The sequence below is a fragment of the Natator depressus genome, chromosome 2, assembly GCF_965152275.1.
Source record: "Natator depressus isolate rNatDep1 chromosome 2, rNatDep2.hap1, whole genome shotgun sequence".
NCBI lineage: Eukaryota > Metazoa > Chordata > Testudines > Cheloniidae > Natator > Natator depressus.
The window spans coordinates 52,245,669-52,389,847 of NC_134235.1; the positions used below are offsets into that span (position 1 = coordinate 52,245,669).

The 144,179-nt window shown below is 41.9% G+C and overlaps 1 protein-coding gene across 1 annotated transcript; it reads right to left on the reverse strand.

The window, feature by feature from the left end:
- Window positions 1-34,277: 34,277 nt before the first annotated feature.
- On the reverse strand, window positions 34,278-102,902 carry PKIA (cAMP-dependent protein kinase inhibitor alpha). The gene is made up of 3 exons (XM_074943043.1): window positions 102,608-102,902; window positions 42,625-42,802; window positions 34,278-35,832 (listed from the first exon to the last, which is right to left on the reverse strand). The coding sequence occupies exons 2-3, from the start codon at window positions 42,773-42,775 to the stop codon at window positions 35,753-35,755; spliced, it is 231 nt and encodes a 76-aa protein (XP_074799144.1). The 5' UTR covers window positions 42,776-42,802; window positions 102,608-102,902; the 3' UTR covers window positions 34,278-35,752.
- Window positions 102,903-144,179: the final 41,277 nt, after the last annotated feature.

Sequence of the window (144,179 nt, forward strand, 5' to 3'; positions counted from 1 at the left end):
AAGAGAAAGCAAACAGGTCACCTCGGGCAACCTGTCTGCTGGGAAAGGCAGGGATTAGGAACTGGTCAGCCTGGACATACCCTGGTCAGAAGAGAGTGAAACGCTGGCCGGGGCCCAAGGAGAGAGATGGGGAGCTGGAAGCCTGAGACTGGATGCGTTTGATAGAGTGCTGAGGGAAAATACAGGCACAGTTGCTCTAAACCAGTGGTTCTCAATCTATTTACCATTGTGTACCACATATGTAGCTCTCTATGTGTTATGTGGGCTGCAGCCACACAATATATACACTACCTGTGTGGCACTGAGGATGTCACCTGGACTGCAGCTGGGTGCTGATTCGGCTGCAGGTTGAGAACCACTGCATAACTGTGACAGTAAAAGACTCCATGAACTAGTTTACAGTAACTCTAAATGCATGTTGCATATCTACATTGTTCCTTGCTGTATTGCAAGTTTAGGCACTCACCTTTGCAGTTTAAATGTTGCATGACCGTTCTTCCAAGGCAGAACTCATCCTTGCTCTCCTCATAGGCTTGAGGCAAATCTCTTCCTTCTAGGTTGCATTGCCTACCCTATTCTGTAGCCTTTTCACCTACAGATGCTCCCAGTTTGAAAGAAGAGTTTTGCTGTTTTAATATGGGACATTTTCTTTCACTATGACACTTTAACAGTTAACTTACTATTAAACTAGTGCTAAAACAGAATGGAGGCTGAGATTCTATACTATCATCAAACAGAAAACTAAAGTCCTGATCCTACAACCGGGACTACCAGCATGACCTTTGTGGAACAGTATTGACTTCAATGGCCCCCTGAATGGGTGCAGAAGTCCACACTACTGGATCGGATTGCAGAATTGCACCCAAGATTGGAAATAGGAGACAATGAACCCAATTCTCCTGCAACAGATACACAATTTAAGGTATTAACTTCATTTTCAGAAAGACAAGTCTGCCTTTGTTCATGATTCATCTAAATACAATTTCTTTAAACTATCAGAGGGAAATGAAGTCTGACAAGCCCAGTGACACACAGTGGTACATATTAAAAGCAATTATACCCTTTAATACACACTTGCTAGTCTGGGTAAAATGCAAATCGATAAAGAATTAGTTTAATGTTGTCCTACCACAAAATGCAAAACATATAGCTACACAACTTCATTGAATGTCAAAACAAAAACTTATTTGTTCCTTTTTCAACAGCAGCTATTGTAATTCATGGAGTGATATTTCTCCTGGCTTCAGAAGCAATTTAGAAATATCTGGTTTATATTCACCATTGTTTATCTTTATGGCTACTAAAATAGCAAGCACCAAAGAGATGGATAAACTACAAATAATACCTTGCTTTTATATAGTGCTTTTCATCAGTAGATCTCAATGTGCTTAACAAAGTAGGTCAATATCATCCCCATTTTAGAGATGGGGAAACTGAGGCACAGAGCATGGACATGACTTGCCTAAGCTCACCAGGCAGGGGTTGAATACCTGACAGGTATGTTAGCAACAAGCAAAAGGTCAGGGGACGTGTGGGACCCTTAATGAATGGGGGAGTCAACCTAGTGACAGATGATGTGGAAAAAACTGAAGTACTCAATGATTTTTTTTGCCTCGGTCTTCACAGACAAGGCCAGCTCCCACACTGCTGTCCTGGGCAACACAGTATGGGGAGGAGGTGAGCAGCTCTCAGTGGTGAAAGAACAGGTTAAGGACTACTTAGAAAAGCTGGATATGCACAAGTTCATGGGTCAGGATCTAATATATCTGAGGGTGCTGAGGGAATTGGCTGATGTGATTGCATAGCCATTGACCATTATCTTTGAAAACTCATGGCGATCAGGGGAGATCCTGGATGACTGGAAAAAGGCAAATATAGTGCCCATCTTTAAAAAAGGGAAGAAGGAGAACCTGGGGAACTACAGACCGGTCAGACTCACCTCAGTCCCTGGAAAAATCATGGAGCAGGTCCTCAAGGAAACCATTTTGAAGCACTTGGAGTAGAGGAAGGTGATCAGGAACAGTCACCATGCGTTCATCAAGGGCAAGTCATGCCTGACCAACCTGATTGGCTCTGTGGATATGGGGAAAGCAGTGGATGTGATATATCTTGACTTTAGCAAAGCTTTTGATATGTTCTCCCACAGTATTCTTGCCAGCAAGTTAAAGAAGTTTGGATTGGATGAATGAACTATAAGGTGGATAGAAAGCTAGCTAGATTGTCGGGCTCAACAGGTAGTGATCAACAGCTCGATGTCTAGTTGGCAGCCGGTATCAAGCGGAGTGCCCCAGGGGTTTGTGCAGGGGCCGGTTTTGTTCAACATCTTTATTAATGATCTGGATCGTGGGATGGATTGGACCCTCAGCAAGGTCATGGATGACACTAAGCTGGGGGGGAGGTAGATATGCTGGAGGGTAGGGATAGGGTCCAGAGTGACCTAGACAAATTGGAGTATTGGGCCAAAAGAAATCAGATGAGGTTCAACAAGGAAAAGTGCAGAGTCCTGCACTTAGGACAGAAGACTCCCATGCACTGCTACAGGTTGGGGACTGACTGGCAGTTCTGCAGAAAAGGTGGCAGTTCTGCAGAAAAAGCTGCAGTTCTGCAGAAAAGGACCTGGGGATTACAGTGGATGAGAAGCTGGATATGAGTCAGCAGTGTGCCTTGGTGCCAAGAAGGCTAACGGAATATTGGGCTACATTAGAAGGAGCGTTGCCAGCAGATCAAGGGAAGTGATTATTCCCCTCTATTTGGCAGTGGTGCGGCCACATCTGGAGTATTGTGTCCAGTTTTGGGCCCCCCACTACAGAAAGAATGTGGACAAATTGGAGAGAGTCCAGTGGAGGGCAATGAAAATGATCAGGGGGCTGGGGCACATTACTTACAAGGAGAGGCTGAGGGAACTGTGCTTGTTTAGCCTGCAGGCTAGAGGAGTGAGGGGGGGATTTGATAGCAGCCTTCAACTAGCTGAAGGGGGGGTTCCAAAGAGGATGGAGCTCGGCTGTTCTCAGTGGTGGCAGATGACAGAACAAGGAGCAATGGTCTCAAGTAGCAGTGGGGGAGGCCTAGGTTGGATATTAGGAAACACTATTTCACTAGGAGGGTGGTGAAGCACTGGAATGGGTTACCTAGGGAGGTGGTGGAATCTCCATCCTTAGAGGTTTTTAAGGCCTGGCTTGACAAAGCCCTGACTGGGATGATTTAGTTGGTGTTGGTCCTGCTTTGAGCAGGGTGTTAGACTAGATGACCTCCTGAGGTCTCTTCCAACCCTAATCTTCTATGATTTTATGATTCTATGAATATGTTTATTATCTGTTGTGAATAATATGTAAATGCATTATTGCAATAGACCGTATTATTGCTCTAATTTCCTAATAAAACTGAAGTAAGACAAATCCATAATAAAAATACAGCTGACCATATTAAAATATTGGACTCTGCTGTTTACTTAGAAGTGTGCTTTTTTTCTTACAGAAAATATATATATATACATATATAATATACACAGATAAGTTGGAAGTTACCATACAAACTGTGAGAGGCTAATTAGTTAAGATGAGCTATTATCAACAGGAGAAAAAACTTTTGTAGTGATAATCAAGATGGCCTATTTAGACAGTTGACAAGAAGGTGTGAGGATACTTAATTTAAGGAAAAAGAAAAGGAGTACTTGTGGAACCTTAGAGACTAACACATTTATTTGAGCATAAGCTTTCGTGATGCATCCGATGAAGTGAGCTGTAGCTCACAAAAGCTTATGCTCAAATAAATTTGTTAGTTTCTAAGGTGCCACAAGTACTCCTGTTCTTCGTACTCTGTAGAGTGTCTCTCTCTTTCCCCCCCCCCCCCAGTCCTTATGAGAACCTGTTGTTGATTTCAATAGGAGATTTGCCTCAAAGGACTGCAGGAAAAGGTCCATAATTTGACAAGTGAACCTCCACTGGTTTGGAGGGTCAGTTCAGTTTGGCATTCTAAAGTAGGGGAGTATTAATCCCAGCATCTTGGTCAAATACCAATTGAATAACATTAAATTCTACCTATCTAAATATATCCCTGCAAATTCTAGTCCCACCACCTAATGCAATATTCTCTTTTACTTCATATCTTAAACTGTTGTGTGGCTGTTAAACAGCTAGTGCCTTCCACTCCAGAGGTGGCTGTATTTTAATAATGCGTGAAATGATCTTTATATGTCCTTTACCTACAGCACGGGGGCGATGTGAGGCTTAATTAGTTAAATTTATAATGCTGTCTGAGACCCTCAGCTGAAAGGTGCCATGGAACTGCAAAGAACTGATTATAATTGCTTATTATTGTTACTATTTAAGGAACCTTAGTCAATCTCTCCAAGTCTGTAAATTAGACTGGACAAATAACAAGAACAGCCTCTTCCCACTGAAAAGTTAGTGATAAATGTTATTGGAATCACAAAAAGAAAAATGTTAAATCATTGGCCAGACAATTGAATTGTAATTATAAAGATAGTAAAATACTGGCTTGTTTACTACTCTCACAAGAATGGTGCAACTCAGATTCACCTTCCTTGCTGGAACTGGTCCAGCAGGCATGGTAAACTGCTGACATATATAAGATGTTCCAGATAAACACTGATGAACTCTCAAGTACTTGATCCTTTAGTAAGCTTTTATGCAGCATTTTAATGGAAAATAACTAACTTATTTGCTGTGCTCAGACTTGTATGAAGATTCTGTACATAAATCATCCCTTGTGCTGTTTCAATATCTTTGAGGTGGTGAGTCTTCACTTCTATTCTAATTATTTTAGTGTTTCTGGCAAGCTTTGAATACTTACCCTGAGGTGCAGACTTGCTTGTTTATTGGGTTTGAGTGTTCTATAGATTTTATCACTTCTTTGTGATTTTGATTAGACTAGTTTGTTGCCTTTCTGCAGAGCAGTAGCAGCTTAGTGGCTTGGCACACCCGCTTTTTAATAGACATCACTCATGCAGTCGGGGTGTATCCTTAGTGTAACTTGTTTTTAGGTACTTATACACCAGTCCTGGAACAGACGTTCAAAGAGCAGGCAGGACACTTCCCTTTCAGGGATCTCCGATCAGTAGCAAAGCCCAGTTTCCAAGGAGAACTCCACCTCTGGGAGTGACTCTAATCAGAAACCATGGCCAAGAATAAACGATTGTACTGCCTGCATGGCTCCCTCTAACCATAATCTTAAATAACCAAACCAGTACCATACTGTCTACCTTCCTAAGGATGAACACTTGCTCTCATACTATGAGAAATTGAGAAATATTTGGAAGACTACGTATAACAGCACCGCCTGCCCTGGATGTATTATAATGGCCAGTGATGGGCCGCTAGATGGGGAGGGCTCTGAGTTACTATAGCACATTCCCCCCGCTCCCGGTGTCTGACAGGTGGGTCTTTCCCACATGCTCAAGGTCTAACTGCTTGCCATTGTGACCAGGGAAAATTCCTTCCTGACCCCAAATATAGCAGAGACCCTGTTTGTTTGTTTTTTTTGCCTTCCTCTGCACCACGGGACATGGGCGACTTGCAGGTTTAACTAGTGTAAATAGTGGCTTCTCTGTAACTTGATGTAATTAAATCATGACTTGAGGACTGCAGAAACTCAGGCAGAGGTTACGGGTCTATTATGGGAGTGTGTGGGTGAGGTTTTGTGGCCTGATTCAGAGTAGATGATCATGATGGTCCCTTCTGGCCTTAAAGTCTATGCGTCTATAACAAAATTCTTCTGGTGGATATTTTAATATTTATTTGTTTATCAAGGGCCATTGCCATGGGAAGTAATAGGACATTCTTGTGTAAGTGCTATTCTGTGAATACAAGTTGCAGAATCGGGTCCTGTATTTGTAAATGGCAAATAAAAAGGATGCTGTCCCAGTGTTTTATTGCAGTATCTTTATTCTCCCATAATTCCTTGTAATGTATCCTCACTGAGTGGCAAATAAAAAAGAGAAAAGAAAAGTACAGTTCAAGTTTTGAATGAAGGTTTCTAGTTTTTACACCAGTTAGAACTTCAGTCTTTCAGACTTTACGAGCCATATTCTGTTCTCAGATGCGCATGCATGCAGCTCTCATGCAGAAAGCAGTGAACTGTATTGCATGCATGTACCCGAAAGAAGAAGTTAGACCTAAAATAGCTTGATAAGACTAGAGAAGTTTTTTTTTATTATTATTATTTAAAGTAACCACTTTTTGGTGTAAGAGTAACTCATACCCAATGGTTGAACTCCCTCTGGTGGCTCTGAAACAAGATCTATTTGGTTTGCTATATAATTTATCTATTCTGCAGGAGCTTCTGTTTCTAGAGTCCACAGAATAGTTTCCTAGGCGTGGTAAGTATTCACATTGAAGAAACTATTCTGTGGACTCTAAAAACAGAAGCTGCTCTGTGTCAGTCTATTACCTGACTAAAGGACATAGAAATCATGGAATCATTAAACTGAGGCTCCAGTCCTGCGATCTGGCACCCACATGGAGTCCCAAAATAGGACTCTACATGGGCCTAAGTGTCAGCCTGCATGGATCAGATTGCACGATTGAGGCCTAAAAAACTTTGGGCCAGATCATGCTCCTAGTCACCCATGTATAAATCAGGAGTAACAACATTGACTTTAGTTCATTTGCTCTGGATCTACATTAAGATTTAAGCCTTTCTAAAAGATAAAATTGAATTACAGCATAGATTAAGGGTGATACAGGAATTTCTGGGTGAGGTTGTGCGTTATACCTATGTGATCGTATTGGTCTTGCCTGGCCTTAAAAACTATGAAACACTCACTTCAGTGCTGCTGCTCTGGATTTACACCAGTGTAGCCAACAGCAGGATTTGTCCTTCTATCCTGATACCTACTTAACTACCAAACAGTGCAGAGATAAGGAGTCAAGGGGGGGTCCTCACTTGAAATTCACAATTTAGATAATCAATTAATTTTAATGGGTCCATGATAGCTATCAATACATGTATATTCCTGTTGCAGGGAGTGTGTGTGGGTAAACTCACTATTTCTCCCTCTATCTGTATAAGCACTTGGTGGAAAAAAAGATTAGAAAATTAATCTTATTTTTCCACCAACTACTCAAAAACTTTTACAATATCTTGAATTTATAACTCCCCAGCCCAGAGGACTAACTCCCTTTGTTTTGTAGTTTTTGTTTCTCCATTTTTCTGATAAGTGTGTGACTGGATGTATTTTCCATTAGAGGCTGCTGGCATAGTGAGGAGTGCAGTTGATTTACAAAGCCACAGAATTCCAGGCTGGGGAGGCAAGGGTTAACTGACAAAGCTCAAAAAGAAAAGGAGTACTTGTGGCACCTTAGAGACTAACCAATTTATTTGAGCATAAGCTTTCGTGAGCTACAGCTCACTTCATCGGATGCATACTGTGGAAAGTACAGAAGATCTTTTTATATACACAAACCATGAAAAAATGGGTGTTTACCACTACAAAAGGTTTTCTCTCCCCCCCCCCCCCACCCCACTCTCCTGCTGGTAATAGCTTATCTTAAGTGATCACTCTCCTTACAATGTATATGATAATCAAGGTGGGCCATTTCCAGCACAAATCCAGGGTTTAACAAGAATGTCTTGGGGGGGGAGGAAAAAACAAGGGGAAATAGGTTACCTTGCATAATGACTTAGCCACTCCCACTCTCTATTCAAGCCTAAGTTAATTGTATCCAATTTGCAAATGAATTCCAATTCAACAGTCTCTTGCTGGAGTCTGGATTTGAAGTTTTTCTGTTGTAATATCGCAACTTTCATGTCTGTAATCGCATGACCAGAGAGATTGAAGTGTTCTCTGACTGGTTTATGAATGTTATAATTCTTGACATCTGATTTGTGTCCATTTATTCTTTTACGTAGAGACTGTCCAGTTTGACCAATGTACATGGCAGAGGGGCATTGCTTGCACATGATGGCATAGATCACATTGGTGGATGCGCAGGTGAACGAGCCTCTGATAGCGTGGCTGATGTTATTAGGCCCTGTGATGGTGTCCCCTGAATAGATATGTGGGCACAGTTGGCAACGGGCTTTGTTGCAAGGATAGGTTCCTGGGTTAGTGGTTCTGTTGTGTGGTATGTGGTTGCTGGTGAGTCCTTGCAACAAAGCCCGGTAGAGAAAACCTTTTGTAGTGGTAAACACCCATTTTTTCATGGTTTGTGTGTATAAAAAGATCTTCTGTACTTTCCACAGTATGCATCTGATGAAGTGAGCTGTAGCTCATGAAAGCTTATGCTCAAATAAATTGGTTAGTCTCTAAGGTGCCATAAGTACTCCTTTTCTTTTTGCGAATACAGAGTAACACGGCTGTTACTCTGAAACCTGACAGAGCTCAGAAGCAGCTGAGGTTCCTCAGCCTCGCAGAAACCCTGCCTGGATTATTTGTAAGGAAAGCAGCTAGGGATTGCTGGAGTGGCTAGACAGTCAAGTTACTAGAGGGAATAGAGTGCCCTATGAGAATGGGTAGGTTGGTTGTTTAAACCCTTTGGGATCTCTCTCCCAGGGGAAGAAAAAACCTTAACCATTGTTTCAAATCTGTTTAGGGCATTTTCTCTGAAGGAAGAAAAGCATGAGGCCTTTGTGAATTCCAGCCTATTTTGATGAGCTTTCAATTCACCCTAAAAAGGGAGGGCTCAGAGATGCTGGTCATTTAGCCAGCTTGTTGAAGTCTTTAATGTTCACTTAAAGGGATCCATTGTCTTTTTTTTTTTTTTCAAAGACCACTGCTTGAGGGCATGGGAGCCCAGCCCTCGTGTCAAGGGAGTTCCTAGGAAGACAGTAAGGATATGTCTACACTGCAGCTGGGAGTGTGGCTCCAGGCCCGTATAGACAGAAACACACTAGCCCTGCTTAAGTTAGCATACTAAAAATAGCAGTGTGGGTGTTTGTGGCATCGGCCAACCCTCTGAGTAAGGACCCAGGGGGCCAGGCAGGCTTTTATTGGGATGGCTACTGAGCCACCTCTTGTGCAACAATATCCACACTGTTATTTTTAGCATGCTACCTCAAGCAGGGCTGGCACATGCCCCTCCACCTGGGCTGGGAGGCATACTCCCACCTGCAGTGTAGACATACCCTGATAAGGGTTTTGGAAGCAAGCCCACTCTGCTGCTTTTGCTCAGGGCCTTAAAAAGCAGTGCTAAGTAGGTGGGAAATCTCCTTGACACTGAAAGATTGCTGAGATGACCTTTTAGCATAGTACCAGGTTGTACCCATCTGCTGTACAGATGCAGAGTAGTTAGGCACGACTGTGGTCCCATGAGAGCAGGCAACTCCTTTCAGTCACATCCCTCTAGCACAAGACACCTTAATGGGAGGGGGGAGACTAGGCTATGGCCACATCCCCTTTTGTACAGGCCCAAAGAGCCGCTCCAGTGCACTAGAGCATGTTAGTATTAACTGATTTCAAGACCACAGTACACTAAGACAGTGGTTCTCAAACTTCATTGCACTGTGACACCCTTCTGAAAACAAAAATTACTACATGACCCTGGCGGGGGGGGGGGGGGGGGGAGAAAACTAACAACTGAGCCTGCCTGAGCCCTGCTGCCCTGGGTGGGGAGGCCCCCCAAGTGCTGAAGCCCAAGGGTTTCTGCCCTGGATGGGGGAGTGGCGGCTCGGGCTACAGACTTGCTGGGGCCCAGGGCCAACACTAGCTTTGGCAACTCCATTAAAATGGGGTTGCAACCCACTTTGGGGTTCTGACCCACAGTTTGAGAACCCCTACACTAAAACATATGTTACTGCTTTTAAGATGCTCTTAGAACTCCAGCCCTGATCTCCAGTGCTTGTCTGGCCCTTTCATGTTTCTGTAATTTTTAACTTCAATGGGACTTTAACAACTGCTTAAGGGTCTTACCCTAAGCCAATTGATGTCAATGGGAGTCTGTTAGCTTCAGGAAAGGTTGGATCAAAGCTGAAGTGCTTTGCTCAATAGGGGCTTGGAGCCTTTGATTACAAACACTCATTTCACTCCTGTAAATAATAAAGTAACCAAAAACAATCAGTCCCTGGCCAAAAGTCATCTAGGTTACCACACTCGGAATGTGTGTAGGTGAGGTTATGAGTAAGCAAGTGGCAGCAAAAAAGATTATCCTAATGTTTTGGTGTTTGTGGACCATCAAGGCTGTGCACAACATCTTCTGTCACTCACACACCCACCCACCCAGTTAACTCACAATTAACTCGAGTTTAATCATAATCAGTTATTTGCCCTGTTAATAGAATACTAATTGAAATTTATAAATACTTTTGCATTTTTCTACATTTTCAAATATTGATTAATACAAAGTATGATGCTCACTTTTGATTGAAAAATACTATTTTTACGGTAGAAATATTTGTAATTCACCTCATACAAGTACTGTAGTGCAATCTCTTGTGGAAGTGCAATTTTTTGTTACCTAACTGCACTCAAAACAAAATGTAAAACTTTAGCGTCTACAAGTCCATTCAGTCCTACTTCTTGTTCAGCCAATCACTTAAACAAAAATGAGGAGTCCAGTGGCACCTTAAAGGTTAACAGATTTATTTAGGCATAAGCTTGTGTGGGTTAAAAAACCCCACTTCTTCAGATGCATGGAGTGAAGATTACAGATGCAGGCATTATAATACATGAAGAGAAGGGTCTTGTCAACACTGGTCCTCCACTTTTACAGGAAGGGAGTTACTTTACAATAATGCTTGCAACTCCCTTCCTGTATAAGTGGAGGACCAGTGTTGACAAGACCCTTCTCTTCATGTATTATAATGCCTGCATCTAATCTTCACTCCATGCATCTGAAGAAGTGGGTTTTTTTAACCCACACAAGCTTATGCCCAAATACATCTGTTAGTCTTTTTAAAAAAAAAAAAAAAAGGTGCCACTGGACTCCTTGTTGTTTTTGTGAAATCAGACTAACATGGTTAGGCCCTGATACTAAGACAAACAAGTTTGTTTACATATAGGGGAGATAATGCTGCCCATGTCTTATTTACAATGTCACCTGAAAGTGAGACCAGACATTCACATGGTACTTTTGCAGCTGATGTTGCAAGATATGTATATGCCAGATATGCTAAACATTCATGTGCCCCTTCATGCTTTGGCCACCATTCCAGATGACATGTTTGCATGCTGAAGACAGATTCTGCTTGATAACTATCCAAAGCAGTGCAGACTGATGCACATTCATTATCTGAGTCAGATGCCACCAACAGAAGGTTGATTTTCTTTTTTGGTGGTTCAGGTTCTATAGTTTCTGCATTGTAATGTTGCTCTTTTAAGACTTCTGACAGCATGTTCCACATCTCATCCCTTTCAGATTTTAGAAGGCACTTCAGATTCTTAAACCTTGGGTCAAGTGCTATAGCTATCTTTAGAAATCTCACATTGTTCTTTAAACACAAAGAAGGTACCACTTTACAGATTTGACAAAAAACCCACAACCCACACATCATCATGTGCTGGGTCATCATCCAATACTGCTATAACATGAAATGTATGCAGAATGTGGGTAAAACACTGAGCAGGAGACATAATTCTCCCCCAAGGAGTTCAGTCACAAATTTAAACAAACATTTTTAAAATGAGCATCAGTATGATCACTGTACACTTTTGATTTCAATTACACAGATACATACATTTGAAAATTTAGAAAAACCATCCAAAAATACTTATAATAAATAGAATACCAACTGAAATTTAACAAGACAATTAAAACTGCAATTAGTTTTTAACTTGACAGTCCTATTTCTTAGGGATACAGCCTCACAGAACAGTTCATGGAAATCATATTTCATTCTCATGCTGTGATTTGACAGCTTGGAAAGATTTTAAAACAAAATTGTCTCCTCACCGTTAATGTACATGTATTAGGCTGGTATGATTGCAGTAGGTATTATACAATGTACATGCAAAATCAAGGGCTCAACATCCCATTTCTTCACAGGGTATATTTATTCAAGCATATACACTTAAGTAAAATAAAGACAAAGTTTGAGCCTCTCTAACATTGTTATGCTCCTTAATGCCTAGCACAAAATTATCCCTTTTTCCTGTTGTAGAACTTGAAAAAATAAGGATTGAGTCATTTGTTGCATGCTTTATAGTTACTGACTGGACCAATTTTCCATATTTGAGAGACTGTACCATTCCATTCAAAATAATTCTATTTAAAATATCACCTTACTGAGGGGACTGCGTGGCTCCAGAGTAGCCATGGGAGGGGGAGCTTTTCGCTAACAGTTTACTGGTTCTTAATATCTAGTACAGGCCATTAGTGACTGTAGCAGCCTCCTGTACACCACATTGTGGCCAGAGGGTGCTCTGCAGCATCCTGCCCTCTTTCATCCTAGAAGCACAACCCCTTAATAACTTGAGTGTCTCTCATCCAATCACAGGCCTCCTTGGGATCTGGTTCTGTAACATAGTTACCCCCCGCCCCCAACAAAAAAACAAAAAAACCACCACCCCACAACAAACAAAACAAAAAAACCCAACCTTCCACCAAGCCTTAAGTTGGGCACAACTACTCCTCCCTGAGGTACTGTCCCTTCCTGCTGTCTAAGCAGCTGGAGAAGGTGCATAGCCTATCCCACCTTCTTTGCCTTCTCCCAAAAGAAAAACAAAAAACTTTCAGTTGAGTTTTTACCCAACTCCCCTCCTCAGGGACCACTGCAGGAGAACCTCTCTCCTTGCAGCTTCAGTCTGTGCATCACCTTCCATCTCTTATCTCACGTGGGAGCCCCTGCTCTGGCACAAGGACATTGGACCTACTTTAATCACAGGGTCCAGTGACCCAGTGACCAAAACCTTGTTTGTTTAGTGAAATGGGTTGGTTGTCCCAACAGACAAGTTTCCACATCACAAAATACCACCACCGTTTAAGGTAGTTGAATAAATTGATGGCTGAGAATGGTCATGGAATCTGACCTGCACATTTGAGCTCTCACTTGGGGTGGGGGAGGGGGAGACAAAGTATGTGCTGATCCTTCCTGCACTATACTTATTCATTAGATAAATAGAGGACATTAGAAAGGGGGAAGCATTAAACAAAAGCAAGTAAACAGGCCAGAAAGACTGAAATCAATAGCAATAAAATTAAAACTTCTTGAAGTCAGAAGGTAATTTAAGCTTAACATACCAGAGTGGCACGAGGAAGGTTACACCACCCCAATTAGATGGTTAAAATGATGAGGAAGAAGTTATCTGAGCTCAGCAGATATCCTTCAAAAATGGAAAGCCAAGTGATGAGGCCAATAGAAAGTAGTATAAACTCTGGCAGGTAGCATAAGATAGAAAAATAGGAGGGTGATGAGGAAATCTGAAGAGACATATAAAAACAAATACAAATGTTTGATATTCTTTAAAAATATGGACGTGATGAAAGAACTGTAGATCTACTGTGCTACCTAGGAGGAATTAAAGATACCAAGGACACCAAAGAAACGAAAAGTGATTTTTGTGTCATTTTCATCAAAGAAAATGCTGGGTAAAAAAAGATGAAGACTGCTCAGCTCTGACAGGGCAAAAGAGAAGGGAGCACAGCTTTTTACAGAGGAAACCCTCCCCCCCCCCCCCACGCATTCACAGTCTACTGGGATTCCTTGAGAATGTCCACAACATAGTGAATAAAGGAGAACTGAGAGAGAGAGATTTTACCTGGACTTTCAAAAAGCCCTTGAAAGAGTCTGTGACAAGAGGATATTATGGAAATCTAGGGTTAGATTTAGACTCACGTTCAGTCCATTTGAGGGAGAGGAGGAAGAAAAGGTGGCTCTAAACTACCTTTCCATCCCTTTTGATCCTGAGGGCAGCTAATGGCCAAACCAGCCACAGAGAAAGATTAGGGGAGTGGCAAGAGGGCTGCTCCAATATATGCTATCTGGCCTAGAATTGCCAGGGCACAACATGCTCCAAATCTCCTCCCCTCCCCGAATGTCTTCAGGCACCCTTCTTGGCCTGGAATGCCCACTACACTGAAGGAGTGGGGTGAGCAAATGACAAGCTCACTGGTCTCTAAAGCTGAGAATGAACTTAGCATCTTTTTATGGGATCATTCAATTTAAAAAAAAAAGATTAATTACAAGTCTTCAGTTATAACAACCTGTTTTCAACTGCTATGCTAAAGAAGTCCTCAACAGCTTGATGAAGGCAGCTTTAAGTATCTCCTTGTCCAACTGTAGCAGTGCCAAGAGGACTTAACCAGGACCAGCATCTGGCCCTATGTAGTGAAGGGATGAAAAGGAAAGTTCTACCATGGTGTACAAAATAATGACTATGAACGAATGATTGAACAGAGCAAGGGGCTAACAGTGGGATGGTCACAGTAACAGGACAGGTGCTGTCTAAAATGTTAATAGTGATTTGGAAAACAGAATAAAAATTGCAGACAGCACCAAATTATTCAGGCTGTGCAAGACTAGAAAAGACTTTGAGAAACTTCAAAGGGACCTCAAAAAGCTAGGGGAATGGGCAATACCATGGCAGATGAAACACAGTGGCAAATGTAGATCAGTGCACTGTGGAAGGAATAATTTGAGTTCACCACACTGATTATAACACAACGAAAAAAACCCCAAGAAAAAAGTAGTTGTCATTTTGAAGACCCCAGTTCAAGCCTGCAGCACCAGTCCAGGGATGGCAGAAACAGGGGACTAGCACCGCAGCCACAGAATTATTGCAGGAGGGCTAATCTATGTGTTCTGCTCTGCCCCATGCCACCTACCTCAAGCTACTGCCTTCCCATTGGCTTTCATCTCCCAAACAGCTAATCAGGTCCTGGCCAGTGGTGGGGGCAGGGCACGCCTCCATCCATGGGGAGGCACTAACTGTGCACATGGTGTGGGATGTTGGAGGTGAAAGCAGGAGCTGGAGCAGATGCTGTGATGCCCAGGGTTGGGCAGAGGTGCAGGTAGGACCTGGGGTGATCATTCACCCTCCTTTCCCTCTGCTCCATCCATTCAAGGTGCACCATTGCACCAATCAAAATGAAAAAAAAAAGTTAGTCTGTATAAAGCATGGGATGGAAAATAATAATGAAGATCTTATAGTGTCATTATGTTAACTGATGGACACTCATCTGTAATGCAGCATTTTGTTCGGATTACCCCGGGTAGTCTAATCCACTATGGCAGTGGAGCTGGGCAAAAAAAATTTCAGGGAATAGTTTATCTGCTGAAAAATGCAGTTTCAGTTGATCCAAAACTATTTGCAAATTCATGTTGAGTGCACCAAATAGCTTTGACAAAATCAAAATGTTTCAGTAAAGTTGAAACAACAACAACAACAACAACAAAAAGGGTTCATTTTGATATTACTGAAAATTTTTACTTTTGGGAGGGGGTGGAGGGAGGTGGAGTTGCATAATGGCTAGAAGAGCAGCTGTGGTTACGGCACTCACATGGGCTGTAGGAGGAAGTGTCCAGTTCATAGAATATCAGGGTTGGAAGGGACCTCAGGAGGTCATCTAGTCCAACCCCCTGCTCAAAGCAGGACCAATCCCCAATTAAATCATCCCAGCCAGGGCTTTGTCAAGCCTGACCTTAAAAACTTCTAAGGAAGGAGATTCTACCACCTCCCTAGGTAATGCATTCCAGTGTTTCACCACCCTCCTAGTGAAAAAGTTTTTCCTAATATCCAACCTAAACCTCCCCCACTGCAACTTGAGACCATTACTCCTTGTCCTGTCATCTTCTACCACTGAGAATAGTCTAGAACCATCCTCTTTGGAACCACCTCTCAGGTAGTTGAAAGCAGCTATCAAATCCCCCCTCATTCTTCTCTTCTGCAGACTAAACAATCCCAGTTCCATCAGCCTCTCCTCATAAGTCATGTGTTCCAGACCCCTAATCATTTTTGTTGCCCTTCGCTGGACTCTCTCCAATTTATCCACATCCTTCTTGTAGTGTGGGGCCCAAAACTGGACACAGTACTCCAGATGAGGCCTCACCAATGTCGAATAGAGGGGAACGATCACGTCCCTCGATCTGCTTGCTATGCCCCTACTTATACATCCCAAAATGCCATTGGCCTTCTTGGCAACAAGGGCACACTGCTGACTCATATCCAGCTTCTCGTCCACTGTAACCCCTAGGTCCTTTTCCGCAGAACTGCTGCCTAGCCATTCGGTCCCTAGTCTGTAGCTGTGCATTGGGTTCTTCCGTCCTAAGTGCAGGACCCTGCATTTATCCTTATTGAACCTCATCAGGTTTCTTTTGGCCCAATCCTCCAATTTGTCCAGGTCCCTCTGTATCCTATCTCTGCCCTCCAACGTATCTACCACTCCTCCCAGTTTAGTATCATCCGCAAATTTGCTAAGAGTGCAATCCACACCATCCTCCAGATCATTTATGAAGATATTGAACAAAACCGGCCCCAGGACCGACCCCTGGGGCACTCCACTTGACACCGGCTGCCAACTAGACATGGAGCCATTGATCACTACCCGTTGAGCCCGACAATCTAGCCAACTTTCTACCCACCTTATAGTGCATTCATCCAGCCCATACTTCTTTAACTTGCTGACAAGAATACTGTGGGTACTGAGCTTAGTTGTCACTAAGCTCAGAAGTTTCTCACTGTTAAATTATGCCAGGATGGCTAGGTTTGTCAAACAACACTTCAGCCAAAGTTATAGGATTGGACCCAATGTGCAAGTCCTTACTCACATGAGCACTAAGTATAGTGGTCAAATCTTAAATGTTCACACCAGTTTGAGCAATATTTCTTTTACGTATAATGGGGAAAACAGTAAAATTAGTACATACTTCCAGACCAGCAGAAATAGTTTGGATGTGACACTGTCTTCCTAAGGCATGCTTAGGGGTTAATTGTGTAAGTAAAGGTTGGCAGGTATGAGTCCATAAACACCAAGAGTCTGAATCACCACTGTGTTACACTGGTATACAACTAGGGCAACATCTTTCACTGGAATTCCACTAATGTAGAACTGGAATAGTGCTGCAATGAATCAGGCACTGAGGTTACTGAAACGTTAAGGAAACTCCATTATGCATTAATGCTACTTATTGCATCACTGAAATCCTCAGCACCAAAGCAGTCAGTTTTACATAAAAATGGCAAGGTGCAAATGTTTTCTGACTTCAGTTCCCAAATGACATGGACTGAAGTATTTTTAGAAGAGGAGAACAAAACTCCCAAGGGGGGGGGGGGAAATCTATTTAATATACACTCACAGCCTTCTTGGCCTCTCCTTGTGAGTGTTTAGTTGGATTCTATATGGTCACTTGAATACCTGACATGAAAGTAGGTCTCTGCAGGTATAATACGGATAGAAGCAGCATGTACACAATTATATCTGTACACGATTCCTAGAAAGACAATTATGTTGATGTAAGGCCTTGGTTACTCTTGCAGACAATTGCATTAAAGGCATTTAGTCTTTTGAAATAACGTCTCTAGGGAAGTAGGATGCTGGTTAATTCACCCAAAGGAGCAGAACCTGACATTTTCAGCAGAATATTTGGCAACATTTTGCAGAGTTTCCTGCTGAGACATTAAATGTTTCTGCTGCTGTGTGTGTTATATAGCGAAGTATGTGGGAGGATTTTGCACCAAGGCCAGTACACATGGTGAATAGGTCTACCTTTTCCAGTGAGTCCTTGAATATTAAGTTTACTTGTGAAGCAGAAGGAACAGCTTGAACTATTTAAAATCCATTATATTTTTCCACACTGTCAAGATACCTGGGAGCTTTTACTTAAAGTGTGTTCAGCTTTCTGTATTTAAATACAATATATTTTAGATTGAAATGTGTCAAAGAAAATAACCAGGGTCTCAAATCAGCAAAGTACTTAAATACGTGCATAAATTTTGGTACATTAGCAATTCCATTGCATAATGTTAAGCCCATGCTCAAATATGAAAAATAGGCACCAGTTCAGCAAGGTAACAATTGATTAAGTGATGTTTGTCTTCCAAGAAAATGGGCTAAGCATAACATCTGGGGACACTGTTATAGAAGGAGTGACCAATACTGTCAAACTGTAGTCTTTTAATCTTTGGGAACTCTGAATTTGTTAAAACATAGTGGCTGCCATGTAGAGCTTATTTCTCTGTTCTAATTCTTTTGAATGACCATTTCACAATCCTAAAGACATGCAGGGCTGGTCTTACCATGAGGCGAACTGAGGTGGCCATCTCAGGTGCTAGACTGTGGGGGGAGGAGAGGGTGCCACTAGGACCCTGAGTGTAGAAAAGTGTGTCTGCTGCTGGTGCATATGTATTCTCTCTGCTCCAGCTGCACAGAGATGGTGGAGTGCTGTGCTGGAGGAAGGAGGGTACAAGAGACATAACAGGCAGGCAGGCGAAAAAGTGAGAGGGAATAACAGAAAGCAGCAGGAGCTGCAGGGAGAGAGAGGAGGATGAGCCTCTTATGTACCTCTCTAGCACCCCCAGGAGCCTGGACTGATTAACACCAGCTTCTCAGGGAGCTTCCTGTTTCCTGCTGCTTCCCTGAACCCACTTGAGGAGAACAGGCAGTCAACTGAAGTAGCAGGACCCAGTTAGGCCCTTAAGACGCCGATATCTTCCCTCACTCAGGCCCTTCTACCAGCCTGCTTATTTGTCCCCTTCAATTGAGTGTTGAGAGCCACTATAGACGTCACAGAACAGAACAGCAGTCATGAGTGAAAGAAGAAAACACCTCTCTAGGGCAGCATTCAGAAAAAGAAAGCAAAGGAAATTTTATTTAAGTAGGAAGGAGCTCTTCTGAGATACATAGACACAAACGTTCATGGTGAGCCTTCCAGCCTCAGTGAGGATGTGAGTGCTGAGGAGATGCCTGATCTTCCAGTTAGTCAGAGTGCAGGTGACCTGGTAGCTACTGCAGCATCCATATCTCATCTCAAATGGATGTAACCATGCACTTTTCTGAAGAAAAGTGTAGGTCAGAGAAGAGTGTGGTGGAGGTGAAAGAAACAGTTTTGTTTCCTGAATTCTAGATGATCCAGGACTGTGGACCCACTTCAGCAGTAGCTTGAGGGACTTCCTTGTACTGCATGGACCACAGCAAGTGAAAAAACTTCATGTTCCCCAAAGACAATGAAAATAGAAGTTGCCATCCAACACATTACTGGTGTGAAATCCCCAATGGTGACAAAGTGGAGAGGCCATGGCTTATGTACTCAAAAAACCAGAATGCTGCATACTGTTTTTGTTTTGCAAACTCCTCCTGTCTAATGTTCCAGCCACATTGGGTTCTACATGAACAAAGGATTGGAAAAGTCTGGCTAGACATCTGGCATGCCATGAGAAGGCTGCAGATCACCAGAGAGTATTCCACAGGTGGAAAGTGCTTGAGATGAGACTAAGGTTAAAGGCCACCATAGATGATCAGCATCAAGAGAAGATTGTATCAGAGTCTCTTTACTGGCAAAATGTTCTGAAAAGGCTCATTGCCATTGTGAGAATGCTTGCTACCCAAAACCTAGCACTGCATGGCACTTCAGATCAGCTATGTGCGCCAAACAATGGAAACGTCCTTAAAATTGTGGAGCTGATGGCGGAGTTTGATGCTGTACTCCAGGAGCATCTAAGATGAGAGTCACCACCCAAGAAATGCACACACACCACTACTTTGGAAAAACAATTCAAAATGAGATCATATAGTTACTGGCAACAAAAAAGTCAAAACAGAAGATTGTGGCAGATCTGAAGTCAGCAAGATATTACTCTGTTATTCTGGACTGCACACCTGAAATCAGCCATATGGAACAAATGACTTTAAGGGTGTGTTTTGTAATGGAACCTAGTGAAAGTGTCCCTGCAATGGTGACTGTCAGAGAGCCTTTTCTAGACTTTGACATTGATGATGCTACAGGAGCTGGTATGACAAATGTGCTTCTGAAAAAGCTGGAAGATATGGGAATTGCGATAGCTGACATGAGAGGTTGGGACCACGATAATGGTGCCAACATGAGAGGAAAGAACAGAGGAGTGCAGACACAGATCCGAGAGTTAAACCCTTGAGTTTCTTTTGTCCCATGCAGTTCTTATTCATTGAACTTGGTGGTCAGTGATGCAGCATCAGCTTCTAGTGAGGCTGCTGAATTTTTTTTAAATGTGATTCAAAGCATCTATGTATTTATCTCTGCATCAACTCAATGGCAAATTTTGAAGCAACAGCTGGGAACATCCTCTCTGACACTGAAATCCCTGAGTGCCACATGATGGGAAAGTCAAGTGGAGGTGATAAAGTCTCTCAAACACCAAATTGGGAAGATAGATGATGCCATAGTTGCCATTATGGAGGATAATGCTATGACAGGAACTGTTCATGGGAGAACAGTGGCAGAGGGAAATGGAATCACCAGAAACATACATAACTTCAAATTTCTGTGTGGCTTAGTTGTGGCATGACATACTGTTTGAAATAAATGTTGTGCTAAGCAAGAGACTCCAAGGTGTTAACCTTGATATCTGGAGCAATGGAACTGGACAAAGCAGAGTCATACCTACAGTCTGAGCGGTCAGATGAGGGATATCAAAATGTTCTAAAAAGTGCACAGAAGTTGGCAGAGGAACTTCACACTGAAACTATTTTCCCATCCACTCAAGAATACAAGAGTAACCGAAGATGACATTTTGATTACGAGGCATGGGATAATCCCATAAGAGACCCCAAACAATTCAAAGATGAATTCTTTAACCAGGTGCTAGATAGTGCAATACAATCAGTTGAAGAACATTTCATGCAGCTCAAGAAACACAGCAGTATATTTGGGATGTTGTATGATATTCCAAAATATCTCACTATACCTGAAGACCTACACCAGCAATGCAGGGCACTAGAGACAGTGTTGACACAGGATGACATATGCGATATTGATGCGAGTGATTTAGGTGATAACTGAAAGCCCTCTCAAGATACATTTCAGCAGGATCAACTCCAAAGGCTGTTCTGGAATATATGTGCACATATAAGATGACCACCCTCTTTCCAAAGGCTTTTGTTGCTCAGCACATACTTCTAACACTTCCTGTAACAGTTGCTAGTGGAGAATGCAGCTTCTCCAAGCTGAAGTTTATTAAAAACACATCTACGCTCCACAATGACACAGGAGAGGCTGGTCGGCCTTGCAACCATCTAAACAGATCATGAGCTGGCCCACACTATGTGCCTTCAGGAAGCAGTTCACATCTTTGCAACCAAGAAGGCACTTTGATTATTCAAACAGATAAAAATGCCAGTGTTTACTTTGCAGACAAGAAAAGTTACATTTGCTGTTCAGGCATTTGAAAGTTAAGTGTTACTTAAAACATTTAAAACAAGGCATTTTAAGTTGTTAGTTCTCCTTTATTGAGGTAGGTAGAAGAGCAGTACCATGAGAGGAGTAGAACAGGAAGAAGGCAGAACGGAGACCTTTTAAAGTTTTTGCCCAAGCGAGGGGGCATCATTTGAGCTCCCCACCTCAGGTGCCAAAAATGTTGTGGGCTAGCCCTGAAGACATGTGACCCTATTGTCAAAAGTGAGACACTTTGGAGACATTACACATTGTGTGAGAAGGGATTCCTTAGGGGTGTCAGACACAGAACTTTTGACAAGGCCAGACAATTTTCTAACATAAGTAAAAGCATGGGTGTCAGATGCACATTAAAACAAAACACCAGAGCTGAGATAATACTGGTTGTGGGTTACAATAAAGATAAACACCCCCTTCACCAGCCAGTCATCTAGAGAGGTGATCACCTGGAATCCTGAACTTTTCCAGAGCTGCGGTTACCACTGTCAGAATCTTGATGAAAATGCAAGAGGCCCACACCTGAACAAAGGGAGAAGTACTGGTATAATACTATGGCCTAAGAGTGACCCTCAGAAACTGTTTGTGTGACTGGAGACAAACAGTGGAAAGCTTCTGTCTGAGTCCAGACACTCCCAGAGGTTGATGGTGGCCAACATGTATTTAAGAGAGTCCATTTTGGATTTCTTGTAGTGTACAAATGGTTTCTGCCACTTGAGGTCAACATTCAAGCTCAGGACCCTTGGTCTTTTGTGATGTAAGTAGAATAAATGCCTCTTCCTTTTTTGTGCAGAGGGAAAAGGCAAGACACTTGGCTGATTCTGAAGTGAGTGCATGAGTCAGCAACAGATTTTTGGCAGGACAGGTGGAGAAAGTGGAAGGGATACAAAGTAGATGTTAGTATTAGTTTGAATGACTTGGTTCAGCCCTGGGGAAATAAATAGTCTGGCAGAGACTTTTGCATTTACACTGCACGCTGAAAAGTACCCAATTGCTGTTTTCATGTTGTGACATGTTTGGAACTATTGATAGTTTTCTTTGTAAGTCAAATTGCACATTTTACATCTAAGATCCTCTAGCACTGAGCACCTCTGATACAATGGCAGATTTAAAATGACTAAAATTACCTAGTTTCTCTTTCTGCACTCATATACCTCCCTTTATACTTCATTTTCCCAACAGGAGCTGCTCTCGTGGGCATTGTGCCCCTGAAGTCAATGGATACTGGCCCTTGATGATGGGCAATCACTCGTTACTGAGCATGATCATTTTCCGTGGGTGTTATGGGTCCTCAGGTCGCTAATAAGGCCAATCCTTGAACCACAGGTTCTATTGCAATGTGGGCAGATGTTTTCAGGCTCAGCAGGAGGCTGTTGACCATAACTGGAAACCAGTCTCTCCTTCCTCCTCTTGAGCTTGTCGGCGAACAAGTTCAAAATGCAGGGGACCATCATGTAGGACTTCACTCCATTTTAAGTGATCTTGGACAAGTGTCGATGTCAATATTACACTTTAGGTTGTCCTTCAGCAAGTGCTTATAACGCTTCCGTTGTTCATGTTATGGTGCCGTTCTTTCAGCTGAGAGAAAAGGACCTGTTTTGGGAGGCGATGGTCTGGCATCTGGTCAACATCATGACTAGTCCAGCAGAACTGCTGACAGATGATCATCCTCAATACTGGTAGTCTTTGCCTCTTCCAGAACACTAATATTGGTGCACCTGTCTTCCCATTTGATCTTCAGAATCTTACGAAGGCAGCATTGATGGTGTCTCGAGGACTTTCAAGTGGCATCTATAGGTTGTCCAAGTTTTGGACCCATACAACAGTGTTGGGAGAATAACGGCTTGATAAACAAGAAGCTTGGTGTCTGTTCGAATGTTGTGATCTTCAAAAACCCTGTGCTGTAAACAAGAAAAAAAAAAGTTACACTGGGACAGCTCAGGCAATATTGAAATTTTGCATCAATATTTGCCTTGGATGAAATAACTTCCAAGGTAGAGGAAATGATCAACATTCTCCAGTGCCACGCCATTGATTTTGATAGATGGGGAATGTAATACCTCATTTAGAGAGGGCTGACAATATCAAGACTAAAATGCTCTAAGAATGAAACCAAGACAAGCGTAAGCATCGGCAAACACATTCAAGATAGTTTGAAGATCTTTCTCAGAGTGGACAAAGATTGCATTATCAGCATACTGAAGTGCCACAATAGATGTTGTGGAGATCTTACTCTTGGCTTTCAGCCTGCTAAGCCTGAACAGCTTTCCATCCATTCTGTAGCAATTAGGTAAAAAATGACGGCAATAAAAACTACAAACATGGTTGGAGCAATGATACAGCCCTGTTTGACTCCTGTTTGTATTTTGAAAGGTTCACTCTGGAAGCCAGTGCTGCTCAGAACAGTTGCTTTCATGAAGCAATTTTAGGACATTGATGTATTTATCAGGTCATCCAATCTTAGAAAGTACAGTCCAGAAGGAACAGCGATTCACTGAATCAAAGGCTTTAGTTAGATCAATAAAAGCCATGTACCGTGGTCGGTTTTGCTCTGGACACTTTTCTTGCAGCTGCCATGCTGTGAAGATCACATCCACAATTGCACGACATGGTCGGAAACCACTGTGTGACTCCAATAAATTTTTTTCTGATAGGGGCAGAGTCAGGTTTGAAGGATCTGTGCCAGAACTTTGCCTGCAATGGCTAGGAGGGAGATACCATGGTAATTCCCACAGTCCGCTTTATTCCCTTTCCTGAAGAGGGTGACAATCAGGGCATTCCTCATTTCACTGGGTATCTCCTCCTTTATCCAGATTTTAAGGATAAGCAAGTAAAGCTGCCAAATTAGCTCTGGTCTGCTGTCTTTAAAGATTTCACCTGCTGCCTTTTGTTCTTTATCTGCTTGGTGGCATTGTGTACCTCATCCAAATTGGGAGGGTCTCCAAGCTCATCCCTAAATGATCATTGAGGGATTTGCTCAAAGACTTCATTTGCAACCATAGAATTACTGGCCCTACTTTGTGTCTGGAAGATATATACACCCTTTTGTAACCTGGATCCTGGTCATGTGACCAGGATAAGGAAATGGAGATCAGTCCTTTATCAGCACCCTGGTGTATCCTACTCTTGTAATAATGCTTCTGTCTTCTAGTCTTGTTATTTGGAATTTCTCATGGTACTTTGTATTTATCAGAAGTCAGGGCTTAAACTACCTGCCAATGGCAAGTCTCATTACTCCCAATTATTGTAACAGTAAACTTTTATTTTAAGCCTATTGTAAGTAAATCAAAACCAGCTCCTAACTTGCTATGAGCATTGTACCTAAAGCCTAAGGATTGCTGGTGAATCTTGCCCATATGCTCAGGGTTTAGCTGATCGCCATATTTGGCGTCGGGAAGGAATTTTCCTCCAGGGCAGATTGGAAGAGGCCCTGGAGGTATTTCGCCTTCCTCTGTAGCATGGGGCACGGGTCACTTGCTGGAGGATTCTCTGCTTCTTGAAGTCTTTAAACCACGATTTGAGGACTTCAATAGCTCAGACACAGGTGAGAGGTTTTTTGCAGGAGTGGTGGGTGAAATTCTGTGGCCAGCGTTGTGCAGGAGGTCAGACTAGATGATCATAATGGTCCCTTCTGACCTTAATATCTATGAAAAATCTATGAGAGTGGCAAAGAAAGAAAGTAATTTGAGGAGAATTGCTGTTAGATGAGAGAATTCAGGATTGAATTCTGTGGTCATCCTTTTGGCAGTCAGTAGCCTGTATGAAGACAAGACAGTTAGATTCCTGAACTTAGTACAGCTACCTAAGCTAGATGCAAAGGTTTCTTCCTTTGAAGAAATAAAACTTTTGGGAATGGTCTGAGACAGAATACATCTTTTAATTCTCTGGGTGAAAAACTCTGGGTGAGGCATCAGACCCCAGTAAAGGAATACATACAAGAGACAAATGGCTTACAATATTTTGTTCTTATGATTTCAACTAGTCTTGATATTCCCCCCCCCCCCCCCCGGATCCTCCTTTCTAGTTCAGACATCCCTTTCCACCATCTAAATTCTTCTACTTAAAATGCTACAGATGGCCACCAGGAGGCAGATGTGTTTTGTTAATCAACTATTAGTTTCCAGATTTATTACTGATTTAACAACATTTAAACAAACAACTTTCAAAATCTTCAGATTTGTTTAGGTCAGCACTGCAGGAGAGCTTTTCGCCTATGACCATTTGTTCTTCTTGTCCTTGCCCCCTTATTTTCTTTAAATTTAAGTTTAATTTTAGGGTGGGGGAAATTTTCTAAAAAAAAAATAAAATTATTAGCACAGGGAGGTTTTATTTTAAATGTGCTTCCTGTTATTGTTACAAGTAGCTTGTTCTTCTACTTGCTCCCAGAGTGAAGTTATAATACTCTGGAAGAATCTTAGAAATTACAGATAGAAAGACCTAAATTATTTGGTGCATCCCTTGCCCTGACAACATGCATTGTTCCCTGAAGTACATTTTATAAAGGGATTGAGGACATCAGTTTGTTGCTAGACAAGTGATGAACATAATGTGAAGTTACAAAGACTACATTTTGACTTCATTTCAGGATTAGATATAGGGTTGTGAAATAAAAAAGCTCACTGAAATATAAAAGGCAGTTACATATAAGATACGTTATCAGTAAAATGAGTAAGCAGCACTATAAACAGTTACATAGATTTGTAAGCATCTAGGCAGGTGGGTGTCTCCTTCACTGTCAGTCTCTGAGGGAGGCCACACCTCTTTTCTGACACACTCCCAAAACAGTCTAAGTAAAGGGGGTGGGGGAGTTAGCAGGGCAGAGCCACAAATAGTTCAGGGGCCCAGGCCCTCAACCAGGGCAGGGCACCAAACAAAGAATCAGCAGGGGTTGAGCACACTACAAACTATCCACAGTCCTAGCTCAGACAGTAGACTAGGCCAGGCCTCCTGGCCTGAGGTGGGGTGGTGGGGACACACAGGTCCACCTGACTCCACATCCCAGCCCAGGGCCCTAACAGAGCCAGAGCAGTTTGCCACTGGGTCAGTAGGGATCCAGCCACAACACACTGACTTAGAGTCAGCCAGCACCATAGCCAGACAGTAATCAGCTGTCCCTGGGCCACTTCCTCCCCTCCCTTCAGGGTGTACCTGAACCCCCAAGGTCATCCTCCATCTCCCCAGGGTACACTGCCAGTGGCATTCCCAGCAGGTCCTCAGCATCAGTGACATCTAGCAGTCCTGGTACCTGGGATGTGTCCTTGAGACAACAGAAATCTTCCACCAGTTCCAGCAGCAGACTAGAAGCATCTGCCTCCCTCAGAAGCTTCCACTCAAATGAGCTGCAGGGCCCTCCTTTTATACTTCCTGTTCCTTTCCCGCCCTTTTGCTTCTGGCATAGTGGCCTAGGTCTTCCTGGTTCTAACCATGAGGGGGCGTCTGGCTCTCCCTTGCTGTCAGTCTCTGAGGGAGGCCATACCCCTTTGCTACAAAATTAAATATAACATTATGATGGGATTATCTGTTAGAAGTATAAATATTTATATTGTGGTAGCATCAAAAGGCCACAACTAGGATTGGGGCCCCATTTGGCTGTGCAATGTACAAACACAGAAGACCCAGTCGCTGTTTGGGAGGATTTACAATCTAAAATCTAAATATAACATCTGTACAAGTTCTTTGGTGGCCTATTGGAAAGCACTAACAACTAAGATATATCCCCCCTAAAGACTAGATTTAAAGCAATGTCGGGCATGTTGATATAAGATATCACTTGTGCACTGAGTACCCTCTCTTATAATAGATATTTGTATTTAATACCATTTGGACTTTATAGGGTCACTAAGTTACAGATCAGTGTTAATGACCAGACAAGCCCTTCTCAGATGGGGCCTTCTCAGCCAGCTGAGCAAATGTTGCCTGTGCACTAGAAATGACAGTTCAAAATTGCTTCTGTTTTTGTAGGTTTGTAGTTTCTGCTCAGTTCTACAGGTGGTATATGTTAATGAAGCCGGTGTAAAGTGTATGAGTACACTTGCAGTGTTAACTTACATATCCCAAAGGAAGTGTTACCACAGATAAAAAGCTGGGAATTTGAGGAAATGGTATAGATAAGAGGGTAGACTGCAGAAATGTGATTAAATTTATTTTATGAGGCAAAGGGTGATATCCTGGTGGTACTAATAGGAAACATGAGGGATGGTGAAAGTGACATATAGACTCCAAGGCAGGTAGATATGGCTACAGTTTTGTCTGCATGCTAGTTATTTTAACTTCAAAGTAACAATTAAAAAAACCCTCATGAATCTTCATTGGGGCAAAGGAACATTTTTGCTAACATATACAAACTGATATTTGTGCTAGTTTCTATCTTTAGAGGGACCACTGGTATCCAAGCAGCAGTATCCTGCTAATGACACAGATTAAGAATAAATATAAAATTAAATGATAGCTCATGTTTCCAAAAAGAACTTCCTTAAAATGTGTATTTCTAGAAATTATATCATCATTAGACAAAAATATCATTTTCCTGTTTGCCTAGGCAGGAACCCTAATCCCTCAGCTCACACAAGAACCACTGATCCATGTGTGTGTGAGCTCCAGGCCGGATGACTGCAATGGGAGTCAATTCAGATGCTAAAGAAACTCTAACTGATGCACAGTGGAGCAAGCCCTGGCTAACACACACAGGCTGCCCAGAGTACATCCATCTGATAGCCCCACTGCCTATCACCTGCATAACAAATAGGTTAAAATCCTGATACTCATTTGCAAAGTGGGCAGGGCAGGGCAGGGCGTAATGTCACTGAGACTGCCTCTCCCTCCTTAACCAAACTGATGTAACAATATTGCAGTCTGAATTAATGATGACTAGAGCCCTGCACGGATACAAAATTTGTAGCCACATCCGATTCGCAAACATGGTCCGTGGACATCTGCAGATATAAAGCACGTATCTGTAGTCTTGGAGGGCTCCACCACTCTCCCTCTATTTATTGTTGGATTGGCCTCTCATCTCTTTGTAAATAAAACCTGTGGCATTGCAGGCCCTTCCATGGTCAGAAGCTTTTCTTCTCATGTGGAAGTAGCAGCATTTCTTCGCATATCTCAGTGTGGATCCAGTTTAAGGAACAGAAGTGAGACTGCTTTGACAAGAAAGAATTAGTTATTAACTACAGAGAAATGTTACATCACCAAGGAAGGATACTAAAACATTTTGAATGGTGGTGTTCTGTTGTTGTAAATACCCATTGGGTTCAGAGATGGGGATGGCAGCTCTTCACATATACATTTGACAACTTTGTATCAGAGTATGGTGTCTGAACTATTATATTCCTTTTTTTTAAAACAAACACCAAATAAGTTCTCAGTGCCATTAGGGACTGAATACACATACTGCAACGGAGAGCTATTTAAAAAAAAAATCTGAATTAAAACATCACGAATCATGAACATAGTGATGTAAGTTTTTCCAAACATTTGAGATCCCCTGCTGTGTTGAAGCATAACATGTTATCCAAAAAGTCTTGGGGTGGCAGGGAGAGAGAGAGAGACGTGTGTGTGTGTGTGTAATCAAAGACTAAGTAGCCTTTCCTTTTCCCCACCCCATCTTTCCACCATGTGCATACAACATACTGCAAAAGGACCAAGTGTTGCTGCTTCCAAAAGATGCTGGTGCCACCACAGCAGCTGTACTATTTTCAACCTTTATGTTTAATTATTTGCTTTATATATAATAGTTAATTTAGAGATATTTAGATTCCTGTTCAAACAGCTGTTGAAATTCAAAGTTGTTGTGAGATCCCGTGAAAGATAGTCACGTACAACAGCTATTAATGCACTACCCCATAGCTCTGTTTCTGTTTGAATAGTGTGATTTACGTGACCCTCAATATGTACAGCAAAATAGTTGTAGCAATTAGCATGAATAAACATAAGTGGAATATGTATTACATACTTTCACCACCTGTCTTCATTTTAATTTTTCATTTTTTTATTTAGAATCAACTGACCAAAGGTCTGTTGTTGTTGTTTTTTAAATTGAGGATGAAGGCAAACAGGATTGTGTTTGGTATTTAGTCGGCAAGCATGCAGGAATTGAAGAAAAGTTTCCAGCTACAATTCTAATTTACAGCATATTCTTGTTTGATCTAATTAAAACCTGAGGATTTAAGAGTATCTAGCCTCAGTGTCTCATTCTTCTTTGCGATGCATCATGCTCCCACTGTTGCAGTAAGGCTTTTCTCATGGAGCACATCACAATTATGGTTAAAAAACCTATAGCTAGTCTTAGGTCCATATACCAGCTAAATCATGAAAGGTGTCCCCTCACCCCAACATTGCCACATCCCTGTCACAGTTCAGGGCAACTGCATCTGTATGTCCCCTCAGAGGTTCAGCAAGGGCACCCACTCTCAGCTTGCAGCTCCACACCTGTTGCCTTTCTGGGTGGAGACCTGTTTCTCTCCCTCCTGACCAGCAAAGACAGTCTGTCTGCTTGCTTTCCCCTCTGAGATCGATAGAGTGATTTTCACCAGTTGTAAGTTACTTCCTATGCAAGTTCCTACTTTATTCTTAAGGTAAAAATCACTACAGAGAAAACATTTTAAAACAATCAAATGCTAATAAGCTTAGTGGATATTACATCACTCTAAGGGTTTCTTTATGGTTACAAGTTTGTCAGAGCTTCAGCTCAGAACAAGCATCCAGTCTTAAGGGGGATGCTGTGATAATTGGCCTACAAATTCACTCTCATTGTGAGCTCAGAAGTAAAAAGTATATGAAAGTTCATAAAATGTCACAATAACCTATAACAAGTCTTGAGAAAAGCTAGGTAAGGGAGACAGATTGAACGAGTCTAAACAAAAAGTCCTGCTGATATATTTAAGGACTGTGTTGAAATGATGGTTGGTAAAAACAGAAGATGTGGACCAGAAATTAATGAACCAAATAAATGTATATTAGGCCTAACTGGTGGACAAATAATGACATGAGCTATTCCACCATCACTCCCTTTTTGGGTCCTTAAAGAGACTTTGGTGGAAAAGATGGAAGAGAACCGAGGCTACTGAAGCAAAATGCCACTCTCCCATCTCATGTGACCCTAAGTCTTCGTCATTCTAATTCTGAGATGAGTTCGAACCAGACCATGCCAAAGAGAGGGACTCAGATAACTTTGCCAGTTCCACTGGCTCCAGTTGAATCCCAAACACCATCTCGGATTAAACAGGAGCGGACTTTAACAGCAGCAGCAACAACTCCAGCTCATCTCAACTTCTTCTTTTCCCCTGAGAGTTGTTACCATCTTTGATACCAACTAAGAGATGGTCAAAACTAAAGGACATGAGAACTGTTAAAATTAAAGCCTTTCAAATACAGAAAAGATGGAACACTTAGTATCTTTAATACAAGGTTAAAGGGATTTTTAATGGTGTGTTTGCCATAGTACTAAGCAGGCTGAAGTTTCTGTAAACCAAACCCCAGACTTTGTTTAACACTGTTTATTGTTGGAGAGTGACTGGTTTACGTTAACACCTTTGGCCTGCTTATTCCAACTAAATGAATACAACAGGCCTCACTAGGCCAAGTCCTTCCAATCCTCTTCAAAAAATTGAAGGCCTCTGTGGTCCCAGGGTCCTGTCTATTTGCTGGATCAAGAAGGCAGCCCTGAGTCAGTTTACAACCTAGGCTTGTATCTAAAAGTCTTTTCTTTGGCTGTTGGTCTCCGGAGAATCCAGTTTCAACAAATAAATATGTATCTCCCCAAAGGATGGCTTTAAAGCCTGCTAATGGAGGAAGTTCATTAGCATCCCCCTCCCTACTAGAGAAGGTGAAAACACATACACCACATACACAATTGGATTTTGAATATGATATACCCTGAAGGTGTTAATCCTTATACCAGTGGCTCTCAACCTTTCCAGACTACTGTACCCCTTTCAGGAGTCTGATCTGTCTTGTGTACCCCCAAGTTTCACCTCACATAAAACTACAAAATCAGATATAAAAATACAAGTGTCACACTATTACTGAAAAATTGCTTACTTTCTCATTTTAACCATATAATTCCAAAATAAATAGATTGGAACATAAATATTGGACTTACATTTCAGTGTATAGTATATAGAGCAGTATAAAGTAATTGTATGAAATGTTTGTTTATACTGACTTCACTAGTGCTTTATATGTAGCCTGTGGTAAAACTAGGTAAATATCTAGATAAGTTGATGTACCCCTTGGAAGACCTTTGCACACCCCCAGGGACAAATGTACCCCTGGTTGAGAACCACTGCCTTATTCAATAAGGGCTAACTTATCTCACTAAAGTTTATCTTAATTCCTTAAGTTTTGTTCAGGATATTACACGGTTTTGTCAGTCTGTCACACTGACTATCCACTATGCCTCTGGAGAATATCATTTTCTGCATAAGGCCCTATTAAGGATATCATTAAGAGGAGCTGCCCTCCTACCAGCTACTGGTGTGTGCTATTTGGTGACCACAGCATCTATTACTTGACCTCATGCTCCCCTGAGTCCCAGCTCCTTCATATCCACACCCTGTGGGGATACTTCAAAGCATGTCTCCTGGTGTACAGGCCCAGGAAGGAGCTGGTACAGCATTCTCCTCCCACTACAAAGAAGGTGGAGAATCAGTTTAAAAAAAGAGACCAGTCAAGTCATCCAGCCCCCATCTCTACCAATGCATCACAGATTCCTATTTCAGAGGGAGATGGGGGAATCATGGAAAAAACAAAACCAAAGACAGGAAGGAGAACATAATAGAACAGAACAAGGGAGCAAAAAAAGGGCCAGAAACCTTAATGCAGCATACCCAGGTAAAGGAGGCAGAACACATGGGACCAATGTTAAGGTGAAACAGTGGCTGCACCATAGTTACTGCGGTGTTACAGAGTTCACTTTTAACAGGAGCTTTAAGTCTTTGTTTTGTCAGTCTCACTGAAATGGCAAACACCAAAATATAGAATAGAAACTTTGAGCAGTATTTTCATGCTGGTTTGATGAAAAAGGAATTGATACCATGAGAATATTGAAGAGTTTTAAAATCACCCCTTTTGGGCATTTTATTCCTGCTGGATTGTCTCACTTTCGTTTGTTCTTCTTTTGCAAGAAATCTAAAACACCGTGGGATGCGTCCTTTGTGGCAGAACATCCTCCATCCACACAGAAACTTAAAAGCATAGAAATAAGTTAGAGGAAAGACTTATTCATTCCTTTCCACCTTCCCATTGCCTGCAACAGTGCCCCTAGCATGCTTATGGCATGACTACTCAGATGCATGGAATGTGTGCAAGTCAGATGTGCTGATCTGTTGATTTAAAAGCATTCAAGGATCATTGCTAAGATTTGACATTAGAGTGCAAGTTTGATGTAGTAAGGGTTCTTACTGTTTTTCTGGTATCTGTTGCAGATGGAAGTGAAAGCCTTATAGAGTGTGTTATCAATAGCATAGGCAAGACGAAGGTGGAAAGGAATGCATAAGTGTTTCCCTTAATTTCTGATTTCCATGCTTTTAATGGTTTTGGTAGCTACATCATGTCCTGCTGCAACTTCAGCCACCACTAAATGTAGTTTTCCATTTATTAATAGGACCAACAAAGACAATATGGGGAAGAGTGTGAAGGACAGAAATGTGAGGGGATAAGGGAAGGGAACACTATGAAAAAAGAGCCCCAGGAATAGCCCACCTTAACAGTTATAGCCTTTCTACAGAATTTTTAAGTCACCCTATTAAGTCCATGTTGGTTACATCCTTTAGGTTTTTAGAGTAATTTCTATAGAATCATATTGGATTAAAATTCCCAAACTCGCTAGGACTTTTCCCACAAGAGATGAGACAATAAGGCATGGGGAAAGGTAAAGGACAGAGGATAGGGCAGTGGGGATTTAGAGACAGCCAAGAAGTGATGGAATTGCATATTTAGGGCCCAATTCTGCCACCCTTCCTCAAGTTAAGTGGTAACTTGAACTGAGGCACTCTGATGCTAGAGAGAGAAGCAACTTATATGTAGAGTTCTTGCGATAAAACAGAGTACAGTGCCATCTCAGTGTAGAAGCAGCAGAACTGGGTTCTTAGAAAAACAAGAAAGGTACCATTTTTCCCTTAAGAAAGATGAGCACAGGAAGCACAGCAAGACGGGAATAAATAAAGGGGAAAGAACAAATACGAATTAGAGATGGAAGGAGAAAATGGAATTCTAGTCCATGAAATAGGAGACTGAAGAAGGAAAACATATTGAGATGGGGGAAAAAATGGAGAAAATAAGCAAGGACAAACACTTGGGCTAACGCATTATATTTATTTATTCCTGCTGGTACTCCTTGATGTCATTTTCCTAGCAAATATCCAACAAAGCTGTAAATCTGGAGGAAGGGAATAGCAAAATGATGTTTTGTTGGGTACTAGAGAGTCTTACTTCTTTGCACTGTTAGTGCTGGGATGACGTTAACTGTTTCATGCCACAGTGGAAAATCATGCTCCCCCCTGTACCCCCCACTGAATTTCAAGCCTTGATGCAGAAGTGAGGGGAAACCTTTGAACGACAATTTAGTTTTCTTCAAAGGAACGCCAAGGGAAACCAATCAAGGCACAATTAGTATGAGTTTATCAGCAGTTAGCTTGAAAGGAAACAGGCTACTCCTGCAGGCACCAGAAATGCTACGAGTTTGACAGCCAGATATCCAACTTCCAGACAACAGGAGGTAAAAGGGGCCAGACTGTGCTAATGAACCACAGGCAAACTGCTGGTTTGTTATTTATTAACACTAATAAATGAGCTCATAATACCGATCAGAGAGTTTACACATCTCACAAAAAATTCCATGTGACAAGTATCATGATACATATTGTAGAAACAGCCGTGGCCATAACAGTAAATAATGTTTCATTAACTGATGAGTAATATACCAGAAAGCAATCACACTAGTAATCAGTAAGAATTTACAAACATTAAAAAGTGCATAACATTTGAAACCGAAGGAAAAAATGTGACATCACCACCTGTTAATTAAAAAAAAAAAAAAAAACGCTTCTCTTTTTACCCTGTGATTGGTGCGAATGCAGATGCCACAGTAGTAGTCAGTCGTTCTTCTCACTCACCTAGGTCAGGGAGACATGGGATTGCCCCAAGACTAAGCACTAGTGTAAATCTCTGGCCTTTTTTGCCCAGGGGAAATTGACCATCATAGCTACTGCAGAATATCTTATTCTAGAATAGTTATTCCAAAGTAATTTACCCAGGTGGACACATTATTCTGGAGTCAGAGTGACTTTCTTCCAAAATAAATAATTAATCTTCTCACAAAAGCAGAGGAGTTATTTTGGAATAAAATGACTTTCATTCCAGAATTGAAAGTCCACAGAGGGGAGTTATTCCAGAATAGCTTCAATTATATCGGAATAGTTATTCCAGAACAGTTGTTCTGGAACAGTCAGGCTGGTCAATTTCTCTCATGTAGACAACAGCTAGGTTTAACAGCAGGAACCACAGCTTCACCAGCACCATGGGCTTCATTATTTTCAAATCAATGTTTTTCAAACCATACAGGTTATACGTTTACTCTAAAACAACAATAATAAAATGATTGGACTTTCTCTTCTTTTTTAAAAAAAGCCCAGAGAAAGATTTATAAATCTAAGAAAAAAATATAGGGGAAAACACAAAATGTAAAGATTCAGTTCGAATCCCGGATCTGCAACGAACTACAGTCAAGTGGCTGAACTGTACCACAGACACAAGACATACCGAACTGAGGGAATATTCACATTAGTGAATCACTCTGAAGGCTCATCTAGTAATAAACTGGAGTGCTGATGAGTCAGTAGTTTTAGGCATAATCAATTTAGCAGTTGACATTTTAATTTGTCATGTGCACACCACCACATTATGCAAAAAAACAGCCCTTTCAAACAAGTGATAGAAAAATTCACAGTAACAGAAATATTCTTCATAAGCATTTGAGACAGGGCAGGGTGGAGCGTCTAAGTAGTACAATACAAAACATTGTAAATAACAGAGCTGTAAATCACAGATGCAGAGTTCTAAAACCAGTGCTTTCTACACAGTTCTTTTACTAGGTGATCACTTTGGCCAGAGAATTTTAAACTCTGAGGATCACTCAAACCTTTGCCACAGAACACAATTAAATCCTCTGATGGTTCAAAGACCATTTGCTACAAGAATTATCTATTTTGTTCTACTTTCTACAAGCATTCCCATCAAGTGGTTGTTATGAAAAGATCCATCCGATGGCAATGTCCCACGATTAATAACGTTTCAACCATTGCTAATGACAGAGGTAGAACAAATTCTGTCTGCTGTCACAGCCTGCGTCCCCATTTTTAGCATTATGCTGAGCAGGTTCCAGCAGTGAAATGCATCCATTTTCTTTTCCACCAGCTTGCTCATGGAAACAAATTTGTTCCAGTAAACTCCTGCAGTCTGCAAACATCCAGCAGCTGCTCCTGTCGGTCAAAGTTGGATGTCAGCTTTCTTGTTTCGCTGCTTCCCCCTGGGCCTCCCCTGCTTGTTCAGTTGGGTTTCTTTGTGCATCTCCTTCGCCTTCTGCAAGGAACAAACAAAGGAGGGGAATGATTGGGGAAAAAAACTAACCAGTTTTCAGACTGATCCATTCTAGATCTGTATTTTGCTCCTGGAATAAAATTTTATCCTTTGCCAAATTTAAGAATTTTGCAGTGTTATTGTAGCTGTGTTGGTCCCAGGATATTGGAGAGATAAGATAGGTGTGGTAATATCTTTTATTGCTCGAACTTCTGTTGGTAAAAGAGACAAGCTTTCAGAAGTTGGTCCAATAAAAGATACTGCCTCACCCCCATGGTCTCTCAAAATTTAAGAAGTGTCAGAAGATATCTGAGAAATAAAGCCAAAAGGAGAACTACAATGCTGACAAAATAATGGTGCATTTAATTCAAATATGCTTTAACGATACCCTATATTGATGAAATATCAAGACTGCATATTTAAAGACACCCTGACAAACCTGTTTCTGGCTGAACAGTTATCGTCTATCATTGCAAGTAACATTAAGATTACTAAAACAAAGATGTTAACAGTTTTCCAGGTTTCTTTACCATGTTAATTTGACTATATAAGAAAATCATTGTTTGTATTGTGCCTAAATACAGCTCTCTGGTGGGCTATACAATTATGGTAGACAAGTACCATATTAAACAATAGAGGTAAAATTATTTTTTAAATTAATTCACTATGTGTAGTACTTTCTCCACGGACCACACTCCACATATGCCACTACTTCTGCTGTCTCATTATAAGCCACACGAATGATTTGCAGACTGGAAAATATGTCTTACAGTGATAGACTTAAGGAGTTCAGTCAATTTAGTTAATCTAAAAGAAGGTTAAGAGGTGACTTCATAATGGCCTATAAGTACCTACAAGAGCAAAACACATCTGATAGGAAAGGCCTCTTTCAGCCGCTAGATAGCAAGATCCAATGGTTGGAAGTTGAAGCTAGACAAATTCAGTTTGGAATAAGAAGGTAGTTAACCACTGAAACAATTTAGCAAGCAAAGTGGTGGATTATTTGTCACTTGTACTCTAAAGATTGAATTACAGCATAAATTATAGGGCTTGATGCATGAATTACTGGGTGAAATTCTATAGCCCAAGTCATGCTTAGGTCAGATTAGAGGATCATAAGGCCTTATGGCCTCAAACATCTAAACATTGTCACAGGGTGTGTCAAGGCTGATTCCTCACTCTGGCACTTCGAGTGCAAAGGTGGGGGCACACAAGGATTTTAAAAATTAATACATGCCACTCCAGGCTTGTATTAAACTCCCAAGGTTACAGCTTTTCTCTGACCTTGGCTTGGTAAACATTGTCACCACTCAAATGCAAAACCCCTTTGAAACCCAGGAAGGCGCACTTGGGAATTCCTTCCTGTGGGGTACCCTCAAGCCCTTTCACCCCCCCCCCCCCCCCGGGAGAAGAGCAGAGAAAGGAAAACAAAGAAATCAGCTGTTGCCACCAGCTAATTAAAAAAAAAAAAACATGCACAAACCTCTTGGAACACCAAAAATCCAATCCTGTTTTTAAAAAGGTAAATTTTATTAGAAACAAAAAGAAAGAATACACATCTGGAACTTAGGCTTTTGCTAGATTTAAAAAACCCACTTACAAAAATTAAACATCAACAATAACTTTCTTGAGGTCCAGCTTAAAGGTTACAGCAAAACAAAAGCATTTGGGTTTAGCACAGAAGAGTCCACTAGCCCTAAGAAATAAATAGAAATAAACGTAATTGCATCTTTCTAAACATTCCTGATCTACTTACACATTTGGGGGTTCCAAATAAGTAGTTCTAGGTATGATCTGATGATCTATGATCATACCTGGCTTAAAGCTGCTTATAGCATAACTGCTCCCTGTTCCCCTCTTTCCTGGAGAACAACAGCACACAAAGGGAAAGCTTTTTTCCCCCAATTTTAAAAAGTTCTAGCCTTTCCATTGGCTCTTTTGGTCAGGTGCCCACTCCTTTTCTTTTACCTAGCCAGGGAGAGTTTTTAACCCTTCAGAGGTAAAGCGAGAAGAGAACAGCCACCAAGAGGGACTTTATAGCTAACTGGCTGGCTGGGTGTCCATAAAAGGGAGTGACCCCCGCCACCCTTCATTTATCACAGGGTGATGGCCCCTTTAAGGGGAAATGGGCCAGTAACATCTGTGCCATAATTAATTAGGTGCTTTCCAGCCTGGGGGCTAAGGAGGGTCAGGTGGTAGTTTATGGACACCTGGCCCTTATTAGAAGACTGACAAAGCTCTGTTTAGGGAGTTAAACATAGTGGGCGTGAAGCCTTCTGTGGGAGGCAGAGAGCCAGGGTCTGCAGGAGGCTGGGTACTGTAGGGCTCTATACCGAAGTAAAGAGGAACAACAGATAGTAGACAGACTTCTATGGAAGGCCCAAAGTGAGGGTCTGCAGGAGACTGAGGGGACTTCCAGAGAAGGAGCCTGGAAGTTGGGGATCTATATGAGAGAGAGAGAGAGAGACACACACACACACACACACACACACACACAAACGCAGAAGGGACTGGGAACAAGGCCCAGAGGCGGGGCATTGGAGAAGCCCTGAAGGCCAGAAGAATCCTTTTGTTTCTTTGGGACTTTTGTTTGGACTTATTACTTCAAAAGGGGATTGAACTCAGAGTGATCCAGCCCGAGGGCTGAGCCACAAACTCTAGCGGGGAGGAAACTGAGGAAGGGAGTGCCTGCAGTGCCACACACAGCCAGCAGGGCATTACATTACAGTACACCCTGTGACTATTTTGTAGGCCGTTCCACTATTTGAACATAGTAAGGTAAAAAAAATATTGTTGTTTAACCATCTATGCATAATCTTTTACTAATTCAAGTGACACTGAATATCTGCAACTGTATCTTCATGCACACACCCACACATGAAACCATTCACTTCTCTACGAATATGCAGTGGCACAGCACAAATAAATAAAATACCAAGTTCATGCAGAGCATCAGCTATTAAGGGTGAACTTTTCATAACTTCCTGTTGATAAGAAAATTTACAATAATGATAATTACCAACCTGACCAAAGGTAAGCATGGGAGGTTGCAATTTGGATGCATTCACTAACACTGATGCTTATTCTATTAATTACGGGCTGACTTATAGATAATACTTTTTTAAAAAATACTTTTTGTTGCCATCCTTTTTCTCCGAACACCTGCCAGTATCTGCATTGCACCAATTCCTCAGATCCTGCAGTCCCCTCTTCCCTAACCCACCATTATCAATGACCAAACAATTAATAGGGATCCATTGGCATATGGACACCTCCTACTTGAAGATAAAGTAAATCTCCTTTTCCCAGCTGAAAGCTCTGAACTTTTTCCTTGTCTCAAAGCCTCCCCTGTTTATCTTTTTGAACACTCTAGTATATATATTGACAAAAGTGGCTGTAAAATCTGATTTTCAGTGCCCGCTCTGGCTCATCCCACTCCACACACAGTGAACAGTTCTGGAGCTTTAATATTTCTCTTGACCTGCAGGGAGAACTGTGGTGAGGAATAACTTCCTGCACATGATTCTGGAGCACAAGTGCAATGTTAAGGCTCCAGGAGTGAATTTTCCTTTAAGGATTCTTCTCAAGTCATCCCATCACTGACCAATCTATAACACCAGTTGTCTTGCATTTGCCGCCACTGACATTTGTTCTTTGAGACTCATTGAGTGAAATACGGTATTACATCCAAAAATCATGATTGGCTTAAAAAATAAATGTTAAAAACCAGAAAGTAAATAGAAACAACCTGAGGTTCCACGGTGCTCTTGGGCCACGTTTTCAAGCTTTTTTCCTGAAACCATAAGGGCTAGAATCTTATTTGAAAAAAAAAAAAAACAAAAAACATTTGCGGAGATTCTCATGCAATGTTTTGATTCCAGCAGGTGGGTTTTAAGAAATGAAATATCACAAGACTTGCCATAAAATTGTGAGAGTTGGCAACACTAGAAATACTTTAAATATTACTGCCAATGACCTCTCTGATCAATCTCTAATTTATTTTCCCTTCCAGATATTCTTGGTCTTTTATGGTCCATTAACTCTCCCAGAGGTTATGTCACTGACTTAATCCTATCAAAATTTATCTTCTCCTCTACTCATTTTTACTGATCCAAACTTAAGCTATCATTCCAATTCTGTATTGCTCTGCCTAAATCAACAGTCTTGCTTTACTCTGAGATGCCTGGACCCTCTCAGTTTTCACAAGGAGGTATCCCTCTCAACTTCTCACCTGCCAATTCTGTTCCCTACTCTCTATGACAAAACTGCATATACTGTACCTGTAACTTTTTTCCCCTTGAGCAATTTGTATCCATCTAATCTCATAAACCAACATCCCTCACTCTACTTTTTAACCTTGGTATCTGGGTCACTTTTGCTAAATCAGGCGCTGGGCTAGTCTGTACTGAATTCTGAATTAAACAAATGCTTCAAATTGGGTTTCATCATCTATTTTGACAAGGTGAAAGCTCAGCTCACTGAGCTAACAATTTCTCTAAGAGCACACAAGTATAAAACCCTGCTCTCTGTTGTCAGCCATTACAGAGGGCACAGATATCTCAAGTTTCCTGTTGTGGTTTCCATACTTATCCAATCTGAAAAGCAATTCTCCCACAGGAATAAAAGTCACATTGCTGCAAAAAATGACAGTATGTATTTATTTTAAATACACTGTTCATTAAATGTGCCCACTAGGAAGTTGCTCATTACAGCTGATTTATTTTGACTAGAGAGTATTGGAGTACTTGTTTTGAAGGAATAGCCTTATACATAATTATGTACGCTTTTGCAAACAAATATGAAGTAGAAGATGAGAGTCAAATTTTGGAACTACCAACTTAGTTGAGTTTGTCACTATATTGGCGTAATTTAACTAATAAGAGCACTGTTCAGCACAAATAGTCTGACACCTTTTGGCAGCACGTACATTGGCAACGTCAGTCTGTTCCTCACAAACAGGTGTCTACATCAGAAAGCTGCCAAAACTGGCAAGCAGCACCAGGTACAGGACAGGCCTGGAGAGTGATCTACCCTCTTACCCTGACACAGGTTTGGTGGGGCATCCTTTTCTGCCATTGGTGTAACAGTGCTAGGGACACTGCAGAAAACCTCAGTTTGAGACTTTTGATTTGGCACCTTTAAAAGAACTACATTCACTTTGTAAAATCAGTTAGAGGGGGCGGGGGGAGGAGAACAACGCTCCAAAAAAATCCAGACCATTCCCAATCCGGAAGATTAAACTACATAGTTGGATATATTGTTAAGAGGAGGTAGGATGGCATTTCCATGTACCTTGTTAACCTTATAAGATTTTATGGGCTGCTCTGAAAACTTGTCTGAAATTATTAGCATTTACATAAGCTGCAAGAGAGGTCTCAAACAAATTAAATATAATCTTGAAACATGTATCAAATTTAAGCTAATCATTATTTAACCATTCCCAGGGTTTATGAAGATTCAGGATCTTAAGTCTCCTTCTCATCACAGCAAAGCCTACTGTATCTATGTGATAAATATGCTAACACGAATTAAATCAAATTCCTTTGAATGATCACAAAAGTCACTCTAGCTAGTAATTGCTCCTTCATCATTAAGAGATACTGAACATAGTCAAAACACTGAAGTTTGACTGTGTAATTGCAGTTTTGTAAAATGTAAATTTATGGTAGGAAGAAAGTTTAAAGGGAGAAGTTGAATCTTAGCTGTAGGAATTTTGAGTATACAGCCCCAGAAGGCTGTATATGGCGATTGCACTGGAGGTGGATCTACTAAGGATACAAGATGGCTTGTTACACAAGTCCAGGAAGACAAACAAACAAACTCCACAATCTCTATGCCGATCTGTTCAGTGGAGAGAGAAACTGTCAAATCTCTCTCTGTCCCCACTGAAACAGCATGTGGGGCCCTTCAAGCTACTGCTTGCCACTGGCCTGTCCTTTACAATCTGCTGCAGATGGAGCACGTATAGGTTTATGTCAGGGCTATTAGAATCAAAGGACAGAAATGTCAGTTTTTACTACAGGGTGGGTGGGTGGGTGGGTGTGTGTGTGAATAGGAAAAGAAGTTTCAAATAAAACAAAACAAGAATAATCACATGAGTATCACTGTCTTTTAACTGATGTACAAATAGTAATTACTGCTCACAGTAATTTAGATAGGAATGTCTTATTCCCATTATACAGTTGGAAAAGCAGAGAGAAAGCGTAAATGAATCGGTGCAAGCCCGCACAGTGTACTAATGGCAGAGCCAAGATTAAAAAACACAAAGACAAACATACACAACTGAACAACTCAGGCATGCCTGGCTCCTAGGCTGTGTCCACTAGCCTACCCCATAGCCTCCAATGAGGCAAGAGTGGGTGTATAACCGAACATTGGAGACGAAGCCTCCCCGCAAAAACAAAAACACAAAACCCCACATTAAAAAACAACCATAAAGGCATTTACAATTACCTTCTGAACTGACTTTTAACCTTCTTATTTTTTCACAATGGAAAGAATATTTGATCTTCTGTAAGCAAAACCTTTATATAGGTCACCAGCTCCAACGCACTGTAGAAAATCACTACTTATTTCTGTTGTGTGTCGAGTTTGGGAAGAGAAGCCATTTTTAAATCTGAGCTTCTGTATGAGTAGCAAAACCCACTGATTCTGCAACATCAGATGAAGGGTTGGAGTTTATCCATTCACCCATGGGGAGCAGTGTGTGTGTGCGCCAACCAGATTTACTAAAGTACTCATTTCTTCTGTTTTCTTTTTTGTAAACAGCTGAAATAAAAGAATACAAGTGCTTACCTCTTTTGTTTATATCAAGTTCTGATAACTTTAGGGATAGTTCACTAGAGTTCCCACTTGTAGAGGACACCAGGATATCATGTAGTGCATTTCTTCTACCTGTTCTTCCTGAAGCAATAAAATCTGCATATGTAGATTCCACATCAGTCATTGCTAACAAATATCCACATAGCAGTACCTAAATATGGAACAGAAAAAAGGTCCATATTTAAAACATGGGAAAGGCAAAAAGGACAGGGAGGCAGAAGAGGACAGCTAGATGCCTCCAATCATGAAAAATGAAACCTTTAAAATGTGCTGGATTTACAGTAGTAACACAGAGACCCCTCAAACTACTGAAGTTGGCAAATTAAGAGAATAAAATGAATAAAAATAAAAAGTGCAAGGATGTTGTCGCACAAATGTTCTTTATTAAACTATTTTTACAACTGTAGTTTCAATATGTGAAAGAATATTTCATAATACAGTCATAAGTGCAGTTTTTAATGATAAATTTAGTAACATAAGAACTCTGCTATATAGTGTTTGCTGGGAAGTGGGAGTTGGAAAGAGTTCTTTTCTGCGTGAAATACGAAGTACACGGATTAACAGAGTTTGAATTAGTGAAGTTCTGCTTTGTTTCTGCATGGTTAATGTTCTTCTCGGCAGTGGAGAGATTGTGGTTTGATAATATTGGTACTGTATATACCACTAGGGCTTCATAAGTAAATTTGCTTTGCTGTGGTATCAGCTCCAAAGTGAATGCATTGCAATAAAGCCACTGATGTCGGTGGAGCTATGTTGATTTACACCTACTGAGGATCTGATCTGCACCATCTCCTGGTGGTTCAATACCTCTCCTCTCCTTTCCCTTTGCAGGAGAATTTTATTACAAATGTTCTTGAAAAACCATTACATTTGTAGGCTTCCTTTTGACAATCATATTTCTTTTATGTGCCCAAACTCCATTAGCATGCTCACCTAAAGTTTTCTGCAGAGATCTAGACAGGTAGGTTTCATTAATGAAATTTCAGAAAAGTCATGTCTACTACACCAGTACTTGATAGAAAAGGGAGCACCAAGATCCACAAAGAAGAGGGTAGCATTACTCCTGAGGGAATTCTGCACCACTGTACATGTGCAGAATTTATGTCCCCCACAGATTTGATTGCTTCCCTGCAGAAAAATGACTTTCTGACAGGGATGCAAAGGGAAGCCACAAGAACCATCATGCGACCCTCCCCAAGCAGTATGTTTCAGGTGCCCAGGGCAGCCAGCAGAGAGGTAAATCACTCTGGGGCAAGGGGCAGGACTGGGGAAGACCAGATTGGTGGCTCCTACCCTGCACCGGGCTGCTAGTCCCGGCTGGGCTGGGGAAGACGGGACCTCCTCTTCCCCTGCATGGCTTTCAGGACCATGTCAGACCCACCCCTAGATTTCTTCCCTGGCTGTAGGAAGGGCTGCAAACTTCCCCACCTCCCCCTATGCTTCCTGCACCCCTTGCTCCTCAGCTGCAGGGGGAAGGATCACTGTACAGGGAGCTGCTCCCCCATCCGCCCAACCCCCGTGCATCCAGACCCCCTCATACCCAAACCTTCCCACTGAGCCTCATCCCCTCCACACACCCAGAATCCCCTCCCTCCCCAAGCCCCACTCTCCCTGCACCTGGACCACCCCACCAAGCTACCCGCACCCAGATCCCCCTCCACTGAGCCCCAACCATCTTCACCCGGACTCCCGTGCAGAGTCCCATTACCATTGCATCCAGAACAATCCAACAAGCCCCTGCGCATCCAGATTTACCCCCTGGCCCTGGATCCCCCACTGAGCCACCAGCATCCAGATTGCCCCCCCACAGAACCTTTTCAACCCATACCTGGATCCCCCCACACTAAGCCCCTCCACACTTGGATCCTGCCCTGCTGAGCCTGCCTGCCCACACCTGGTGAACCTGGCATTGAGGGGTAGGGCCATGGGGTGTTTCTGGGGCAGAGCCGGTCCTTGTGCTGTACCAGGGTTGGGCGCAGCCTCACCGCTGAGTCCATGTCCTGGGGCGGGGGGACGGAAGCTGCACTGTGATCTCCCACCTCTGTGCAGCCAGTGGCCTGTGCTCCCCAATGCCATGCTGGAGCCTCTACATTTATTTGACAAATAAAATTAGCAGAATTTTTAATTTTTTGGCACAGAATGCTCTCAGGAGTAGAGCATGCTTTGACCACAGGTAGCACTCATGGGGCCAAATTCTGCCCTCATTTACATGAGTGCTATTCCAGTGAAGCCACCAAAGGAAGAATTGGGTCCCTGATGCCAATTTAAACCTTGTTAAGTTGGTGAAAGTATGTCAACAATTCCACAGGAATGAGTGAAGGGTTACTTACTGAAAACGTATACAGCAAAAACCATTTTCATCCATTACCAAGACTTTTTTCGGGGGGTAAACAATGACCTAAAGATAGACCCATCCTCTGGATATCATAATGTTGTCTATTTCGATTATATGTTAGGGACTACCTTCTGTGTCTGAACTCGACTGTCACAGCATACATGGTTTTTTCCTTTTCTGCACTGTAAGGTCTGAGGCCTTCTTCTGCAGCCATATTAGGAGAGCAGCAGCCAGGAGCCAAGAAGCAGGAAGTCACATCCTCACATTCCTTCTAAATTACAGTAAAATAATGTAATACTGGGCTGCTAAGAAGGAGATCCTGCCCTAATAGCACCCACCAATCACCAGATAAAGAAACAAATCTTAAAATGTTTAAAGAAAACTTTGTTTGATAGCATTCTGTCTGGCAAGGAATCACTTAACAGTTGTGGGTGTGAAATCTCTACTACTTTATTCTTTTGCCTTTATGGTCCCTACTTTTCTATTGTTTATCTCTATGGCTTCTGCCTGGTTTTTTGATTGTTTCTGTTTGTTATGTAACTAATTTTTCAAGGTATAAATCAACTAAGGTGGTTGAAGATTGGTTGAAGAATTGTTTCGCAATATGCCAGGATTAGTCAAGGAATTATTTTGTAATACTTTAGTAAAATGATTGGTTAAGGTATACCTAAGCAGGACTCAAGTTTCACTATATAAACTGGGGTCCAAAAGAAAGTTCTTTGGAACCAACTCAGCTCAAGATCAGAGCTGCCAGATCTCAACACCCTGACAACTATATTGTGCAGAAGCTGAAGTCCCCAGATGACCTGATCCTGACTGGCCAGTAAGAAAAGTTATTGGGAGTGGTGAGCATTGTATGTTTAGCGTGTGCATTCTGTTTTGGTGTTCGTTAATAGAGATTTAGGATATCACTGTGTAAGGCTCTTTCACTGGTAAAAGACCCTGCAAACCCACAGAGTGTAAGGCTATGTCTTGAGCCTATGGAAGGGTAATGGTTGATGCCCTAGAGCAGCATTTCTCAAACTGAGGTCAATGGACCCTTGGGGGTCCCCAAGGGTACTTTAGGGGGTCCGCGGATCCCACTGAGAAACTCCTTCCCTTTCCTCCCAGTGCCTCCTTCATGCTGGGGAACTGCTGTGAAGGAGGTGCTGGGAGGGAGGGGTAGGAGCAGGGAGACTTGGCTCTGTGCCAGCTGCTTCCAGGCTAGGCAATGTCTCTGCGGCCCCAAGGGGTGGGGCAAAGGGTCTCCCCGTGCTGCCCCCGCCCCAAGTGCTGACTCCGCAGGTCCCATTGGCCAGGAATTGCAGCCAATGGGAGCTGCGGGGGCAGTGCCCGCAGGCTGGGGCAGTGCGAGGAGACCCCCTGCCCTCCCCTGCCTAGAAGCCTCTGCCAGAAGGATGTGCCAGTTGGGAGCCGCCCGAGGTAAGCGCTACCTCCCTCACCCCAGCCCAGAGCCCACACCCAAACTCCCTCCCGGAGCCCACACCCCTCGCCCCCTCCCACATCTAAATTCCCTCCCAGAACCCGCACCTCACCCCTTCCTGCACCCACACTCCCTCCCAGAGCCTGCACCCCAACCCCCCTGCCCCAGCCTGGTGAAAGTGAGCGAGGGTGGGGGAGAGCGAGGGAGGGAGTGGGGGATGGAGTGAGCAGGGGCGGGGCCTCAGAGAAGGGGCAGGGCAAGGGCTGAGCAGGGGGGTTTAGGGTCCCTGAAAAATTTTAAATCAAAATGGGTGTCCTCGGGTTGCTAAAGTTTGAGAACTGCTGCCCTAGAGTGTGCAGGTAACAGCGTAACTGTAGATGTTTCCTTTTACTGCCACCTCCCTGGCTGCAATAGACTTAAAAGAAAACACGCAGATTGAATCAGGTGGTGTAGTTCAGTGGTTGCACAAAAATCATATACCAGGAAGATCTTAAATGCAACTGACTCTTTGGGTCCACAGGCATTTCACTTGACTGCCTTGTGCCGAAGAAGCTATGAAGAACAGATGATAAGTATGAGCTGAGCTTCACTGGGTTAGTATATTACAGAAAAATGACATTGTCAAAAAGGAAACAGCGTATGCTCCTTCTCTGTAAAAACATTCACATACAGTGTTAAGATTTAACTCTATCAGTAGCTGAAGTTACAGCAGCTGATGCCAAAGGCTCCCAAGTACGTATAAAATCTTCATTGACATATTACTCTTAACCTAAAGCATCTGTTACTACTGCATACTATGAAGTATTTCCTAAAAGCCAAAACCAATATTTATGCAATCCTTTAGAATACAAAAAGAGATTCAACTTCTTTTCCTCTAACAAACCCTGTATTTTCATGGTCTTATAAATGCCCATTCATTTTAAAAACAAACACTATCCTCACAAATCTTGTCCATTCCCGCCCTGCTTTTATTTTAATCCCTTAGCTCCCTCCATCTTCGCACAGCCAGAGTCAGTTAATCAGCCTAGTGTGCCATATTTGAATCTACTGACAAGCTCTTTGAGAAGCCAGGGAAAGGGGGTGAGGTACAATATTCTATCCAGCTAAATATAGCCATATTGAATATCATTGTAAGAGTGACTTATCCACAAAGAATTTCAAGACTATGAAGCTTCTGAGAATGAACTACTGACACTGTGTCACACGCCAAATGCTGAATGGCTGACATAATTTCACTCCTGGGAATGAGACCCATGAAACAAGAAACGTGCTGTGAAGAAAGAGGGAATTAAAAGAGGTCAGTGTGTCCACAGGCTTGTCTGATATATGCAAAATGGTGATGTGCCTTTCAGTTAACCAAAGCTTTCTTGGGCTTCATAATAATCCATGCCAGGATATATGTACTGATTCCTGTAATATGTTGTCTCCTCATAACAATGCGAAACACTGAAGCAGTTAATTAACTTAGTGAATTTACTACTTAGTTCAACCCCAAACTGCCAATATGTTTTTTAAAAACAAAATAAATAAATGGATTAAAAGTATATAGAGTGGGGATGAGAGGATGAGGATAATGGTGTCATTAGCAGTCACAGGTCAGGTTAAAAACCAACACGACTTCAAACTTGCCTGTGCTTTCCTCCAAAACATGTCAAACTTGACATGACCAGAAGACAGATTTACTACTAGATTTTAATGCAACTTACTCAAGTAATAATTGTTTGGTCCTTTTATTTAGGGCAGGTTTCTAGAAGACTAAGTGCAAATCCAATGAGTAAGTGTCTAGCCACAGGAGCCACTCCTTAAAAACAAAAAGCTTGAATTTTGATGCTAATATAGCATCAGTTCCAAGTCTACACAGCAATTGTCCCCCCCCCCCCCCATTTGAACAATTAGTATGCCGGTTTTACAAGTTTTAGAAAAAGAATCCCAGGATTTTGTCTCCTGTGTATTTTCACCTTGCTTCCTCATGGTCCATGATGCCAGCGGAAGTGGTCAGCACTATGTACCCTAACTGACGTGAAGGCAAAAGGTTGTTCTCCCACTTTTCCAGGTCCTTCAACTGAACATCAAATCTGGGACTGATCACACCACATTTGTTCAGTCTGCCTGTGAAATTAACAACAATTTTCCCAGCTCTGTGATCGTCAATGATCTCAAATTCACCAATGTAACCATGCTTCATCATCACAGTTAAAAACCGGACGATTACTTTTGCCAGGATGCTGCTTTAATCTGTTAAGTGCAGCAGCATCACACTGCCAGAAGGAGCATTCTTTCGTTCTGCAGAAAGCTGTACACTGCTTTGCTGATTACAGTGAATTTGCTCACAAATTGATGAAGTACGCACTATTGCTCAATTTCATTTAGAACGTTTTCAACTGTGTTTCACCCCAGGTGTTTGCAATACCCTCACCCCCCACACCAGTTATGGCAATTTCTAGAGCCAACATGGCTCATAGTTTTAAAGGGCTACCCTTAACTTTCCCTCAGAGTTTAGAAATCAGGATGATTTGTCTGTCAGGGGAAGAAATTAGTGACAAGTGGCTATCTTTCACAGTGGTACTACTCTAGAGCCTCCTGCTTTGCCAGATTTACTGATCTACAGCTCATACTGGCAGAATCCAAGGATCTCCTATTTCCTTCCTTCTGAGGACCTTTATCCACCAGATCTACTAGATGACAACAAATAGGGAGGTGGTTTCCTCCAATGTGAACACCCATACCACTCCAGGAATTAGGTGTCAGGAGATACATAGACACAGTTTTTATTTCACCTCCGTAACTGGAGTACATCCCTCTCCCCAGAATGACTGAGTTACACCAGGCCTTGGATTGGCTTTGACTACAGGGTCCTTATTTACACATTAACCATAAAATAGTTATTCAGTAGGGGCTGCGGGTACTCAGCACTCCTAAACCCAATGGGAGCGGAAAGCATTCAGTAACCCTGAAACACCAGGCCTGTGGCAGAGTATGGTTAGAACAGGCCACTCCCACATCATGGCAACTGTCACCCTAACCTCAGTTTCTTCTCCTGGTTCTCCATCAATTCACATGAACCCAACAGTTTATTTTATGTTTCCCTTCTTAGATCTGTTTTATTAAGTCAGTCTAGTTCCATAGTCTAAGTTTGGTTGTGTTCCCAGATACTAAGGTTCCTTCCCTGATCAGTGGGGTATCATAAATAATCCTCCTCTACCCTGCCAGGCTTAGATCTTTTTCTCCCCTAGTTACCGGGGTTCCTACAGCCTTTGTTCCAGGGGCTGCAGCACAGCTGCCCTTGGTAGAGGGTTCTTTCCTTCCCTCTTTTGAGGGACTTTGCCTAAAGTCTGGCAAGCTTCTCTAGTCTGCCACCATCCTGGCTGTACTGCCAGAGAGCCCTTCTGCTCTCAGCAGGTCTCTCCCAGGTGTGAGCAAGCAGCCAATCTTCTAGGAGGCACTGCCTCCAGGTGACCCCTGACTCAGGTGCTGGTGAGCGCTTGTGGCTTCAACCTCTTAGATTCATAGATATTTAGGTCAGAATGGACCATTATGATCATCTAGTCTGACCTCCTGCATAACGCAGGCCACAGAATTTCACCCACCACTCCTGCAAAAAACCTCTCACCTATGTCTGAGCTATTGAAGTCCTCAAATCATGGTTTAAAGACTTCAAGGAGCAGAGAATCCTCCGGCAAGTGACCCGTGCCCCATGCTACAGAGGAAGGCGAAAAACCTCCAGGGCCTCTTCCAATCTGCCCTGGAAGAAAATTCCCTCCCGACCCCAAATATGGCGATCAGCTAAACCCTGAGCATATGGGCAAGACTCACCAGCCAGATACTACAGAAAATTCTTTCCTGGGTAACTCAGATCCCACCCCATCTAATATCCCATCACAGGCCATTGGGACTATTTACCATTATATGCTCAGCTCACACAGTGACAAGACTTCTTTTCTGATGGCAGGTATTGGGTCATTTCACAAGTTCAGATATTAATGGGGTTTGGCAGCAAGTGAAATTAAAAAAAATCCCCTGGTACGTAGGGGAATGTTGCGTGCTATTGGGACGCAGAACAGTAGTGGGCTGCTCAAAGCCTTCCTAGCGAACCTTTGAGTAATGACTACATCATATTCTTTTTTATATATCCATATAAATACAATAAATATATACTATATTACAGAGAATTCAGGAGTGTTTTCCATGTTATTCTAGGGTATCTAACAAAGAATATGAACTCCTTTTGGAGTACCTCATCAGGAATATCTCACAAGGCATATAACATGAACACTTCTGAATTCGCATTTTAAAATGTACACATACAGTAATTCCTTGCTTAAGGTTGTAGTTATGTTCCTGAAAAATGCTACTTTAAGCGAAATGATGTTAAGCGAATCCAATTTCCCTGAGCCCTGTCGTGTCCCCTCCCTGCTCCGTGGAGATGGGGTAAAGGAGCGGGGAGCAGGGAGGGGACGTTAGCACCCCTCTTCCCCCACCCCCTGCACAGCAAGCAGGAGGCTCCCGGGAGCAGCTCCAAGGCAGAGGGCAGGAGCTGCAAAGGGCCGCGTGGGGAGGGACAGCTGAACTGCCGGCAACTGACAGCCTGCTGGGTGGGCTGCTGTACAGGGAACTTAGGGGAGCTGATAGGATGGCTGCCGGTCCACCCTGGTGCCAAGCCCCGACCAGCTAGCTCCAACGGGCTGCTCTTTCTGCAAGCAGTGGACAAAGCAGGCAGCTGCCAAACACTGTTAAAAGGGAGCATTGCGCAACTTTAAACGAGCATGTTCCCTAATTGATCAACAACAAAACAACGGGATGACGTTAAGTGAGGAGTTACTGTATTATATTGAAAATATATTTCTTATATATAAATTAGCCATAACAGTAATAAAAGTACTCCTGGGAAGATTCTTTTTTAAAAACCCACAGAAATGGGCTTGGTTTCCTAACACATATGCTGCAATATTTATTGACAACTTCTAATTTTTGTGCCTGTATAATCTCCTTAATGTCACTGAAACACAATTTTGTTTTGTGTTGGCATTTTAGGCAGAATCATGAGACATTATTCCTTAAATATGGAATTTCATTGACGTCACCAAAGAAATCCTCTCTCACTGTGATGGCTTGATGCCCAGAAACCCGATTTATTTAGTGCAACCACCACCAAGCAATTACCATTCCTTCTTAAAACCCCTTTTTTTCATTCTCTTTGGGACGACTGGAATCTGGCTTTTAGTATATAAACTATTTCATGAAACAGGATTTTAATTTCTTAATTAACTGCATTAACCCGGTCTCCTTGGATAAAATCCTCATTCTGCTCCCATTGCCTTCAATAGGGCCAAAATGTCATCCCTTAACTTTAAAAGTTCTTTAAAAAAAGATGAAATGTTTATGAATAACCAGCTACCAAGTGTTATTGAGGAATTTCCTGATGTTTTTCAGTAACGTTTTCTGCTGGACTCAATTCAACAACAACAATTACTAACAGAATATTGAAAACATAATAAAAATATAATAAAAGTATTTTACAACACTAATCTTTAGCATGGAAAGACTGGTAATGACTTTATCATTACAGTTGCAACAAGGGGGTCATTCAAAAACATTTCAAATTCAGATTTTCATGATTTAAAGTCTTCCAGGTTAACTCTTACAGTGAAATATTTTAATTCATTCCCCGCCTCCCCACCCCATACTTCCTAAAACTACTAACAGTTATAAAACGTTTAATTTAAAGATGACCTCTCTGAACCAAGCTCAGATTTTGTGATCTTTCTTCCATTCTTCTCCACAGTATGATCAAGTTAAAGGTCAAGATTTGATGGGGCATAATATATCTAATTGTACGGTCTATAGGTTAGTTGTGTTATTGGGGTGGGGAACTAAAGCTCATTAAATTAAGACTACTGCACAAGTCTACTGAATACGATGGAGATAAAAAAAAACTACAACCACAGAATGCTCACATACTGTCACCTGAACTTCTGGAAACAACAGCTTCTCCCCTCCCGCCCCCCCACAGGGCCTGCTCCTACTGAAACTGACGGGAGCAACTGAATGTCACAGGGAGCAGAATCAGACCCCCAGGAATTCTGGCAGAAGGGGAGACTTGCTAAGATCTGCCGGGGGAACAGAAGAGGAACTCCTCTACAACACACCTTTGCAGGTGCACAGAATAGGTGCTCCACTGCTGTTCCTTCAAATACATTTTTGACAAGTCTCTCTGCTTCTATCCTTTGATCTCACTAGCCCAAATTATGGGTTAATATTCATCACCCTTTTATATACAGTTTATTGTATCCCTAAGCTTTCCTAGCAATGTGTGTTACATTTTCATGAACATTTCTTTCTCCAATACAATCTGGTTCTACTGGGAAAACTGGAACACAGCCTGGCACTTAGTTGGACCGCAGTGTAAAATCCTGACTCCACTGAAGTCAATGACAAAACCTTCCATTGACTTTAAAGGGGCAGTATTTTACCCAGTGACTTTACTACTGTTCTCAAGAATCTGGAAGTGAAAGCATAAAAATTATGCCACATAACACAGACAACTTTTCAATGCACATTAAAAATCAATGCCCAGAAGTTACCCAGACCAGTAGTACACCCCTGGTTCTTGAATTAAACCTATTTCAGGGACTGGCCCCTCTGTTGGAAAGTCTATTGTTTAACCTGCCATTGCATCACATCCATGTTTTGTCAGCGTTTCCATTACTAATCACAAAGAAAAGAAACAAAATGAAGACAAAAATCCAACAAGTCTGTGAAGAGTGTCTTCAGTGTAGGATTTGGCATGTGTTACCAGTAGCAGGAAGAGGTAGTTTTGTTTGCACTAAAAATTACTGGAATATAAAACCTCACAAGACACAATCCTCCCTGCTCTCCCCCTCCACACACATAGCTGAGAATTAAGAGTGGATTTTTCAGCTTTATTAAAAAAAATTCTCAGGGTTTGGTGGGTAAACATTGTGTCATGATCTGAACATCACTGAAAAATAATGATCTATAGTCAGCTTTCATATAGGAACATAAAACCCTATCCTTAATACTATGCAAGAAACAGAGGAGTTGTACAATTATGTTTTAAAAATAAAATTCAGTGAAGATTCAGCCTCCCTGTAAGCTTTTTCCAGTCAACAGGAAGCCTCTGTGACTATATTTCCCACATGAACTAATAGATTCTAAGGCTAGACAGGATCCCTGTGATCATCTAGTCTGTCCTCCCATATATAGCTCAGGCCATAGAACTTCCTCAAAATAATTTCTAGAGCAGAGCTTTTAGAAAATTATCCAATCTTGATTTTAAAATGGTCAGTGATGGAGAATCCACCACAAACCTTTGTAATTTGTTCCAATGGTTAATTACTCTCACCATTAACAATTTATGCCTTATTTCCCATCTGAATTTGTCTAGCTTCAACTTCCAGCCATTGGATTGTGTTATATCTTTCTCAGTTAGATTGAAGGACTCATTATTAAATATTTGTTTTCCCAATTAGTGCTTATAGACTGTAACCAAGTCACCCCATAACCTTCTCTTTGTTAAGCTAAAAAGATTGAGTTCTTTGAGTCTATCACTATAAGACTTTTTTTCAAATCCTTTAATCATTTTCATGGCTCTCTTCTGAGCCCTCTCTTATTTATCAACACCCTTCCTGAACTGTGGGCACCAGAGCTGGACACGGTATTCCAGCAGCAGTCACACCAGTGCCAAATACAGACATAAAATAACCTCTCTATTCCTACTGAAGATTCCCCTGTTTATGTATTCCAGGATCACATTAGCTCTTTTGGCCACAGCATCACACTGGGAGCACATGTTTAGCTGATTTTTCCCATAACTCCCAAATCTTTTTCAGGGTCACCCCTTTCCAGAATGGAATCTCTTCATTCTCTAAGAATGGCCTACATTCTTTGTTCCCGGATGTATACATTTATATTTACTCATGTTACAACACATATTGTTTGCTTGCACCGAGCTTACCAGGCAATCCAAATCACTCTGAATCAGCGACCCGTCCTCTTCATTATTGACCACTGCTGCAATTTGTGTGTTATCTGAAAACTTTATCAGTGATGATTTTACGTTCTCTTCCATCATTGATAAAAATGTTAAATAGCACTGATGAAGGGTTACTTGCTATGGAGCTAGAGCAAAATGGGTTGTCAGAGGTACCTCTGTTGTTTTAAATCCATTTCTCAGAGTGCTATGCACCTTGTGGCAAATAAATCATACTTTGTTTTGAAGCAACTGCTTCTGTGTCACTGCAAACGGTTACTGTCCACAGGTTCCCAAAGGGAAACTCTTGCATTTGCCAAGCCTACTGGGACTGCTTGATGTAACCTGGGAGATCCACTTGAAAAGCAGTTGGATCCTACCTCAAAGAGAAATGGAGGCACAAGCCTTTCATTTGAAAAGAGACTATGGAGACTTGGAAAAGAGTCTCAAAAGGGACAACCAACTCATGGCCCATGACATGTAGGGGACAAGGGGACCTGATCAGAAGTAGATAGGGAGTTGTGATATGTAGGAACTTCGACTGGGTACTGCAAAAATTGGCTGACACAGGTATGCATCTTAAGGAGGAAAAGTATATTTGTCAGGCTGCCTAAATCATTTACCTGGGACACAAAATTAATGCAACTGGCTTACACCCAGTAGAGGAGAAGGTACAGGCCATTACCAAGGTCACCACCAAAGTCAGTGTCCGAACTGAAATCCTTTCTAGGCCTGCTAAATTATTATGGTTAAATTTTATCCCACTTAGCATCCGTATTGGCTCCATTACACAAACTGTTACAGAAAAGGAGAAAATTCCAATGGGCTCAAAAACAAAAAAATAGCTTTTGCAGAAGCAAAGAAATCGCTAATGTCATCAAAACTGTTGAATTTATTAGAAGTAGTACTGTTTTGTGACTTATCATCATGTCGCAGGGGTGGAAGCAAGAAGTGGTATTAGCTCACTGAACATCAGATGGATCTGAGTGTCCTACCAATTATATATCAAGGTCACTAGTTCCAGCAAAAAAAAAAAAAAAAAGTATTCCCATTTAGAATGAGAATAGCTAGCTGTGGTTTTTGGGCTAAAGAAGTTCCCACTCTTACCTATAAGACAGGTCTGGCACTAGTAGGCGGGGTGGGTGGAAAGAGGAGGGACTAAGGAGGCTCTGCACGCTGTTCTCGCCCGCAGGCACCGCTTCCCCAGCTCCCATTGGCCACTTCCCAGACAATGGGAGTGCGGAGCCAGTACTTGGGGCAGGGGCAATGCACGGAGCCCCATGGCCCCCCCGCCTAGGAGCTGGACCTGCTGGCCGCTTCCACGATGCAGCGCAGTGCCAGGACAGGTAGGGACTAGCCTGCCTTAGCGCCGCAGCACCGCTGACCAGAGCTTTAACGGCCCCATCAGTGGTGCTGACCGGAGCCGCCAGGATCCCTTTTCGACTGGGTGTTCTGATCAAAAACTGGACACCTGGTCACCCTAGAGGCCCCATAAGGCCCCCTTGAGCACTTGCAGCCCGGGCCACCCCCGTCCAAGATTATTCAGAGGTATATAGTACAAGTCATGGACAAGTCATGGGTCATGAATTTTTGTTTAGTGTCCATGACTTTTACTAAAAATACCCGTGACTAAAACGTAGCCTTACCTATGGCATCTGCCAGAATTCAGAGATGGTCTCTCACCTTATCAGTTTATGGCTAGGAGTTTAATTATAAACCTGGAAAAGCATTGGGTAATGCACATACTCTGAGTAGACTTCCTTTGTCAGATAGCCCATCGAAAGTACCTCAACCTACAGAAACCATCCTCTTTACTGAACTACTGTCCACTTCTCTAATCAACACAGCACAGATAAAAAGAAAAAGACTCATTATTGTCTTGAGTGCAGAGAATGGTAAGAAATCACTGGACAGAGAGAGTAAGCACAGAAATCCAACCTTATTACACTCAAAAGGAGTCTTTAAATGTCCAGGATGCGTACTTATTAGGGTCCCAGATAATCATATCTCCAGTAAGTAGACTGGTGGTGCTAAACTTGTTATTCACTAGTGCAGAGGGGTCCTATAACGTGAGTCCTGCTGCCTCAGGCTGAAGCTCTCGGGCTTTGGCCCTGGGCCTCGGGTTTTAGCTTTGGCCCCAGGCCCCAGCAAGACTAAGCCAGCCCTGGCGACCCATTAAAATGGGGTCACCACCCACTTTGGGGTCTGGACCCACAGTCTGAGAACCTCTGGCTTAGCAGAGCAGGCTGTGCAAATCATAGAAGAGAGAATGAAGATGATGACGTATGATAGCATAGAAGCCAAGCTGGCCAGGCTTCTTTTCCAGTATTGCATGACACCACAAACCACAACAGAAAAGTCACCTTCAGAAGGAAGGAAACTAAGAATACAATCTGGACTCTCTTCACTCAGATCAAGCTTCTAACACGAGGGAAAAGCAGGCAGCACAAGAGTTATGATGATGATGTATGAGGTGTAGGTAATGCAGTACATACTCTTAACCAGTGAGGGTCACTGCAAAAATTATCAGGTCACATCATAGCACAGGCAGGACCACTTTCTTGGGTGACTGATTTACCAGATGGGAGACATCACAATAAGGGTTGCCTGCTGCACCATGAGGAGTTGGGAATTCTCATTCAGACAGGTTGACGTACCAGGTGTTATGGAGTCAGACTATCCAATTGCTGCATCCAGAAATAGTGAGATTGCTGAGGACTCTGTACCAACCACTACAGTGGACTTGGAAGTTAAGCCTGCAGAGACCGTTTTATTATCAGAAAACTCTTCTGCACTTGCAACTTATCACAGACCACAGGTGTTTGCACTGTACCATTCCAGAAGATCTCCCAAACTTAGAGACAGACTAGACTTGTAGTAATAAGATAATTACGCTAGAAAGGGCAGAAAAATCCCTTGCAACTGCCTGAAGATTAGGTAGTCCATCCCAACCTCTTAGTTAGGATGTTTTGTTGTTATAATGTTAATTAGGGCTGTCGATTAATCACAGTTAACTCACGCAATTAACTCAAAAAAATTGAGATTAAAAAATTAATCATGATTAATCACAGCTTTAATCACATTGTTAAACAGAATACCAATTGAAATGTATTAATGATTTTTGGATGTTTTTCTACATTTTCAAATTTATTGATTTCAAGTACAACACAGAATACAAAGTGTACACTGCTCACTTTATATTTTTTTATTACAAATATGTGCACTGTAAAAGTGATAAAAGAAATAGTATTTTTCAATTCATCTCATACAAGGACTGTAGTGCAATCTCTTTATTGTGAAAGTGCAACTTACAATTGTAGATTTTTTTTTGTTATGTAACTGCACTCAAAAACAAAACAATGTAAAACTTTAGATCCTACAAGTCCACTCAGTCCTACTTCTTGTTCAACCAATCACCAAGACAAGACAAACAAGTTTGTTTACATTTACAAGAGATAATGCTGCCCACTTCTTATTTACAATGTCACCAGAAAGCGAGAACAGGCGTTCGCATGGGACTTTTGTAGACGGCATTGCAAGGTATTTACGTGCCAGATATGGTAAACATTCATATGCCTCTTCATCCTTTGGCCACCATTCCAGAGGACATGCTTCCATGCTGATGACACTCATTAAAAAATAATATGATAATTAAATTTGTGACTGAACTCCTTTCGGGAGAATTGTACATCTCCGACTCTGTTTTACCCACATTCTGCCATATATTATTTCATGTTATAGTAGTCTCGGATGATGACTCAGCAAATGTTGTTCGTTTTAAGAACACTTTCGCTGCAGATCTGACAAAACAAAGAAGGTACCAATGTGAGATTTCTAACGATAGCTACAGCACTAGACCCGAGGTTTAAGAATCTAAAGTGCCTTCCAGAATCTGAAAGGGATGAGGTGTGGAGCATACTTTCAGAAGTCTTAAAAGAGCAACACTACAATGGGGAAACTACAGAACCCGAACCACCAAAAAAGAAAAATCAGCCTTCTGCTGGTGGCATCTGTCTGAGATGATGAAAGTGAACATACATCAGTCCGCACTGCTTTGGATTGTTATCAAGCAGAACCTGTCATCAGCATGGACACATGTCCTCTGGAATGGTGGTTGAAGCATGAAGGGGCACATGAATCTTTAGCGCATCTGGCATGTAAATATCTCGTGACGTTGGCTACAACAGTGCCATGAGAACGCCTGCTATCATTTTCAGGTGACATTGTGAACAAAAAGGCAGCATTATCTCCTGTAAATGTAAACAAATCTGTTTGTTTGAGTTATTGGCTGAACAAGAAATAGGACTGAGTGGACTTGTAGGATCTAAAGTTTTACATTGTTTTATTTTTGAATGAAGTTATTTTGTACATAATTCTACATTTGTAAGTTCAACTTTCATGATAAAGAGATTGCTCTACAGTACTTATATTAGGTGAATTGAAAAATACTATTTTTTTTTTACAGTGAAAATATTTGTAATCATGAATAAATATAAAGTGAGCACTGTAAACTTTGTATTCTGTGCTTTAATTGAAATCAATATATTTGAAAATGTAAAAAAAAAATCCAAAAATATTTAAATAAAACTAGTATTCTATTATTAAACAGTGCAATTAATTTTTTTAATTGCGCAATTAACCATGATTAATTTTTTTTAATAGCTTGACAGCCCTAATGTTAATGTTTTAAGTTTATTATTACTAATAATTTAAAGGAGGAGGAGTGTAATGTTGTAGGTATTTGTTATGCATATTGCCACCTGGTGGCCAATGTGAGAATAGCTATTTACTGTTAGAAGCCCTAAGACCATTATTGAGGATGCTCCAGTGGGTGGGGAGCGGGCGGAAAGGGATGCTACTTAGTTATCTACATGAGCCTGTACCGGAATAAAAAAAAATGTCTCCTTTTTTCAGTTATAATCAGTTTTTGGTCTCCATATACTGTAACAGGGATTCCCCAAGTCAAATATATGAACAATAATTCGCCAGGTCTCTGCAGAGAGTTAATAGCCTAGCCCACTGGTCATCATAATCTTTGCAAAATGTATATATGGATAATATTTAAGGAACTGTGTGTCTATACTGAAAAATTAGGCTCTTTAGATATGTAAGTTAAGATAGATGAAAAAATGTTCCTGTCAGGTAGACAGGAAGAGACACTTATCTCTCTGGCTGGTCAAGTGTGTATTGTCCGCTTCACAATGGCAGCTTATCTACAGACTGAGCTGAATGCTAATCAAGAGACTGTGAAATCTTCAAGAAAGGAAATGTACAGAAATAAATAAAACAGCAGGAGGAGATCCTGTTTTAAAATAAAAACAGTGGATGGTTGGAGTATATCTGGGAGACCAGTATACCACCATTTGCATCTTTCCACTGAGGAGGCAAGAGGACAGCGTGACTTGTCTTACGAATAGAAGATTACAGCCAGGCTTGGCTGTAATATTCCGGAAGGATTTTGGCTGGAGCTTTGGCTCTATAAAACATGATAGGAACTAGTTAAGCAAGTCTAGGTTTTAGAATGTGAGTTATGTTTTTATTTTATATGTAACCATTTTGTTACCAGTATTTCTACTTGCCATCCTTTGAATCTCTGCTCTTTCTTAAATAAAAGATTTGCTTGTTTTCACTATAAACCTATCTAAGCGCTGTGTGTTAAGCAGAGCTGTGATCTACGGTGGACTGGTAAGCTATGGGGGTACTATTCCTTTGGGAGCAATGATTCTGTGAATGTCCAGTGGACAGGGGGACACTCCAGTGGACACTCCAGGGAGATACTCGGAGGGCTCAGGGGTTGGAGTGTGCCTATCACGAACGTGCAGGGGAACAGCAGAACCAGTGCAGGCTAAGAGGGGAGTGCTTGTGTTACCCATGGCTGGTGAAGTCAGGGAGCTGAGACACGGCAGGCACAGACAAGGCTCCCCCATACTAAGAGCAGGTGGTAACTCACAACCCTGGGGAGTGTCATAATGGGTATTGACACTACCTACCCTCTAGGAACTAGACCAAGGCAAGTTCTGTGGTACAAAACCTAACCAAGGTTCTGGGGTCTTTTTAAGGGTTGTAAGAACATTACAGTAAATATTTTTGTAACTTAGAATCATAGAATATTAGGGTTGGAAGAGACCTCAGGAAGACATCTAGTCCAATTCCCTGCTCAAAGCAGGACCAACGCCAACTAAAACATCCCAGCCAGGGCTTTGTCAAGCCGGGCCTTAAAAACCTCTAAGGATGGAGATTCCACCGCCTCCCTAGGTAACCCATTCCAGTGCTTCACCACCCTCCTAGTGAAACAGTATTTCCTAATGTACAATCTAGACCTCCCCCACTGCAACTTGAGACCATTGCTCCTTGTTTTGTCACCAGGTAATTGAAGGCTGCTATCAAATCCTCCCTCACTCTTCTCTTCGGCAGACTAATTAACCCCAGTTCCCTCAGCCTCTCCTTGTCAGTCATGTGCCCCAGCCCCCTGATCATTGTCGTTGCCCTCCACTGGACTCTCTCCAATTTATCCCTTCTGTAGTGGGGGGACCAAAACTGGACACACTACTCCAGGTGTGGCCTCAACAGTGCCGAACAGAGACGAATAATCACATCCCTCAATCTGCTGGCAATGCTCCTATTAATGCAGCCCAATATTCCGTTAGCCTTCTTGGCAACAAGGGCACACTGCTGACTCATATCCAGCTTCTCATCCACTGTAATCCCCAGGTCCTTTTCTGCAGAACTGCTGCTTAGTCAGTCGGTCCCCAGCCTCTAGCGGTGCATAGCATTCTTCCTTCCTAAGTGCAGGACTCTGTACTTGTCCTTGTTGAACCTCACCCGATTTCTTTTGGCCCCTATCCCTACCCCCCTGCATATCTACCTCTCCCCACAGTGTAGTGTGCTGAGGGTGCAATTCATCCCATCATCCAGATCATTAATGAAGATGTTGAACAAAACCGGCCCCTGGACCAACGCCTGGGGCGCTCCACTTGATACCGGCTGCCAAATAGACATCGAGCTGTTGATCACTATCCCTTGAGCCTGACAATCTAGCCAGCTTTCTATCCACCTTATAGTCCATTCATCCAGTCCATACTTTTTTAACTTGCTGGCAAGAATACTGTGGGAGACAGTATCAAAAGCTTTGCTAAAGTCAAGATATATCACATCCACTGCTTTCCCCATATTCACAGAGCCAGTTATCTCATCATAGAAGGCAATCAAGTTGGTCAGGCATGACTTGCCCTTGGTGAATCCATGTTCACTGTTCCTGATCACCTTCCTGTCCTCCAAGTGCTTCAAAATGGATTCCTTGAGGACTTGCTCCATGATTTTGTCAGGGATTGAAGTGAGGCTGACCCGTCTGTAGTTCCCTTTCTTCACTTTTTTAAATAGGGGCACTATATTTGCCTTTTTCCAATCATCCAGGACCTCCCCCAATTGCCAACTTGCAGCAGACAACCAAATCATCTCGAGCCACTACCATGCATAACAGTTTCTAAATGCCTTTTACCAAAGGAAATCTTAGAACAGCAATGAAACAGCTGCCTAGATCAACTGCTGCCACCTGAATTTTCCATTCCTTCCGTGGAGGCATTCTGCACCGGCAGGGACTAGATAACCAAATAGATCTTACTCCTGTCCCTCATCTTGGATTTCCACTATTCTGCAAATCGATACTTACCTACAATAAACCTTTTCTATGTGGTCTACATCTTTGTAATTGTAGATGCATATTTCTCCGATATATAATGCACAGGTGTTAGTACTTTAGGCCAGCGGTTCTCAACTGGGATACATGTACCTCTGGGGGTATGCAAAGGTCTTCCAGCAGGTATTCAACTCATCTAGATCAGTGTTTCTCAACCTGGGGCTTCAAGCCCCCAGGGGTCACAGGATATGTTTAGGTGGATCACAAGTGCAGGGCCAGCATTAGGGAGTGGCAAGCAGGGCAACTGCTCAGAGCCCCACGCCACAGGGGGTGCTGCTTCTGACAAGGCTTGGGCAAAGACAAAGCATGCTTCAGCCCCACTGTCTGGGGCTCGGGCTTCAGACAAGGCTCACAAGTGAAAAAACAGGCTCAAGTATCACATTGAAATGTAAGTACAATATTTATATTCCAATTGATTTATTTTATAATTATATTGTAAAAATGAGAATGTAAGCAATTTCTCAGTAATAGTGTGCTGTGACACTTTTGTATTTTTATGTCTGATTTTGTAAGCAAGTAGTTTTTAAGTGAGGTGACTCTTGAGGTGCACAAGACAAATCAGACTCCTGAAAGGAGTACAGTAGTCTAGAGAGGTTGGAACCATTGCTTTAGACAACAGGAGAAACAGTTTTATTTTTATGAGCTAACAGGTGACAGAATAATTAAAAGAGAGATAGCACATGAAAGATAGATAGTACATTTTGTACTGCATTTTTTTTTGGGGGGGGAGGGGGTAGTTAAAGAAATAGCTCCATGGTGCAGGACAACCTCTGTTCAGCAGAATTAAGGGATATGCTGGCTCAACATCTCTAAGTGCTTTATTATAGCTGCTGTAGTTTCTAACAAAGAAATGCACCTTGTATGAAGAGTTCTAATTCAGGTTCTTTAAGCTGCTGACAACCCAAGGAACGTACACCATCTCTTTCATTCTTTCACTTCTGTAAAATCCAGTTACAGATACCTTATTAGAGATTTAGCATGCATTAATTGTTTGAGCTTATTTTAATCAATATGAGAGAGTCTTGCTAATGTTTTCCATTGGCTTAAAATGTCAATAAAGCTAACAGCTAATGAAAAGAAATTAGACAATACTGCTGAGACTCTTCGTTTCTTAACTATGTATCATGCCAGCAAGAGGAAGTAATCTGTGTAGAGGACTCACTTAGAAGTCTAATACCATAGAAAATCATTTTAAGGTTACACATCACTAAGTTTACAAATTATAATTATATTAAAAGGTTGCATCAACATCCTAGACCTTATTTATTAAAAATCAGATTCTGCCTGGCCCTTAAAAGGGCCTTTGCTTAGAAGACACAATCTAGTCCTTAGAGCCAAATCTTGTTTCCACTGAAGTCATAAAGGAAGTTTTCCACTGAGGGTCATGGGACTGAGATATGGCACTAATAGCATATATTTTGCTTTCACTCAGTTTTCTTTCTTTCCAGCTATGCACAAAGAATATTAAAGTAACCAAATGCATATTTTCTGTAAGACATAATGGGCCTGACTCTTTCACACTTGCACTGGTGTTATTTCTAAGCAACTCTCACAAGTGCATTAAATTCAGTGGAGACAAGTATCAGGGGGTAGCCGTGTTAGTCTGTATCCACAAAAACAACAAGGAGTCTGGTGGCACAGGGTTTTTACCCACGAAAGCTTATGCTTAAATAAATCTGTTAGTCTTTAAGGTGCCACCGGACTCTTTGTTAAATTCAGTGGAGTTACTCACAAATTACACCAGTATAAGGAGGAGAACAAAGCCAGATGCCTTCATGCTGTGAAATTGGCCTACAGTGTATCAGAAAAGTGGCAAAGTCAATAGGGGGGCATGAGCCAAAAAATGGTGCAAAGATTGACAAAGGGGCTGTAGGCGTGCAGTATCTAAAAGGTCAATTCATGAAGAAACTGACAAGGATTTTAAGAGGGGGGAAATGTGCAAGTTAGAACAGTCAACAACAACAATTCAGGCTTGTAATTTGCAGGGTTGAAATTATAGCACCATAACCATGTTTGTGACTTGTGACTAGCAAGGTTCCTGCAGTTTCTTTGTCTAGAGTTTCAGAATAGCAGCTGTGTTAGTCTGTATTTGCAAAAAGAAAAGGAGTACTTGGGGTACCTTAGAGACTAACAAATTTATTTGAGCATAAGCTTTCGTGAGCTACAGCTCACTTCTGATGCATCCAATGAAGTGAGCTGTAGCTCATGAAAGCTTATGCTCAAATAAATTTGTTAGTCTCTAAGGTGCCACAAGTACTCCTTTTCTTTTTGTCTAAAGTGAAAACCATGCTACAGAATTCCACTCTCCCTCCCGGATACCTTAAATGCACCATAGGAAGCTTATCTAGAACTTCTATAATTATAGTTGATTTTCAGACATACAGACCTGTCCCTAGTGGTCAGGGAAGCCATGCTGGCCACAGTCTGCTGTCTAGCACAGTTTCAACCCCATTGTATGCAGGAACTAATTTTGAAACTGACATATATTCTGCAGATATCCTAAACTGTCAGCTGCAATGGTTCTGCATTATTAAAGCATGGCCTCTTGGATACGTTTATTGACCCAATGTGAAATGCGAAGAACACTCCAGTTTCTTGGTGTTTTTACATTTTCCCTCATGCCTAACTATATACTGGGCTATTACAGAAGCACAGGATTTGTTTCATACCAAATGTCTTAACACTCCAGTGCCATAAAGCAACTGATAGCATTTGGTGACCTTTTAAAAACACAGATCAGCCCTTTGATTCATCATTCAAGCATGTGCAGCAATACCCAGAGCAGAAGAGCTGTTTCATCTGGGGCAGTGAAAGGAACAATGGCAAAAACTACTAGGATCGGAGACAGCGGGCTTGTTTGCCAGCAAAATAATCAGCTGCTGTGGGTTCCAAGGAGGAGGCATTTCATTTGCTTCCTCACACCCCTTTGAATAAAATAAATTACAACTTGGGCAAGGAAATTCTCCATCACTTTATGCAGACATAAGATGTTTCTTATGTTCATAGTTGATATTTGGCATGCTAATAAGGAGTTTCCCCAAGAATACACTCAAGAGGACCTGTATATTTACAGCATTTACAAAGAGAAATGCTTCTTGGAAATCCATAAAATTAAGGTATTTCTCTACAAGTATAATTTTGGTGAATGGAGCCATGTAGTTTTTAAAACCAAAATTAAAGAATGAGGAGACTATACTTCAGTCACTAAACCACAACCCTTTCATACACATTCATAAATGTTTCATTTGTGAATTATTTGGTGAATGTTCAGATCATCAATAATAACTCAGGTTTCAGAGTAGCAGCTGTGTTAGTCTGTATTCGCAAAAAGAAAAGGAGTACTTGTGGCACCTTAGAGACTAACCAATTTATTTGGGCATAAGCTTTCGGGAGCTACAGCTCACTTCATCGGATGCATAAAAGTGGAAGATGCAGTGAGGATATTTTTATACACACAGACCATGAAAAAATGGGTGTTTATCACTTCAAAAGGTTTTCTCTCCCCCCACCCCACTCTCCTGCTGGTAATAGCTTATCTAAAGTGATCATTCGTCTTACAATGTGTATGATAATCAAGGTGGGCCATTTCCAGCATAAATCCAGGGTTTAACAAGAACGTCTGGGGGGGGGGGGGGGTTGGAAAAAACAAGGGGAAATAGGCTTGAATAGAGACTATGAGTGGCTAAGTCATTATGCAAGGTAACCTAAGTTAATTGTATCCAATTTGCAAATGAATTCCAATTCAGCAGTTTCTCGCTGGAGTCTGGTTTTGAAGTTTTTCTGTTGTAATACTGCAACTTTCATGTCTGTAATCGCGACTAGAGAGATTGAAGTGTTCTCCGACTGGTTTATGAATGTTATAATTCTTGACATCTGATTTTTGTCCATTTATTCTTTTACGTAGAGACTGTCCAGTTTGACCAATGTACATGGCAGAGGGGCATTGCTTGCACATGATGGCATATATCACATTGGTAGATGTGCAGGTGAACGAGCCTCTGATAGTGTGACTGATGTTATTAGGCCCTGTGATGGTGTCTCCTGAATAGATATGTGGGCACAGTTGGCAACGGGCTTTGTTGCAAAGATAGGTTCCTGGGTTAGTGGTTCTGTTGTGTGGTATGTGGTTGCTGGTGAGTATTTGCTTCAGGTTGGGGGGCTGTCTGTAGGCAAGGACTGGCCTGTCTCCCAAGATTTGTGAGAGTGATGGGTCATCCTTCAGGATAAGTTGTAGATCCTTGATAATGCGTTGGAGAGGTTTTAGTTGGGGGCTGAAGGTGACGGCTAGTGGCGTTCTGTTATTTTCTTTGTTAGGCCTGTCCTGTAGTAGGTGACTTATGGGTACTCTTCTGGCTCTGTCAATCTGTTTCTTCACTTCCGCAGGTGGGTATTGTAGTTGTAAGAATGCTTGATAGAGATCTCGTAGGTGTTTGTCTCTGTCTGAGGGGTTGGAGCAAATGCGGTTGTATCGTAGAGCTTGGCTGTAGACAATGGATCGTGTGGTGTGGTCTGGGTGAAAGCTGGAGGCATGTAGGTAGGAATAGCGGTCAGTAGGTTTCCGGTATAGGGTGGTGTTTATGTGACCATCGCTTATTAGCACCGTAGTGTCCAGGAAGTGGATCTCTTGTGTGGACTGGTCCAGGCTGAGGTTGATGGTGGGATGGACATTGTTGAAATCATGGTGGAATTCCTCAAGGGCTTCTTTTCCATGGGTCCAGATGATGAAGATGTCATCAATATAGCGCAAGTAGAGTAGGAGTATTAGGGGACGAGAGCTGAGGAAGCGTTGTTCTAAGTCAGCCATAAAAATGTTGGCATACTGTGGGGCCATGCGGGTACCCATAGCAGTGCTGCTGATTTGAAGGTATACATTGTCTCCAAATGTGAAATAGTTATGGGTGAGGACAAAGTCACAAAAGTTCAGCCACCAGGTTTGCCGTGACATTATCAGGGATAATGTTCCTGATGGCTTGTAGTCCATCTTTGTGTGGAATGTTGGTGTAGAGGGCTTCTACATCCATAGTGGCCAGGATGGTATTTTCAGGAAGATCACCGATGGATTGTAGTTTCCTTAGGAAATCAGTGGTGTCTCGAAGATAGCTGGGAGTCCTGGTAGCGTAGGGCCTCAGGAGGGAGTCTATATAGCCAGACAATCCTGCTGTCAGGATGCCAATGCTGAGATGATGGGGGGCCCAGGATTTCCAGGTTTATGGATCTTGGGTAGTAGATAGAATATCCCAGGTCGGGGTTCCAGGGTTGTGTCTGTGCGGATTTGATCTTGTGCTTTTTCAGGGAGTTTCTTGAGCAAATGCTGTAGTTTCTTTTGGCAACCCTCAGTGGGATCAGAGGGTAATGGCTTGAAGAAAGTGGTGTTGGAGCGCTGCCGAGAAGCCTCTTGTTCATATTCCGACCTATTCATGATGACAACAGCACCTCCTTTGTCAGCCTTTTTGACTATGATGTCAGAGTTGTTTCTGAGGCTGTGGATGGCATTGTGTTCTGCACGGCTGAGGTTGTGGGGTAAGTGATGCTGCTTTTCCACAATTTCAGCCCGTGCACGTCAGCGGAAGCACTCTTTGTAGAACTCCAGTCTACTGTCTCAGCCTTCAGGAGGAGTCCACCTAGAATCCTTCTTTTTGTAGTGTTGGTAGGAAGTTTCTTATGCAATTTTTCTGTGGCAGGCATTTAACTTCTACTTCACATTTGCATTAGTTTCCCCAGTCACTAACTCACTAAATAATCTGATTTATAATTTCTGAAGAATATTTAGAACAAAAACTATACAATTTTGACAGTATTTTAGCTTTTATGTCACCTAGTAACATCTCTTCAATCCAGGATCCTATGATGATAAATATATATATATATATATATATATATATATATATATATATATATATATATATATATATATATATATATATATATATATATATACACACACACACACACATACACACACACACACACACAGTGCACATTCTAACTCAGACTTCCCTGTTAGTCTGAGGCTTACATCTGCAAGGTTTCAATCATTTTTGTCTTTTGTTCCCATGTGTTCACTGGCTGCTTTAAATTCTCAAGTCTGCCTGGTTGTGTTGCTAAGCAACAGTTTAGCCTAGTTAGGACTTCCTGAGAAATAATAATTGTCTAGAACATGCCTGGTTTTTAGATCCATTTCTAGCAAGAATATTTTACCACTTAATGGAACACTAAGGCTCGCACTATAATAGTAGGCAGTAGTCACTCTGAAAATCTTGCCAGTTATCCTAGATAACAAAATAATGATCCCAGTATTTGCAAAATTCATGGCATTCCTTCTACGGTAAGCTCTGAGAAGTACATAACTCCTTATAACCACGTCTCTTTAGAGGAAAACTGGCAAGTGTAAGTAGGAGCACCACATATTTCTATATGAAAAGAAAAAGAGGGGGTGGAGTCTTTTTATTATAGTCTGTTGTTCTCCTAAGCACTGCCTAGCAGAGAATCATACCACCATCAGAAAAGATCCCTGGTTGAAGATCAAAATAAAATAAAATAATCACAACTAAAGTGCAGACCAATTCTTTCTGCAACTATCCCATGCTGCGACTCAGTATGGAATATGCTGGTTTCAGTGATCTGGGACACAGAGCTTGACATATTTGATCTCCTCCTTTCATTGCAAAGCACCAGTTCAAGTGTCATGAACTACTACTCCCTCCTGTCCCAGCTGTGTTTGCTTTTTGAGGCAACCTCCTTCATATAGCTCTTGAGAAGCACTGCCCTGTCAATTGCTCATTTCTCCCCCCCCCCCATGGTGCTTTGTTCACCACGAACTTTTAGTACCACTGTCTGGGAGGGCAGGGGTGTGCATATGTGTTTTTTCTTGGTCTGTTTAAGTTAATTCAATGCTGTAATGCATGGCAGATACAGAAATACAAGGTGACTGACTGATCTCATTGTTGTTCCAGGTCAGACAACCTGAAAATTGAAGCCGGAGGTTCAAATCCCACAATGTCCGCTAGGGCCAGGAACAATATAGGAAGGTCTGATACCAGAAGTGAAACATATTAAAAGGAATGACAAAACAGAGAGAGAGCGAGAGAGAGACTTATCAGAGAATCAGTGCTAGTTCTGTGCTTTGAAGACTGAGTTTCAAGTATGGCTACTGTCCCACTTTTCAGCAAAATTCAGAGCCTATATACATATTTTGTTAAACAGAATAGTTTTTGTAATGTTTCATTTAGAAGACAAGAGGAGGGTGGACAGGAAGCAGGGACATAGGGTGCAAGGAAGGAAAAAAAACAAAAACACAACACAACCCCAACTGGGCAAAAACTACCTTGATTCTCACATAGCACCCTGGTCTCTGACAAGCATTATATAACTTATTTTAAAAGATGGGCTATCTAAAACAGCATCTGTGCACAATTGGCATTTTGTATTCATGCCAAGAAACAGTTACCCAAAATCTTTATACAGGCCACGTCACGCTCTCCATCCTGGCCTCTGAAGCTTCCTTTCAAAGGTGCATTACAACAACAAGAATTAGCTGAAGAAACTTTGTGCGCTGATTTTTTGCTAGGCAATCTCAGAGAGTCAGATTTTGAAAATTCAGTCATTATCTGTATGTATGAAATAGCATATGCAATAACTTGTGCACACAGATGATGGCTGTCCCCCCGCACAAGCAATTGCACATGTGCAAATGGAGAATGGGTTAAGGAGCCTTTGAAAATGTGGCCCATAGAGACTAGGACTTAGATTTACCGTTCCTAAATAAGAGGATTAATGTGGTTAGGCTTTGTGGTTAATTGCTTGCACCAATTTATCAAAAAGCTTATCTAAACTACCACAGTCCTTCCTTCTCCGACCTACTGCAGGATATGGACAGGAAGGGTTAGCAGCCTATCCCTCCTCTCCATAATCTTTCAGAGTGGTAAGAAAGATGCTACTTTTGGTCCAAAAGTGCGTTTGTGGGAGGAAGATTCCCTAATACACTCTGCACTCTGGGGTTTCAGAGTCAGAGCCCTACCAAGTGGAAGGGTTACAGCAGAGAATTTCTGGGCCCCACTGCTGCATAAGAAGCTGGCTACCTGACTCACCAGAGGATACTGGCAGCTGGATTTGAGGGTGTAGTGCACCCATCAGATGAACAAATTAAAAAAGCAGCTTATAGTATTTTGGTTTTTTAAAGTCAGTGTGGCTCCTTTAGGGCTCTTTTCCAGTCAAACAGGGTTTGAAGAATCCTTCTGAGCTATCTCGCTTTGAGATTCTCTCTTCTGGATTGATTTACTTAGACCAGAGGTGGGCAAACTACGGCCCGCAGGACCATCCTGCCCGGCCCCTGAGCTCTCAGCCAGGGAGGCTAGCCCCCGGCCCCTCCCCCGTTGTCCCCCCTCTCCCACAGCCTCAACGTGCCACGCTGCCAGCGCTCTGGCCCGCCGCTCCTGCCAGACAGCGCGGGCGGCATGACTGCCTCCAGCCGGGACTGCGAGCTCCTGCTGCTCTGAGCAGCATGGTAAGGGGGTGGGGGGTTGAATAAGGGGCAGGGAGTCCCAGGGGGCAGTCAGGGGACAGGGAGCGGTTGGATGGGATGGAGTGCGGTCAGGGGATGGGGAAGTTGGATCGGTGTGGGAGTCCCGTGGGGGCTGTCAGGGAGCGAGGGTGTGGATAGGGGTCAAGGGACAGGCAGCAGGAGGGTTGGATGGGGGTAGGGTCCGGGGGGGGGGGGCAGTTAGAAGCGATCAGGGAGCAAGAAGTGGGAGAGGGTAGATAGGGGGCAGGGGCCAGGATGTTTGGGGAGGCACAGCCTTCCCTACCCGGCCCTCCATACAGTTTCGCAACGCTGATGTGGCCCTTGGGCCAAAAAGTTTGCCCACCCCTGACTTAGACAATAGCACTAGCTCTCTAGGATACTGCTGAACCTGAACTCGTAAATTATGGCTATGGTTCAGAAGGCTCAAATACACCCAAATCACATGGGGTTTCAAGCTTGGCGCAAACTGTTTGACCAACCCTAATTAGATGTTTCCCATTTCAAAGAATAAAGGTTGTTGGGGATAAGCAGAATTTATCCTGCACCATAAACTATAGCTAAGAACAGATCTTTTTTGAAAAAGACAAAATTCAGCCCTGAACTAAGGGAGTGCAATTTATATTGATTTCAGTAGGAGTTGATCAGGATTCAACTTGGTCCAAAGGCTCCAGTTTTTCACATAGATAGGTCTAACATTAGCTTTGCAGAGCTTACTGCTCTCGGCAGCTGCCATCCCAGTTCCATCATAGAAATGGCCCTGCGTGCAAATTTTCAGACACAAAGCCATGCACAATTAATCTTGTAATCTCTCTCCTCCTGGCTGAATCTCTGCCCCCTATCTCAGCACCCCACCATCCCCAACAGAGTTCTGGGCTCATCTCCAATCCTCCACCAACCTCCTTTCTCATCAGTGGCCTTCAGAGTGCTGAGGGGAATACTGATTGTTCACGGATTAGCTTAATGAACTGCAGAACGATCCCTTAAGCAGTAGCAAGAAATTCCTTGTAACAGCTCCCTCTTATTATCAAGGATCATGCCATCAATGGATTATCTTCACCTTAGAAAGTTAAGAAGAGTTTAAAGCTGAAAACACCACAAGACGACACACAATAACCTTCCCCCATTTTATGTTAAAAAAAAATCTACATTAAAAAACTAGTTATTCAGGATGCACAATTAAGCATATGAAATTTAGGAAATGTACAGGTCCCCATACATCTTTAATTTTGCCTCATTGTGTATCCATCCTGAACACTGAATAAAACAGGGAAACTGTGGAAAAAAACTGTGTGAGAGCACATAACTAAAAAGACTTTATTATAACATAAACCACAAGGCAGTAGAATTGAGGTTGCCCAGGCAACCATAAATCAGGCATTTCTTTGGTTTTGAGACCTTGGCTCTGTAATCCCCTGCAAATTCACTCCTCCAGACTCAATATCCACTCCTCACCCCCTGAGGCACCTTATGTGAAAGGAGCGCCTCCAACTCCCCTTATCAAAAGAGAACCAGGCTTCCCTCAACAATCCCCTCAACCCAGATCATAGGACCAGCCTCCCACAGCCTCCCTCCCCCCTCTACGATAACAGCCTTCTCCTATTCATTGCCAGCTAATATAGTAAGTCCTGTAGCCTCAGTAAGAAAAGTCTGTATAGTGCTGAAAGTTCAGGGTTCAAGTCCTGCAGGGGCAAGAGGAGGGGTTGTTAAAAACAAATAGCGTTATGTACACTTGTATCTTTTTTACTTAAAAACATCTAGGAAATGACATACCAGAAAAAATTGCAGTTAAAAAGGAAGTTATTTATGTTGTAAAGTCAAAGCAAAGTTGAGGGGAGACAGCCAGGCTAGAGGGCAGCATATACATTCTGATGAATTTTAATATTTCTGCAACTTTTGTTTTTTAAGCCAAACACACTAATCAATCATCCATCTTCCTTGTCCTATTTTACAGTCAATAGACCTGATTCTTCACTGCCTTGCATCTTGTGTAATCATTTACATAAAGAGAAAGTGAGAGTAAAATGCTACCATTTCTTACAGTGACTTTGCACGGGCATCAGTGACTAGAGAAAGTGAAAGAAAGTGGATAATCAGGCCCTAAAAAACTCAGATTAATGGATTTGAATACGGCCACCAAATTAGTCAAGATGAGAAATGCTGTTACAATGCTGGAGTCCTTGTCACAGTTCCATGCTCAGTTCTCTAGACAACATTGCCTATTATACCAATAAGCCATTTCCATCCCAGCTAGAGATCACAGTGATTGTTCAACAGAAGAAATGTCTCAGCCGCAGGCAGCCAGCAGGGAGGCTGAGATGGCCCTACTGCATAGCGGCTGAGTTCCAAGTACCACTCCCAGGGACATTTTTCACTGAGGTGAGTGACGTGAGCAGTATCTTTCTGATTCCACCTCCTTCCACCTATATAACATACAGAGGCTAAAGGGAGATCGAAAAAGGAAGACGAGCTTTCAAGCCAGTAGGATGGGGAGCTGTGGGGCGAGGGGCACTGCTTACCCAAGCCAAGGAGAAGAAGGTGAGCTCTCCTTATGCTTTTAGCAGAAGAAGGGGGAAATGCGCTCCCCCACACCTGCTACTATTGTTTAAGTCCCTGATATGCAAGTGCTTATATAAAACATTCCAGTAGAGCAGGGGTAGGCAAACTATGGCACATGTGCCAAAGGCGGCACACGAGCGGATTTTCAGTGGCACTCACACTGCCCAGGTCCTGGCCACCGGTCCGGGGGGCTCTGCATTTTAATTTAATTTTAAATGAAGCTGCTTAAACATTTTAAAAACCTTATTTACTTTACATACAACAATAGTTTAGTTATATATTAAAGACTTATAGAAAGAGACCTTCTAAAAATGTTAAAATTTGTTACTGGCATGCGAAACCTTAAATTAGAGTGAATAAATGAAGACTCGGCACACCACTTCCGAAAGGTTGCTGACCCCTGCAGTAGAGGATCCAAAAGCTCTTTACTCTACCTGTGAGACAGGCAAGTATTCTCTCCATTTCCCAGAGGAAACTACAATCCATCGGTGATCTTCCTGAAAACACCATCCTAGCCACTATGGATGTAGAAGCCCTCTACACCAACATTCCACACAAAGATGGACTACAAGCTGTTAGGAACACTATACCCGATAATGTCACGGCAAACCTGGTGGCTGAACTTTGTGACTTTGTCCTCACCCATAACTATTTCACATTTGGGGACAATGTATACCTTCACATCAGCGGCACTGCTATGGGTACCCGCATGACCCCACAGTATGCCAACATTTTTTTGACTAACTTAGAACAATGCTTCCTCAGCTCTCATTCCCTAATGCCCCTACTCTACTTGTGCTACATTGATGACATCTTCATCATCTGGACCCATGGAAAAGAAGCCCTTGAGGGAATTCCACCATGATTTCAACAATGTCCATCCCACCATCAACCTCAGCCTGGACAAGTCCACACAAGAGATCCACTTTCTGGACACTACAGTGCTAATAAACGATGGTCACATAAACACCACACTATACCGGAAACCTACTGACTGCTAATGCTTACCTACATGCCTCCAGCTTTCATCCACACCACACCACACGATCCATTGTCTACAGCCAAGCTCTACGATACAACTGCATTTGCTCCAACCCCTCAGATAGAGACAAACACCCACAAGATCTCTATCAAGCATTCTTATAACTACAATACCCACCTGCTGAAGTGAAGAAACAGATTGACAGAGCCAGAAGAGTACCCAGAAGTTACCTAATACAGGACAGGCCCAACAAAGAAAATAACAGAACGCCACTAGCCATCACCTTCAGCTCCCAACTAAAACCTCTCCAGCACATCATCAAGGATCTACAACCTATCCTGAAGGATGACCCATCACTCTCACAGAACTCGGGAAACAGGCCACTCCTTGCTTACAGACAGCCCCCCAACCTGAAGCAAATACTCACCAGCAACCACACACCACACAACAAAACCACTAGCCCAGGAACCTATCCTTGAAACAAAGCCCGTTGCCAACTGTGTCCACATATCTATGGACACCATCATAGGGCCTAATCACATCAGCCACACTATCAGAGGCTCGTTCACCTGCACATCTACCAATGTGATATATGCCATCATATGCCAGCAATGCCCCTCTGCCATGTACATTGGCCACACCAGACAGTCTCTACCTAAAAGAATAAATGGACACAAATCAGACTTCAAGAATTATAAAACATTCAAAAACCAGTCGGAGAACAGTTCAACCTCTCTGGTCACTCAATTACAGAGCTAAAAGTGGCAATTCTTCAAAAAAAAACCTTCAAAAACAGACTCCAACGAGAGACCTGCTGAATTGGAATTAATTTGCAAACTGGACCCCCTTAAATTAGGCTTGAATAAAGACTGGGAGTGGATGTGTCATTACACAAAGTAAAACTATTTCCCCATGTTTATGCCCTCCCCCACCCCCACTGTTCCTCAGATGTTCTTGTCAACTGCTGGAAATGGCCCACCTTGATTATCACTACAAAAGGTCTGTTTTTTTCCCTCTCCTGCTGGTATTAGCTCACCTTACTTGATAACTCTCGTTACAGTGTGTATGGTAACACCCACTGTTTCATGTTCTCCGTGTATATAAAATCTCCCCACTGTATTTTCCACTGCATGCATCCGATGAAGTGAGCTGTAGCTCACGAAAGCTTATGCTCAAATAAATTTGTTAGTCTCTAAGCTGCCACAAGTACTCCTTTTCTTTAAACTGATCTGGGTTCTCTTGAAGAGCAAGGGACCTATAGCCATGGTTTCCATAGCTGGCAAAAAACTCTCTGAGGGTGTTCAGACTTGCAACTCAAGCCTTTAAAAAAAAAAAACAAAAAAAAAAAAACATTTCAATTATACCTTTACATGGCAAAGAATTAGAAACCATTTTTTGTTGTTGTTTATCTGAAAGCTGAGATTAGCCTTGACATTTCTAGGTTCCTCACATCTGAAAAAGTTGGAGGCCTCACAGGCTACTTCTGAAGTACTTTACACCATAGTAAAGAAGTTATAACATCTTTCGTATCATAGCAGATTAGGAGCCAGGATTTCATTCACTCTGAAGAAACAACACCGCACAGTGTGGGAGAAGGAAGAGACTTAATCCATTTTTCTCTCTCTGTTACTAGAAAGAGACAGGCCAAGTTTCCAAATGTAAGGCTGCAAGGGACCTCAGGAGACCAACAAGCCCAGCCCTCTGTGCTGAGGCAGGACCAAGTCAACCTAGACCATCCCTGACAGGTGTATGTCCCACCTGTTCTTAAAAACCTCCAATGATCAAATTCCAAAACCTCCCTGGGAAGTCTACTCCAGAGTTTTACTATCCTTACAGTTAGGAAAAACTTTCTAATATCTAACCGGAATCTCCCTGGCTGCAGATTAAGCCAATTACTTCTTATCCTACCATCAGTGGACACTGAGAACAATTGATAACCGTCCTCTATATAACAGCCCTTAACATATTTGAAGACTTATCAGGTCCCTTCTCAGTCTTGTTTTCTCAAGACTAAATATGCCCAGTTTTTTTAAACCTCTCCTCATCGGTCAAGTTTTCTAAGCCTTTAATCATTTTTGTTGCTCTCCTCTGGACTCTCTCCAATTTGTCTCTTTCTTAAAGTGTGGAGCCCAGCATGGAACTGATTGTCTACACAATGTGCACATGTGTTTTGCAGTCATAGCTGCAATTAAAACTTACCATCACAGGCACAACATCTATTCTTCCACTAATTTCTACCACAATAGTGACCAGTCTACAAAATTAAATCGTAAGCACACTGCCCCTCCTCCCAAACAATTGCGCAGCAGACAGAATTTTACAAGGTTGTTGCTGTATTTCAAAGTCTCTTCCAAATGTACATTGAAGTTACCTGTATTTTTCAATGAAAAACAGTGACAAAAAGGAGGTACTGGTACTTTGATGACATATGGAATATCATTTGTTTACTCCTCAACTATAGACACCAACATAGCTCATGGTTAAGCCACAACTAAAATTCACCCCTAGAGTCTCTGAACACCTGGAAAGGTATCTGAGGACAATGTAGGTGAAACAGAGCTCAGAAAACAGTGTTCTTGAAGTTTAGTCTGATCAGCTTCACATTCACGTCTTTTGTAATTCTTCCTTTTTGAGACAAGCAGGCAATTTGCACACAATACCTATTAATTTATTTCACATTAGAGAAATATTTAATTTGACCGTCAGCATTTAGCAACCCCTTCTTTCTCCTGTATTCTGCCATTCTCTCCCCTCCCCAAAAGCCAGCATGTTGCATTAAACAAAAGAAAAATTAAAATAAAATAAAATAAAGAGGAGTGCCCAGAAAGGTTATATGAAGTGGAAAACTTGGTTTCTTGAACTGACATTTGGGTGAAGATTCACACAACACTGCACATTTCACCAATTATTCTACTTCATGCATAGCTGAACACACGTCTCTTGACATATGCACTTAACCCCCCCCCCCCCCCAAAAAAAAACCTGTACAAGAGAAACAGCCAGTATTGATGGAATGATGCAGTACGTACAGCAAATGGTGAATAATGCCAGTTTGTTGTTTTTTAAACAACTTGCATGACAATGTTTTGAAAACTTCAATTATCTTCTTCTACTTTAAGAAGGAAATATTAAGCCCTTTTAAGTCAATGGGAGTTTTACCATTAGCAGGGGACAGTATTTCACCCTATGTACATAATGTAGAATTTCATTCATTCATGTACTCATTTATAGATCTTTAGGTAAAGGAAACAGCTCCTTTGTCTGGAGTATACTATTTCAACTCTGATGCCCAAACTTACAGACTAAGGGCATGTCTACACTTGCCATTTAAAGCAGAAAAAGTCCCTTTTTTGCACAAAAACCATGGGAGCGTCTATACTTGCCAATGACTTTTTGCGGTGAAACTCAGAAGTTTCACCGTAAAAAGAAAACCACCTCCACAAGAGGCATACAGCTCTTACAGGTGATGCTTTTGCAATGATGTGCAAGTGAAGACAAGTTCTTCCTGTTTACACAGCTTTTAGCCTCCTGAGGACATCCCACAGTGCCTAGGTGAGCACTCTGGCCAGTAGCTCTGCTGCTCTGATGCCAGGTAAACAGACATCCACCCCTCCCTCTGTAAAGCCCCAAGAACTTTGAAACTCCCCTTCCTGTTTTCTTGGCAAGTGCTCACTTATCTGGCCAGGTGACAATTCCTGCTCCCGATCCCCTACTTGGAGCAATGCTGAGCTACTGGAGCTGATCAGTGTTTGGGGAGAGGAGGCTGTGCAGGCACCCAGGATGCCCCGGGTCCCTGCACAGCCTCCTCTCCTCAAACACTGATCAGTTCCAGTACCTGCACCCTCCTCCCCACAAGGCCCATCGTCAAAATGGAGAGAGCTACACTGTGGGATAGCTGCCCGCAGTGCGCTGCTCTCATCAGTGATGGAAGTGCTGCAAATGTAAACATTCTCTGACACCTGTGGAAGTGAGTGAGTACACAAACCAGTGCTTTTCTTTCACCGGTTCACAATCACTGTTGCAACTGACAGTGCAAAAACTCTGCAAGTGTACACATAGCCTAAGTAAAAGAAAGAAGCAATATGTACAGCTTGACTCAGATTCACCACAAACACAAAGATGGTGGTTATCTTTTGCAATCTGAAGACAAAAGCGGTAGCTGGGTGTGTACAAACTTTCAGTCCTGACAAACTTGACAATGCAATGAGGGAGTTCTTTGGAAGCATGGGTGAAATCCTAAAAAGAATGCCCTCTTCATGATAACCTCAATAATTTCAATGAAACAGTCAGTCATTGAGTTCAGCCTAGCAATCAGAGTACAAAAGGTTTTAAAAAACCAAACAAACAAGAACTTGTTCTGAACATTTTTCATGGTAACATTTTTCAGTTATGGTTAGCTTTTTGGAGCTGTCATAAATATAAAGGGAAGGGTAAACCCCTTTAAAATCCCTCCTGGCCAGAGGAAAAATCCTTTCACCTGTAAAGGGTTAAGAAGCAAGGATAACCTCGCTGGCACCTGACCAAAATGACCAATGAGGAGACAAGATACTTTCAAAAGCTGGGAGGAGGAAGAAAAACAAAGGGTCTGTGTGATGCTTTTGCCGGGTACAGAACAGGAATGGAGTCTTAGAACTTAGTAAGTAATCTAGCTAGATATGCATTAGATTATGATTTCTTTAAATGGCTGAGAAATTAAGCTGTGCTGAATAGAATGGATATTCCTGTCTGTGTGTCTTTTTGTAACTTAAGGTTTTGCCTAGAGGGATTCTCTATGTTTTGAATCTAATTACCCTGTAAGGTATTTACCATCCTGATTTTACAGAGGTGATTCTTTTTTACTTTTTACTTCTTCTCTTAAAATCCTTCTTTTCAGAAACTGAATGCTTTTTTCATTGTTCTTAAGATTCAAGGGTTTGGGTCTGTGGTCACCCAGGCAAATTGGTGAGGATTTTTACCAAACCTTCCCCAGGAAGTGGGGTGCAAGGGTTAGGAGGATTTTGGGAGGAAAGACGTTTCCAAACAACACTTTCCTAATAAAAATAAACCCAGATAAACGTTTGGTGGTGGCAGTGGAAGTCCAAGGGCAAAGGTAAATTAGTTTGTACCTTGGGGAAGTTTTAACCTAAGCTGGTAAAAGTAAGCTTAGGAGGTTTTCATGCAGGTCCCCACATCTGTACCCTAGAGTTCAGAGTGGGGAAGGAACCTTGACAGGAGCCATATAAAAAACAAACCCCAAGATGACTGCCACCATTGAGAAACTAATCACCATCCTGATTTATTCAAATCAGAGGGAAAATTGTTAAAGTCTGACTGTTAAATAAGTATTAGAAGAACAGGTTGGAAATCATTTTCTATTTTTACACTGAGTTTCCATGCAGACAGGATAGCATATGATCCCTCTCAGACCCCTGATCACTACTGCAATTGGTTCAGAAATGCCATTCTCTACTAAGCTTCTGATTATATTTCATGCTTATCCTTCTTTACTTAACACCTGTTGGTCTTGTGTACTTATTTTTTATTTGTATCATCAGAGCACACGGGAATACCAATCATGGACCAGGACGCCACCGTGCTAGGCACAGTACAAAGATGATCCTTGCCCCAAAGAGTTTTCAATCAGTGTTGCAAAAGCCTGGTAAGATATATTTGAAAGTAAAAAGTAATATTTAAATATAATTCACAGTCTATATATCAAAAGAAGTGCTTTGAATAACATTTCATCCACCTCTGTAATGCATCTTTTCCCTTTAACAAAAAACGCCAATCTGTTACAAGAATCCTGAACTAGTGACATCTTGCATTTCCTAGGAACAAGAAAAGTCTTTAAAAAATTATATATATTTAATGTAATTTATAGGTAACAGGGTAAATGTTTATTAACAATAGGAGTTAGTTGTTATAATCCTGGATTGATTTCCTCACGAGAAAGCCACACAAGAACACTCTGCGTAGTAATTTTATAGCATTTGCTGTAAGATTAAAAAGAACTTCAGTTTAGTGAAAAAGTCCTTGTGTACAGAAGCACATCAAGATCAGAATGAACATTACACCTATTTGAAAAAGTTCTTAATATAAAGCAATTGCATGGTAATGTAGCACTGGGGACATAGTGTGAAAGTAGAAGAGTGTGGGCAAACATGCCTTCTCTTCTGGTTCTTATTGATGGACTTAAGTGAAACATTTTTCGGAGTGGTAGCTGTGTTAGTCTGTATCAGCAAAAACAACGAGGAGTCCTTGTGGCACCAAAGAGAAACAAATTTATTTGGCTTATGCTCGTTGTTTTTAAGTGAAACAGACATTTATATCAGTTCTCACGGACAAGACAGAGTACAAAGCTTGGGACCATTACTGAAGAGACTTGTTATCAGCCTTCAGAAAAGCTAGCTGCCCATTGCCCTAAAACAACTGGGCACAAGACTCTTACTCAAGAAGCCATCTATTGGCATTAACTTTCCCGCTCTCTCAAATCTGCGGGGTGTTTTATTTTGGGGGGGGGCGGGGGGGGGAATGGGATGATAGGTGATGAACAGACTCTAGATATATATAGGTTTCAGAGTAGCAGCCGTGTTAGTCTGAGACGTATCTGCAAAAAGAAAAGGAGTACTTGTGGCACCTTAGAGATGAACAAATTTATTTGAGCATAAGCTTTCGTGAGCTACAGCTCACTTCATCGGATGCATTCTCACACTATCAAAGAAACTGCGGAACCACCTGATCAACATCCTCTACAGCAAACAGGGAAACATTAAGAATGATCTCTCAAAACTGGATACACTCATAAAAAACCAACCTTCCACACAAACTTCCTCGTGGCTGGACTTTACAAAAACTAGACAAGCCATTTAAGGAATGCATCCAATGAAGTGAGCTGTAGCTCACGAAAGCTTATGCTCAAATAAATTTGTTAGTCTCTAAGGTGCCACAAGTCCTCCTTTTCTTTTTGTAGATATATATAGATTCCTCTGGTATATAGATCAGTCTAACTTTTGATATAAGCATGGCATGGAGCCTCCACTTACTGATACCTTGTAAGTGGGTTAGGTTTTGAAACGTTTCCGTTGTTGTTATAGCTAGGTATAAGATCAGAACATCGCAAATAAGGGAACTTACTGATACTGTCAAGCAGAGGCTGCTCCCTGACATCGGCTCACGCTATCCATTGGAGTGGGGAAATGGGGGCAGCCTTAAAAGCAAGAGTCCTTACCATGGCCAGGTTTTAAAGGCTGAGGAGGAGAAGATTATTGTTTTCCAGAATTTTATTTCGAGTGTAGGTGTCCTTGAGGATGCAAGGTTCTTAATGGTGCCTTCACCTTCTGCTGGACTTTTGCAGTTTGCCTTTTGTATTGGGAAAGGGACACTGTATTTGTCTTAAAGTCAGGGATGGGAAATTGAACAATAATATTTCATACTCAGATGTAAGATACAGAGTCTTGTAGAAACATTGCCAATGCAAAGGGCATTGGCTGACAGGGACACTCCTCTTTAGTTTATGTTGTTTAACCCACGGTTGGTGGTGAATGAGGTTATCATCTACACCAAGTCATAGATACAGCCTTCAATTTTGCCTGTCTGTCGGAGTCCTGGTAGGATGATTCAGCTAGTTCAGCTGGCTCTGCTTTAGCTAGGCTTGCTCTGGACAGGTACTCGTGCAACATGAGAGCAGCTCAGGAAGGTGATGATGTTATTTGCACAGAACTTCCAAGACCAGATTTTGTTGTGTTCGCCTTGTCTGAGAGATCATAGCAGGGCTTAAGACTGAACCAGACTCTCATTTCTGTGCTGGGGGAATTTAAAAATTTAGCCCTAGTTAGTTCATCGTCATTCTTCTGACACCACGAGGTACAAAAGGCAGAAGTCAAACTGAACTAACCATCCCTATCCTGGGCTTGTTTTTCCAGGTCTTTTATATTCAAATGCAATAATGCCACTTCAGCCATTACTGTGCTATTTTCAGAGTAACAGCCGTGTTAGTCTGTAGTCGCAAAAAGAAAAGGAGTACTTGTGGCACCTTAGAGACCAACCAATTTATTTGAGCATGAGCCTTCGTGAGCTACAGCTCACTTCATCGGATGCATACTGTGGAAATACTGTGCTATTGAGTGTGCCTCTAGATCAGCCTCTCTGTCTCTTGCCCTGCAGTTGCCAAAGAAATGCTTCAGTAGCCTATCATTGGGCATTCTTAAAAGATATCCCAAAATTGGTCTCTCTTCTATCTTACTTGGATTGCTGCAGGTAATTATGCACATATACATATATATGGTTAAGGTTCTAATTATCTGATGGACTGCCTCTCTACTTAGCATGCCAATCCAGATGCCCAGTTCAGCAATGTAGCATCTGCTAAAGTCCTTAGATTTGAACATGTATTCTGTTTTCATGGATACCCCAAAGAAGAGCTCCTAACTCTACAATTTGCTGTCTCCACTAACCTGAAAGTCAGAGTTTGCTGGCCCTCTAGGCACAGAGTAAAACCTCACATCTTCCACTGGGATACTTGTGAGGTATCTATTTTTTTTTTTAAATAAATACAGGCAGTCCTCGATTTTATGACGTTCCACTTACGATGAACGGCACTTACTTTGTTTCTAAATCAACACCCTGATTGGACTACGACAACTGGTTTCGACTTTACGACGCTCGGTCCCGCAAAGGAGTGGATTGCGGTTCCGAGTTACGACGTTTCGACTTACGACGCAATTTTCAGGAACCAATTGTGTCATAAGTCCAAGGACTGCCTTTATATTATTCACTTGACTACATACTGATTTTGATTTTGATCTCATACTAGTTTTATACTCATGTAACTACACTGAAGTTAATGTAGTTAATTTTGGATTTATTCTGGTGTAGAAGACCAGAATCAGATTTATTTTTTTAATATTGTGCACGTATTGGACACATTTTTAATAAATTGCTTTGAGCCAAAAAAGCAAGACCTCACATTTTAGCGATCACTAATATTTGATAAATTAAGGCCACAAAAGGATAACAGATATCGGTCTCACATGAAATAAACCACACCAAGGCTTTTGGCTGTCTCTCAAGACATCACCTTCAATGCATAAAGTCCAGGATCTAAATTCTCATCAGCCTCTACCCACATACTCACGTTCTGGGAGAGGAGCTTGCTTTTTTAACTGCTAATTTCACAAGAAAAACTTTGGCCTTAAGAGATTGAGAGACATGGCTGTGCATCTTGATGCACACACGGAGTCCATAACCTGAGTCGATCTTGAGACACAGGGTGATGTGTGCCAGTGTAAATGAGGTTAGGAGATGGCAAGTGCACATTGGTCTGAGAGCCTATTTTTTATGTATTTCATCAAAGCCTTCCTACATAAAGGCACACAAAATGAACAATGATCCAAATTAAAAATAATAAAAAAAAAAAGACTTCCAGGTTGTAAAAAACAGTGCAGAAATTTCATCAAGATAGGAGAAGAAATGAGAAGACAACAACTGCCTAAGTGGGAGGAAGCTAAATAAAACCCATGTTTTCACATTGGGATCCTCTTTATAGGATATTGCAAAGCCTTTGCTCCTTAGTTTAACATAGTTTTGAAAGGAATCACAAAGATAAGCCATAGATATGAATACGTAGCACGCACACACGCACATGCACCCCCTCTACACATGATGTGAGCCTGACTTTCTTCTCAGGCCTTTGAAAAAAAGGGGTGGAGAAGTCTGAGCCAGAGATGCTAAATGCTGAAAAAGATAGGGATGCAAAAGCTTCTCTCACTGAAGGATAAAATATGCTAGTCAGTCCCTGAGACAGAATTCAGGCCATGACGTCAAAGAATAGCAGTTTACCCATAATTTTTAACAAAATGGGTATCTACAGCTTCTTATTGTGGAAAGCTGTTCCCCCCCCCCCCAGAGCCTTTTTTAAGCATCAAATTATAATTGTTGCTGTTTGTTCCACTTTCATTTTGTGTCTCTCATGCTCTATGATTTGAGATTTAATAAATAAAAAGACAGTAATCATTCTCTGACTGTATCCTATTTAAGTGTATATTATCTCTTCACATTACCAGACAGCACCCAAACTGAGCTGTTCTGATCCTAGACAGATGTCAGAATAGTGAAATTCTAGTCTTAAGAAAAATTGGGTAGATAGTGCAACTTTAATCATCCTTGAATTTCAGGGGACATATGGACAAATGTTCAAAGGTCATTATAGTAATGTGGGGTCTCTGACAAAGAATTTGCTAAATACTCTGAACTTAGAATAGACAAATTTGTACTGAAGTTCAGTGCAGACAGTAAAAAAAAAAAACCCCAAAGTTGTTATTGTCCCGCACAGAAAACTGGAACAGTTGGAAGAACCAAGGCACAAAAATATAATAAGATTTAATAAGGTGTAAAGGGTTTAAGTAAGGTGAGGAAAGTGGTAAGTCATATGACAAGCCAAACAAAAATGCATGGAACTACACAGTTCTGCTATTTCAACAACTTTCATCGGTAATAACAAGAAGTAGGTAAAAGAGTGGTGCTTTTGGTGTTTATATCTGAAGACACACTGTAAATGTTCAAAAAGTGTCCCACCGAGGAGCCATAAATAGGGTCATGAAGGCCGAACTTTGATTTTTGAAGGTGGGATCAATCTCAGAGAAGTTCTTAGAGCTAACTTATCCTTGAAAAGCTTGGTATAAAGTGAATCAGTCTCTAAAGCTCACTTGCTGTGTAAGCTGAAGTCACTTCAGACAGGAAGTGACCGGAAACGAGTGGTTCAAAATGAGTTTTCAGCTGTTTTGTCGGGTCCATATTAATGTGGGGGTTTCAGAAGCCCCACATAAACCTGATTATGACAAGAGGCTGCAGAGATCTTTGCCTAACTTGCCACAACAGCTGACAGATGTACTTGGAAGGAGCTAGTTTTCTAGTTTGACCCAGATAAAGTAGCTTTTTTTGTGTGGGAGGCAAGCAAGACATAAGAACGGTCAAACTGGGTCAGACCAACGGTCCATTCAACCCAGTATCCTGTCTGACAGTGGCCGGTACCAAACGCTTCACAGGGAATTAACAGAACAAAGCAATTATCAAGTGACCTATCCCCTGTTGTCCAGTTCCAGCTTCTGGTAGTTGGAGGTTTAGGGTTAACCAGAGCATGGGGTTGTATAAAATGGCCCATGAAGACTACTGAGTTGGGATAGAGCGATGTACCCTGGTTTTCAGCAACAGTCTGAAGCCAGTGTCTCAGTACCATGGAACCTGCCTTGGTTGTGTGAAACAGAGTGAAGAACCACATCTGTCTTGGCCACTGTGGGGCTGTTAGGCTCAAAAACCTTGGTCTCTCCAGACTTTTGCTACCAGTGCGATTGGTAGAGAAGCTCCCTCCCAAATGGACAGAGATGGCGTCCCTTGCTAACAAAATCATTTCCCAGTGTCACGAGCAGGCTTATTGTTCAGGTAAGTGGTAAAGTGATGCATTGCTGGTGGAAAGAAGATCTGGTCTGCCATCCCCCAATCCAGCGGCCACTTGTGAGGATCTATCACAATTCCTGGATTGCATGTCTGCAGCCACTTTATCCTTCCACTAGAGATACATGATGACAGAAACATCTCATGAGATGGAACCAGTGTTGCTACCTCCTGGAATTTTTATCATGATTCTTATGACATTTGGTGTTTTTTCTTTAAGTCCCATGTCCTGGAGTCATATGATTTCTAAAAACCTCCCTTTTTCAAAAGGAAAGGTAAATTTGTAGCTAATGTGGCTGCACAGAAAACCTTGAAAATGAGAGCATGTACCCTAAGAACTGAAAAGCGAGATAAAAAACTAAAAACATATTTACTTTTTTAAAAAATCATGCTTTTAAGCAATTTTTTCTTTTTGAGCGATCCTGACTTTTGAATGCTTGGGGGTGGCAATACTGCAGATGTCATTTAGGGTATAATGTGACCCAGAGAACCTTTATTTTCTAATAAATAGGATTCTCATTCCTGAGTCTTAGCTTCTTAATGTGAGCTCTTAAGGGTGGGGTTTTTTTTTGTTTTGGGGGATTTGGTTAGTTTGGACCCTTCAGGACAGTGGTAGAAAGGTAGGATGTAAACCTACTGATTGCCATGCACCATCCCCGCAAAGTAAAAATGCTGCCCTCTACATGTCAGTTGCTTTTTGATTCCAGTCAACAAAAGAGCTCTGCAGGAGACTGCACTTTGTGGGCCATTACTCCAGCTCTCCATTGGATCCCAACTATACCTTGTCAGGTGCCTTTTTTTCCCCCTGGTATTACTCTGCCTCTCATATGGTTGTTGAGTTTTTAAGGCTTTTCCCTTGGGTGCCTCTGCACTTCTGCAGTGTTTCTGCATCTGTTTGCATCAGTGCCTACCTTGGTGCTTGAGTGCCTCTAGCCTGTGGTGCCTGATGGATGTGGAAGTGGGTTTCATCCAGCGTTACCAACTCTTGCAATTTTGTGTGTTCCTACTGACATTAAAGCCCTCTCATTTTATGTTTTCAGTAGTTTACTATTCCAATTCCCTCTTAGCCTTCCTAATTTCCATCTTGCATTTGAGCATCCATAGTCAATGTCCTTTTCTGTTGGCTTACTTTGAACTACTTGAATAAAGTCTTGCCAGGAATGGTTTTATTGATGCCTTCCTTTTCATTTAGGAGTATCCGCATCTTCTGTGATTCAGTTATAGTACACTTAAGTAGCTTCGATGCTGAGTTTAAGTTTCTTCCATAAATTACCAGACATTTATTTTAGATTTGTTTCAAGTACGTTAATCAATTCCCCGTAAGCAAATGTACACAATTTTGAGACACTAATTTAAAAGAACCTGATTTATAAAATGGTTTATTTCCAACAAAAGACTCTCCTGACTACCCACTTGAGATCCCTGCTTAATACCTCCCTCCAGAAAAGCCTGGGAAAATAAAAGGATCTTTCAGCAGGATCACCAAAGTCAGCTCTGGCAGACGAAGTGAGCACCGGGGAAATAAATTCTAAAGCCAATGAGAACAACCTGCTATCAGCTGCATCTCTTGTTAAACCTGGTACCATTATCTCAAGCATCTTGGCTGAGCAGAAGTACTGTGGAATCACAAAAGGAACGAGCCAGCCTCTAAAGTAGGCAGAGAGGGACCCATTTAGAGCTAACACTTCAGACTTATCTGGAAATGAACTACTAGCCAGGAAGGGCACACATATAGCATGCTCCCCATTGGAATCTAGCATCAGAGGCAGACAGCTGCATTCTACAATAAATTAATGGCCTTAAAGTGTAGCCTTTATGAGGCACGGCAGTCATGGATGAGAGACTTTTCTGAATAGCGTGGGTCAATGTTCTGTAGCATATTTAGAAACCCATATCTTCCACTTGAGATTCGGGCTACAGATCAAAGGACAGTGCTACTAACTGTACAACTGTGAGAATATATTTACATGACACCTTTCAACACAGATATGAAAAATGCTGTGCATTAAACAAAGTGCTGGAAATTGTTTTCAGATCTTCCAAGATGAAACGTGTTATATAAATATTAAATTCCCCAAATTGTAAACTGGAAGCTAACAGAAATGTGTGTCCTTGATCTGCAGTCTTTACAATAATTACATAAACAAACACACATACAGAGTACAACTGAAATGCATCCACCTCCGAGGCACAGAGTGGCAATCAATCAATCAGTTAGTGCATGGCACGGTGTATAACATCTCCATTAATCCCCATTCTCATATCCTGTACCCACCTAATCAGATTCCCAATACTGGAGGCTTATGATGTGTGGAGAGTCATCTGTATAAACCCTACTAGTCTGTTAGTACGCAAAGGCTGCCAGAGTGTCTGTAGCACAGTGTGGCAGGTGTCACATGTATGTTCCCGTTTACATAATAATATCTGGGTTCCACAGTTTGCTGCTACATATCTATCAAGTAAATGTGGCAGTACTCTGGGCATTCATATTTCTCATGCATATAGTGGCTTGATGTGGAGATGACAGGGCGTGCAGCATTTCTGATGGAGGATCTGCATATCCTAGTCTCCAGTTATTGGTTTTTGCCTTACTGTGTTTCACCATGACAGCTGAACCACGGCACTGCCTCGGAGCATGCTCTGGTACCACCACACTTAGTACAGCCATGAGATCTGTGTGCTAGGAAGTTTCATATTTCTTACACACATCACCATTTACTCTTAGATAAGAGCCACAGGATGCTGGTGTTATCTATTTTATCTGATATTGTTATACTGCTCCCCAACACCACAGCATCAGAGCACCTTGCATATAAAATCGATACCAACAGTGCAGTCTCCAATGGGCTTCATCAAGTCTCTGGAACTTCTTCCGATTTGAGGTTAAAAAACAAAAACAAAACAAAAAAACCCTTTGCTTGGGTTTGAGGTTTTGTTTTTAGTAGTTTAATTCTTAACCTACACCATACTTATTATATAAAGTGATTGATATGTTACAGCAGGGGGGGCACAGAGGAATGTTTGGGGGGGGGGGGGCACGGCAGGGCCAACCCCCACAGGGGGTGAGGAGCGAGCGCCTAGCTCCGGCCCCAGCTGCAGCTCCACCCCTGCCCCCAGCCCCAGCTCCACTCCCATCCCACAATCCTCTGCTGAGCCAACTGTGCAGTAATGGGGGGTGAAGCAGACAGATTCCATTACTGGTAAGGGTGGGGGGTACAACAGGAAAAGTTTGGGCACTACTGTGTTACTGTATACACTTAACCTACCTAGGTGATGAACTGTGGTGCCCTTATGCTTCCAATGCATGCCATCTCTATTTTTAGAGAAATCATGCCCATTTCTCAAGCCAGGCCGCCTCCTCAGATCACATATTATCCATACGCATCTCATGTCAGACTTTGGCTCCACAAAGCTTCACAAATAAAGGTTACTTAAAATTCAGTATTCTATATTTAGACGTGATGCTTTCTTTTTAGTGTTACACACTAAGTCAGCCCCTTAAAAGTCAGAAATTTTCACATGCTCCATTTCTCATATGGAGCAATAGACTCAAGGAGCTCAGTCTACGTAGCATAACAAAGAGAAGGATAAGGGGTGAGTTGGTTACAGTCTATAAATACCTACATGGGGAAACAAATATTTGATAATGGGTTCTTCAGTCTAGCAGAGAAAGGTGTAATATGATCCAATGGCTGGATGCTGAAGCTAGATAAATTCAGACTGGAAATAAGGTGTACATTTTAAACAGTTATTTAATTAATTATGGAACAAATTAACAAGGCTTGTGTTGGATTCTCCATCACCAGAAATTTTTAAATCAAGATTGGATGTTTTTCTAAAAGATACATGTATGTGCTAATAATTACTTCGTAAATAGTTCTATGGTCTGTGTTAGACAGGAGGTCAGACTAGATGATCACAGAGGCGATCTTCTGGCCTTGGAATCTATGAATTAACCAGTCTTGCTCCACTTTGTATTTCCTCTCACCACATTTCAGCCCACAAACACTAACAGCTCGGTAAGAATGCCATCATCCACTAATTGTACTACATCTGAAGAGATATAAAACTATGAAAAGATTTAAGACAGAACTTTCCTGTTGGTCTCCCAGTCCATATGTGGTCATATTTGGTGCTTTCATACATTTGCAAGATGCAGCTTTTTGAAAGCACAGAATCAACTTTACTGCTTTGTGTTCGTGGCATTCTTCCACTGTCAGCCATGCTGCATCATAATTTTTTTAAGAAATAAAACAATATGGCCCTGATTTTGCAGTGAACTCAGATGGGCAGATCTCTTTACAGCCAGATGGAGCTCCACTGGCTTCAATTGCCATGTGGAACTCATTGCAGGATCAGGGCCTAGAAAAGCCAAGATTTGCCTAAGAAGTTTCTTCCAAATGACCAACAGGTAAATGGAATTCTTGAACCTGGGCTGTACTTAAGGCTTTACCTCTGCTGCATCCATCCTCTCTTGGAAGCTCTGACCAATATGATACATAATAGTTCAAATGAGGTTTAACAAGTGCTATAAAGAGAATCAAAGAAGAAGGAAGGAGGAATGTGGGGGAGGAGAGTTAACAAGCATTTGTGTGATTTTAAAACAGCATGTGGTGAGCTCTTTTCCCAATGGTTATGTGCTCACCCCAAGGTGATTCCTGTAGGGGTATACTAAATAGATAAGCACCTGTTTAAAATAAATATAAAATTTAAAAAAAAGAGTATGTATAACCATATAAGGAACTGTAGCTTTGAGACATTCTTCTACAGGATATCTAGGGGTTGCCATGGTAACTTAGACAGATGCAGTCAGGAATCTTTTGGAATAGGCTTTAGAACAAGAGCCAACAAGGTTAAGACAGCCAAAGAGAGAACACTGCTAGAAGAGGGCATGCTTGCTTACAGCTTGAGATGCAATTGCATCTCACCTCCCATAGTTTTGTTTAGAACCTGCTACTTAGTTTAAAGCACTCCACAGAAAGAGTGAAGATTTATCAGCCTATAACCCTGCAAAACCAGAGATGCTGTCACAATGTCTGGAGTGGTTCATGACCGTGTGTGCCAACCTCCGGGCAGATGGTCGAAAAGCAAGGCAGACACCCCAAACTGGTGGTATGTTCTATAATTAGATTTCACATTCGTTACTGGGTTGGGGAAATCCTGGAGCACTCTGACAGTTTTACCATGGAGTCACAGACAGTCGCCTTAGGCACTTCAGTTAGTGCTTAATCTGTAATAAAAGAGGTGCCAGGCTGCAAGCAATGTTTTTTTACATTCATAACTGATGCAGCAAGCCCAGAGGTGGCAGGGCTATCAACACTAGAGGTGCCAGGGCTCAGTCCTGGCAAGCTCTGGCACAAATTAATCGCTGACTCCAGCTATCTTGCCACCCAAGCAAGCTGGACTTAGTAATAAATGGTCACTTACACCAAAGATGACAAAATATTCAGGTTGCTCCCAGTCCCAAGAGACCAGACACTTATCCCAGGTCAATTTGCACCTTAGATCTCGCACAAAAGATAATGCTTGTAGCCACTCCTGTAATAAACTAACTAAACGTTTATTAACTAGGAAAAAGAAATTATAATTATTTACAGGTTAAAACAGACAAACATATATACGAGTTTCTGCAAATGAGTTTCTGTCTGTATTCTAAAAGGTGATAGAGTTGTAGAAAACTGTCAGTTCAAAATGTCTTTCAGGGCTAACCCATGCCAAGCAGCATGGGGATCTCTTTGCTTATGTTTAGGAATTTTTGCCCCTCAAAGTCCAAACAGCATTAGAGAGACTTTTCAGGGATTTTTATCCCCTCCACTCCAGAGTCCAACCTGATGGAATTAATTCATGCATAGATCTCTTCTTCCTGAAGGGAATTAGGAATGCATCAACAGGGCCTCTCTGCTTTGATGCTATGCAATACCTTATTTACCTTCCATGTAGAACAAGCCCTTTCCCTTAATTAATGCTTCTTTTCCTGTTTGGGGAGTTACACAACCACCGAGGTTTACAATGCAAACACTCAGTATACCACAGGCTATAAAGATGGTAAGAGAGATCAATACACGCAGCATCCTACAAGCATTCTATAAAGTCTAAACACTTAACACAATTTTATCAACTTAACATCTAATATCTATTTTGATAATGCTAACACATAGTTGAGCAAGACTGGTTTCCAGCTGTAGGATAAGTATAAAATTCAAGAATTATAGTTACCTTAAGTTTGGTTAAGGAAATAGATATATGCGTTGTAAAGAAAGGCCCTGAATAGCAAGTAGAAGGAAAGCCTTGGAAATAATGAGTTATGAGGCCAAAAGGAATGAAGTAGGGAGGTTCAAAGAATAACTAATGAGATAAGTTTCTAAAAAGAAGGCCTCTGACAGACAGGGGTGACTGCAGATGGTTTTAAAGAGAACAGAATCTGTTTTAAAACAAGCCAACACGGCCGTTCCCCAACCTCCACACACCAGTGTGAAAGCCTGCGTGAACCCAGTGCAATGGGGAAACTATTGGGCAGCAAAAAGGAGGGGAGGAAAGGAGATTATAAATCTTATCTGGATTAAGACTGGAAATAAGGGTGGACTGTCTCCAAGTAGGTTTTTAGCTGAAGTCAGTAACTGGCCGAGACATATGTTTGTTAAAGGGTATAAAAGGGTTCAAGGGTTCATCGTTGGAGCTGACCGATATGAGTCTAAGCACCCCTGGATTTAGCCCGTTTGTAAGTATATTGATCAAATGCTTATAAATATTTTGTTACTGTTTGGATGTAGTAAATTGTTTATTATTTAGGCTTTTTAGGCATGTTTAGAGCAACTGCATAAAGTACCACTTGGCCTTTGGATTTAATAAAGAAACTTTTGGTTAAATTGGTGTTCAGCGATTTCTCATATTAATAATTTCAAAATGCATTTGTAAATGTTCAGTGAGGCACCTGGTCTGCCAGCATCATAGAGGCAACATCTCTAAAGATTTCTTTTAGGGAAGATTTGAAAGGAAAGGAAAAACGGGAAGGACCAGAGTACCTGTGACACACTGAAATGCATACAGAAAGTGGGGTGGGACTTTATTTCTCGTCTGCAATTATTCGAGAGAGTTTGTGGAGAACAGTTTTAGAAAACTCAGTTTAACCCAGGAAGTATATTAGGGACATGTGGGAACCATTTTAGCGTCCTCAGAAATGTAGCATAATGCAGCAACTACATTAATCTAGGGGATAATGTGAAGAATACTGTATCTTATTGAAACCACAAGAAGAATTTAAGGATGCAGAACGCAATTACTGGAGGCCAAGACACTAGGATTAAACACCCCTAACTGAGATATTTATTAGTTTAATTATTGCTCTATTGTTCCTGCTACCTTTATATAAAGAGTTTTGTAAGCTTTTTGGTTTTGTTTTTTAATAAAGGAAGTTCCTGTATATACAGGTTTTCTTTTTTATGTTGTGTTACCTTAGTTGACTTGTTTCATAGAGAGGACATGAAAAGGATAATTTGCCAGAACCGGTCTTTCCTCTAATCACGCTATGACATGACAAATAAAGAGGACTGAGCTGATCTGCACATGCTCCTGCACTGAAACACAGCAGATGTGGCAGCAGCATAACAAACAATCCTCTTTTTAAAAAAAAGTTACAAATTGATTTTGCACTTGGGAGAAATGTCTGTGACACTGGGTTAGATCCACAAGAGGATTTAGGGGACTAACTGTGACTTTAGGCACCTAAATCTAAAATTTAGATCTTCAAAACCCCTACTCAGTTGCTGCCTAAACCCACAAGTGCCTATATTTCTGCTGATAAAGTTCCGTAGCACCTAAAATCTGCAAATCTACCAGCAGGCACGCGCACAGCTGCCTAAATTCTGCCTAGCTCATGCCTTAGCCTCAGAGGGACCCTCAAACTAGGCATTGCCCTGCCTGTCTTACCTGCAGGTCCTGATCCTATAGGTCTACTCAGAGCATGACTACTGGATTGGGCCACACAGAAACCATAGCTGGAGGAGGAATTCTGCCACCCCTCTTATATTTCTTAGAGCATCCACTCAGCATGTGGGAGCTTCACGTACAAAGTCAGCCCCTCTGCCCAATGTGGAGCATGAATTTCAACCCAGGTCTCCCACAGTGTTGGTGAGTGCTCTAACCACTAACCTGTGTGGTATGTCAATGTCTCCTCTTGAAGCTGTTCCACTGTGTATAAATAGTCACTGGAACAGGGACTTGAACGTGGATCTCCCCCCTCACAGGTGACTCTACTAACCACTGGGCTGCGGAGTCAATCCCACCCTTCTTCTTGCTCAGTGACTTAAGTATTTTATACAGAGTGGAATAACTTCAACAGGAGAGACAGAGAGATCTACTCCAGCATGCCCCGTAGCCTAGTGGTTAGGGCACTTACCTGGGAGATGAAAGACTCGCCTTCAAATCCTGCTCCATACGAGGTAGATTGAGGATTTGAAACCCAAGTCTCCCTCATCCTGGGTGAGTGCTCTAACTTCTGGGCTGAAGAATAAGGGGGGGTAGCACCACCACCAATTTTTGAAAGAAAACGCTTAGGCACTTAACTCGAAGGTTCACATCTGTGAATCCCAAGCAGAGGGAGGCACCTCACTCTGTCCCAAACTTAGGTGCCTAAGTCCCTTTGAGGGGCAGGGCTTAGGATCTAACCCTTTCCTAGGCACTTCCTATTGGGCAGCTCCCCCCATTCAATGTGCTGGCTTTTGTGGATCCCATTCTTAGGTGCCTAACTCTTCCCATACTTTGTATAGTGCGCCCGAGTGCCTAACTCAGGACTGTAAATTCCACTAGATGGCAGGATGCCTAAATTTGGGGTATGTCTACACTAGAAATGCTGCAAGGTGCTGCTGAAGTGTAGACACTTACTACAGCAACGGAAGGGATTCTTCAGTCACTGTAGTAAATCCACCTCTCTGAGAGGCAGTAGCTAGGTTGACAGAAGCATTCTTCTGTCGACCTAGCAGTGTTTACATGTGGGGTTTAGGTGAGCTTAATTACACTGCACAGTGCCTCAAATTTTTCACAACCCTAAGCGACGTACTTAAGCTGACCCGATTTTGTAGCGTAGACCAGCCCCTAGACACTGCAATACTAAGCCTAAATTTATTTTGTGGATCTAGCCTTGTTTGTCCATTTCTCTGCACATTAAAAATCTAATCCTTCCAAGCCTATGCATAAATCAGTAAAAGTTAATTTCACTGCACAAACACAAAGGATAATCATCTACATTTACAGATAGGCAAAGTAAGAAAACTGCTGCTTCAGAACCTATCAGAGTGTGATTTAAAGATATTTACGTTTTTTAAAAACTTTTTTATGAAGACAAAGTTACACTAAAACATTAACATACTACATCATACGTTACTTACTAAGGATCAGGTTAATATTCAAAGAGTCTGGCTAAAGATTCTGGCTTGCTGGTTGAGGAACGCTTCTGCTCTAAGTATGCTAAATAGGGTGACCACATTTCTAAATACTTATCCTCTTTTTAAAAAGAAAAAGGAGTACTTGTGGCACCTTAGAGACTAACCAATTTATTTGAGCATAAGCTTTCATGAGCTACAGCTCACTTCATCGGATGCATACTGTGGAAAGTGTAGAAGATCTTTTTATACACACAAAGCATGAAAAAATACCTCCCCCCACCCCACTCTCCTGCTGGTAATAGCTTATCTAAAGTGATCACTCTCCTTATAATGTGTATGATAATCAAGGTGGGCCATTTCCAGCACAAATCCAGGGTTTAACAAGAACGTTGGGGGGGGCGGGGGGGGGGGAGGAAAAAACAAGGGGAAATAGGTTACCTTGCATAATGACTTAGCCACTCCCAGTCTCTATTCAAGCCATACTCTGAGCCCAGCAGAAGCAGCTGTCCTATCTTGGGGCCTCTCCTTCTGCCCCTCCACCCCCACGAACATGATACAGTTCTGTGGTGACCTAGAATCCTATTTTCGACGTCTCCGACTCAAGGAATATTTCCAACATACCTCTGAACAACATACTAATCCACAGAGACCTCCCTACCAACACTACAAAAAGAAGGATCCTAGGTGGACTCCTCCTGAAGGTCGAAACAGCAGACTGGACTTCTACATAGAGTGCTTCCGCCAATGTGCACAGGCTGAAATTGTGGAAAAGCAGCATCACTTGCCCCATAACCTCAGCCGTGCGGAACACAATGCCATCCACAGCCTCAGAAACAATTCTGACATCATAATCGAAAAGGCTGACAAAGGAGGTGCTGTTGTCATCATGAATAAGTCGGAATATGAACAAGAGGCTGCTCGGCAGCTCTCCAACACCACTTTCTACAAGCCATTACCCTCTGATCCCACCGAGAGTTACCAAAAGAATCTACAGCATTTGCTCAAGAAACTCCCTGAAAAAGCACAAGATCAAATCTGCACAGACACACCCCTGGAACCCCGACCTGGGATATTCTATCTACTACCCAAGATCCATAAACCTGGAAATCCTGGGCGCCCCATCATCTCAGGCATTGGCACCCTGACAGCAGGATTGTCTGGCTATGTAGACTCCCTCCTCAGGCCCAACGCTACCAGCACTCCCAGCTACCTTTGAGACACCACTGACTTCCTGAGGAAACTACAGTCCATCGGTGATCTTCCTGATAACACCATCCTGGCCACTATGGATGTAGAAGCCCTCTACACCAACATTCCACACAAAGACGGACTACAAGCCGTCAAGAACACTATCCCCGATAATGTCACGGCTAACCTGGTGGCTGAACTTTGTGACTTTGTCCTTACCCATAACTATTTTACATTTGGGGACAATGTATGCCTTCAGATCAGCGGCACTGCTATGGGAACCCGCATGGCCCCACAGTATGCCAACATTTTTATGGCTGACTTAGAACAACGCTTCCTCAGCTCTCGTCCCTTAACGCCCCTACTCTACTTGCACTATATTGATGACATCTTCATCATCTGGACCCATGGAAAAGAAGCCCTTGAGGAATTCTACCATGATTTCAACAATTTCCATCCCACTATCAACCTCAGCCTGGTCCAGTCCACACAAGAGATCCACTTCCTGGACACTACCGTGCTAATAAACGATGGTCACATCAACACCACCCTATACCGGAAACCTACTGACCGCTATTCCTACCTACATGCCTCCAGCTTTCACCCTGACCACACCACACGATCCATTGTCTACAGCCAAGCTCTGCGATACAACCACATTTGCTCCAACCCCTCAGACAGAGACAAACACCTACAAGATCTCTATCAAGCATTCTTACAACTACAATACCCACCTGCGGAAGTGAAGAAACAGATTGATAGAGCCAGAAGAGTTCCCAGGAGTCACCTACTACAGGACAGGCCTAACAAAGAAAATAACAGAACGCCACTAGCCGTCACCTTCAGCCCCCAACTAAAACCCCTCCAACGCATTATTAAGGATCTACAACCTATCCTGAAAGATGACCCAACACTCTCACAAATCTTGGGAGACAGGCCAGTCCTTGCCTACAGACAGCCCCCCCAACCTGAAGCAAATACTCACCAGCAACCACATACCACACAACAGAACCACTAACCCAGGAACCTATCCTTGCAACAAAGCCCATTGCCAACTGTGCCCACATATCTATTCAGGGGACACCATCACAGGGCCTAATAACATCAGTCACACTATCAGAGGCTCGTTCACCTGCACATCCACCAATGTGATATATGCCATCATGTGCCAGCAATGCCCCTCTGCCATGTACATTGGTCAAACTGGACAGTCTCTATGTAAAAGAATAAATGGACACAAATCAGATGTCAAGAATTATAACATTCATAAACCAGCCAGAGAACACTTCAATCTCTCTGGTCACGCGATTACAGACATGAAAAGTTGCGATATTACAACAAAAAAACTTCAAATCTAGACTCCAGCGAGAAACTGTTGAATTGGAATTCATTTGCAAACTGGATACAATTAACTTAGGCTTGAATAGAGACGGGGAGTGGCTAAGTCATTATGCAAGGTAACCTATTTCCCCTTGTTTTTTCCAACCCCGCCCCCCCCCCCCCAGACGTTCTTGTTAAACCCTGGATTTGTGCTGGAAATGGCCCACCTTGATTATCATACACATTGTAAGGAGAGTGATCACTTTAGATAAGCTATTACCAGCAGGAGAGTGGGGGGGGGGAAGGTATTTTTTCATGCTTTGTGCGTATAAAAAGATCTTCTACACTTTCCACAGTATGCATCTGTGGAAGTGAGCTGTAGCTCACGAAAGCTTATGCTCAAATAAATTGGTTAGTCTCTAAGGTGCCACAAGTACTCCTTTTCTTTTTGCGAATACAGACTACCACGGTTGTTACTCTGAAACCTATCCTCTTTTTGTCATTTCTGCTGTGTATGTACTTGATGTGAAAGTTTTTCCATTACAAGGACAGTCCATATTTTACTATACCATAGTTCCATAGGAGAAGTCACATTTCTCCCACTCAAGTGCAATACAAAATCATGCTGCTAACCGTAAAAAAAGAAGAATTTGTCATTCTGTTTAAAATGTATATCCTTTATTGGAGCTTCAAATAAGCAGGTCAGGAAAATCTCAACTTCTACCATCATTTAATAATTATTGTTCGATCCCCCATTGCTTACTTCCCCCATGATTTCCTGCAACCATAACATTTTAAAAATATATCAATATTTATTTTAAACATTTTTTAATTTATACTATTTATCAAATTACAAAAATATGTATTCTGCCTAGCCTAATTATGTGTTAGTTTCAGGGTCTGAGCATCCAATTTTTGAAGTGCAAAATGTATTGACATACTTAATTGGCTGCGGGTATGAAATGTACTACAGTAATCAACTTTGATACTCTGCTATCTGCGCACACACAGCTCTTCCATCGACAATTACTAAAAACAGACTTTAGTAAGAGATCTACTTACACAGAAAGAGGGAGATATTAAAGTTGACAGGTGCCATGTGAATTGCAGAAGGAAATTTTCCCCTTATGTTTGCAAATACCAAGTATTTCTTATAAAATTAGGTGTCTGAGAAATGTTATGCTAACTTTTTTTGGTGTAGAAAGTACAATAATGCAATCTTTAGAGTATGTACCTAATCAAGGTTAGCATCATTCCGAAGTAATGCTTTTAACTGAACTGTAAATATTTTAATATAATTGAAAAACATTTTTACAGGTGCTGAAGCAGCTACTTGTATAGATCTTAAAAAGCACTAGCTCTTTCTTCTTCTCCATTTATACCAGGTGTTCTCAGGACAAATTTTTAGGTGGCTTTGGAGTGAGGCCACCAACCCTTGCTGGTGGCTGCTCTCACACTTTTCCCTAAAATACTTAACTAGCTTTAGGAAAAACAAATAAATATGCACATATACACAGCAAATCATTGCAATTTATTTATTCTTAGCTAGTAAGCCTGTTGTGAAAAGTGATATTAACATACAAGTATCACTTTTCACAGCAGCCTTACTCAGCCCTGCCAAGCATGGGGACAAATTAAGCCCTGGATGAGGAGTCGGGGGAGGCAGCAGGGGCCAGGGCAATGGGGGTTGGTAGGTGGGGGCTGGGGGAGGCAGCAGAGAGCTGGAGCCTGAAGCCCCCACGGCCAGAGCCTGAAGCCTGCCACCGCACAGCCAGAGCCTGGATTGGAGCCCGAAGCCCCTCGGCCAGAATTTGCCACCCCACCACCTCAAAGCCTGAGCCCCACTGCCCCGGGAAGGGGGAGAATTCACTGGCTGCCTGCTCCTCCCGCATTGTGCCCCTGATGTCTCCAGCGGGGGGCAGAGCCCAATCCCTGCTGGCAGTCCCAGCAGCCAACACCAAGGTGGTGCATCCAGGCGCAACAGGGAGGGGCCACTATTTTGCCGCCCCCCCCCCTTCCCTCTCCCCACCAATCACAGCCCAGGAGGCTGTGGCCGCAAGAAAAGCCCTTGGTGGCCACATTTGAGAAATGCTGATTTATACCTAGCTCAGGCCTTTCTTTGACATGACAGGACATGAGGATTGGAAGACTGCTTAATTTAGGAAAACGAGCAGATTCAAAAGCATAAATAAAAGCATAATTGAAAGATTATGTGCTTACTCTGAATGTGGCACTTCTGTCAGTTCAAGCAAACATTTGGAAACATGAAACAATATTCATTGCAATCTCTTTAAATCTAAGATAATAGAATAGACTGACTGAGGTTGCTTAAATTCAACCGTAGGGCACTAACACAAATGAAATTGGATCTCTGCAGTTTCAAGTGCATTAGAGTTCTTTTTAATATTCAAATATTACCTCTCTGTGCACTTTATTTAATTACACTGTGCATGTACCTGCAAGGTGCACCAAGGACCCAAATAAAAGCAAATGAAGTTTTCACTTTTAAACTAAACTAATAATATCAACATCCTCATGGACGTGAATGTACTTATTAGGTCTGTAATGCAATAATGCTAGAGTCTCACTAGCTCTCCACCTCCACCATCCCTGCTTTATTAGGTGTTAGTTAAAACACTGGTTAGAAGCATTACTTTTTTTTCCTAGAAAACAGAAGTAGCTCCATTTACTGCACTAATGCTGTGTCAACATAAGAGACTACTTATGCCATTTGACACCATATAATTTAACATAAAATGGAAAAATATCACGTGTTCTCTTCATCAGACAGATGAACTCTAGAATATAGACCACACGGCCTGACACAAGAGTGTGAGCTTAGCTACACACTTCCCTTTTCAGAGTGGTAGCCGTGTTAGTCTGTATCAGCAAAAAGAACGAGGAGTCCTTGTGGCACCTTAGAGATAAATAAATAAATGTGTTAGTCTCTAAGGTGCCACAAGGACTCCTCGTTCTCTTTATACTTCCCTTTGCCACTCAGGGACAGCTGTGGAAGAAACCAGCACATATGACCCCAGCAGGTGCGCCTTTGGAATTAGCAAAGATCAAGAATGATCTTTGTTAACCAGAATACCATGTAAAAAGGTCATAATAGACTTCCAAGACTTTTAATGCATTTTTAAAAGTTTGATTGAAAAAATAATACAACTTCATTGGCTTGAAATAGAGACATAGACCAGTGCTCTACTATTATGAGAGTTCCAAAAGGGATACTTTAGAAACTAAAACGAATGGGTCATGTTTAATGGAAGTTCTTCAGAGCCAATACTTATGTCAGTTGAATTCATTTTTAATACGGTCATTAACCAATCATTCATTCTTAGTATTTTTCCAAACCAGTGAACATACTAGGATGTCCTATAACTCCCTCCTGCTTCTACTGACATCATCTCCTCTGCTTTCTGCTCTAATCTCCACAACAGTGCTAAGCCACATCTTCCCAAAAAGAGCAGAAACAACCCAAGTTACTTCCTACATTTCTTATCTGCATTTCATCTAATTACAATAGCTCCTAGAGGCCTGTCATGCCAATCATTTGACCAACACATAAAAGGAGACAGGCCAAGTCAGAGCCCTTTCACTTGAAAATATAAATAAAACAGCTATTTTAAACTTCTACTATCCTCTTCTCAGTAGTGCCTCTTTCCTTCAATATAAACTCACCCCCCCTTTGTCTTCCCACAAGTATCTTTTATTTTCTCTTTCAACCCATGTAGAGTTGCTAATCAGTAGCTCCTATAGTCAGTTCCCGGTTTAATGATCTGTCTCTGCATGCCAGTCTTAGTCTCTTTCTTGTACAGCGAAGCCGGTTTGGGGTATTAGAACAGAACAAATTATATATATACACACACACATGCCAGGTGGATTTCCTCCCTTGGCTCAACTCTTAAAAATCTCTCTCATCAATGATACATGAACTCCTCGGCGTATTCCATAAGCAAGATACAGCGTCAATAGCCAAGCTATAATATGGCTGTACTAATAGTAACAGGATTGTCTCCTCTCACTCTTCCAAAAGATATACGATCAACTAGCGGTTCACCAAGCCTTCTGTTCTACTGAACCTAGGAACTGTTAGTGGTATCCGACATTTTACCTTGATGCTCTGGATCAAAACATAAGATAAAAGAACAGGAAGGAGCAGCAGAATCCATTTTAGGCACTACTTCTACTCCTGTAACTTCTGCTACATTGGCTTTTGGTTATGGATGCTTTCCAAAATTAGGGATTCAAACCAAGAGACAAACTTCTATCTAATATGGTTCCTTTTCAGTCAAACCCTTCTACCTTAAGGTGTTGTTTCCTATCACTGGGGAAATTTTAAAAGCAGCCTGGAGAAAGCACTAGAAAATAAAACAGCTACAGGGAACAATTCTGCACCTGTGGCAGCCATAGACTAGATGATCCAATAGGTCTTTCCACTTTTAGTTTCTTTGTCCGATAAACGGTAAATAAAATGCCCATTGTTTACTCAAGAGCCTTTGGCTTGTGACAAGCTGAAGGGAAGCAGCCCTGCTGTGAAGCAGAGAATTGGCATCAAACATCCCACATTCTGGCGCAAAAGAATCCATGTTTCAGTTGGAGGGATTTTCTCTCGCTGGAGGGAAGTGACACATTAACCAAACACAGCTCCAGACACTTGCCAGCCTGCGTCTCTCCAGCCAAACCCTCCCAGCGTTGGAGGCACTGCAGGGAATCCGGGGGCTGACGCCTGGCAGCTTCTCTGGGGCGGCGAGGAGGCTTCTTCGGCCGCCTCCCAGGGAAGCCCCCAGGCTCGGCACCTCGCAGCGGCTCCGAGCGTTCGGCCGGGGGCCGCTGGGGCCGCCCCTCCGCGCGCATCAGAGAGCCTCAGGGCGGCAGCCTCCGGAGGCACCGGACGGCTGGGCTCAGCCGAGCCTCCCGCGCTCCGGGTCACGCACCCAGGAAGAGGGAGCCCGGGCTTGGACCGCTGCTGATCTGAAATGAGCCCCCCCTCCCCGGCCGGGCCATGCGGCTGGAGACTCTCCCGGCGAGCCACAAGCACACGCCGCGGGCTCCCCGCTTTCGGAAAGGCTCCGTCCCCCCCGCTCCCGGCGGCTTGACGCTCCGCTGCGGCGGACACGAGCTACGCGACCCACCTGCCCAGCGACCGACTCAGTGCATCGTCCTCCGCCGCGCCCTGCTGCTGCGTTGGGGACCCTCCGGCCTGGCCCCCGGCGGCCGCAGCTCAGTGCGGGGTGAGGGGTCTGTGTCCGCGGCTCACGCTGTCACTCCGCTCCCCGCATCCCAGCACCAGCTGAAGCTCCCAAATTCACAGCGCGCTCCGGCGGCATGAAGTCATCCTCCTCCCCTCCCCCGGATCGCTGCACTCCGCAGCCAGCCGCGGGGAGGGGCGAGGGGCTGGCTCTGCCGCCACAAAAAGGGTCTGGGGCTCGCTCCTCCCCCTACCCGGGGGGCTGCGGTGCCGCGCGCGCGCGCCGCGAACGCCCCGGGAGCCGGCGGTGGGGGTGCAGGCTCGCGGGGGCTGGCGGCTGTGCCTAGCAGTTGCGAGCCCCCACCCCGGCTTGTGCTGCTGGATGGGCTGTTCCGTGCAGCGAGAACGCTCCCCTCCTGAATGCCCCTCGCCTGGCCCTGGAGCGGCCGTGGAGCTGGGGATTGCCGGGGGAGGTTCCTGCCAGCTGGGTTTCAATAGTGCGGATCCGGGGGGGGGGCCGCACCTGCCCTCCTGCTAAACAGCCCTCTTCTCCCCTATACTGGAGAAGTCCTTGTGGTCTGCTATCCAGCTGCGAGCTTTCACTACTAGGCAAGAACTGGGAGTGGGGCACAGCATTGCTTTGTGTGCCACTGTTTCACAGTTTGTGCCTCCAGCCCCATGGAAAGCCTCCACCTGTCTCCCCGGAAGGGAATTTTGTGTTGAAGGAACATCACCTGTGTTGCTTCTTGTGCAACACTATTCATCCAAAAGGATGCCCAAGCATTTAATAAACCGTGTAAATAAAAAGAAAAGGAGTACTAGTGGCACCTTAGAGGCTAACCAATTTATTTGAGGATAAGCTTTCATGAGTTACAGCTCACTTCGCTTATGCTCAAATAAATTGGTTAGTCTCTAAGGTGCCACTAGTACTCCTTTTCTTTTTGCGAATACAGACTAACACGGCTGCTACTCTGAAACCTGTCATGTGCATAAAGCATTCTAGCTAGAAATGCAGCTGTTTCTGGGGTGGAAGGCAGCTGTTTTACCAACATTCCTTTCCTTGCACAGTGTGGGAGTGGAGTGTTGAAGAGGCACTGTGGCCATGGTTACCGGGACAAACCTCTTTTCATAAAAGTGGCTTGGGAATTTTATGATCCACAAGCAGGTGGGGCTTCTATTTTTGTTATTTATAGAGCACCATATCATTACATGGCAAATGACAAACTCATAAAAAAGACCTGGTTCCTGCCATAGAGAGCTTAGGATCAGATGAACCGATCCCATATGCAGAGTAACAGTTCAACAAGCACCACTATGGTGCTATAAAAATTACAACAGGCTGCCCTATTCAAAAGTGTGTGGCCATATCATCTTGGTATGTGAGCTCTTCAGATTTCACAAGCTAAGCAGCAACATATCTGGTCAAGATTTTGCTGGGAGAGGTCCCAGGAAAACACAAGTACTGCAAGTGCAGGTGTTATGCTGGTTGGCATTGAGTCAGTAGCTACGCAGTGCCCCAACGGGATTTTTGGAAGGGAGCATGCTGCTGGAGATGCCATCTTTCACAATGGTTAAAGTAGATTGAAACTGTAGGGGGAACTGCTTCCCCATCTCCAAGTTAGAAGTGGGAGATCTCTCTCTGCTTTTGGCAGAGGGTGGCGGAGCTGTCTCCCTGTTTCCCCTGCCCTCTAACTCTACTTCACTTTGACTCCAGATCTTTCAGATGAAATGTAACTTTGAGACTCATGTTTCCCATGTTGTTGAAAATTCTATCTCATCTCTTTGCAAGGATACAGGGTTTAACCCTGGCTAAAATCCATTTTGTGTAATTACATTCTGCATTCCTAGAAATTCCCACTGATGTTTCCTTTGGGGGCAGTTATTCTTCAGTCCTGGCCTGAAGACGGTTGTGAACTATTTCCGGTGCAGAGCAGAATGCCTGCCACACCTTAGAAGTGGCTGCATTTCAATTAATGATTCACTGAGTGCTTTGGAACATTTTAAGTGAGAGGGGCTATTGAAATGTAACGTATTATTGTTATTTTTCTATTCACTTGGAAATACTAGGCTCTTTCCAAACAGAAAAAAAGAAAAAGTTCCTGGCCCAAAAATGTTAATATTAAAATACACCATTACAAAAAAAAAAAAAGAAGAAGAAAAAAAGGGGGAGACCTGCCTAATTTAAGTCATTTACAGGAAGAATGGCTTTATTGATATCATTTAAAGATATTCAGAGATCCAGTCAGTGTAGCAACTAAGGGCCAGACGAGCCCTTTAAAAGAGCTCAACCACCACGTTCACGGCTTGACTTTCCAAAGAGCTCAGCTTCCACTGGGCTCCGAAATAAGTGGTCAGATTTCTGCATGAAGGATCTCAGTACGTTGGGCACACCGTTCTTTGGAAAATCTGGCCACAAGTGTCACAATGGGAGCTGCTGGTTGCTGAGCCCTTTTGAAAATCTGGCCTGTCATAGGTGCTGAGCATTTACCTCCCAACTTGCATGCGCATGGTACACTACAAATTTTAAAACGATAAATGACATATAAACTGCTGGATTAGTAAATAGCTGAGAAAACCTGACCTACACACACAAAATAGCTAAGGGTCAGACTCTGTCACTCTTGCTCACATTGAATAAGAAGTACCTTTGCAAGCAGCCTTGTTGATTTCAATTGAACTACTTTTGAAGTAGGGCTCTGATCCTGCAATGAGCATTGGGGTCCACCTGCATGGAGCTGGTTGCAGTAGTACTGTGAGGAAGGGTGACGGAATCAGGTGCTGAGACAGCAGTACAGAATTTTAGAAAATATATGGTTTTTAAAAAATAAATATATTATACAGGCGTAAATGATCTTTATAGTCTAGTTTACCTAAGGCATTTTCAATGAGCTTGTCCTGGCAGTATATAAGCACCTATTAACCAGTAGTGGTCTGGATTGAGTCTGTTTTTGCCCTGGAGTTATCAGTGACCTACAAACACCTAGAACAAGCTCTCAGTCCCACCTATTATTTTTGCTTCGCTTTTTGCACTGCTTCACTTCATACTGGGCCTTCTCTGACATGTTTATTCAGGTGTAGGTGTCCTGATTCAAATTTTTCTCTCCAGAAATGCTCTATGTGTGTGACGTTTGCCTAGGTTCTCTACACTTGCATTGTTATTTGCTTTGTGGGTTATTTATTTTGTCTATTTGTTATTGTTTTGGCCTGTCCAGGCCAGGGAAAGTACATCTGCCTTCATGTTTAGGAAAGCTCTATCAGGGATATTGGAAGTCTTGTCTAGGTCAGTCCTTGAAGGGTAATACCTTTTCTGCATTAAAAGGTCAGGATACGCCATGTGCACCTCAAAGGAATTTGAAAGTGTGGGAAATCCTGGCTTTGGTCAGTTCCAAACCTGATCTAAGATCATCTGCTGAGGAAACCTTGATCTCTCAGCCAGACCACTTAGTTCTGGGTTTTACCAAATTCTTTTTTAAGCCAATTTTATGTGGTATTTCATAAATGTATATTAAATACAAACATAAAAACAAAGAAACAAACATGATAACAGAAATACAAGCAGAGAGGCCACAGGCAAATGCATTGTCAGAATACTTTCTATGAAGTCCACAAAACAGAGAACCAGTACATCAAATGCATATAGAGCAAGCAGGAAACTATAGCAGGCACAAAGAGGTTAATGGGCAGACAGTTACATCCCCATCTGTGAGAAAGTGGCTGACCCACAACAGCTGAGAGAAGCCTTAGAGAGAGAGGCCCCTCCTCCCTCTTCATCCCTTCCCCAGAAGAAGAGCTCTCAGGAAGAGGTACTTATGGAGAGACTTTCCAGAGAGTTGGAGGAAGTCTTGCCTGGATGGGGTTATATGCTGCTAGGGAGCCTTAGGGGACTCAGCATCAGCCTGAAGGTAGAAGTAGTCTAGACTAGAGAAGCAGCAGTAAGTCTATGGAAGCAGACCCTGGCTATTTAATACAGGGTCCTTGGCTGAAATCCAGAGCAGAGGGAGGTCCTGGGTTCTCCTACTGCATCCCGAAGAAAGAAAAGTAAAATAAACCCTGACACAAAGCAGGATAAGGGCTGTTGAGCCTATCGTGAGGCTGAAGGCCTGGGACAGATTTGTTAGAGTTCTGCTTTTGTTGGACTCTTTATTACTCTGGAATGGGTAGAACTATAAGTGATCTAGCTGGAGGATGGAGTTGAGAAAAGGGGTAAGCTGTCCCACACTCGGAGTGACCATTATCATGGGATGCCAGAGCTGAAGAGGCTGCTACACCCAGCTTGGCCATGACAAGGTGCACTGACTGGTGAGTGACTCTTCTACAGTTATCTACAGTACTCTATAAGGCATGGAATACACCCAAGGTTTATATAGCAAGTACAAGTCATGCTGGACAGCAAGACACTGTCACAGTTATATTTTGAAGTGCTGTGCAAGAGTACATTGCCTTTTTAAAGAACTCTTATTAATGCTATGCGGCACTATCAATTTCAGCTTGTCGAACAGAGAGTGTTCATTGTTGTTTTGACTCTGTAGTTAGTTCTTCTCTACCCTGAAAATTTCAGACAGTCTCTGATTCAGGTGCTTGAACAGCTTGCAGAATAATGTCAAGAGGTGGGTTTTAGCAGCACCCATAGAAAATTCATCATAATCCAAATGAGCAGACTTTCACTGAATGCCAAATTGCCATCGCTTGCTAAAGGGCTCAGTGTGGTCAGACTGATGAGAAGCATCCCCTTGTGTCCTCTCTCCCTGGAACTCTTTCTCCTCCTGCCTTTGGCCTCATGCAGACATTGCACGATACAGAGTGTCTGCTTATGATGGAAGCAGAAAGTGTTCAAGTGGACTCAAACTTATTTTATCCTTTTGATACCTTTTAGGCAAAATAACTTCTATAATTATTTCAGCCTCCACCAAAGAAAACGAAAGTCTCAAAGACAAACTCTCACAAAAGAATACTGTTAATAGTGCAAGTGACTTCAAATAGTTGTTTATTGTTAGAAGCATCATGACTGCTGGGTTTGTTTTTTAAGCAAACTATACACAGCTCTGTTTCATGGCCACTTAATTAAAAGTATTTTTTAACACCTCGAAGTTAAATCCCTTCTTTACCATTGTTAAATGTAGACTTGTCTTGAATGGGATGAAAAAATCAGCCCCTGGGTTAAATTATGACCCCTCAATGTATACAGAATCTATGTAAGCTGGCTATTAAAAGGGACAATGATGAGGAAGTATAATAAAGTCTGAATGCAAGGTACAAACTTTCCTGAAATGGCCAAAATGACGACAATATTTTAACACTGTCTTTTATATTCAGGAAAAAATACATCTGTATTAGATTTCAAACCAGTTGTGGGGCAAATGTAATCATAAAAGCACAGGCAATAGTCAGTACAATTATTACTGTTAGTTGTTTAGAACGCGCAAATAAATTCTATGTTTGTTTTGATTAGTGTTCTGTATTAGTACAATATAGTGTAATTACATAAGGTGGCAAATCAAGAGAAAAAAATGACTTTCTCTCTATATACACACACACTTAACTTTTTGATACCTAAACCCAGGTAAAGTGTCAAAGTAAACAGAAGTTCATCTTGAAAGTCTCAGCAGATTGCATTCAGTTATTTGAAAAGGTTTTTTTTAATCTACAGAACAAACCCTACTACATGAAATCCCTCAATCCACAGAAAATAAGTGTCCTAATATGCCTTTCAAACAGATCTTTTAGACAAAGGTGGATTCTTCTTCTTCTTCTTTTTAATTTATAAACTTTAACTTACAACTGGGGCTGGTAGGAATTTGCTGCAGCATTACCCCTGTTACTTATCCAGTCTGTGCAGCACTCAAACTACCAAAAAGAAAATAAGGACACACTACACTTGCCTCACGTAGGTTACATCAGGATCTAATCTTCAAGAACAAGAACTTCCAAGTAATATCACAATAGAACCAAATGGAACCATCAGGTTCTGCACATCACCAGCCTACGGCACTGCATGAATGCATTACTATTTCCCTTATCCTCCTCCTTAGGGTTTGTCAAATCCATTCATTGCATCTTGTCCTAAACTAGGATGTAAGACCTTCAGGGCAGGACCATGTCATCCTCTGGGTTTGTACAGCACTGTTAGGCACTACCATGACACAACAATAATGGCTCGGGTCTCTCATATGGTGTCCTGCCTCTTTCCATAAGGCCAGATTCTTCTCTTAACTTCAGCTGGAGCAACATGTGACCTACTAGAAGTTGCACATGAATAAGAATACAATTTATTCCCTTATTCTCCTGATGTCAACAGGAACAAAGGTAGATAGGCAGCAGGTGTGATAGGCTTCCCCTCCCTGCTGGGAGGTCTGCCTTTGGGGCTAGTGATGGACTGAAAGCAGACACAGGGGTTGTGTCTGGAGAGGAAAATAGGTGGTGGTGGGTTTTAAAAACTGTTCTAATACACTTTAAACACCACTTAGCACCTAGTGTACACCATGTTTAACATCTTTAAAAATGTGTCATGGGGTCCTGGTCAACCCTAGCTATAAATAAGTCCCTCTTTGTTTCTCTGTCATGACTGTCTTTCTCTCAAATCCACCTAATCCTCAAAGTTCCCCACTTTCCCCACACACAGGCTCAGAAAACCTTTCCTCCTACTCCCATCTCACTAATCTCCCCCTCACTAATTTGGCAAACCATTTTTTCCTCAACTGAAACCCATGTCCTAATTCTTCCATAGTGCAGAGGAATCAAAACAGAGGCAGCAAGGAGTGGTGGGCACTGTACAAACTCTTAACAATGTGAGAGACCGTTGCTGTTTGAAGAAAAGGAGCACTTGTGGCACCTTAAAGACTAACAAATTTATTTGAGCATAAGCTTTTGTGAGCTACAGCTCACTTCATCGGATGCATGCTGTGGAAAATACAATGGGGAGATTTATATACACAGAGAACATGAAACAATGGGTGTTACCATACACGCTGTAACAAGAGTGATCAGGTAAGGTGAGCTATTACCAGTAGGAGAGAAAAAAAAAAACCTTTTGTAGTGATAATCAAGGTGGGCCATTTCTAGCAGTTGACAAGAATGTGTGAGGAACAGTGTGTGTGGGGGGGAAATAAACATGGGGAAATAGTTTTACTTTGTGTAATGACACATCCACTCCCAGTCTCTATTCAAGCCTAAGTTAATTGTATCCAGTTTGCAAATTAATTCCAATTCAGCAGTCTCTCGTTGGAGTCTGTTTCTGAAGTTTTTTTAGGTCTGTAATCGAGTGACCAGAGAGATTGAAATGTTCTCTGACTGGTTTTTGAATGTTATAATTCTTGACATCTGATTTGTGTCCATTTATTCTTTTATGTAGAGACTGTCCAGTTTGGCCAATGTACATGGCAGAGGGGCATTGCTGGCACATGATGGCATATATCACATTGGTAGATGTGCAGGTGAACGAGCCTCTGATAGTGTGGCTGATGTGATTAGGCCCTACGATGGTGTCCCCTAAATAGATATGTGGACACAGTTGGCAACAAGCTTTGTGGCAAGGATAGGTTCCTGGGTTAGTGGTTCTGTTGTGTGGTTGCTAGTGAGTATTTGCTTCAGATTGGGGGGGCTGTCTGTAAGCAAGGACTGGCCTATTTCCCGAGTTCTGTGAGAGTGATGGGTCGTCCTTCAAGATAGGTTGTAGATCCTTGATGATGTGCTGGAGAGGTTTTAGTTGGGGGCTGAAGGTGATGGCTAGTGGCGTTCTGTTATTTTCTTTGTTAGGCCTGTCCTGTAGTAGGTAACTTCTGGGTACTCTTCTGGCTCTGTCTTGTTTCTTCACTTCAGCAGGTGGGTGTTGTAGTTATAAGAATGCTTGATAGAGATCTTGTAGGTGTTTGTCTCTGTCTGAGGGGTTGGAGCAAATGCGGTTGTATCGTAGAGCTTGGCTGTAGATAATGGATCGTGTGGTGTGGTCTGGATGAAAGCTGGAGGTAGGCATAGCGGTCAGTAGGTTTCCCGTATAGGGTGGTGTCTATGTGACCATTGCTTATTAGCACCGTAGTGCCCAGGAAGTGGATCTCTTGTGTGGACTGGTCCAGGCTGAGGTTGATGGTGGGATGGAAATTGTTGAAATCATGGTGGAATTCCCTCAAGGGCTTCTTTTCCATGGGTCCAGATGATGAAGATGTCATCAATGTAGCGCAAGTAGAATGGGGGCATTAGGAGACAAGAGCTGAGGAAGCGTTGTTCTAAGTCAGCCATAAAAATGTTGGCATACTGTGGGGCCATGTGGGTACCCATAGCAGTGCTGCTGATTTGAAGGCATACATTGTCCCCAAATGTGAAATAGTTATGGGTGAGGACAAAGTCACAAAGTTCAGCCACCAGGTTTGCCATGACATTATTGGGGATACTGTTCCTGACGGCCTGTAGTCCATTTTTGTGTGGAATGTTGGTGTTTAGAAGAGCTTAAAATCTAAAAGATGAGCTGCTGAAGTGACTTACTCAATTTCAGACACCAGATCAGTGACAAAGGTCCCAGGTCTCTTGAGTCCCAGTCTGGTGCCCTATCCATTGAACCACATGGGCAGTCAAGCATGGAAGTATTGAATCTCTCTTAATTTAATTTTTGTTTGGAGATGTGGATCAGATTCTGAACCAGTGACAGGAGGAAGGACAGAAAGAAATTAGGAATTTATTGTAGATACACTATTTTAGGTATTTTTAACTTCACATCCCCCAGCCCCCGAAAAAGTTAACAGTTAACTTGTAAAGTTCCAGTAATAAAATACAGATATCTTGATAGTTATCCCTTCTTAAGACACCCAGTGTCACAGTATAAGACAGCTCTACTCCAAAACTGAGCTCAACCAACACTGAATCCTGACCCAAGCTGAACTTCTAGAGCAGTGGTTTTAAAACTTTTTTTTTTTTCTGGTGACCCAGTTGAAAAAAAATTGTTGATGCCCACAACCCAACAGAGCTGGGGATGAGGGGTTGGGTTGTGGGGGGCTCTGGGTAGGGGGGGGCTCAGGACTGGGGTAGAGGGTTAGGGTGCAGGAGGGGGTCAGGGCTCTGGGCTGGGGGTGCATGCTCTGGGATGGGGCTGGGAATGAGGGGTTCAGGAAGGGGCTCTGGGTTTGGGGGTCTCAGGGCAGGGGATTGGGGTGCGGGACTGGGGCATGGGCTCCCGATCAGTGGCTCAGCGGGGGTGCTAAGGCAGGCTTCCTGCCTGTCCTGGCACTGCAGACCGTGCCGCACCCTGGAAGTGGCCAGCAACAGGTCCAGCTCCTAGGTGGAGGCAGGCAAGTGGCTCCGCGCAGCTCTGGCCCACAGACACTGCCCCTCCCAGCTTCCTTTGGCCGGTTCCTGGCCAATGGGAGTGCAGAGCCCATGCTCGGGGCAGGGGCAGCGCGTGGAGTGCCTAGGAGCCAGACCTATTGCTAGCCACTTCCAGGGTGCAGCACGGTGTCAGAACAGGTAGGGACTAGCCTGCCTTAGCCGGGCAGCACCGCTGATGGGATTTTTGACAGCCCGGTCAGCGATGCTGACCAGAGCCACTGCGACGCAGTGCTTTACATTCCGCAACCCAGTACTGGGTCATGACCCTCAGTTTGAAAACCACTGTCCTAAAGCTTAGAGACCAGGTGTAGAGCATGTAGACCATTGGCTTGCCTTCCTTTTGATTCATCTCCTTGCCTGTCACCAAATCAATCCCCTCCACCTTTCTACACTGTCATCCCTTCTCTTCTCCACAGCTTTCATACACATACACTTCGTAACAACTACAAAAGGTGTGTATGTCGTTGTTGCTCTTTTAACCACTAAAACAGCTTGCTACTCTTGCTCCCTCTGGACAGGGCAATAAGAAGTCTGGATACCAGTTGCCAGCCCATAAACTCTCAAAATAACAAACTTGAATTAGAACCAAACTCAACAACTATTTGGCAGTTTCCTATTCCTCAGTGGGAAGTTGTTGTGTTAACTTGCAGTCCTAGCAGTAGGTTAGCTGTGTTAGGTTACGCTCTCAAACACTCCTCATGTGACCCAAAATGGTGTCCGCCAATAAATGATTCTGGCCTTTTCTGAGGCCAGAGAAAACTCAGTCCAGATAAGAAGATACTAGTCTAAGGTAAGATGCCCTTGTCTCTACTTCTGGTACTTTCAGGGCAAATGGAAGTAGGAAGCTGATCTGCAGTTGGGTCCCCTCCTCTTTTTTTTTTTCTCCTGGAGACTTTATAACTTGTTCAATTTTAATAAAAATCAGACTCTTGGTTATTAACCCTTTAATGGCTATACTCCTTAGGCTGTCTCATTTCCAGCAGCTGCTTGCTTCATCACAGAGTGGTACACTAAGCTTTACAGGACCTGTACTCCTTGTATTAAACTCTCTCTCTCTGCATTAAAAGGACATTATGGAGGTTGCGAAGTCAAGCACTGAAAGGTGGGAAATGCCAGAATTAAGGCAGTCAGTTTCCCTCCCCACCCCCAACCCATTTTTGCCCCCAGCAGCCTCTTGGCTTCCCTGCAGTCAAATCAGGCAGCTTCCTTCTCCCAGTTGCTTGAATCTCCCAGCAGGGTGTTATTGAGAGCACGGGGAAGAGTCTCCCTGCTCATAGTTCAGCCCTGGCTTCAGCATGCCCAGTGCAGATGGCATCTTCGGGGAATTTAGCTGTTTAAAATCAGTCTCTATGAAGCATGTGCAAACTTTTTTTTTTTTTTTTTTTTTTTTTTTTTTTGAAAAGGTCCATAACAGGGCTAAACTTTCACTGGGACTGTGAAAGGCACATCCTTTCCACACATAAAGGTCTCCCTCTGCCAAATTTCAAGTCCCTGCTCCAAAATGCTAATGATAAGGCCACACTAGAATTATTTTAACACGAGTAAGCAACATATTTCCTCCTCATTCTCAGAAACAGGCAGACCATTTTGAATTAATTTTTCCCAAAATATTCAGTCTGAGGCAGATACCCAGGATGGAAAGTCTCAGCCCAAAGGTTGAAGTTGGCAAAGTTGCAAGAAATTGAAAAATGAGTGTTTTAATGGGAAAACCTTCCCAGCCTACCTTAAAATACATTTGTGTGCAGGTAGTTTCTTTTGCTCTTTAAATGTTCCCTTTCTGTCATGCTCTCTGGTATTCCCTAGAGCTCTGTGATTAGTCAGCGTTTACTGTACATTGTTCTTGGGATTTGATTTCTATTCTTATGCAGATAGCACAGATTTATTTTAAGTTTAGTCCTTGTCTTTTTTTCTCTTTGCTTGTCTTAATGCTGAGGGGTGGATGATATACTTTATTTAAATATTTGGTTCTAGATGTTACCTTTGCACCCTTTTTTCTTTTGTCATGTATTCCAGAACAATAAAGCTACTATAGTAAAGATTCAAAGGCCAAAACTTTCAAGCAGGAGTGATCATTTAAGTTAGGCTTCTAAATAAATATGGCTTTTTTAGAAGTACTGAGCATGAGCAGCTCCCACTGATTTCATTGGTATTGGTGGATTCTTTGACTTTCAAAAGTCTTATTTTGGTGTCCGACTCCAAATATAGAGTAACAGCCGTGTTAGTCTGTATTCGCAAAAAGAAAAGGAGTACTTGTGGCACCTTAGAGGTGCCACAAGTACTCCTTTTCTTTTTGCAAATATAGAGTTGGGCACCCAACTGAGTATTTTGGCCTCAGTCCTCCGTACTCAGTCTGTTTATACCAATAAAATAAAACCCAACAGGATCTTTTAAAAGGGGGGTAAGACAAAAGGCCGCGTTTATTGTGAATACAAAAAGAGGCACAGTGAGCAAGTAATCGTAAACCTTCTATCTCATGTACTCACACAAAATACCAAAAGAGGCAAAGCAAGTAAACAGTCATATTTACTGTCCCACACACATACACATACAGGTTCTGCAAAGTTGTTATAGTTACCAGCCTAGAGGTTGCTCATGCCAAGTTACTGGCCAGGTAACCTGGGCATGAGGGTGGAGCCAAGTCTTTGTCAGATGCGCAGATGGCTGTAGAAGCAGACTCAAAGTTCTTAGTCTTTAGGGTCTGTTTTTATAGGAGTTTATTCCTATGCCGGTCTGTGGAGGTGGCTTCATCATGCTGTTGCTGAATCAATCAGCAAATGGCACATCCCTGACAGCTCCGTGCTGCCAGATGTTATGATGTTCTTCGGTTCTCCCATCCTTGAGGCTGTTGGGTGGATTCCAGTCTGCCCTCCGGGGGTCATCCGGTTATCTCCACTTAGCACATTCTTTGTCCAATCGATACTGAAGTGGTAACTCTTAGGCTGGCACTCCTAACCATTCTTCTATTTACACACAGCATCCATTCACATGCATTTTCGAGCTTTATTTCAACATATATCTCTTCTGACTTTAACAACTCTTAGGGTGTAATTAAACTGCGTAACCCCTTTACCATATAATGTACATAACAAGCAAGATAAAGTATCAGAGGGGTAGCCATGTTAATCTGGATCTGTAAAAGCGGCAAAGAGTCCTGTGGTACCTTATCAACTAACAGACGTATTGGAGCATAAGCTTTCATGGGTGTACGTCTGTTAGTCTATAAGGTGCCACAGGACTCTCTGCAGCTTAAGTAAGATAAAGAACGTGAGAAGGGTGGGAGTCTCTGTGTGCTGCTCCGAGGAACAGTTGTTTTTGCAAAGTCTTATCTCTTCTGAGGACAGACTCTCTGTTCCAGGATGTGCTGAGCAGTTTGGCCTTCTATTTAACATTACTTTGGGATCTTTAAACTATATAAAATTAAAAATCATACAGAAATCCTCTGGTATAGTAACATAACCCCCCTTTTGACACTAAGATTTGTAATCGTCAGTGTCACTTTCTATGCAGTCGATTTAGGAGAAGATACTGGGAGGCAATTTGAGTTTGTGACTCCAACTTAGCATACATTCTTTTCATCCAGCAACACATACCACACATTCCAATTAAACAAATGCAATTCAATACCAAAACAACTAACAAGGGATGCAGCATTACCGACAGTATGCCAGTGGTGGTTGGGGACCGTCCAGAAAAGATATCATACCAGTGGTACGTTGTTACTTGTTTTTCTGCAGTTGCAATTCTTAACATGTCCCCATGTGCATGTACAATATGAATAGTCCGATTTCCCACCTGGTTGGTTGTTTCCTCTAAGAACTGTGTTACTGCCCTGCTTTTTATCAGGCTGTCTGTGAGTTCCTGCCATTCGACCCCAAGATTGACAGAAAACTCAGTCAGCTCGGTATTTAAGGAGAGCTGGGACTTCTTTGGTTGAGGTATCTAGTAAACACAGTACTTACATTACACCTATATTCGTCTACTGGGGGACTACTAATGCTCCCATCTTCCCAGAATACTTCCTCCCACGAGTTAATGAATACACATTGTCCATTTTACAATACTTTGGTGTCATTGTCCATTTCATCCCACATACATGATCCTAATGAAGTATCTCTACTACAGGGCTCTGGGGCAACAAGTAAGGTTAGGCACACCCACTTTTGAGGAGTCCATTTGGTACAACCTCCAGTGTCCAATAACTTTCTTCCCTTCCCAGCCCACTGGCTCGAGGTCCGGGGCAGCCAGAATGATCCCATGTGCAATATGGGGAGTGGGCTAACCTTCCACACCTTTGCCTCCAGGGCTCGCTGGTGTGCAATTTTAACAATAATTTCTCCACTCAAAAGGTCTGGTCTCACCGTACTGGAGACATACTGCATCCATTCATATGGATAGGTATCAAACAGTAATCTTTTCCTTTGCTTTAACAAGTGCATTAAAACCTTAATATTCCCTGATATTACCCAGAACATTTCATGTTCCAAAGTGGACAAAGCAAGTACCTGCATTTCCATGCATCCCATAGCTATAGCCATGTAATTCCCTATCTCTAAATGTTTCTTATGCATTAGCCAGGTGGTGGTGTTGAGCCACTGCCAAAGGTTCCATCTGGCTCTCAGGTTACCAAGACCAATTTGGACCAAGTCTACCTTAGCATGCACTTGTTTTTGTATCATGCTGTCCTGAAGCCATGCCAACCAGCTTAATAGTTTCCAAGTCTATCGAGTTGGCCAGTCCTGCCCCTGCTCCAAACTTACCAAGTATGGTATCCATAATATCCCTTTTGGTTCTGGGATGAGGTGTATTCAGGAGGGACAATTTGTGCGGCCTCATCTAGGCTGTCAATATTGGGAGTGAAAAAGGTGTACACTTGGGCTCTACTTTCAAAACATTCAATCGTGTCCAATCCATAGCAATTTTCACTTCTACCAGAAGGGGGCTTACCAAAATTTTTACTGGGGTAGTATGGATTTTAGCCAAGGCAGGTTTTGTCATATGTTGTCTGGGTATTCCTCATAAATACATGGTTTTTTTTCCCCATTGCCAGTCACACCCATCGGGGAATGTCAGGGCTGGTGTGTGTCCTGGGCAGTATACGACAATTACTGTCACAAGGGTCCCTGATTTCACGAATCCCTCCCATATGTATGGGAACGACAGGTAATCTGAGATCATGGTGGTGTCCCCCACATACCCTTCTGTTCGTACTCCCACCATCCAATGTTTCTCCCATTTTTCAGGGACGGGAATATCTACCTGCAGTCCCAACTCCCCCTCCCCGACATATACATGAGTCTCCCCTAAAGGTGACAGTGTGAGATTAGTACTTAAATCAACCCATTTTAGGCGACTGTTTGGCTCTTGTAGCAAGGTCCATGGAGTGCTGTCTGCTCCTAAGTTATTGTGTATCAGTAAGGCGGTGAGGATTGCTCTACCTTGTCTCAGATATCCCAGAGCATTAGTGTTATTGTCCATCATCTCCTTGGGGATAGGCTGCGTTCTCACTGCAATGATGAGTGCATATCTTAATCCACCTCATTCTCCATTCCGCTCGGGTCATCATCCCGCTCTTCCCTTACTGCCCTTTGACAAAAAAACTGAAGTTGTAGACAGGGCTTGTTATGCAGGAAGCACCCACAGCAAGGGGAACAGCAGCAACACAACCCCACACCCAATAATCCTGTGAAAATGACAATAAAAACACACCATGTCCACGGGTCCTGGTGCGCGATTGACAACAGGGCATTGTATCTGAAAATATAGTTGTAACAGAATTAGTTCATGCAAACAGCTTGATTTGTGAAACGTGAACCCACTTCAGTTTACCATTTTTGTTTATACGGTAAATGAGAGGAGTGAGTCAATCAACTATGGAGTAGGGACCTATCCACTTTGACTCCAGTGTGTGATCCATTTTGCCCAATTTCAAATACATTACTGATCCCCTGGCTCCCATAAGTGGGAGTCCCCAGCTTTTTGCTCATCCATTCTCTTATTCATGAGTTTAATGGCTTGGTTCACCCTGTACTGTAGGGTAGCTTTATCCTCTTGTTGCTTCAGCCATTGCCAGTGTTCATGAGTCCTGGGTGGACTGTCCGCCATGGTGTTTGTGGTTTGTTAGGGGTCAAAGACTAGTCTCATGGCCGGTCCGAAGAGGATCTGGTATGGTTGGATTTTAGCTCTCAGCCTATTGCTGCTGCAAATAGCAGCCAGTATCAGTGGCAACTTTTTGGGCCAATCTGTGCCAGTGTGATTTACAACTTTCCTGAGGGCCTCTTTAATGGTGCGGTTCATTCTTTCCACTTGTCCTGAGGACTGGAGTCTGTGGGTGATTCCCAAGGCTTTAAGCATTGAGGTGAATATAGATTCATAGATATTTAGGTCAGAAGGGACCATTATGATCATTTAGTCTGACCTCCTGCACAATGCAGGCCACAGAATCTCACCCACCCACTCCTGCAATAAACCTCTCACCTATGTCTGAGCTATTGAAGTCCTCAAATCGTGGTTTAAAGACTTCAAGGAGCAGAGAATCCTCCAGCAAGTGACCCGTGCCCCATGCTACAGAGGAAGGCGAAAATCCTCCAGGGCCTCTTTCAATCTGCCCTGGAGGAAAATTCCTTCCTGACCCCAAATATAGCGATCAGCTAAACCCTGAGCATATGGGCAAGATTCACCAGCCAGATACCCAGGAAAGAATTCTCTGTAGTAACTCAGATCCCACCCCATCTAACATCCCATCACAGGCCATTGGACCTATTTACCATGAATATTTAAAGATCAATTAATTGCCAAAATCATGTTATCCCATTATACCATCTCCTCCATAAACTTATCAAGTTTAATCTTAAAGCCGGATAGGTCTTTTGCCTCCACTGCCTCCCACGAATGACCCTCCGTTGTCCGAGTCTATAACTTCAGGAGTTCCGTATCTGCAAACCACTTCAGAGAACGGCCTTTTACCCAGTGTGCGAGTGTTGTTATTTCAGGTGGGGAAAGCTTCAGCCCATCCTGAAAATGAATCTATAATCACAAGCAGATACTGAAATCCCGCCTTACTTCTAGGCAATTTGTCAATGAAATCAATTTGGATCCTACGCCAAGGACCCAGTCTTCGCTGGTGCAACGTCTGAGGCTGATGTGGGGGTCTTGCCTTATCTTTAGTGCATAGCACACAATTCCTTACCCATGTTTCTACATCATCTCTCATTCCTCTCCATTCTGCTACTTGCTTTAACCTTCCCAGCATCCCTTCCACTCCTTCATGCATGAACTGGTGGGTTATATTCATCAGTTCTTGCCTCTCGATTCTTCCGGGGACGCGAACTGACTCCAATGCCTTCTGTTCCTGTCTCCGGGTTACTGCTGCTATCCCCTCATAGTCTCTGGCTATGGCATTGGCACGGTTATTCCATATGGTTTTGGCCTCTGAGCCTTTCCCATGTGCCTTTACATGCCTAATTTTCAATTGGTTGGGGTGAGCTGTAACCCAAGCATCAATCCATTTCCACGCATCCACATACACTATTTCCTTTCCATCCGCAGCTTTACAATCATTTCGCTGCCAGTCAAACATCAAGTATTGTACCCCATTCACACAGTAATTGCTGTCAGCGTAAATGTACGCTGTTCTGGGCCAGCTCTCTTTCTCGTACTGTTTCAGGACCTGATATACTGCATGCAGCTCGGACTGTTGCGCTGAGCCATGGTCTAAGTATCCTTTAAGTACCTCTTCTAGGTTTATGGCAGCATATTTAATTCTTTTCTTTCCATGCACCACCATGGAGCTGCCATCTGTGGACCAGATATGCTTTTCCTGGCCCACGGTATCCAATTCTTCTAGTGGGGGTGCCTGTGCAATTCATTGCTCTAGTGTAACTTCGGGGCATTTGTGTCTGGCCCCCCTTTCAGTGAGGGCATGCATTAACATGTTGGATTTAGATACTGTTTCTGTCCATTGTGCCATCTGGGTGTTAGGCACTCTGCCCCCTATTCGTTTTCCGGACAGTATATCCTTTAGAGGTGTGTGTGTGTGTGTGTGCGCGCTCTATATCGTAATTGGGGCGCTGCCAGTGAGTGGTTCAAAGGACTGGACAGCCCATACTGCTGTTAGACATTCATGCTTGCATGCGTCAAAATTCAGTTTGGGCCCCTATGGTTTTTTGGATTCGTATGCCACAGGCACCAGTTTCTGGTCCTCATTCTCCTGTAGGAGAGTGGCTGCCACGGCTACTCTATTAGCTGTCAACCGGATAACGAATGGTTTAGATTCATCCGTAAAGCTGGAGCCGTTAAGGCCTTTTGTTTCAAAGTGGTCAAAGCAGCTTCCTGCTCAGGAATCTCTCTCTACCTTTGCATTCCTGTAATGCTTCTTTTATCATTTCCATATGATTTTGGGTGTTCATTGCCATAACTTTCCAGTTTTTGACTCCCTTTTTCTAATTGGGTTAGCTTTTCCTGCAGAGAGGTTTTCTTTTCTTTGCAGGTAGCTAAGCGGAGGTAGCTGTCATTACACACCTCCCATAATAGCCAAATTGCCGCCGCATCTCGTTTTGCAGCACTTGAAGGTTTATACACGAAGATATATTGTGACAATCTATCCTCTAAATCTGAAATGGTGCAGACATCTGCAATGGCCTGCTCAGTCCAAGGACTGTGTCCATATCTCTGAAGGACTTGTTTGAAAGGTGTTATTTCTTTAACAAAAGGTGAGGTTGGAGCTCCGTCCGACTCCATTCCTCCCTCTGGTACTGGCTTGCCTTGTCTCCATTTAAACGTTCTGGGAAGTTTGTTCTAATTTTCCTGTCACTCCTGGTATTGCTCAGTGAGTGACACAGCCTAGATTCCCTGATCCTGCTACCCCCAATTTCAGCGAGTAGCACTGCCTGGCCCTTAGGCCTTCTTGTTACCCCTGATATTTCAGTGAACTATAGGACATGGATTTCGTAATTTGTAGCTTGATATTATATTATGAGCTCCTTATTTTCCTACTACCTTTCTGGAGGCCAGCAGGTTTGGTTAACCAAGGTAAAGTTTAAAAAAAAAAAAAGCAAGCTTGCTAAAGCTGGTGGTGTGCACACCAATTCTTCTATTTCTATTCACAGTATTCAGGACACATGCCAATATTCCCCCTTTTGCAGTTCTCCACCAAAATGTTATACCAATAAAATAAAACCCAACAGGATCTTTTAAAAGGGGGGTAAGACAAGGCCGCGTTTATTGTGAATACAAAAAGAGGCACAGTGAGCAAGTAATCATAAACCTTCTATCCCATGTACTCACACAAAATACCAACAGAGGCAAAGCAAGTAAACAGTCATATTTACTATCCCACACACATACAGGTTCTGCAAAGTTGTTATAGTTACCAGCCTAGAGGTTGCTCATTCCAAGTTACTGGCCAGGTAACCTGGGCATGAGGGTGGAGCCAAGTCTTTGTCAGATGCGCAGATGGCTGTAGAAGCAGACTCAAAGTTCTTAGTCTTTAGGGTCTGTTTTTATAGGAGGCTGTTATTCCTGTTATTCCTATGCCAGTCTGTGGAGGTGGCTTCATCATGCTGTTGCTGAATCAATCAGCAAATGGCACATCCCTGACAGCTCCGAGCTGCCAGATGTTATGTTGTTCTTCGGTTCTCCCATCCTTGAGGCTGTTGGGTGGATTCCAGTCTGCCCTCTGGGGGTCATCTGGTTATCTCCACTTAGCACATTCTTCAGCCAATTGATACTGAAATGGTAACCCTTAGGCTGGCACTCCTAACCATTCATCTTCTATTTACACACAGCATCCATTCACATGCATTTTCAGGCTTTGTTTCAACCTATATATCTTCTGACTCTAACAACTCTTAGTGTGTAATGAAACTGCTTAACCCCTTTACCATATAACAAACATAACAAGCAAGATAAAGAACAGGAGAAGGGTGGGAGTCTCTGTGCTGCTCAGAGGAAAAGTTGCTTTTGCAAAGTCTTATCTCTTCTGAGGACAGACTCTCTGTCCCAGGATGTGCTGAGCAGTTTGGCGTTCTAATTAATATTACTTTGGGATGTTTAAACTATATAAAATTTAAAAATCATATAGAAATCCTCTGGTATAGGAACAAGTCCTCCCCTCTCTTTTATAAATAAGCTTGGCAGAATTTGATTTTTTTTATCTTAGATAATATCTGTTTATGTTTTGTCTTTATCTTTATCTTTAAATTTTCACAGTTGTAGGAAATTATGGGGAGCCAGGTCCAAAAATAATTATTTAAATCGCAGATTTAAGATTCAAAAAGTTAAAGCTTTATAGCTGTTAAAATACAAATTGTCAAAATCACATCAAAATGTACAAAGCAAGTATCCTTAAATCAAGCTTTAAGTTCTCAAGTAACAGTTTTCTCACTTTGCCTATATGATAATTTTGATGATCGTCTATAGAAATACTGTGTGGTGAAATCAGTGTTCACTGAGTTTTACAGATTAAAAATCGAATCCTTCCAAGCCTAGTTATAAAGGTTCAACCCCTATTGAAGTCAGTGGATGTTATACCTGAGCAAGTGAGGGCAGAACCAAGCCATTAAAATTCTAATGGGGTTCCTAGGTTTTTTTTAGGATTGTTTCTTCGGTGGAAAGTCAACCTTCTAGATAAACTGTGAAATGTTTCACAAGACATCTTGATCTTTTTCTGATGCAGAAGTTTGGATCCATGCTTTTATTTCCTCTGCAGGAAATACTTAAACACTTAAATTATTGCTCTACATCATTGGTTCCAAACTGGGGTTTGTGAAACCCTGGGGGTAAGCAAAGCATCTTGCAGCCCACCAGGGGCATACCCTGAACAAGCCGTGAACCAAGTTTGGGAACCCCTGATTTAGATTGTCTATATGTCTCTTTAAAGTTTGTGATAAACTGCTTAGTGGATAAATTACATTATGTTAATCAATGTAGTTAATTACTAGTGAGGTTTAGGAAACAGACGGTTACATCAAAAGCCTATTGTTCACCCAGGACGGTATGGTCAAGTGGCTGCTAGAAAACTGTATAAAGGACCCTGGGATCCTGATCCTGTCATCTCAGACCTGGTTGAGGCTTCATGCAGGGGAAGCCTAAGTCATAAGGATTGAGATCCCAGTCCTGACTGGACCACCCTGAATATAAAAATTGGACTATAACCTATGAACTATTTCTGAAAGAATTCTTTGCAACTACAAAGCTCACCATTTCTGCAATGAATCCGAACCTCAAGAATTATGCTCATGTCTGTATGTGTACTGATCTTTTAACCAATTATCTCTCTCTTTTTTTTCTTTTTTAATAAATTTTAGTTTAGTTTAGTTAATAAGAATTGGCTATAAGTGTAAGATCTGAAATATTCATTAACCTGGGAGGTAATGTGTCCAATCCTTTGGGATTGGTAGGATTTTTTTTTTAAATATGATAAATAAGATTTTCTGTAATCCTCCTCATATTTGACTTGGGTGTCTAGGTAGAGGCCTGAGGCTGGGTTACTTTAAGGGAACTGTGTTGTTGGCTGCTGGGTAACCAGTGAGGTATAATAGAAGCTGTTTTGTGCTGGTTTGGTAAATCAAAGTATTGGAATATCCACTAGCTTTGGGGATTGTCTGCCCTATTCTTTGCAGTTCACCCTAATTGAGTGACTTCTGTTGGCTCCCCTGAGACTCTGGTCATGGTGTCCTCCTTAGGCCCTTCAAATCTTCCAATCCTGGTTGGAGTTCATATTTATGCAGTGATCTAGCTTCTGATCATGGGGTGGCTTATCAGAGGAGCTCTGCATATCTATGCAGGATCCTAGATACTACCACCCTTCTGCAGGGCTCTTTACCTAAACCCCATCCTTGAATAGAAGGTAAACTCTCAATATTTACATATATTAGCAAACTTTTCAAACAACTACTACTACTTTGGGTTATTGCCCCCTTGCTTCCTCCAGGATGTTAGACAAATGTATTCCCTTTCACTTGAAACTACACCAAAAATATCACACACTTTGGTTTCATGCAGCTTTTTATTTCAGAACACAAGGCCAATTTATTGCATACGGGTTCTTACCTGCTACCCTGCACAATAGCACATATTAAAAAGATGAGTTTCAAGGCAATCTCCTTCTAAAAAAAGTTTTGCAACTTTTAAATAGTTAACAAAACTTGAGCTCAGCCCCTGCTATCAATGCAAATTTTGCACATTAATACATTTTTGTTAATTTGACATGTGTAATGACCATTACTGCTATCCTAGAGCTTGGTCCTGTGAACATACTTAAGCAACAGCTTACCATTGGCATTGATTCAATATTTTTGATATCGGTAACCATAAAGTTCCAAGTAAGGCTGGTAGTCTCAGAAAGATGCCTGTGTCGTCTTTGCTGAACACTAACAATCTGTTTTGAAGTGATCCAAAGTAGAAGTATTTGCTTAAATACAATCATAATTCAGCCTGTATACACCCTATAGCCTCAAACCACTGCCTCAACAAAACAAAGACAATTCTAGGGCGGAAGTGAACAGTCCTGAATTATAACAAGATGTATGAAAGCTATAAGACACTTATTGATTAAGCCCATCACCCTTATTCATTTCTTCTGATCCATCTTGCCTGGACTGAGCTTTAGTTCAAAGCATAGGCATAATAGCCATGGAGACCTTGAGTTTCAAACCTCTTAGTACTCATGTCTATAGAATGTACTATGTATAAAAATTACTGGCTAATACTCTTGCAAGAGAGAAGACCTAATTGTCCAGACAGGAGAGTTGCAGGTCGCTCCCAGATACTCCCTAGTTGACAAATTTGGAGGAAGATATTTATAAGAATCTTCTAAACACAAAGTATGAAACTTCTGCAATAAATAGATAAGGCCAAAATTGTATTGTAAAGGGACTTGTCCTGGTCTCCATATGGCATAAACAACTGCATGTATAGTTGATAGAACTTTAGTCATTTCGGGTTTTGCACCTGTAAACTGAATAATCGGAGCATGGAGATGATCCATACTGCCAATTAACTACGTATATACAAAGCAGGCCACTTTCTTGAAAACTTGGCCCATAATGCCCAAACAACATTTAGAGTTGCAGATTTAAACCCGATCACCAAACAAAGGGTTTCTTTGACAACTCAGCCACAGTCCCATAAAAATATTCTAGAGAGGACAGGCTATGATGAATTCTTAGATTCAAAAGGTCTGCTTGCTTGTTTTCACAAATTTACCAAAATATGAGACTAGAATGAGTGCTTTTAACATGGTGGAGGTTTGAAAATAAGTCAAAATAACCATTTGTTTCCTAAGCAACATGAGTATTGATTTCTGGGAAAGACTTTAGAGACCAAATCTTCTTAAAATGCTCCTGAAAATTACAAGGCTGACTCTAAAGGGAGCCATAGAATCATAGAATATCAGGGTTGGAAGGGACCTCAGGAGGTCATCTAGTCCAACCCCCTGCTCAAAGCAGGACCAATCCCCAATCAAATCATCCCAGCCAGGGCTTTGTCAAGCCTGACCTTAAAAACTTCCAAGGAAGGAGATTCTACCACCTCCCTAGGTAACGCATTCCAGTGTTTCACCACCCTCCTAGTGAAAAAGTTTTTCCTAATATCCAACCTAAACCTCCCCCACTGCAACTTGAGACCATTACTCCTTGTCCTGTCCTCTTCTACCACTGAGAATAGTCTAGAACCATCCTCTCTGGAACCACCTCTCAGGTAGTTGAAAGCAGCTATCAAATCCCCCCTCATTCTTCTCTTCCGTAGACTAAACATTCCCAGTTCCTTCAGCCTCTCCTCATAAGTCATGTGTTCCAGACTCCTAATCATTTTTGTTGCCCTTCGCTGGACTCTCTCCAATTTATCCACATCCTTCTTGCAGTGTGGGGCCCAAAACTGGACACAGTACTCCAGATGAGGCCTCATCGAGGGACGTGATCGTTCCCCTTTATTCGACATTGATCTGCTCTCTATGCCCCTACTTATACATCCCAAAATGCCATTGGCCTTCTTGGCAACAAGGGCACACTGCTGACTCATATCCAGCTTCTCGTCCACTGTAACCCCTAGGTCCTTTTCTGCAGAACTGCTGCCTAGCCATTCGGTCCCTAGTCTGTAGCTGTGCATTGGGTTCTTCCGTCCTAAGTGCAGGACCCTGCACTTATCCTTATTGAACCTCATCAGGTTTCTTTTGGCCCAATCCTCCAATTTGTCTAGGTCCCTCTGTATCCTATCCCTGCTCTCCAGCGTATCTACCACTCCTCCCAGTTTAGTATCATCTGCAAATTTGCTGAGAGTGCAATCCACACCATCCTCCAGATCATTTATGAAGATATTGAACAAAACCGGCCCCAGGACCGACCCCTGGGGCACTCCACTTGATACCGGCTGCCAACTAGACATGGAGCCATTGATCACTACCCGTTGAGCCCGACAATCTAGCCAACTTTCTACCCACCTTATAGTGCATTCATCCAGCCCATACTTCTTTAACTTGCTGACAAGAATACTGTGGGAGACCGTGTCAAAAGCTTTGCTAAAGTCAAGAAACAATACATCCACTGCTTTCCCTTCATCCACAGAATCAGTAATCTCATCATAGAAGGCGATTAGATTAGTCAGGCATGACCTACCCTTGGTGAATCCATGCTGACTGTTCCTGATCACTTTCCTCACATGTAAGTGCTTCAGGATTGATTCCTTGAGGACCTGCTCCATGATTTTTCCGGGGACTGAGGTGAGGCTGACTGGCCTGTAGTTCCCAGGATCCTCCTCCTTCCCTTTTTTAAAGATTGGCACTACATTAGCCTTTTTCCAGTCATCTGGGACTTCCCCCGGATGACTGGAAAAATTCAGAAGGAAATTTTAGAAACTTCTCTTTTTATTCAACCAACTTTTCACTGTTCTTAATTTCATCCTGTTACTGCTAGTTCCACCCTTTGGAATACTCTACCCAACTTCTCTCCTTTCTCAGTGCTTACACCTTTCAAATACTTACAGAAAGTTATAATTTTTGTCTCCAGTCTTCCTCATTAGTCAGTATCACTCCATCTCCTTAATCATGTTTGTTACTATTATCATACTTCCCTTCATTTTGGCTATAGCTTCTGTTTAGGAGTTGATATTCAGTGGTTCATTATTCAATGGTCTCAAATTGCTGTAAGATATGACATTTTAAAAAGGTGTTGTACATCTGTTTGTAATTAACTATGTAGTGATGTATCATTTCTTTGAAGGAGTTACCAAGTTATTACTTTTTTCTAATATTAGCATATTCTAAAAGAACTTTACATGAAAAGATCTGTCAAGATATAAGAATATTAGATGGAAATCTGGCATAATTAATAGCAGTGTTAGAGGAAAGATTAGAGAGAATGTTTCGGTTACAGTGAGGCCATTCTGGCCTTGATTTCATATGAAATATTAGTAATGAGCTGGGAAGCTGCACGTTTTTTAAATCCAGTGATCAGCTGAGTGAAAATGACTTAATATAGGAGCTCAACATAATGCAGAAAAAACATTTATTTTTGGACTCAAGTAAAATATGCACCAGCAAACTCCTTTAAATAGTTTTTTAAGCATTACAGTTGACTTTCAGTATTATGGTAACGCCGAGAAGTCCCAACAAAGCTTTGGGCCCTGTTGGGCTAAGTGCTGTACATACGCAGTCAGATACAGTCGCTGCCTCAAAGAGTTTACAGAGGGGATTATTTATATCTGTTTTACAGATGGGCAACTGAGGCACAGGGAGATTAGGCCAAGATCACCCTAGAAGTATGAGATGAAAATGGGAGTTGAACCTAGCCATTCTGGGGGCTGGTCTAGTGCTTCTATTTACTTTGCTTTCCTCTAAATCAGGGGTTCCGAAACTTGGTTCATGGCTTGTTCAGGGTAAGCCCCTGGGGGGCTGTGAGACGCTTCGTTTATCTGAGCGTCCTCAGATAAGGCCGCTCGCAGCTCCCAGTGGCTGCGGTTCACTGTTCCCTTTACTCTTTAACATCAGGATAAATGTTTAAAATTTCCAGGGAGACAGAGACAAGCCTGAATCGGTCCTCTCTGGAGTCCAAGAGACTAGCCCTTCTGACCAATTCGCTGTTTTTGAATTGGACCCATCGCCTCCTAATTTGAGACCTGCTGAAAATGAAGTCCATACATTCTTCAGCCTACCACCTCCAGATGGACAGACTGGTTTGACACTAAGGGAACCGTTAAAACCCTGTTACAAAAGTTAATTGAACCTGAGGATAATAATAGGGGAAAACCTTGTCCCCATCTGCTCATCACAGTGAGGGAAGTTCCTAAAGCCTTTACTGACTCTTACCTGTTCAAGCTGTAACTCTGAAGGCAGTCTCAGTGAATGAAATATCTATCAAATATTTACTGATGCCTTAAAGAGACAATGGAAGGGTCTCTGTTGATCCTGTACATGAACCAGAGGATTTAAGTCCTCAGTTTCCCAAAGTAGTATGGATGTGGTATATATTCCCCTGGAAGGGGATTTTATTTTTTATCAAACATAGCAAGCCTGTAATCCAGTAGAAAGCTCTGGGGGATGTCTCTTTTTTGCAGGAAAAACCTTAAGAGTCACCAACAAAATCACAATAAGAGAAGTGGTCCTTCAAAATCCCTGAGGGAATGCAGGAAGTGGTAGCCTATGAAGTATTTTAGATGTGTATATATTTTGATTGGGGATAACCGAAAAATTGCACAGTGACCTGATGAACTTTCTTCACAAAAGCCAATAGAAGCCTATGCTTCTGTGTAGAATTTGGATAGGTGAAAGATGTCTCTTGAATCAGCACTGGCAAATGCCCAGGTAAATGAGCATCTTGACTAACTTAAACCTTGCCTCTCACTCTGACTGTCTTACCACCCTCCTTGAATCCCTTCACTGTCTGTGTCCTACTCAGTGATGAAGTTCAAGCTTTCTGTGTGTCTTTAAGGCCCTACGTAATTCTGCTCCTGCCTTCTTGTCCACTTTTCTCTCATTTTTGTGTCTTCCTTTTTGTTCTGCTAGTGATGCTAGCCTGGACACCATTTGTCTGATTTTTTTTTTTTTTCCCCCTATCAAACATACTCACAACTGCTTCTATAAAAAGAAAAGGAGTACTTCTTTTTTCTTTTTGCGAATACAGACTAACACGGCTGCTACTCTGAAACTCCTTCTATGCCCTCCTTACACACGGACCCTCTTGTTGAGCTGGTCCCCACTGAGATCTCTTCTGAAGACCCATTACCACAGTGTTTGCAAGAAATTATAATGGCATGGTCATAGGGTCATCTGGAATTGTGTGCTTATATTTAGATTGACACCCATCTTGATAGAATTCTGTATATAAGTATGATGATACTGTGTATTTTTAATATATATATTTATTTATATATATGAACACATTTTGACCTAAACATTTGGCTAAGAATCCTGTTACTCGTCTGGTGTGTGGAATTTTTCCCATCCCTTTCTCCTACCATTTATCTGTTTGTTTTGTTTGTCATTTCAGGGGCTTTTATCTCCTTTTTATGTCTGGTAAGTCCCAGAACACTGTGGGCATTTCCAGAAACAAATAATAACAGGACATGGAGAGCACTTGTCTCTCTTTTATGGATGGTTTGTGTTGTGTTGTGCTGTCACTAACATTTTGGTGACTCATGTTGTCTCACATATTTGGTGTGATTTGGAAAAAAACACTCGTTATAGGTTAGACAGCTGTTATCTTCAGATATTTGAATCGTCACCATGTGGGAAAACACCAATTAGGGCAAATATTTCATTAAAAGGTACTGAAAATCAGCCAATGACTATAAATTTGGGCATATAGCTGAAGCACTTAGTTACTCCAAGACTAAGTTTATTACGTACTCAGCATTCCTTGTCTCAGCAATGCTATATAAACCCAACAGCTTTCAGTTTGTTTCCTTTTTAAAGTGGGCTGAAGAGCTCTATTTCTTTTCTCCTTTGTTTTCTTTACAATGTGTATATTGTCAAGACACTGCACGAATGTCCTTACAATACACCTATTGTCTTGAGCTCTGTAGATCCAATGTTTACCGTTGTAAAGGACTGACTTGTACCACCGTCTATATTTTTTGTTACCGGTTCATTATAAAAAAAAGTTCATTAAAACGAGCAGATTATATTTTGAAATCAAATCCCATTGGTAGAGACTCTACCAATAGGCAGGTTAGAAGACATATTTTGGGAAGGAATTTATCTTTTTCTCTGGAGCACCAAGATTTTAAAATAAGAATGAGATCAGAAGCAGCATAATAATCATGTTACATAAAGTTTTTTTTTGTTATGTAGTGGTTTCTGAGAAATCAACCATATTCAGACAGTGTACTTGAGCAGTGGCTAACTTACTGATGTCATTAATTGTCTTTAAGGAACCTTGCTTTACATTTCACTTCAGACTGGAAGATGGACTGCTTACTCCAAAGTTGTCTTGTGAGCTGTACAGCATGGAAATGTTCTGGGGTGGGGGGGAGTTATGTGATGCAGGAAGAGCAAGAAGGATAAATCGGGGAAAAATGCTGGTCTGTCAGTTGTTTAAGCTGGAAGCTCACTCAGTAATTTCAGCAATAAAACAAGAAAATGTCAAAGTGATATATCCCAAAATAATATGCAATATGAGAACAAATCTGGGACACATTTTGAGAACATGCTTTTAAAAAGTTTTAAATGAAAACGAGTTGGCGGGGGGGGGGGGAATTCACCAACTTTACACAAAATAAACCAGATGGCTTAAAAAAATAACCAAAACCCTCATAAAATAAATTTCCAGGAACTAATGAATCTCCTTGTACTTTCTTTCCTTCTGCTTTAAGGAAGGTCCGTTATTTCAGTACATCCTTCACACAAAGCACAATGGCAGAGTGGTCTTCCAATAGAGGAGAGGATTTTGGATCCAGCAAAGTCCCTGAAAAGGGATGTGAATATTTCTATTCACACCCAATTCCAGATGCTCTTGTAGTTTTTCCTGCCTACCAGATGTCTCAATAGCCTGAACTCCATTGCTGAAGTTCCATGGGAGGAAGTCCTGTGTATCATCTAAGCTTCAAAAGAGGGTAGTTAATTACCAGGCAGTGTTAACTGAGTGTGATTTTTTCCTAGCTGGGAGTAATTCTGGAACACTTTCCTGAGACCTATGAAAAGAAGCTAAAATGATATGGCTGCTGCTGATCACTGTAGCAGAACCATCCAGCTAGTATGTTTATCCATTCTTTTTTTGATGCAGTAACAGAATTGGGGCCTGAGCAACCAAGAAGGTTTTTTAAAAGGTGTAATGTAAGCGATGGAGCACTGCAGAGCCTTCTTTTCTCTCTGGAAGCATGTAGAATAAAATCCACACTCGACAATTCCTCCAAGTCCTGGCAAGATGATCTGCTTCTGCAGACTCACTTCCTACCTTGTCAGCTGTGATAGAGGGAGAAGATCCATTGCTTAAGATTATTCTGAGAGGCCTACAATGAGAAAAGGCAGCATAAGGGAGGAATTAAGAGTAAAGAATGGAATAGAGATAGTGGGAGTGAGCGAGGAGTGCAAGACCTGCTACAATATTTCAAGTCAGCTCTTCCCCAACTGTTCAAGCTGCTTTTTCCTCTAAAATAAATATTAAATAAAACACTGCTAATGGAGGAACCTAAATGCTGCCTTTACTTGCTAAGTGCAGGTGCAGAGAGCACTGGCAGGCGCACATAGCAGCAGCTGGTATTTTGCTAGCTCCATATGGGATTGGCATATCAAAATGTTTGAATTCTGTTCCTAGTTTCAAACCCAAGATTTTAGAATGTGCTTGAAAATCCAGCTATGTAAATTTGACTATCCTTTACTGGAAGACAGCTTTGCCTAATCAAGACAGTAATTCTCTGCTGAAGAAATGCCTCCAGATGTACATGACCAGGGCCATGGACCGTAAGCAAGATCTGTGTAAAGTAAATGGGAAATAATCCTTTCTAAACAATGAAGTCCACTGGATAAACTTCTGATTTATGCCTGGTTTTCTGTTGCTGTCTTTCTATCTCCTCCTTACCAATGTCACTATTAAATATACCTTGAAATTGTATTAACTCATTTCACAGTGTCCCTGTTTCCCAATCTCCTGCTATGTGAACAGTAGAGAAATGAGGTAGATGTCAACCTTTCTGGACCTCCTTTCCCATTTAAAACCAATGCTAGAAGGGTGGGCTTCACCAAACTGGTGTATCTTCTCCAACCAACATTTTCTCTCTCCTTTGGGATTACAACGTATCCATGAATCAAAGTGCTTTTACTTATAATAGTAATTAAGAATGGGTGTAGCCAAAATTAAATGAAATCTCTACTTTGTAGAATCCAAACACCCGAGCAACTCAGATAGCATTATTGCACATCTATGTGGGGAAAATAAAATTAAAGGGTTGATTTGCAATACAGTCTTTTGTAATAATCTGCTGATATAATCAAGCAGAGAAAATTATGAGTATTACGTACTGGTGTTGCAATAGCAGCTGGAGGTCTTCATCAAGGTCCCATTGTGCTGTGTTCTGTACAAACATGTAATAAACAGTTCTTGATAGTTCTGGTAGAAATCTTTTTAGGCAAAAACAGGGCTTTGTTGAAAACAAAATTATTCCTGGGAGACAAAGCAACTTTTTTGTTTTGAAATTATTGGGAAATTCCACATTCTCTTTTTCCCACCCCTCCTTCTGTCCCCTCACCCTTTGTCTCCTTGAGAAGTGGGTGGGGAAGGCAAAAATAAAGAAAATGAGGGGGAAAAACATTTTTTTTTTTTTTTTTTTTTTTACCCACTGGAATTTTTTTGGGGCGGGGTAATTAAAAGGTGCTATTAGAGGGGAAAAAACATTCTTAATTGTTTAGTTTCCCACCTATATTTCTATGAAACTAGAGAAAGTAACCTCTCTCACTTCTTAATCTGTTTTTCCACTCTGGGGAGCAGGGAGGATTAATGGTGGGAAAGGATGACAAATCCTGAAATTCAAACCAAATTTTTTAAAAAATCATTTTTGGGGGGGATTTTTTTTTAATAAGCTGAAAACCAAACATTTCATGACCAACCACCCCACCCCCAGTTTTACTGAGCTCTAATACCCCCCTTACAATCTTAGCACATGATGAAAGACCACAATTAGATGCAATAAACAAATAAGGGAAGAACAAGGTAACTGTGAGATCATGTTTTGTATAATATGCAGCAGTAATCCTATCCTATTTACTGCCTACTAGTTATGGGATAACTAAGATTGATTTGGCTGGCCTAGTAGTAGGCTATGAAAAATGTTTTCTGTATGAAAAAAAATGGAAAAATACATGAGGTTTTTTGTATTACTATTTAAAGCAATGCTGTGTTGGTCAAGACAATATAAGAGACACAGGATGGGTGAGGAAATACATTTTATTCGACCAACTGAAGAGCTATGTGGAAGCTTGAAAGCTTTTTTCTTGTACCAACAGAAGCTGGTGATCCACCTTCTTTCTCTATTTAAAGGAATGTCAGAACTTTTGACTGTCATAATACTGAGTGAAATGTAATTGGTCATAAGAAAGTTACATCAAAGCATTAGCTTCAATATTTCAGGTCTGTTCCATGACCTGTGTGAAATGACTTGGTGGTCTCAGGCCATTTCCTAGTGGATAGACGTCTACATCATAAAACCACCATCACAAACTAATATTCTAGGCAGAGCTGGTACTGCTGCCTGTTAAGATTTTATTATATATAAAGGCCCTACTTGAACTGCAGGATGATTGTCAAATAATTGCATCTGAGTTGTGGACAAGACATGGAAAATTGTGGAAAAGTAGTAATGGATCTTTATTAATTGAAATAATTTGGAAAAGCCAGAGAAGACCTAATTGTTTAAGAAAAAAACACTGGAACAATATAAACACTCAAGTATTATGTTATGCATGCTAACTTTTTTGATAACCAGACATTTTGCCGCAACTATATTAGTCATTCATGCATGGGGCTGACAGCGAGAGCCGTGCCGTGCGTGGTCCGAGCCCCAGCCATTATCAGCTTGGATAAATGGGATTTTACTATACTAATGGGGGGGAAAAAGTATGTTGCAAACCTCAAAATGTATGCAAAATTGTGGACTGTGCAAAGTAAGCTAATATCAAAACTGCCGTAGAAGCCGAATGTTGCAGGATCCATAATTTCTGCAATATTGTAAATTACGTAGGGCTGTAATTCTATACATGTTACAGTAGTATCTAAAGGCCCCAACAAAGATTGAACATGAACATGCTATAAACACATAGCAAGGGAGAGTTCCTGACTCAGAGGTTACAGTCTAAATAGATAAGACAAGCAACGGTTAGGTAACGGAAGTATTATTGCATTTTATCGATGGGCAGTTGAGTTAGAGAGAGAGAAAGTGTCTTGCCCAAGTTCACATAGAAAGTCTGTGGTAGAGTTGAGATCTGAACCCAGATCTGCTAAATCTCCACCCAGCACTTTAACCACAAGACCATTCAAACAGTAAATGGAAATAAATGATAGTCCTGTTGGCCATTTCAGCAAAAAGTCCTAAATGGATACAAAGCCTGAGCTAGTCTTTGACACCTAGACAAGCTCCAATGCTGAACTGGAAGGGCAAGTTTGCATCTTTGCTGCTAAAACTGAATTTCTTTTCTAGCGAAAAAGACTACTTTAGGCTCTAGAGTTGTCAATCAGAAATCTTCCACAAGTGCCAAAGTCACTTAAAATTTCAGACATTATTTTCCTTTAGTCTAAGGAAAGGTAAAATGTATGATATACCCACAAGATCTGGATGGTTTGCCACAACTTATTTTAACATGGCCAAAAGTCAACTTCTGATTATTCTTCTGAAACCCTCCATTTCCCATCACTGCTGATTACACATGATGACCACAAGTACTATAACTTGGGAGTTATCTTTGACTCCTCCATATCCCTCACATGTACTGGCTCTATCCAGACTGTCTCCTCATCTAAGCTCCACACTTTTCTCTCTATCCCTTCAGCTAAAAGCCTTCTTCAGGCCCGGATCATTTCAATGTCCTCCTCTCTGACTTCATACAAAGCACAGATTCCATGATCATGTTTTTACCATCCTGACCATGTCATGCTTTCATGGTGCTTTAAATTCCTCTTATACTGCATCAGTTTCAAGTACGGCTGTCAAGCAATTAAAAAAATTAATTGTGCAATTAATCGCACTGCTAAACAATAATAGAATATCATTCATTTGAAAACTTCCAAAAACATTTAAATATATTGATTTCAATTATAACACAGAATACAAAGTGTCCAGTGCTCACTTTATATTTATTTTTGATTACAAATAGTTGTGCTGTAAAAAAACAAAAGAAATTGTATTTTTCAATTCACCTCATACAAGTACTGTAATACAATCTCTTTATCATGAAAGTTGAACTTACAAATGTAGAATTATGTACAAAAAGTGCAAATAACAAAGCCTACAAGTCCACTCAGTCCTATTTCTTATTCAGCCAATTGCTCAGGCAAACAAGTTTGTTTACGTTTGCAGGAGATAATGTTGCCTGCTTCTTGTTCACAATGTCACCTGAAAGTGAGAACAGGAGTTCGCATGGCACTGTTGAGCTGGTGTCACAAGATATTTACATGCCAGATACACTAAAGATTCATATGTCCCTTCATGCTTCATCCACCATTCCAGAGGACATACGTCCATGCTGACGATGGGTTCTGCTCAATAACAATCCAGTGCGGACCGACCACGTGTTCATTTTCATCATCTGAGTCAAATGCAACCAACAGAAGGTTGACTTTTTTTTTTTTTTTAATTTAATTTTTTGGGGGGGTTCTGGTTCTCTAGTTTCCGCATCGGAGTGTTGCTCTTTTTAGACTTCTGAAAGCATGCTCCATACCTCATCCCTCTCAGATATTGGAAGGCACTTCAGATTTTTAAACCTTGGGTTGAGTGCTGTAGCTATCTTTTAGAAATCTCCCGTTGGTACCTTCTTTGTGTGTTGTCAAATCTGCAGTGAAAGTGTTCTTAGAACGAACAACATGTGCTGAGTCATCATCTGAGACTGCTATAACATGAAATATATGGCAGAATGAGCGTAAAATAGAGCAGGAGACATACAATTCTGCCCCAAGGGGTTCAGTCACAAATTTAATTAACACATTAAAAAAATAATGAGCGTCATCAGCATGGAAGCATGTCCTCAGGAATGGTGGCCGAAGCATGAAGGGGCATACAAATGTTTTAGCATATCTAGCTAAAGGTAGCTAGTAGGTACCTTGTAATGCCGACTACAAAAGTCACCATGTGAATATCTGTTCTCTTTCTGGTGACATTGTAAATAAGAAGCTGGCAGCATTATCGCCCGTAAATGTAAACAAACTTGTTTGTCTGAGTGATTGGTTGAATAAGAAATAGGACTGAGTGGACTTGTAGGTTCTCAAGTTTTGCATTGTTTTGTTTTTGAGTGCAGTTATGTAACAAAACAAATCTACATTTGTAAGTGGCACTTTCACGATAAAGTGATTGAACTACAGTACTTGTATGAGGTGAATTGAAAAATACTGTTATCATTTTTACAGTGCAAATATTTGTAATAAAAATAATGTGAGCAGTGTACACTTTATATTCTGTGTTGTAATTGAAATCAATATATCTGAAAATGTAGAAAAACATCCAAAAATATTTAATAAATTTCAATTGATATTCTATTGTTTAACAGTGCGATTAGAACTGCAATTACTCAAAATTAATTTTTTTGAGTTAATTGTGTGAGTTAACTGCGATTAATCAACAGCCCCAGTTTCAAGCTTCTTGTCTTTCCCTTTAGGTCTTTGCATGGCTTATGTCCCTTCTACTTATCCAGTCCAGATTCTCACATAGTTCCATCAAAGATGAAAGGCTGAAGCATATTCCAGGAACTCTTGTGATAATACAGTTGTTTTTCTACTTGGTGAGTGTGAAATGTCTTAACCAAGCTGCACACAGCATATCATGTTGTAGCAAGAGCCAACAACATGGTAGATTTTTCACAGTGTTGCTAAAGCCTAATAGGAATCTGGCTGCTGGTCATCAGAAACCCAAGAGGAGAAGGACAGAGATGTTGTTCATTCACCTTTTTGAGACTGAGTTGATTTAATTTCTTTCCCTTTCTTTTCTGTTTGGTCTGTTTCTTTTTGTCCCCAGAACTGATTATAGATCTCTAGTAAATTGTGTGAATTATGAAAATTGGTTTAAAAATTGGAAAGATTAAATACTTGTGATTTCAACCACCTAATCCCGGACAAAAGAACTATGGACTTAACACCAATAGCATGTGTTCAAAATCAATTAATTTCCTCTATATACAATGCAAATTCACTTTTAAATATGGCCGTTATTCCCATTAAATAGCTAGGCTTTGCTAAAACTAGTAGGATGACTGACAAATGTATGAAATATGATACAGAACCTTGCAGTTGGGGTTGGTTTTTTTCTTTTTTTTGTTTTTGTTTTTTTTTGTGTGTGTCCCCCCCACTTCAAATTCTACTTTTGGAGTGGGATTTAAACTTAGAAACTGATTAGTCTTTTACAGTATATAATGACCTGTAATTTTCCCTTCACCGCAACATAATAAATGTTATAAATTATTTCCTTTCTTGTTCTTCTTTTCATAGTGGGCTCTTCATTTGTGAACCATTAGGTTTATTGTTATAAGCATTATTATTCTTGTTGAAATCAGTGTTTTTGCTTGCCTTTTATAAAGAAACATATAATCATGTTCCCACAGCAAAAGCTAGAACCTTCTTTAAGCAATTTAGAATTCAGTAGCTGGGTTTGTTTAATATTGAAATCATTCATGCATACCTCAGAGAATTAGTGGGCCAGATCATCATCAGTTGGGGTAAACTTACATCAGCTGGGAATTTGAATCAACCACATTGTATTCCCCAAAATACTGTGATGTGTGTGCATCTTCTTTCAAAATAGTCAATAGTTCTAAGGTCCCATCACATCCATTTCCCCCTCTTTTCAGGGTAAGAAGGCTCTTACCACTTGTTGTGTATTAGGCTTGCAGTAGACAGTCAACATGTTCCACCTCAGTGGCAAGTGAAATTTGTATGGATATGCATACTAGGGCGAAAGGAGATGTGAAAAAATGTGTCGGTGCAAAGAGCTAAAGGATCAGACTGTAACATGACTGGGAATATTTTTGGGATAAAAGATGCTATGTTTAATGTAAGATACTGTTAGAATAATTATTGGCAAATATTACTTGTTTATATTGTTCATGGAACTCATCCATTGTGCTCAGTGTTGCACAAACATATATGTAAAGGACACATCACTGCTGCATTACTCAACTGTATCATTAAATTGGGACAGTCTGAGGAATACTGGCTAGATTGTGACTAGTCTACGTAGCTATGTTCAAAAAGCCTTCCCTCTGTTGAGTGCTTGCACGGGGGCCAGTCAAAATTGCATCTCTCACTTCCCCAGTCACAAGGAATGCTGGAAGCTAGTTCCAACCAAAGAGTGGGACTATGGCCATATATTCTGTTTGCAATAGCCTGGACAGCTGGGTCAATATAGAGAGGGGGGCACACTCTGCTCTTTCAAAACATGCTGGCAGAAACTTTGCTGGCTGGTGCAAGAGAGCTTTTTGGGATGATTGACCTCCTTGGCCTCCTATCATGGCAATGGCTGAAGAGCCCTAATTTATCCTAATTTATCACTTAGCCTTTGGACTAGATAACCTTAAAGTATTTTTACATTTTATTTTGATTCAGGGCAACAAAAATCCCTTGTACAGAGGTTCTGGGCACCCTGCCAAGTACTTAAAATAGCAAATCCAAATGCAAATTTTAATCATCTCGCCATATCCTACTAAGCAGTAGCTCTAAATACAAATAAAACCTGGCACACTGGCCAGTACTTCAGCCTCCAAAATTCTCCTCAAAGGCCAGGTGGGAAGAAAAAAGTAGGCCTATAGTATTGTCAAGTCTGGGTTATTTTAGACAAGGGGCAGGCAGGCATTCCAGAGCCCTGGGGCCCATATGGAGAACAAGCTGCCAGATCCCTCTTGATATAATGAGGAGATGCCTAACATCCATGACCCCACCCGCTGCAACTGTGGCAGTATGTCACCAAATTATGAATAAAACAAGGATAAGCTGAAAAAATACTTGTACAGTTTCCCATGTAAAAGTACAAATGGGTACTTGAGATAAGATTTAATTTTTCTTAATAAAAGTCATGGGGTAGAAGCACTCCCAGGTTGAGAACTTAATGCCAAAACTGGGGCCAAACCAATATTTAATTATAATTAACTGTTTGTTACAGTAGCACCTGCAATTAGCTAGGCACTATCCAGACATACAAGAAGGGATTATCTGTGCCCAGAGGTGTTTTAGGATATAGATATTCAGGCCTGTCTGTAAAGGCCTATACTCTAAGAATTGAGGTGTATTCTTCTCACTTAGCTAGTTATAGAGGTATAAAAGAAAGAATCAAAGTCACTGTCTGCCAGTGTAAGGTCCTTCTCTTACTGTGACAGTCTGAGGCCCTGTTCTTAAGCTAAGGCCTTTGGCTAAGCAACAGAGGCAGCCATAAGCTGGGAAGCGAACGGTCACCTCTTGACATTCCAAACTAGTCACATTGAAATAAGGTGCTATTGGGCTCTTAGGAATACAATCCTGTCCTGATAATGCCTATCGTCTCCAGAGAAAGGGAAGTGCCTAGAAGATGTAAAAGGAAACTTAGTTTGATAGCATCCTGTCTGGCAAGAACTCACTTATCAATAGCTGGGATGTGAAATCCTCATTTCCGTGTTTGTTCTATCACTGTAGTCCCCATTTCCCTATTGTTTGTCTGCATAATCTCTGTCTGGTTTTGTGATTATACAGCAGACAGGAACAATTAATTTTGCTGGGTGTAAACTAATTAAGGTGGTGGGATATAATTGGTTAAATAATCATGTTAGGATTGGTTAGTTAAATTTCAGTAAAATAATTGGTTAAGGTATAGCTAAGCAGAACTCAAGTTTTACTATGTAGTCTGCAGTCAGTCAGGAAGTGAGTGCGTGGGTGTGTGTGTGTGTGGGTGGGTGCGGAAATGGGAACAGGGAATGGGGGTGGGGAAATTGGAATCATGTTTTCCTAAGGGAGGGGGAATGGGAACAGGGACACAGGTAAGGCTCTGTGGTGTCAGAGCTGGGAAGGGGGACACTAAGGAAGGAAACTGGAATCATTCTTGCTGGAAGTTCACCCCAATAAACATCGAATTGTTTACACCTTTGGACTTCAGGTATTGTTGCTCTCTGTTCATGCGAGAAGGACCAGGGAAGTAAGTGGGTGAAGGAATAAGCCCCCTAACAAGGTGCTCACAATCTAAGGATCAACGGGGAAAGGGAACAACCAATAGATTCACTCTAGGCAGTGGGGTGGACATGAGATTTTTACGAACTTAACAGTGGAGAGGATAGAGATCTTGAGGTGAGTTCAGGGAGATCATCCAGATGGCCTCTGTGCAAGCTATGAAGTCTTGGAGGCCACAGCTGGAGATAACTGAATGGGCAGTGAAGGTAGGAACTTAAGGAGAACAGAGGCGGTAGGGACAATGTGAAACTTGACAAGGAAGGATAAGTAGGAAGGGGCAGATTAATATGGTGCCTTGAAGGAGTTTGACTGAGAGATACAAATCTTTCAAAAAGAACATTTTCATTGGGAATGCCAAGAGGAAATGCCTGCAGCAAACTGGAGATGGAGTGGATTTCATTTGTCAGCCCCACACAGGGCACTCATAATCCTGGCTTTATCTGGTTTTTTTTTTAATTTCATATTGGCTTGCCTACCTTCAAGCTAAGGATGCATAATGTTCTAGAGCTTGAGTAATATGTTTATATTCTTTATTTCAGCTCAATAATGAAAACTACTGCTGCTCAGAAAAAAATGCAAGTCAGGAATATTAATCTTGATTCTGGGCCTGATCTAAATTCATTAGTCAATGGACAGACTCCTAAAGTTGATTTTGATGGGCTTTGAATCAGGCTCCCTCAGGACTAATATTTTGTATTTGTTTAATTATTCTATTTATGCATGACATTGAATGACTCAGTGTAACTAAGAGCAACTGTACAAAATGACTTCTAAACGTCAGTGTTTTAATTTGTAGCCACTGAAAGACTGTCCTCATGTGGTGAAACAGAATGCTGAATCAACAGCACGGTGTCTGCCGCAGCTGTTCTAGATGCTTGCATCACAAGTACTGACCAACCTGAGTTTGCTAAATTTGGAAGGTCTAATGTCACCATATGGTATGAAAGCATCTAATTAGTTATACTGTGGCCAAGCAAATTACTGTATAGTATTTAGTAATTCAAGAATTGTGATGTAATGTATGAATTATTGCATAAAGAATTACTTTATTATTAAATATAGCAATTTAAAGAAACAAATATTCAATTAAAGTAAAAGCGTGGGAGACAGATTCTGCACTGTTTACTCAAGCTGTCGTTAACTTCAAAGGTAGTTTCAGGGGCACAAGAAATTCTGGATTTAGTCATTAACTGTAAAAATGTTATGATCGCTTGTGATTCTAGCATAAAGCCCTACTTTTACTGTCCTTTTCATCAGAATAGCTGGAAATTACTTTCAGTAACTGTAATGTGTTCTTATTCCTGTTACCACTAGTGTGTTTAAAACCGGCAATTAATATCGTTGTACTTTTCACAACAACTCAGTTTTAAAGGGGAGAACCTATATTTGGGGGGAGGAGGAAAGGGATGTTTAATTTTGTAGTAAAGGAAAAAAGACCTGTTAATGAAGACTGTTTCATTATAACAGGCCATAAAAAGGTTGGTTTCACTAATTCCTGACATCCAAGAAAATATAAATCGATCTCCAGCTTTAAGATATTCGTTCTTTATTTTAAAGCTGACTTGCCAAGGGTTCTTTTGTAGCTCCTAAAACTCAAGGGAAAAACTATTAAGCCAATATTAAAAAATGAAATTAGCACTGTATTTTAACAAAATTTAAAATAATTACAACCTCCTTAAGAGACACGGTCACTTTAAATAAAAAAAAATAAATCTGGACCAAAGGCATTCCTAGTGTTACTTCACTTCAGTTAATGGAGAAATATTAGGGCTGCATTTGGCTCTAGGTAGTTAAAATAAATCCCCTTTACCTTTGTTACTAGCACCAGAGATTATTAAAACTAAAAGTATTTTTACAATATCAATTTACTGTTTTGCTGTTTACTTTTTGCATTCCATCAGTTTGAACAATGTAAATAAGTGGGTCACTTTCACTTTTGGTTTATAGTCAATCCCACTTTCAGGTGACGAGAAGTAGCACAATGCTGCAAGGCTTACAAACCGTGGAAAGAAATGTACGTTTGTTTGTTTGTTTTTTAAAGACTGTTTTTGTTAGAATGGGTGGGAAAGATGAAATATATGGCTGTATGTTTTATAAGTTTGTTTCTATAAAATAATTTGGGATCAGCCTTGGTCTGACACTGTCCCTTGTTGTTTATCATGTTTATTATGGTAGTTATGCTTATGACGATGATGCTTATGGCCCACCTGAGAATGGGACCCTATTGTGCTAGGCACTGTACAAACGCAGAATGAGACCGTCCCTGCCCCAAAGAGATTACAGTTTAAATAGGCAAGACAGACACAGGGTAGGGGAAAGATGAATAATGGCAGTAAAGGTCATGTTAATTCCACAGGTTTTTGATTTTTCTATTTAAATCCTTTCACTGGAGTTACATTAGCCAGGGACTAGGGAAATGGAGAACCAAAAGCATGGAGGGGCAGGATGGACTTGAAATAAGTGAGGAAGAGGCAGGAGGCTTGGAAGAATCAGCTAGTCAGCACAGGGGGGAGAGCGTTCATTGTGAAAACTGCAGAAAACAGTCTGTCTGCGGCAGCAGCTTATAAAGCTGTTTTTTTTTTTTGTTTTGTTTTTTTTTTTAACTGATTGTGCAACTAGGAGTCAATCACTATTCAAGCGTTTCTTTGATCTGATTGCCCGGGCTCGGGGCCCAGGAGCCAATCATGCTCTCCGGTGGGAAATTCATAAAAAAGCGGCAACAAGCTACCTTAAAACCGGGACAAGCCCAAAACAAGTCAACAAGCAACCAACAGCAAGTACAAACCAACTCCACTTAAAGCCAATTTCTGCTTATTGTAAGCAGACTTGGCAAGTGGCCCCTTTGGCTTCTTTCTCAAAGGCCATTTCGTTGCTGGGAGGAGGAATACTACATAGGTCTTAATGTTTCCAGAGGAAGGCATCTCCCTTCACAGTTCACGCTACACCTTGAAGTGTAGTTGTCATAATACGAGGAATTAGAGTCTATCGGAAACTGGAGGCATTTAAAGAAAGCAGCTGCAACTACAGACATAAACAAATAGACTACCACACAGCTTGAATTCCAGTTTTCTTTCCTTTGTTTACGAGGGACTACACTCTGGAACTCAAAACAGCCCACTGAGACATCTACTGGCTGTGAATGATGTACTGCAAATAAGCATAAGAGGAGAGAGAGAGAGAGAAATGTCTTCTAAAAACATACAATTAAATTATGTATAAATTCTTATGCTGCACTTATCACCATAGTATCTGATGAAGCAACCACCAACTTATATGAGGCCATGCTGCATAATTTCAAAATAAAAATATTTTTGTTTGAGGCATTTTTTTTTGATGAACACAGTTTCAATGGAAAATTTCCAACCAGCCCTCTTAAAAATGGATCTTCCTGATATTTTTCCTGTCTACACAGCTCTTCCAGCTTCTCCATTTTGGAGTATATTGAGGGCTAATATTGATATGATGGAAACTGTGGACCAGGTCCTCAGCTGGTGTAAACTGGTATAATCCCATTGATGTCTACATATATAAATATTCTCTTCTAGGATCTAGGCCATATCTCTCTTTGAAGTTTGAGTCTTGTCATGTAAAACATAGTTACTCTGGACTTCCATGATGAGTAACAGAACAACTGGTTCATACTTCTGGCCAACATGCAACATCCAAATATCTTAAATTACAGTCCATGGCACCTAGATATATTTTATTACCTAGCTGAGATGATCAGGCCCTGACAGGTAAGGTGGTATCATCAAAGGTTCTTTCCTTTCTGTTCATCTATTAGCCTAACAGTACATTCTGGTTGTCAGCACTCTCGGTATGTATTTTCTTGTTCCTGACCATCACTTTGCTCATTCTCTGCATTTACTAATGATGATTATGTATTCTTTTCAA

What these genes read in the sequence shown, in the direction of transcription:
- PKIA (XM_074943043.1), bottom strand. Translation starts at nt 42,775, where the DNA reads ATGACTGATGTGGAATCTACATATGCAGATTTTATTGCTTCAGGAAGA. An exon ending in ACTTGATATAAACAAAAGAG is followed by an intron (nt 35,833 to 42,624) that starts GTAAGCACTTGT and finishes TGTTCCTTGCAG; the next exon opens with AAGGCGAAGGAGATGCACAA.